The 104,508-nt window shown below is 30.6% G+C and overlaps 2 protein-coding genes across 2 annotated transcripts; both read right to left on the reverse strand.

Annotated features, from left to right (window-relative positions):
* Nucleotides 1-402: 402 nt before the first annotated feature.
* Nucleotides 403-98,266, reverse strand: PH4alphaEFB (prolyl 4-hydroxylase subunit alpha-1). Its single transcript, XM_065515204.1, has 10 exons — nt 97,941-98,266; nt 50,865-51,111; nt 21,194-21,345; nt 20,968-21,124; nt 20,637-20,824; nt 6,259-6,428; nt 5,045-5,530; nt 1,293-1,358; nt 1,057-1,222; nt 403-961 (listed from the first exon to the last, which is right to left on the reverse strand). The coding sequence occupies exons 2-10, from the start codon at nt 51,065-51,067 to the stop codon at nt 876-878; spliced, it is 1,674 nt and encodes a 557-aa protein (XP_065371276.1). The 5' UTR covers nt 51,068-51,111; nt 97,941-98,266; the 3' UTR covers nt 403-875.
* spdo (sanpodo) lies at nt 25,995-30,430 on the reverse strand. The gene is made up of 2 exons (XM_065515205.1): nt 28,859-30,430; nt 25,995-26,366 (listed from the first exon to the last, which is right to left on the reverse strand). Exons 1-2 carry the CDS (start codon nt 30,425-30,427, stop codon nt 26,031-26,033), a joined length of 1,905 nt encoding a protein of 634 aa, XP_065371277.1. The 5' UTR covers nt 30,428-30,430; the 3' UTR covers nt 25,995-26,030.
* Nucleotides 98,267-104,508: the final 6,242 nt, after the last annotated feature.

The following is a 104,508-nucleotide window of genomic DNA, read 5'->3' on the forward strand; positions in this document are numbered from 1 at the left end:
AAAAAATTATTTTAAAGTATAATTTGGTGAAGGGTATATAAGATTCGGCACAGCCGAATATAGCTCTCTTACTTGTTTTTTTCCTGCAATTACCATTGACAATACAATGCAATTTCGAAAATAATTAAAACACCATTGCATTTTTTAACAAATTTTTATATTTTTTATAAATTTATTGGTTTCATCTTAAATACATATTTATGGGACAAACTACTACACACAATACAATATGTAAATGTTTTCTTAACATATTCAAACAATAGAAAGAAAAATTGTTGGCAAATTTAATTGTTTTCTAAGTGAATAAAACAACTTTAAAGAATTTCAATTAAGTTTCGTTTTTGGTGAAATTGCAAAAAAAAAAATAGAAGTAGCAGTAAAATGTAATAAAATTCCACAAGAATTTAGTTTTATTAAAGCAATTTGTATATAAATGTTGTTAAAACAACAGTTGCACATGAGAAAAATGTATCAAAAATAAGAAAATGGAAATAAATTTTATTAAGATTAAAACGAGATTCATATTTGTTTTTGTTGTTTGGAATTAAAATTAAAACAAGAGAAGAGAATCAAGTACATAAATACATTACAAATGTTATTTAAATCTGTATATTCTCTAAAAGTCTAAGATTTCAAAATATTTAGAATAAAATCTAATAGTTAAATGAATGAAAAGATAAATATATATATACATAAGTATGTACATATGTATTTATATAAATTCGTAGTATATAATGTAAACAAATAATCGAAAAGCTTTTGAATGAGTTAAAGGGAAGAGTGGATGGCAGAGAGAGAAAAAGTGTAGGTATGTATAATGAATAAATTGATTTTAGAAAATATTTAAAATTAAACAATAAGAGTAATTAATTGCACTATATGGCAAATTCGCCATGATCAGGTTCCAAATCACAAGGACGTCTGAATTCTTGACGGCGTTCATGAATCCATTTATTGGAAACTGTTAAAGAAAAAGAAAATACAAAAAGAATTAAAATATATGATATAAAATGAATTAAAATTAATTAATTGAAATTTCCATTATTTTTAGCTTACCCCATTTTGAACCAGTAAGTACCGGACAGGCTGCATGTCTTGTTCTGTAATCACCTTCTCCCGATCTATGTAAATTGTACCAGAAAGCAGCTGCTCCCTTTTTGGGCCAAACAGCCGTATTGATGGCTGTGAAAACAGTAGCACCACCTTGTTCAACATCACTCATCTTTAAAGAAGAAAACATAAATATTATAAAAATATAAAATAAATTAAAAGCCCTAGAGTTCAAAACTTACATAAAACAAAACAGTGGCTATACGATTGCCTGAATTAAGTCCTTGGAAAGCACGTATTTCTTCACGCTGTAATACAGAAAACAATTTTATATTATTAAACTAAAAGCCATACATTTAAACAAATCTTAATTTATATAAAGTACGAATAGCAATAATGTTGAAACATTTTTTTAACACCAGTCTCCAAGGGAATCATTTGCAAATGTTTGCATAAAATAAAGTGGTCAGTACATATTTTCTAATTTCACTAATTAGAAAAATAAACAACATTTTAATATTTATTAAAAGTACTTATGTATGTTGTTAGAAACTGCAAAATGTTTCACAATTTTTATAATGCGATGTGGGTTGGCAAATCTCATTGCACATTTGTTTTGTAAAGGTGTCCTGTACTTTCTTTTGATGGTTATAATAAACTAAAGAGATATGTAGGTATTAAAACAGTTATTAAAGTTCGTATTTGCACCGTATCGAAATTCTCTAACAAGCCACTTCTTGATCTGCTATATTGTGACGACTCGAGCGAGATTTTGTGCATTACTATGTCAACTAAAGTTATTTGTTATGTTATGTCATTGCAAGACAACCATGTCATAAAGAATACTAGCTATAGTTCCTATCATAGAGTTGAAACTCGATCAAATTTTATCAAAAATCATAAGGAGTGATATATTTGGCTGTGCCGAATCGTATATATCTTCTACAAAGTATAAATATTGAAGAAATTTGTTGTAAAATAGGTAAAAACAAGTAAGAAAGTATGGTCGGTCAAGCCCGACCATATAATACCCTACACCAAGTAAATGAGTAAAAATATTTTTCTTTTAAAATATCAATAATTTATATTCGTGAGTGATTTTCGGAAGTGGGCCTTATATGGGAGCTATGACCAATTATGGACCGATCACCATAAAAGGTCGTGTGATTTATGTTTATATGAAAGTTATTTATGTTGAATTTTGTGTATATACCAATATTTTTAAGTGATTTAAGCACTTTAAAGTGATTTTCGGAAGCGGGTCTATATGGGAGCTATGACTAATTATGGACCGATCGTAACAAAATTTGGTGACATGAAGTTTGTATAAATAAAACTTATTTGGAGCGAAATTTGTGTAGATACATATATAAATTTAACATTTATGACCGATAAAGTCCAATTTCGAGAGGACATTTGTATGGGAGCTAGGTGAAATAATGGACCGATTTCAGCCACTTTCAATAGGCTTCATCCTTGGGCCGAAAAAATGATATGTACCAAATTTTATCGAAATATCTTAAAAATTGCGACCTGTACTCTGCGCACAAGGTTTACATGGACAGCCAGCCAGCCAGACGGACGGACATCGTTTACTCGACTCAGAAAGTGATTCTAAGTCGATCGGTATACTTTAAGGTGGGTGTTAGACCAATATTTTTGGGCGTTACACACATCTGCACAAACGCATAATACCCTCACCACTATGGTGGTGTAGGGTATAAATATAAAGGTAGTCGTGTTTTTTATACCCTACACCACCATAGTGGGGAGGGTATTATGCGTTTGTGCAGATGTTTGTAACGCCCAAAAATATTAGTCTAACACCCACCTTAAAGTATACCGATCGACTTAGAATCACTTTCTGAGTCGATTAAGCGATGTCCGTCCGTCCGTCCGTCCGTCCGTCCGTCCGTCCGTCCGTCTGGTTGGCTGGCTGGCTGGCTGGCTGGCTGGCTGGCTGTCCATGTAAACCTTGTGCGCAGAGTACAGGTCGCAATTTTGAAGATATTTCGATCAAATTTGGTACATATTATTTTTTCGGCCCAAGGATGAAGCCTATTGAAACTGTCTGAAATCGGTCCACTATTTCACCTAGCCCCCATACGAATGTCCTCCCGAAATTGGACTTTATCGGTCATAAATGTTTAATTTATATATGTATCTCCACAAATTCCGCTCCAAATAAGTTTTATATACACAAAATTCATGTCACCAAATTTTGTTACGATCGGTCCATAATTAGTCATAGCTCCCATATAGACCCGCTTCCGAAAATCACTTTAACGTGCATAAATCGCTTAAAAATGTTGGTAAACACACAAAATTCAACATAGTTAACTTTAATATAGACGTAAATCACATGACCTAATTTCATGGTGATCGGTCCATAATTGGTCATAGCCCCCATATAACCCCACTTCCGAAAATCACTCAAAAATATAAATTATTGAAATTTTAAAAGAAAAATTTTTTTTCTCTTTTACTTAGTGTAGGGTGTTATATGGTCGGGCTTGACCGACCATACTTTCTTACTTGTTTTTTTTCTTATATTTCAGCCATTTGTGGGCAAAAAATATTTCATCTTTGGATGCGTGTATCTTTTTTTTTGTTGTTTTTTATACCCTTCATATATACCCTTCATTCCGTTTGTAATTTCTACATTTTTCATTTCCGACCCTATAAAGTATATATATTCTGGATCCTTATAGATGGCGGAGTCGATTAAGCCATGTCCGTCTGTCTGTCTGTCCGTCCGTCTGTCTGTTGAAATAAATTTTCTGAAGACCCCAGATATCTTCGGGATCCAAATATTCAATAATTCTGTCAGACATGCTTTCGAGAATTTTGCTATCTAAAATGAGCAAAATCGGTCCACAAATGAGGAAAAAACCAAGACAACCTCGATTTTTGACCTATATCTGGATTACTAAGACATTAATATAGACAATATGGATATCTAATGATAGATATTTCAAAGACATTTGCAACGACGTATATAAGACCATAGTAAGTTGGACCTATTACTAAGACTATTACTAAGACATTAATATAGACAATATGGATATCTAATGATAGATATTTCAAAGACATTTGCAACGACGTATATAAGACCATAGTAAGTTGGACCTACAATGGGTCAAAATCGGACAAAAAATTATAACCCGAATTATTTTTAAAAAAAAAAAATTGAAAAAACAAAAAAAAATTTTTTTTAAATTTAAAAAAAAAAAATTTAAAATTTAAACCCGAATTAACGAATAAACGAAAAAATTTTTTATAACAAACGAAAAAATTTTTTTTCCAAAAAATTAAAAAAAACAACTGGAAAAAAAAATTAAATTTTGTTTACCTAAAAATATTTAAAATTTTGAAGTATAATTTGGTGAAGGGTATATAAGATTCGGCACAGCCGAATATAGCACTCTTACTTGTTTTTCTTCAGAATTTTATAGAAAATGTACGTGATACCGTCATATTTAAACAACGAAAAAAAGATCGAGCAAAATTAAAAAAATATCTCTTGAACTGAAAGAAATTTTTGGCAAAAAATATTATTCCAATGTATGGTAACGTATAAATAAGCTGTTGGTCAAAAACTAATGACATCTTTTTTTGAGGGCCTACTGATTTTCAGAAATTGGAGGCCCATAAAAAAAGAATTGATAATTTTTAGGCTTTAGTTAAATCTTTTATGTTCCTCACAAAAATATAAATTCGTAATTTCTGATTTTTTTTAAGGCATATTTTAGGCGCACAATTTCCAATAATAAATGCATTATAATCCGCCACCTACTTATAAACTTAGTTCACTGATCATGCCTGATAATGGAGCCAGAGACAGAGGGTCTGCCTGACTGCTGCTAGTATTTAATAATTTTTTCTTCGCACATTTAACTCGATGTCCGAACGCCTTATTTGTTTCTAAACATTTTAACCAACTTAAAAGATGTTCGCCCTATATAAACTTAAAATAACAATTCTTTCTACTCACCCTTGCAAAATCAAAGTGCGGCTCATAATGGCCACCAATGCCATAGTTGACAACTTGCAGCTCTTCGGCCGTTATCATATCGAGACCAGTCATATCTTCGGTTCTCTGCACAATATTCCTAATAATGGGATGTTCTTCGGTCTTCAGCCAAGCCGACTTACTAATCCGATAATTAGCCGTTTCCAATTCACCAGTTACAGCATTCTGAACAGTAGCTCTGCGGAATCTTGGTCTGGCCATTCTCTTAATTATGTCAATTTCTGTGTCAAAAATAACATCATGATAGACCACAATATAGGGATCTTTGGAGGCTTCTTCCAATTTTAGAGGACCGATTTTCAGGAACGCTACATTATTATTGACATAGCGGCATTTAAGAACTCTTATTTGAGCGGGTGTGGGTTTTAGTTTACCCTGGCACAGCAATTCATAGGCCTTGCGTTCGGTTTGATCGAACATGGTGTAGGGTTCGGCTTTGGAAATGGGCTGTAAATGAGGAGAAACATGATTTTTATTCAAATGAATTAAATCATACACAGAAAAAACTATTTCTTAAACCGTTTCAATTCAAATATTTGTCACATATTGAACTGGTTTCAATTATTTCATAATTAAATCAAGTATTCATTTGCTCAGAAACAAAATTTCTTGATATTTTCTATTGAATTCATGATACAACAACAATTATACAATTCTTGTAACGTCAAACAAAAGAAAATATAAAAAAATATGAAAAAAAAAAATCAAAATCAAAGTTTGACGTTATAAGGCTAAATATTGAAAACTCTCCCTAGTGATTCTACCTTCTACAATTATTGTATCATGTATTGAATTTTGAGTTCTGAATTTGATTATTTTGACAATTGAATATACAATTTTCGTTATTGGTTGAATTTCAAATACAAAAATTATTGAATAGATAATTTTCGTAATTGAAACACATTTTTGTTATTTTTTGTGTTTCAATTACGAAAATTATCTATTCAATAATTTTTGTATTTGAAATTCAACCAATAACGAAAATTGTATATTCAATTGTCAAAATAATCAAATTCAAAACTCAAAATTCAATAGAAAATATCAAGAAATTTTGTTTTTGAGCAAATGAATACTTGATTTAATTATGAAATAATTGAAACCAGTTCAATATGGGATAAATGTTTGAATTGAAATATAATTTTTTCTGTGTATAGAACTGTGTTTTTTATACATACCAAATCAGATTTAGGTGTTTCATCTGTGCCATCGTCACCTTTCACCTTTTTTCTCACCGACAATTCTTTCAATTCTTTTTCATAGTAAACTTTATTACCTGAGGCACGTTCATGATCTGGTATCAGTTGCAACAATTCATTTGTCATAGAAAGGGCACTCTCAACATTGCCTTTATTTGCACAGACACAGCCCGAGCAGAGTAAGTGAGTGAGGACGAAGTGGGGTAAACAAGAATAAAGAACAAATGGACAACAGCATGAAGTATGGGTTAAAATAAATAAACGTTTTTTTATATTGTAACAATAAATATATGTAGAGCAAGTCTGGTTATAAATGCAAGCGTTGATGCACAATAGAGTGGCTCTTATTTTGCACTTTTGCAATTTTCAATGCTCCCAGGCTACAAAATTGTTCTCCGTAATCAAATCGCTTCCCACTCTAACCCATAATAATTACAATAGTGTTTATTAGAATCGAAAACTTTTTTTGAAAATTTCATTTTAATTTTTTTAAGTAAAATTTGAGGTTAGAGAAATTCTATTTTAATATTTAAACATATACGGATAATGAAATGAACAAGAACTATTTTTTAATGGATTATTTTCAACATTTAATTTTGGATTTTTGAAAATATTGCTACTTAAAATTATCTCTAAATAATAAATCTAATTATGCTTTAATTTTCAGCATTTGATTTTTAGATAACGGAGAACAAAATTATACCTTGGCAGCATCAAAAATCGCAAAAGTTCAAAATAAGGGTCAGCCTAATCCACAATGCACGTAATTTTATGAAGGGGTGGTGGAGGGTCATATTGGGAAAAGTGGTGTAAAGAATCTGATGGTACGTAGAGATGTGGTAAATATTGCCCAGCTTAGTGCCGGTGGAAAATGTAAATGTATGATGTAATTAATTTTATTCTCTGTTGTAAACATAATGAAAGTGATAAATTGCAAAAAGTAAGAAGACACCTTCTACTATCAACTAGATTCTGTAATACTGCACGTAGTCTCTCTACATTGTATTCGATGTACTTGTTGTTGTTATTATTGCGGTTGTTTTATTTTTGTTGTTGTTGCTGCCATTTTGCATGCAATTAGTATATTGCAAATATGAAATAGTATTTTGTGTTGCACACACTGCCTTGCCAGTTTGTGTTGATAAATTTCGGACTCTGATGATCAAATATGACATTGACATTAATGAATTTTGTATTATTATTTTTTTTTAAACAAATTGTAAAATTTTCTTTACATTTTGTATGTAAAGTTTAAACATATGAAAAGTGACGTTTTAAGAACATTCCACAGCATATTCATCTGTATAGAAATACTTCAGAACGATTAATAAAAAAATAAGTTATAATAAGCTCTAAATATTTTCACATAGTAAAATCTTAGTTAGGGAGTATTTAATTGCATTAATTACTGTAATCCGCTTCTTTAGAGCTATTCTATAAGCTAGATATGGGGAGGAACATATGGTCAATTCACAAGGTCTCTTATCAGTCATATTGTCATAATGTCCTAATATATCACGACTCGGCGGCTCGGCTTAACCGACTCTTAGGCATTCGGCGCAGGTCTCAGCTGGTTGGTTACGATAACACAATAAACTAGCATACCGAGTAGTATTATTTTAGGACATTTTTTCCTTGAAAAGTAATAAAAACCATTGTGAAATATTAGGACAATATGACATGATAAGAGACCTTGTGAATTGACCAATAATAACTTATCAGATTGTGAAAATCCGAACAGCGACAGAAAATTTCAACTGTTCCTACATCAAAATATTTTATTATATTTAGCTTATTCCATATATCGCACTGGTTCCTCTAAAGAGAGTCAACTCAAAGTTTAAAAATTTTCAGTAGAAGCAAAAAACTGTTTTTTTAATACATTACAATGAAATTTGAAGACGAATACAACTGTATTTATTGGCGAAAGAATAGAGAAATTTATAGCAGATTTATACACTGGGTAGATATAACCACTGCCCAGTGGTATGAGAAAAAAAAGAGGGAAATAAATCTGTAACTTCTAAACCCTTAGTCCGATTTGAATGAAATTTCACATGCGCAAAGAGGAAGTGTTGTCGAGTTTAATTTTTGAATTTGGACTTCATGAGGCCAACAGGAACTGGGTCAGGTGTCCCCAAAGTAGGACACCTCGGGTATATTCAATTGTAAAAATTATCCTATTTCTTCGTTTGTGTTCCGATTTAAAAAAAATTACACATATACCCGAGATGTCCTACTTTGGGGACCCCTGGCCCAGCTCCTGGTGGGCTCATGAGGAATATGGGTTTAGAAGTCACAGATTTATTTCCCTATATTTTTCTTCTCATACCACTGTGCACTGTACATCGATTTCTTGCAAAAAGTGAAAATTGAAAAAATTTTGAGTTGACGCTCTTTAGAGGAACCGGTGCGATACACAAACATGGGTATTTTTATGTTCCGAATGAATTCAAAAACGGCTAGACCATTTTCAGGGTATCTTCAGAATAGCCCAGCAGGTAACACTGTAAAGTCAGATCTGTGGGCAGATCTTCAGAAAAGCCTAGCGAGTAACACTGTAAAGTCAGAGGGTGGCAAAATCAAATTTTATAATTGTATAATTGTTGATCGACCTTTTCTTCAATTTAATTTATTTAGTTTACATATACAGGCTTTCAAGGTCAGCGATTGTTGGAAAAAAAATTGATTTTGTCCAAAAATTTAGTTTCTCAGGGCTACCAACGCAGATCGGATTCAGCTAATGAAAATGATGAAACGTCTAGAAAGTACTTTTTCCTACTTTAAACGTTTTTATGATATTTTGCATAATTTTAGCAAATTTTTCTAAAATGTCTTAAATAACAAATTTCCAAAATATTTTCAGTGTTTTGAGAAATTCATACAAAATATGAAAAAATAGTCAAACAAATATTTTTAGATTTCTCTAAGGATTGGCGCCACAGACATGCATATTTTGTAAAGAATTAAATAGATAACCCCCATCTTTTTTGATGGTGGGTATAATGAAATCATCGCCGGAATTTGTAAGTATTGCCTTGCCTTTTATTTGAAAAACTAACACAAAAAATCATAATTTGTTTTCCATATAAAACTATCACTTGGCACGAGCCTGGAAATTTATAAGAATTTTGGTTCCATTTGGCAATTTGTAGGGGATATTTTTATTTCTGTTTGAGGACAGTTAATAAATGTATATTGAAACCCTGTTATATATAGCTGTCTGTTACCTTCAACTTTGCGAAGCCTCCACACAATTTAAGAACATTAATGATACATCGAGTATGGTCCCGATTGTGATGCTATTGAAAATTGGTCCATAAATTGTTGAGGTTGATTGGTTTGTATACTTGGTATACAAACGCTGCAAATATCAACTCAATGAATGGAACACAAAATGCCGAGATTTAAGCTAACATTTCATTATACAAAATATTACAAAGGACAAATTATTTAAAAATTAAGGCCTATTTTTATGTCATATTTTCTTCAATCGAATAACCGAAATCAAAAAAGTTAATCAGTTTATTATGGATGGTAACCGAACTAGAGTTGTGTTGTCAGTTTCAAAAATGCTATTACAAATGACAACTAGCAGCCCAATTTGTGGTTTCCCTCTGACAACGTAACTGAAGTTCATTTGCCATCCATAATCAACCCATAAGACTATTTTGTATGCGATTTGATTGCTCCAATTTAGAACAATCTATATAACGTATTAAATTAATAGCTTTAAAACTAAGAAGTCGCACGATATTGACCAGTAGAGCATTATGTTTGATAATGAAGTGTTCGATTATGCCATGGCAAAAAATATAAGTAAAAAGATAAATTTCCAGCGTGGAAAGAATTTATATTTCCCCATTGGCCTGAATTTAGATAGGGCCTTATAAAAAAATAAAAAAAAAATATTTTCACAAAACAAAGAAATACCGAATATAGCTCTCTAATTTGTTTCATTTAATTTTTAATTAAATCAAAAAACGTTTGCAAAATGTTACATTAAATATATAAACTTTTGGTTTCATGCTAATTATAATCTCATTTGCAAAAACTCTTTGATGTGAAGAAAAAGGCAAAATACATAATTTTTTTTAATGGTCATTAAACTCAATGGTCAAGCTAAAGACAAAAATGTTGCTCTTGATGTCCACAAAAAAAAAGGAAACAAATTTCATTAAAACTGTAGAAAAAAGAAATGAATGCCTCCCACAAAGCAATAAGAAAACAGAATTTAAGTATGTTAATACAAATATTTAAATTAAAAGTAAGTTTATAAAGAGAAGTTAAATATACAAAAATAGTTACAAATAATTTAGTTAGAAAGAGCGAATACTAAAATAAAATTGTATCAACTTCTACTCCATTCAATACCACACGAATTTCTGTAAAGGAAAATTTTGAACGACGAAGAGTCCTGTATTTGGTCCCTCGGGAATATGGGATCGGATATTACAGAGGAAATTGGCAGCTATTCACATTCTACGACAGGTTAAGGAACTAACCTAAGCAAATATGTAGTCACTATAGGATATTATCACAGTGGCCATAGCATTAGTATCGTGAATCAATTTGTGTGCATTTTGTATAAAAACATTTATCTGGTTCACCCGATTTGACACATCTTATATTTTCTATTACTTGGAAATATGTGTACAAATTTCTCTGATTCAACCTATTTTTTTAATTTTTAGAGTCATAAGTTCTCTATTACACAGGGCTACAAATTCAAGAAATGTTAGAGGCTTTCAAAACCACTACACAATTTTGATGTATTGTGGTACAAGTTTTTTTAAATTTTTTTTTTGTGATTTTTTTTAGACGTTTATCCACATAATTTATGATAACTCAAAAAGTGTTAGTCCGATATTATTAAAATAAACGCAGAAAAGTTGAGATTTACATAACCTTTAATCCGTTTATATATTGCGTTTTAATCGGCTCAGTAGTTTTGGAGCTATAATACAAAATTTAAGCAAAAAATATATTTTTTTATGTGAAAATAGAAAATTTTTGTGTTTAAAAAAATTCATAAAAAATCGAAAACGACAGAAATTGTTCAGGTTTATTACTTTATTGCAAAACCACATATAATAGCAACAAAATGAGAAATCGATCATAAAAATCAATTGATTCTTTACAAATTTACTCACAATTAAGTGAATTCGCTTATTTTCACAAAATTTTACTTTTTTGTGTGATATACATAAAATTGAGTAGTTAATGTTCTTCTTTCGATTGATTGAATTTTGAAAACATTTTCCCCATGCTATGTACAAAATTTCCCATATATATTGCGTTTCCATCGGCTTATTAATTTCGGAGTTCTAATAACAAATTGAAACAAAAAATATTTTTTTTTTGACGTGAAAATATAAATTTTTTATTTTAAAAAAATCATGAAAAATCGATAACGGCAATAATTGTTCGATTGATTCTTTTCGAATTTTTTCACAATTAAGTGAATTCGCTCATTTTCACAAAATTGTATGTTGCCGTTTTCGATTTTTCATGAGTTTTTTAAAACACAAAATTTTGCTATTTTCACATAAAAAATATATTTTTTAATTCAATTTGTTATTATAACTACGAAACTACTGAGTCGATTAAAACGAAATATATAAACGGCTTAAAGGTTATGTAAATTTGAACTTTTCTAAGTTCGGTCTAACCCTTTTTGACTTATCGTAAATAATGTGGAGAAACATTAAAAAAAAAATTGACAATTTTAGAAACAAATTTTTTTTAAAAAATCGTTCCATATAAATCAGAAATTCCTTCATGAACATCGATTTTCTTAATCTACCCTAAAAACCAAGAATTTTGGTGTAAACAATTAAATATTGATCAACGGGAAGTGGTCTGTCTCTCAAATCGTTTTTCTAGGCAAAATGAAGTTTTACCAAAAAATTTAAAAATCTTGTTTTAGTAATTTACCTCTAACTCAAGCTTTTTAACGACTTTGAACCTAATTATGTACATACATGCATTAGAAACCAAATTAAATTTCCTAAATGTTTCTTAAAACAACATTGCCATTTTGTTCGATGGTTTTTTATTCATTGCTTTACAAGTTCAGATTTTCAAATACGAACTTATTTTTTTTTTAATTTTTGCTTACCTTTTCTTATATAAAATTTTAACGAGGCAAAATTTTTATATTCTGTAAATGCAGTATGTTAGGAAATTTTAAAATAAAGATTTTGGTATAAATAACAGTAGTATTCTGTTAGGAAAAACGGTAGTTTTAGTTGAAATGATGAAATGACTAAAGTTGTTTATTTGTAAATTTCATAAATAAGTACATTAATATACAGCCCAATTATGAATAAAACTTCGAAGGGAGTTTTTTCGCTTTTCCCATTTTTCCTTTTCAAATTCAATGGGTAAAAACTCCAGGAGAACAAACTCCGGGGGAATTTTTTATTCATAATTGGGCTGAAAAAGTAAGAAGAGATTGATGTTGGTTTTTTATTTTTTCAAATTTGCTAAAATTGTAATTTTGTTGGAGTTTGAATGCGTTTTATGAAAATACTCGATAACTTGAATCAAATCATTTTGACTTACACTAGTTCTATAAATAGTACGATATTTTTAATCGGATCAAGAAGATAAATATTGGTTTCGTTATACCTCCATCTGCTATATCAGCTACATATATCTGCCATAATAGTATTAAAAACGGACATCCATTTAGAAATTTGCTTAAATCCCTTTACTATTTGATATAAATAAAAATTTAATTCTATCACTCAAAGAAATATGGCAAAAAAAAATATTATTTATTGCCCAACTATGTAGTTTATTCTGTCAATGTATTCTGATAAAAATCTATTTTTTATATTTTTCCTTAAAAAAAACAATCTACCAGAACAAACAAAATTTCCAAGTGGCTGGTTTTGTATAGAAAATGTAAAACAAGAGATATAACAACTATGATAGGATTGTATATATCGCACACCCAGTTCAAAAGTGACACAACTAAAAATTTTACTTTTTCAGAAATCGCAAAAAAATTGAAAGTTAACAACAACAAAATACACTGATATTTATTTATTTATAGATAAACAAGTGTATTGTCCGTAACCAGCAGTTAAGCAAGTAGTCAATATATCCCTTAAAGACAGTAATTTTCACAAATGTCTGACTCTAATTTATATATTTTGGTCATTCGACAATTGTGTGCATTTTGTAGTGCAGAGAGAAGACAATTGGTTACTTTATACATCCCAAGTAAGACAATTGACACTTAAGTGTCTCTAAGTAATCTGGTAATAAGTAATTCTCATACAGTTTATTTTTATTTTTGCTTAAGTATACTGATATCACATGTAACATAGCATGAAGTCAATAGTCACTTTAGTGTCTCTTAGTAACCTATGGTGAAGTCACTTCAATTTTTTTTTGTACTGCACTTTATTTTACCCACCAGAAGCGTTAACTACTTTCGATCAGCTATGATATATCACATTGTAATCAAAAGGGTCAATTAAACACCTGCTTAAGACATACGCGTATTAAAATAACTAGTCAAGTAGCTAATCAAGTAACCAGTTACAAAGCTAGTAAGGTAACTGATGCTATGTAACCAGTATGTGAAGCAAATGCGTTGCCTACTTTGGACCAGCTATTAGACAGTCCCATTGTAATCAAAACGAGACAATTGAACCCCTGCTTAGGACATGCCCGTGTTAAAATGACTACACGCAGAGAAAAAATATAGTTGGGCATGGTTACTGTAACCATTTCAATATTGTTACAAGATTTTTAACTAAATTATAGTCACAGTAACTATATGATTGTGGTAACCATAATATTGTTAATTTACGATTCACATGATTGTATCAACCATATATATGGTTACAGTAAACAAATATATGTTTGTGACAACCATTCATATGATGAAGGACTTATCGTATTATGTTGCTCTCGGCTTAAGGCTTATCATAATCTGAGAACAACATATTATGATAAAATTATTCATCATAAATAAGGTTGCCACAAACATATATTTGTTTACTGTAACCATATATATGGTTGATACAATCATGTGAATCATAAATTAACCATATTATGGTTACCACAATCATGTTAATATTTACTATGACTATAATATTGTTAAAAATCTTGTTACACTATTTAAATGGTTACAGTAACCATGCCCAATTATATTTTTTCTCTGCGTGTAGTCACGTGGCTATTGAAGTAACTTGCTCCCACCCTAATTGATGGGTAAAATCACTAGATCGGTATTGTCTCCTAGAACTGCTGGGTAGTTAAAGCATATAAACCCGAAAAATGAATTTTGAGTTGTGTCACTTTTGAACTGGCTGTGCGATATGTATGTGTCCAGGATACTTAAACATACAAATAGACCAAAAAAGAAAATGTGCAAAGAGTTTTCAGTAAATAAATTTTGTTATAAAATGTATGTATGTGAATCTGTGAATGTGGATCTATGTTTTTATATGAAAGGAACATTTTTTATTACAGTCTATGTAGGTGTGCAAAATACATTTATTTTCCGCTAGTTCTGTACAGGATAATGGACACTTTCTAGGGATTGAGTGTAAAGCTAAATTTACTAATTTGGACCGGTGTAATAATAGTCCCAACGATATCCAAGTGGAGATCGGGTAATTGACCATTCACTTTAAACAGTCATGAGCCTTTTGGGCTGGCTAGACAAGTCACTAGGCCTCAGAACTTCAGGGTTACTTACTATTAAATTCATATAAATGTCCTTATATGTTTGTATATGTGTGGGATACTAATACACCTACATGTAGTTATACATATGTACATAAACAAATATGCTCTTTAGCAATGACCTATTTTTAGAGCTTGATATCAAATACACACACAACATACATAGTTACATAGAATATTGTTTATTTTTGTTGCAACTAAAGTATCTCAACACCCAAGGAGAGATGTTAAACAAGAGATAAAATTAAATATATAAAATAGTAAATCAAAATAGTGAGATACAAAACGAACTAAATGAGATGTACCTAGATTAATTTTATGACTTAAAAATGCGGGATTTATAATAGATGGCGTATCTTTTGAACGCGGTTTTTGTATTATTTAAATGAGAATTGAAAAGGAGGCAATAATATTTAGTATATATTTTCCTAAAATTTTCTCATACTTAAAAAAGTATGGTCGGGCTTGAACCTTGATCCTACACTAAGTAAATGAGCAATAACATTTTTCTTTTAAAATTTCAATAACACAGTGCAACAAAATCGAAAAATTTTTAGAGGCTTTTTAAACCAATACACAATTTTGATGTATTGTGGTTTCAGTAGTACAAATATGGTCCAAATTTTAAATTCTATGCGAATTTTTGTAGATGTTTCTCCACATAATTTATGATAACTCAAAAAGTGTTAGTCCGATATTACTGAAATAAACTTAGAAAAGTTCAAATTTACATAGCCTTTAATCCGTTTATATATTGCGTTTTAATCGGCTCAGTAGTTTCGGAGTTATAATAACAAATTTAAGCAAAAAATATATTTTTTATGTGAAAATAGCAAATTTTTGTGTTTTAAAAAAATCATGAAAAATCGAAAACGGTAGAAATTATTCAGGTTTATTACTTTATCTCAAACCCACATATAATAGCAACAAAATGAGATATCGATCATAAAAATCGATTGATTATTTTCGAATTTATTCACAATTAAGTGAATTCACTCATTTTTAACATGCTCCAAATTTTATCGAAATATCTTAAAAATTGCGACCTGTTGTTTGGTTTACATGGACAGCCAGACAAACGGACGGACACCGGTTAATCGACTCTGATTCGATCGGTTACTTTAAGGTGGATGCTAATATTTTTGGGCTTTACAAACATCATATACCCTCCCCACTATAGTAGTTTAGATTATAAAAATGAAATTGTCCATGTATGAAATTGCATCACGTCTAGAGCAATTTGCCTGATTTTTTTATTCGATTCGAAATTTTCAGGAAAACACAAATTCCTGGTAAAACTCGAAAATTTTTCATTTTTAATATATAATCCTTTCACATTTTTTATTTTACTTTAATTTAGAAACGGCGGAGTGATGAAATCAAAAAAATCCTTAAAGGACTTTCTACAGTTTTAACATAATTAGTTAATATTTAGTCTGCAATTACCAGTTGTAGAGCATTTAAACGATACCATACGTCTGGGTGCACATTTGGGTGGCCCTTATTTTTCACTTTTTCGATTATCCAAAGGACTGAAATTGTTTGTTCTTGGTAATCTTAAAATCAAATACTTCAAATTTTAGCACAATCTGATAATGTTTAGAAATTGCTACTTTAATAAATTTACATTTTAAAATAAATACAAAGCTTCTTAAAGTGTTAAAATATAAAACAGTAGTTATTTATACAAGAAGTTTAATTGTCAGAATGGGTATGTAAAGCAGGATAGATCTTCAAATTGTAAAAATTTAATCGAAACAGTTAAATTTGAAAATAATTTCAACCTCAATTACGATTAGAGGTAACGATAATTGCTGTTATTTTGATAGCTTAGCGGTAATGGTAATTGAGCATAAAGAGTAGTTTAGGGGTAACGGTAGCTTTTTTTTCAATATTTAATCTTTAAAGCAAAATTTTATATGTAATTTGGGAGCATCAAGTATCCATATCAAGTGCGTCACCCTAGTGCACCTAAATTCCCAGGCATAAATAAATGTTTGTTATTTTTTGTGTTTTGTAAACTTCTTGTAATGCTGTTGCTCAATTTCTATGTTTTTTTTTGTGGTTGCAGTTATTTTGTATTTTAACTAAAAAATATGGCGTCATACATTTTTAAAGTTTATTTTAGAGCTACTTTTATGTTATTTTTTTTATTTTATTGTATAAGAAGGCATTGAAAGGAGTTGTGCAAAATTTAATGTTTCGGATAAAGAAGCTGCTTAAAATGGATGTTGGTTGAAAGACGTATGTTTTGATGGTGTTTGCGTGGTAGAAGTAAAATGGCAGTGTAGCCACAGTGTGACACACAAATGCAAAAAATGGTAATCAATATATATAACTTAAGCTTTCAGAATGTTAAATCTTTTTAATAACTGGTACGATTAAATTGTATATGAAAATTATTGAAGAGAACCTATGATTTAAGACCAATGAAGGTAATGTGAATTATAGGATATCAATTGAATACATAAAGAGTTAGATTTAGATGAATTTCAAATGACATAAAATAAAAATAATGTGATTAAGTAAACAGAGTTTAAACTATGCTTTGTACTTATTTTATGAAAACATTTTTAAAATGTAGCCTTCAAATTGTTGCTTTTTATACCATTTTTTTTTTTGGTTTGGCCTGATTTTCGAAAGTTGTGCTTGTATGGGAGCTTTGATCAATTGAATTGTTTATTTGAAAATCCAGACAAGCAACAAATTATTCATTTTGAGAAAAACAAAGAAAACTTCCTAGCCTCCTAAATTTTTGTTTGCATTAAACGATGCATTTACCATTACAAAATAGTAATCGCCCAAAAACTCAATTTTGGATTATTATTTATTATGAACTGATCTTCAAATTTCAACCTGATAACGATATTTATAATACACTGCCGACCGTCTGTCTGTTAAAAACACGATAGAGTGCAACTGAAATGAGCTAGCTAGGATATATCAGACAAATTATTTATTGTCACATATTGATGGTGGGTATACAAGATTCGGTACAGCCGAATATAACACCACTATTTGCTTTATTAATATAATTTCTTCTTTTTAGAGCAAATTTCAAATTTAAATTCAAAAATTGTACTTGAATTCAAATGTAACGATTTTAACGGCTGATTTAAAAGTAGCATAATGCTTTCAAATAGCAGTGCTGTAATAGCAAACTGTAACCTATCTGTGGGCATTATAAACATTGAATAAAAGCTTTCAGTTGACCATTGATCGTAAGTATGGCAACGCTGTTTGCTGCGACCGTATATTCGAATACGAATATTCAGTTAAAGAACATTGCAGAAAGTACACCACAGATGGCGTATGTATTAGAAAACTCTAGACAGTTAAAGAGCAATCTAGAGTGTAGATGGCAGTGTTATAAATAGTGGCAGAGGTTGCAGTCGTTAGTGAGTTTATCAGAGACGCTATTCAAATAAACATCAACTGAGTGCCTTAAAGTGTGCTGTATTTGTCAAGTGAATTCGTGTACATTATAAAGTTTGTCTGTATTTCTGCGAATTTATAAACGTGTATAAGAAACATTGAGTGACTATTTAATTCTGTTGTTGTACATTTTAAATAAATAAAAAGTTGTTACAATTTTCAAACTACTAAACGGCTTTTATTTGCAATCAAAAGTATCCGGTTTATTTAAAGGAAATAAACCAACGTTTTGAAAAGGTTAAAATTTAACAATACTTTAAAATTCATGAACTTTTTTTTCAAAATTTTTAAGTTCGAAATTGAAAAATTACACAAATAAAACTAAAATTGTCCTTTTAAGAATCCTCATGATTTGGAGATTATTTTATCATCTTTCAGAAATTTGCGAACATAAGTTCGAATTTTCGAACATAATTTCGAATTTTTTCGAACATATTATTGCATCAGGTCTAGAAATTATTTTAACAGCTTTTACAATTTTTCGAACATACCTTGAAATTTTCGAACAGGTCTAAGCATGAATGCCAAATTTAAGCCTATTCGGGCTTCGAGAGCCGGGTCAAAATTCAGTTAAAAATTTTGGCCTATAAACAAACATCGCAAATTGAATTAAAGCTTTAAGCCTTTTTACTTCAAATGAATAATAAAGCTTTTAAAGCTTACGTTCTATATTTTTCTACGATCTTCAAAATGTCTGTACTAAAGTTGGAGAGAATAGCATTTCCATAGTTACACGTTGACAACTTTTTCATTTCATTTGTTAATAATATCTCATTTTGGAAACAAATTTTTAGTTACTAGGTCTCTATATTAAACCATAATATAAGTGTGTCTGGGATTATCATATATTTATTAAAAATAAGTTCTTTAAAATAAGATTTGTTTAAAAAACAAGTAAGAGAGATGTATTCGGCTGTGCCGAATCTTATATTCCCTTAACCAAATTATTCTTCAAAATGCAAAACACACAATTTAAAATTTTATTTTTTTTTTCAAAAATTTGGTTTTTTTTCATTTTTTGGAAAAAAAAATTTTCGAATTGTTATTTTAAATTTAAAATTTTTTTTTTGTTTTTTAATTTTTTTTTTGGTAAAAAAAATACCCTTCTCATGAAGGTGAAGGCGTTCTTTTTATACCCTTCACCATGAGTGGCAAGGGTATATATAAGTTTGTCATTCCGTTTGTAATTTCTACATTTTTCATTTGCGACCCCACAAAGTATATATATTCTGAATCGTTATAGATAGCTCTCTTACTAGTTGTTTTATGTCTTAATAATCTGTCTTACAAAGAATTATATTATTAAATGCTTGCAAATCAAATGATTTCTGGGCAATTTCGATGTATTCTTCGAAATTTTCAATTATAGTGCATGTGAAATACAGGTTTATTGATTTAATCTAACAAATGGTTTTCTTCTATTCCACTGTATTTTAAGGGATAATAAACATGACATCGTTGTTGCAAGTCTCGTTGGGAAATATATAGCTAAAGTATTAATATCAATCTTCACATGTATATACAATCCTTTTAACAGCTTTCACCGACAGCAATGACTGACGGCAAACATCAACAGCATTATCAACAACAACATAAGACTTTTATCACTACGTTAACAGAGTGGTGCAAGAATTTACTCTTTAAATATATTTTAGAGACATATTTCAAGATGTTTCTCAAAGCAAAATGGGAATGCCAGAAAATGACGTTTTCATATTAACCAAGATATATTAATATCGTTATAACATTGATATGATAATGCCAAATTTGTGGCAAGATTAAAAACATTAAAGTTGTTCTACTTTTAGGGTCACCGTAGAGTCGTGCTTTGGTTTTTCCTGTGTTGTGGTGGTACAAGATTCCCATAATCACAGTATTTTTAACCCGAGGTTGTTTTTGCAGTTAAATATTTCCTGATAGAGTCGTAATTTTGTAGTTACAGTATTGCAGTCATGTCGCCACAGTTTAGGCTCATTTATCTAAATTTATATTTGCTTATTTATCACTTTAATCATGCTGAAATCTAATAAAGATTGAATCTATTTAAAATATGCAAATCTTGTGGTTTAAAAGTAGTTGTGGTAAACTCTTTACAATTTCTACATGTTTGTATATGAAGTTATGAAATTATTGCTCATGTGATTAAATTGTAATTAAAACTAATATAATTTATAGTTTATTAAATTAATAAACTAAATAATAACTTAACTTACCTTGTTTGTATGTTGAAAATGCTAAGTATTCTAAAATGTCAGCTTTTGTAAATGCCAGTGTACGATTTCTGGGATCATCCAACATTCTAGTCATGGCTTCGTTCATCCATAAAACGGTATGATAATAATCATGATTGACATATGACTGACGTCCCAATTCAAAACAATCATCTGATGACATTTCAGTACTAAAAACAACAAGCAAAGATGAAATGAGTTTGCGAAATTATATTAATTATGGGGGTATTTTATAAATCCCTGCACATGACACACACAATGTTAATATATAAATTTTTGGGAGACTTTTCAAGTCACAACTAAATTCCCTTACCTATATTGTATGCCATTTAGTTCTCCTTTGGCTAAACTTGAAGTTTCTAAATTGTAAGTATCTTGCAGGCGCATTAAAGCCACCGCCGCCCCATTCAAATCCTCATCGGAGGGGAATTTCAATATGTTGCGGAAGTTTGTTATATTGGTTAGGAAGTCTAAAACAGAAAATGATTTAATTTTTTTTTTAAAATTCATTTGAATTAATAATTTGTATTAAAATTTACCTCCTCCCACATCATGGGCCATCAGATTTTCCACTTGTTTCCAATCTGTGGTTAAACGTTTTGTAAGTAAATAGGCATTTATAGGATTTGAAACATAATTTGTAATATCGACAGCTGCTTCAGCATGTTCTCTTTGGTATTCAAGCATTTTACTGGAAATATAAGAAAGAAAATAAAACATAAATAAATAAGTAATGTTAAGACAGAGATTCTCTAATAAAAATAACTTAAATATATTAAATTTACTTCTATCAAGTTATTTGTAGAGCAAATATACATAGAGCGGAAACTAGAAAAAACTCAAACAAAAAAATTACTCAAAAAAGTTACTTATACGAGTGTTGTTTTTGTTTTCACATAGTTTTTTTAATAATATTTTTTCACAACTTAGGTTTTTGACAACTGAGTTAGGTCTTTGACAGCAGAGTTTCCGTTCTACGTATAGTTCTCTATGTTCATTACGAAATTTTCAAACCCATGTGTTTGAAATTTCGTAATTATCAACACATAAAGGCTCTAAGATTATTATACCATTCACAATAGTGGCAAGGTTATATATTTATAGGTTATATATAAGTTTGTCATTCCGTTTGTAATTTCTACATTTTTCATTTGAGACCCCACAAAGTATATATACTCTTAATCGTTATAGATAGCGGAGTCGATATAGCCATGTCCGTCTGTGTGTTGAAATCAACTTTCCGAAGCTCCCATATAACTTACATACACGATTCATACATCAATATCTCCGAAATTCCGGCTCGGTTTCTATTTAAAATCGAGAAAATCGGTCCACAAATGGCTGAGATATAAGGAAAAAACCAGGACAACCTCGATTTTTGACCCATATCTGGATTACTAAATCATTAATAGACAATATGGGTATCTAATGATAGATATTTCAAAGACCTATGCAACGACGTACATAAGACCATAGTAAGTTGGACCTACAATGGGTAAAAATCGGAAAAAATATTTTTTAACTCGATTTTTTTTTTCACCAAAAATTTTTTTTTCAATAAATATTAAAAAAAAATTAAAAATTAAATTTTTTTTTAAATTAAAAACAAATTATTTATTAAAATTTAAAAAAAAAAATTAGAAATTAAAAAAATATTTAGAAAAAACAACTGGAAAAAAATTTAAATTTTGTTTACCTAAAAATATTTAAAATTTTTATTTGAATTATAATTTGGTGAAGGGTATATAAGAATATAGCTCTCTTACTTGTTAAACATTTTAGTTGTTGCTTTCATTTACATGATGTTGAATAAAGAATAATGATGTAACACAGATTCAGGGGATAAACGATTTAAAATTATTCAGTTTAATTAAATACAAATGGTAGTAGTTATTTTCACAACTTTTTAGTTCAGTTAGTTTGGCCACGAACCATATACAAAAATACTAATCGCAAGTATGAATTATTGGTTCGTGAATAAACTACTAGACTGGATTGAGTATTTGTTCATGTACTGTCAGCCAATGATGCCAGGTTTTCTAAAACAAAACGCACAGTGTATTTCAGGCAGGAATATATGTATTTTTATTGGGTATCAGGCGGCATTTCTTATCACACAACTCATATACTACCACGTCTCTATTAGTCAGCTAACAAAACGCACAGTGTATTTCAGGCAGGAATATATGTATTTTTATTGGGTATCAGGCGGCATTTCTTATCACACAACTCATATACTACCACGTCTCTATTAGTCAGTTAATGTAAGAAAGTGCTGTGCAGCCTGGATCGTCTATCTGACACTACTTTAGTTTGGGTGCCTGAGAATATGGACTACTTTGGTAATGAACAGATCAGAATGCGATCAGCTTTAAATATCTCTAATGCGATGTCAGTAGAAGATTTGGACAGATATAGGATGTCGATAAAAATTATTGGAACATTTTCAGGCATAAATAGTTATTTGCAATATTCGCCTGACACCCAACTCTGTTAGTCAGTAAATGTAAAAAGGATGGGTTGTCTATCTGACACTACTTTAGTTTGGGTACCTGTGCATAGAAACTATCTTGATAATGAACTGTCTAACGATTTAGTCAGAATGCGATCAGCTTCCAGCGCTGCATCAGGATACATTAAATACACATTAGCGGTATTCACAATATCTCTAAAATGTTAATAAAATTAAATGCTAATAACAAAGAAGTTATGGAAGAAAATATATTTGGTTTTTTCTGTCCGCTTTGGGATGGATTCTCTATATAATAGCTTTCAATAAATTACACCATAATAATTGATGAAAAATGAAATATGCAACTTATAAACCATTACCGAAAGACCACATCAAGGCTGCTGTCAGTATTAACGCGTCACTTAATTACTTATTAACCAGCTCACTTGTGTCCATAAATTGGTCCCTTTGTGATACCCTAAGGATCATGCTCAGGTCCTTCACATGTCAAAATTGGGTTCAGTGCCGAACCAACCTGACGCACGAATGAACGAATCTATCTTCCTGACATCCACACCAAAGTGACCCGGCACCCAGAATAACTCCAGGTTAGAATGTCTCGCCATCTCGTTAAGAGATACCCGGCATTCATGTAACAATCTGGATGTCGAGTTGATACCAGGCTTACTGTCAGTATAGATTCGGATATTCACATCAAATAACCTATAGTACTTCATCCAGTGTAACGCCCTTTTTATCGCTGAAATTTCAGCTTGAATTACACTACAGACTTAGAGCTATCTGTATAGATGACAAACGTGTCCCTAGAAGAAGGTAACTCACCCACAAACGATACAGATAAGCGTCTCTCGATAAAGGGTAAGGGAATGCAGTAGTCAATGTTGACAGGGAAATAAGGAACACTTCCCAAAATAGACGCATGGTCGGTACCAGGCCTCCATGCTCCTACTGCGCTTAGCCTGACCGCCGAATTGATTGCCAATTGTTTGGTCATGAGATCAGCCGGTAGCTAGTGTATCATAACGAACAGAGCGTTGGGTACGCGTAATCATTAGTCCAGAGATTCGCAGGATTATTTCGATCATCCCACAGTAGGTACATTTATTAAGACCCTTCCAACATACTAGTGCTCCATACATTAGTATGGGCTTTACCACCAGTCAAAAAGCCATTTCGCATTCCTAAATCTAATTCACCAGGTCTTCCCAATGGCCCTTCTACAGGCATAAACAGCGATAGTCGCTTTGGACGCTGTCGCATGGACATTCGGGCTCCATGGACATCATCAGCATATGCAACAGTTTTTCACTTCATGGAATCTAATTTCATGAGCAGTATATTAATGGCAAGATTCCACAAGAGTGCCGATCTGGACGAAGGTGGAGATCGATCAGACTTTCCATGGCCTTTCCAAGGACGATATACTAATAGGCCTAAAGTCCTTGGGTCTAGTATGAGAAGCCTTCCCTCCCTTAGGTATGAAGGCTACATTACATCTGGTCCAAGACTCCGGAATATATGACCAAGCTAAGCTGGCCGAATATATACGAGTCAATCAGGGTATGATTAAATCCTCTTTCCGTTGCAGATCAGCCGGAATGATGCCATCAGGACCCGGAGATTTTTATGGGTCAAAGCTACGCAGGGCCCATTTTAGTCTGTCCTCGTTTATGAGAATTGTGACTTCAATATTCCCAGCAGAAAATTCCCCAATGAGTGCTAGGACATCATACAAATCTACAAATTCCCCTTCAGCGACCACTATCGAAGTTGTTCTGTCTAGAACAAAGAAAAGGAGAAAACGCTTATTCAGCTTCTCTGCGAATGTCCGGCCCTAACTGTCCAGACTTAATGACCTGAGATATCTCACGTTTCACTTTTTCATACTTACAAATTTGTATAAATTTTCTTAATGTGACTGAGTCAGAACCAATGACTTGTGTTTATTATTACAACTTACCGTTATAGTTAAAGGTAACTTTAAGCAATAGAAAAAGGTACCCTTAAAGATAACTTTAACTATAACGGCAAGTTGTAATAATGGCCCTTAATATTTTATTCAACACAAGTCATTGGATCTGACTCTCATTATTACTAACCCTAAACTGTCAGTAGTCAAACTGTTTTTTTCTCGGTTTTAAAATGTTTGCAGGAAAGTTTATTTGTCATGACTGCTTTACATCAAACACTATAATATCATGGAATGATTGGCAGTGATGACACACATTTTTGCAATTACCGCATTATTTTAGTTTTACTGTAAAATGTTTTATTAAAAATTTAAAAAATTCTTGATGACATGAAATCATGAGATTAAGTTAATTTATTTTTCAGATACTTTAAGTTCTTTAAAACAAGCGGAAATGTTCTCTCTTAATTTTTTATATATTTTTAGAATAACAAAATATCAGAAAGAAACACACTTTTCATTATTTTAAAATATACAACATTTTTATTTATTAATATTATACAACATACTTAAAAAACTCTAAATCATAGTACCTAAATTTAAAAATACAATTAAACTAAGTAATACATCTTACTTACAATATAATAAATTATTATTCAGTTATTTTTTTTATTAAATACAACCATTTTCTGCACCATAATATTTATACAAACGTACAACAATAACTTATAATAAATTAACTTAAATTACATACTAACTACTTAGCGAATTAATTATTTGTATATACAGTCTTTCGAGTCGAAAATTCGGAGAGTTACTTAAATGTATTATTATATGATTTATTATTATAAGATTTTTTGGTATTTTAGCCGTCATGACATGTTATTAAATTATTAAGTTAATTTAAAAAAAAAAAACAATTAAACAAAATAAACGAAATAAATTTAAAAAAAATTAAATCTAAATAATTACTAGTTATTACGATACAACTAAATTACACTACATCAACACGATTATCTGGTGGTGGACGATAGCACCACAAAGTGCCAATTACACCCAGGCCAATGAAAAACATGGTGAATGTTGATAGACCCAAGATAATGCCAGTGGTGACATCATGTAAAGGTAAACCGGGATAGGGATCTAGCACTAGGATTACTAGGAGACCACAGCATTTTAACAAACAAAACATGGTTACCAAAATGTAACCAGAGGTATAGCTTCTATTGGGTAACCATTCACAGTGGCGCGATCGAAAACCTAAGAAACCCAAACCGACACCACTGATGGCAGCCACTAAACTGAATTGTAGATAAAATGATTTGCCCATCTAAAAGAGAGAGAGTAAGAGAGATTAGTTTGTACGTATATTTAAGAGATAATTTGACCAGTAAGGTTCTGTTTATATATAGAAAACGACAGGCGATAAACGACGGGAAATTTTAGTTTCAAGTTTGTTTGGGAATAGAAAAAAAATTGAAAAAAAAACTATATTTAAGAACATTTTCAATTCCATAGCAATATTAATTTTCCAGAATAAAGAACTTCGAAAAAAACAAAAAATAAGGCATTTGCATCATCACCAATGAATTTCTGAAAGTGTTCTGTCAAAATTAATGTTCTACTCATTCGATTTGTTGTCATTGTGGACAAATAACTTCCAAAACGGCAACTTCCAATTCGAAAGTAGCGAAAAATTGCATCTTCTTCATGAATTTATTTCTCATTTATTATCATCAATGAATTTATCTTAGAATTGTCTTAGAATGAATGTTCTGCTTTTCAAAACTTCAAAAAGAACGCGAATCATCATCACCATTTGAGGCTGAATGTTCTGCTCATTTTATTTTAAGTAAGTATTTTATTAACAATTACTTCTCATTGTTTGAAAAAAGGAATTCAAAAGATGTGAAAAGAAGTAGTGAAAAATTCGGAGCATTCAATTTAACAAATGAAAGCTCTTATACTTTTTGCATTTCTAATCATTGAACTGGAAGTTGTGCAATTATTCGAGACATATTACAAAAATATATCCAAAAATCAAATTTATCTTGGTTTTTTATCATCTCTGATATTTATGGACCGATCTTCACCATGAATTTATTCATTGTATTCTTCATTATCACCCATGGTAGGCGTTCATATTGTTCAGGTTACGATGATTTTCGTCAAACAACCCGAATGTGAACAAAAGAGCGTAATAGAGCGTAAAAATACACACAATTCATTCAGTTTCTTGATGCTGTTGTGGATATTTTATTTTTTACCCAAAAGAGCACACAAATTAAATGCCTCTTTTTGCCTACCAATGATTATCACCAATTATCACAGTATCGTCTTCGAATTAATGCTCTGCTCTTAAAAATTGCAAAAACAAGTAGAATTTCGAACGCGAATAACCTCAATCATTTGATGCTGAATGTTCTTCTCATTTTATTTCAAGTATTTTATTAAAAATTACTTCTCGTTGTTTGAAAAAAGAAATTCAAAAGATTTGAAAAGAAAAAGTGAAAAATCTGGAGCTTTCAATTTAATAAAAGAATGCTCTTATTCGTTTTACATTCCTACTCATTAAATTGGAAGTTGTGCTTTTAATGCACTGATTTTAAAATAATCCCTTTGGAATGGCATACGAAATCCGAGACATATTCAAAAATATATCCAAAAATCAGGGTAGTCTTGGTTTTTATCACATCTCTGCTATTTATAAACCGATTTTGACTATTTTTAAAACCAATATTCTAGAACGTATATGTGAGACCTTTGAAAAGTTGATTCCAAACAATATACAGACATTCTTAAATCACATTCGTAAATTAACTTCCTTATATATAAAGATCCATACTTTATAATATTCTCAAACGAATATCTGAGATATCGTTCGATATCTAATCGATATTTAAGGTTGATATCAACCAATATTCAGACAGACGGACATTGTTAAATCAAGTTTTCTATCTATAAAGATTCGTATTTTATATTCGCAAATAAATTACAAATTGAATAATGATCTGTGTGCGAAGAAGCGTGTAGAAATATATCATCTCTCAAATTAAAACCATTTTTATACCCTTCACCTTCGTGAGAAGGGTATATATAAGGTTGTCATTCCGTTTGTAATTTCCACAATATAATTTTTCGACCCTATAAAGTAGCATATATGTATATTCTGGATCCTTACAGATAGCGGAGTCGATTAAGCCATGTTCGTCTGCCTGTTTAAATCAAATTTCTGAAGACCTTTGGGAACCAAATCTTCAATAATTCTGTCAGACATGCTTTCGAGGAGTTTCCTATTTAAAATCAGCAAAATCGGTCCACAAATGGCTGAGATATGAGGAAGAAACCAGGACAACCTCGATTTTTGACCTATATCTGGATTACTAGGTCTTTAATATAGACAATATGCATATCTAATGATTGATATTTCAAAGACCTTTGCAACGACGTATATTAGACCATAGTAAGTTGGACCTACAATGGGTCAAAATCAGAAAAAAAATTTTTTAGCCCAAATTTTTTTTTTACCAAAAAAAATTTTATAAACAACAAATTTTAAAATTTAAAATACAAATTTGAAAATTTTTTTTTTTGAAAAAATTAAAAAAAACTTCTTTGGCAAAAAAAAACCTAAAAATATTTAAAATTTTTGTTTTGAAGTATAATTTGTTGAAGGGTATATAAGACTCGGCACAGCCGAATATTGCTCTCTTACTTGTTTAAATTAAAATATTCCTAAATCTCTTTCTTCGCTTGCTTTCCTAAATTTCTCGCCTGTCGCATTATAAAACTAAATCCTTTAATTTATCCCACAATACTTACATGAGCAATCATATACACGATCAGTGCCGAATTCATAGAACTTCCCAGCACCAACATTAGCGATACTATGGCCAAAGTTATGGTAGCACTGGCTATTTTCTGGGGATATGAATTATTGTTGTGTGACTTTTGCTGTATACTACTGCAGTCCTCATCTTCCTCCTCCAACTGAGGATGCATACGAGCGCCCGCTAATCTTGGCTGTATAACAGCCATAGAACGATCGTTTTGCAAGGGCATTACCGTTTGTACAGTCTCATAGTGCAGTCTTTGCGGGGATAGTTGTGAATTTTTACGCGGCATTATGGGTGGTGGTGGAGGAGGGGCAGATTGTGTAGCATTTTGTAATTGATGATTGTAGTGCATTCTCAAATCCCTTTGAGAGGCATACATCTGACGGGGTGTGGTATGTTGAGAACGGCTCTGTGGCTTAACGGGGGTTTTACGTGGTGGTGTGGAGAGTAGCTCGTGTAACATTTTTGTGGCTTGGGGATTTTTTAGCGGGGTATTGGGATAAGAGGATAAATTAGCCATGGATACACCTTTTTGTGGTGTAGAGGTGCGCATGGGAGTACGGGAGTGTTCATAGCCGCGTGGCAGGAAATTCTCACTGCGATTCAAATCGGTATTGCTAAGACAGGTTTCTTCTTCCTCATGGTGTTGTATATAATCCTCCTCATCCTCGGCCGGTATCATGGCATAACGATGGGCTTTGCCATTGTGCAGTTGTATTATTTCATGATTATCATCCACCAATTCTTCATCCTCAGCCGTGGGCACCATTTGATATCTTTGATTGGAGTTTTTGTCTACCACCAGAAAAGTTTTGCTGCCAAAATCACTGGAAAAGGCATGTTTAATTTTGGGCTGCTGCAAATTCTGCGCTGAGGATTGGCGATTTTGCAAAGATGTCTTGCGTTTGGGTGGTAGTCGGGGCTGATCCAAAATGGGAGGTAGGCTGGCATAAGGCGCTGCCGAGGGATCTTCATGAAAAGAATGCGGTTCTTCTGGTTCCAATTGTACTTGCGAAGAATAACGATCTAAATCATCTTGTGATTTGGCATAACGTCTGGTAGCCACTAAGGGTGTGGGAGAGTTACGATTATTTATAGTGGGCATAGGTGGTCCCGGTACTATAGCATAGCGATTGTTTTGATTGGAGGGCAACTCTTCTACGGGCACTAAAGCATAACGTCCCGAACCCGATCTATTTTCAAAGGTTTCATTTAAATGATTTGCACTTTGAGGCCTAATAGAACGCGCTGGTTGTTGCTGTATATACTGTGAGTGCTGCTTTTCCTGCAGTTGCTGCTGTTGTTGCAGACGGTGTTGGTGTACAGCTGGTGTAGTTTCGACCATCGACTTTTTAATGGCCACCGAACGCGTGGACATGCTTCGTTGCATGCGCAATGGACCTTCGCGCGGATCATAACGCGTTGTATTCGAATTAAAATTCATTTGTAAACTACGATTATAAATTGACTCTACATTTTCTTTGTTGGCAGAGGGCACGGGATAAAATTCACTGTTCTGGCAAAAAGCCGGATTTGTATAATTATGTTTAGACATTTTTTTTGTTTTTTTTAATTTTTTTCTCTCTTTTGTTTTAATTTAGTGTCTGCACCATATAGATAGCACTTTAATTAAACATGAATTTTGTTTTTCTTTTATTCTTTCTTTAAAATTATAAAATAGTTTTCGTTCTTTAGTTAACGAAATGAAACGTGTTCACTCTCCGAATTATTGTACAAGACTGATATTCAAACTGCAGTTGCTGAAGGTAATTCACTTCGAAACTCAGCCATCAAAATTCAACTCAAACAAAACACAGAAATAAACAAAAACAAAAAATACGTTAAATATCCAACCATGTATATCGTCATCAGCCTTAGAGCTCAGCTCAAATAAATTTTCTTCCCCCTTAGAGTTTATTTTTCGGTATGTCAAGATACCAGTACAACATGCAACTTTCAATACAATCCATAAACACACACACACATTATAAATACACGTGTAATAAGGTTGGCGCGTTCCGCTTAAGGAAACATCTGCTCCTTATGGATAGACTCGGTACAAACCAAATAAATACAAACAAAAAAACACCAAAATATTCTACATACTCGTACTACTGCAACTCATTTCGTTTCATTTCATTTAAAACACTGTTAAGTCGTTGACTCGTGTTATACTCGTATTGTCAAGAAATGAGGGTTGAAAATCTAAAAAAATTATTATTATTTTATATCTTTTGTAGAAAAACGCAAACGCAGCCGGCTTTTATTAACTTTTTTTGAGAAAACATATTCATATACGAATAAATAAATAAATATCTACTAGAATGTATATAAAAACCTTTATATAGTTGTGCAAACAAACGTTAAATAAAATTTCTCCTTTTAGCTCATAGCATTAGGAATTTTCTGAAACGACCGTTACTTTGTTGTTTAGTTTTTATTCAAACAAACCACCAACCACCCCTTTATATGAAAATATAAATGGTAAATATTTCATTTAACTGACCCCCCACATTTTCTTATTGATTCATGACACCTTGTTAGTAATTATTTATTTTTACTTTAAGAATCCCTAAAATGCATTTTTCAAATATTTATTTTGAAAACTTTTATTACCTCCCATTACATATTATTATTATTTTTTGGTTGAAAATAGTGTCCTTTTATTATTTTTCTATTAATTTCTTTCCCTGGAATATCTTGTTTCAATTTTTGAATTGATTTACTTTTTTTAGTTTTTGTTCAAATTAAATCTCTTTTGTCATGTGGGTGTGTTTTGGAAATTTACATTGTAATTTGATTACAGGATAATGTAGTTTGGTGATAAATCTTTCAAAAAGGTGTGTTTTTGGAAATAAATCAAATAGTTTCCTATTAAGTTCCCATAATACAAACTGAATATGTAAATAAGCTTGGATTGTAAAACAATACACTTTCTTATGAAACTAATAATACAAAATTTCCATATGATCGTGATATATTAAAGTTCAATTCAAAAAAATCCTAATTACATTCTTAGGATATTTAGAGGCTTGGGAAAAAACTAACTCAGAAAATGAGGAACATCCAAAAAATTAAAACAGAAATTGAATTTACTACTCGGAAGTACTGGAAATAAATTCCAAAGAAACTTGATTACGACATCTTATAATTATTTATTATATACATATATAACTGATGATGTTTTGCTAAAGGGTCTTCCAATAGGGACTTCCTAACTTTGAGTTGATAGCGGTCATACTGATGTGAACTGGCCATCGAGATCGTGCTATTTGACCATGTACACATGTATATGGCTGGGCTAAAGAAGTGGCCACTTAAAATCCGTACGCACTGTAGTAATCATAACAAAGCTCTCAGTTATCAAAATGGAAAAAGATTTACATATGTTTTTAACAACAAATCTACCGCTTTTCTACAATGAATTGCAAGTCATTATGTTTAGTTTTAAAAAGTCTAGACACAATGGAAAAAGAAGCTAGTGATAAAATTGTGCACAAATATCTTGAAAATCCGACTTTGTCGTGTTAAAAGAAACCCAAAATCTGATTTTTGGCAGATATCAAGTCAGAAATTTTACATCTCGGCAGCTCAAGGTTGTGTGGTATTTAAATATGAATACGTAAAATTGAACAAAAATATTAATTTGGCAGGCAATCCACAGCTGCTGTTAGAAGAGTCAAGATTTTCAGAAATGTTTTTAAAGAATTTTCAGAATTATATGTAAAAATATAGTTTGGAAAAGCGATTGTTGTCATTTATAAGACATCATACATCTGATACAAAGTTTTAGTCAAGTTGTCATTACTCAATGACAAATTGTCATTACTCAAATACAACTATGAGGTGGTATAATGAGAATAATATTGATGTTATAGCAAAACACATCAATTAAACAAATTGCCCAAATCTTCGTCCAATCGAGATATATTGGAAAATTGTTAAACGTAAATTGAAAAAGAGTGCAGGTACAGTAAATAACCAGATTTTGATTAGAACAAAGTGGAATAAATATGCTGGAATAACGGTAGAAGTGGGAAGTAAAGTTGTGCAGCTATTAATGAAAAGAAAGGCCAGAAAATGTATTCGAAATAAAGACACATAAACCTGCAGTTATATTTTTTTCAAAGCTTAATAATTTACCTTTAATTTCATGTATACAATGTTAACATACTTTGTTTCATTTAAAAGTTATGCTCGTTTTAATCCGTCCGGATTTTAAGTGGCCACTTCTTTATAGCCCAGCCATCGATCAAATTCAGCCTGATTTATGCGACAGTGTCGTGACAAATTGGAAATTTGCAATGCACGCTACCCGGCGATGTTATGTTCTGTACATAATGGCATCGATTATTTAAATGAATGTACTAGATGATAGATATCTTTCACACACTTTGTTTTATTTAAATTTAAAGATATAAAGAACTTAATGAAAGACCCTATATATATTTAAATCAATGCTAGGAATGGCGAGTTTTATTTTAATCAAATAACCATTTATAATTTGTATTATTCGAGTGAACGATTAATTTGTTTAGGCATATCTTTGTAATTAGTTGTTCAATTTGTATAAATTTAGTCTTATATTAATCGTAGGTATTTAAATTTTCTGAGTATATTACCAAAAAAACCTTTTCCCATGGAAAAAGTATAAAAAATTCAAACAATATCCTTTAAGCAAGGATATATTAAAATACATATTCCAAATTTCTGTACATTATTATTTTAATAACAGACCTTAATGTAACGATAAATATTGTTACGAAGTTGCACTAACTATTTGAAATTATCGGTCTGTAACGACTGCTTGCAACATTCATCATGTTCATAAATATCATCATCCATCAGTAGAATCTTCTACTTATCAACAATGTTTGATAGCATGCAGTTATTAGCATTATAAGTATGGCAACAGTAAATGTTTAAGCTGCTAACATTAACATAGCATTCGAGTATTCTAGTTTTGTCCGTTAAGAACAATCGAGGCTACTCGAATGAAGATGACACTGTGTATAAATAGTGACTGCTGTTGCAGTGGTTAGTGAATTTATTACAGGCGATGTTAGAGTTAACATCAACTGCAATATTTTACATTATAAAATGTGTAATTTAAGTGTGTGTGTATTAAAATATTGACTATTTAAATTGTTGTATAAATTTCAATAAATTAATAGTTGTTACAAATTTTAATCCACTAAACTGCTATTATTTGCAATCAAAAGTATTCGGTTTAGTTAAAAGAAATAAACCACCGTTTTTAAAAGGTAAAAACGTAACAATATAATAAATATATATATAAAATGTACCACAAAAATATCGTATTATTATGAATGTCTATATAGATGTTTACTTATATTTTCTATCAAAATGGAAATATTCTTCGATATCGGTGTGGTCCGATATACCAGTCGATAGTGTGCTGAACTATTAATCTGAGGGTTGCGGGTTCGATTCCCGCCAGAGACTCTGGGTGCGAAGCAAAACGCTTTGCAGTTTGTGTTTGTTTATAAAAAAAAAAAATATTTAAAAATAACACAAGCGAATTTCTAACTTAAAATTAAAAGCAATTTTTCGGTGTCTTTCTAGTTATTGAGACAGTATTATTCATATTCAAGTTAGACATACATATATGGACAAACCCATATTCTTTTAAAATCTATGAAATCGAACTTTATTGTTCGGGACTGAATTTTACAAATACGCACTGGACTGGTTTATTGCGTGATTTAAGTTTTTTTTCTCTATTAAATAATATTAACAGCGAAGAACTTGGTAATTATAAAATGCAAACATTTAAGGGTCACTTGAAAATTTCACAAAATTAACAACTTCTGTTCCATTAATTTTTATTAGCAAAAAGTTTTAATATAGATATAAAACACTGTTGAAGAGTTGTGGCAACTTGCTCAATGAGAGAGTTAAAATATTATTTCAATAAATGTTTGTAAGCGGAAAACGAGATACTTTTATCCCAACACATTTTACTGATGCAGATTCAAGATCCTTCGTGAAAGTTTTTAAAGCTGAATGCAGTAGTAAGCTTGTAACAAACTTTATCCTAAAATCGGGGGACCCAAACTCGAAATTTGCTGAGCTAAAAAACAAATACAAATTTCGTGGTATATCATATGGGCCTTATATGGGGGATATGACCAATTATGGACCGATCACCATGAAATTAGGTCGTGTGATTTATGTCTATATTAAAGTTAACTATGTTGAATTTTGTGTGTTTACCAACATTTTTAAGCGATTTATGCACGTTAAAGTGATTTTCGGAAGCGGGTCTATATGGGAGCTATGACTAATTATGGACCGATCGTAACAAAATTTGGTGACATGAATTTTGTGTATATAAAACTTATTTGGAGCGGAATTTGTGGAGATACATATATAAATTAAACATTTATGACCGATAAAGTCCAATTTCGGGAGGACATTTGTATGGGGGCTAGGTGAAATAATGGACCGATTTCAGCCAGTTTCAATAGGCTTGGTCCTTGAGCCGAAAAAATAATATGTTTCAAATTTCATCGAAATATCTTCAAAATGCACAAACGCATAATACCCTCCCCACTATGGTGGTGTAGGGTATAAATATGAACATTGAACCTCCATAAAAAACAAAGTAGAGTGAATTTCGAACTTCTGGATAATTTTAAATTGTGTATGACCATGGAAACATGTAGTCCAAATATGATCAATTTCAGAGGAATATAGGTTCAAAATTGTATTGTAATAAAAAAAAATACACTCAAAGTAAAGAAAATGAGCAAATTCACTTAATTGTGAATAAATTCTAAAATAATCCATTGATTTTTACGATCGATATCTCATTTAGTACCCACTACATGTGGCTTTGCGATAAAGTAATAAAGCTGAACAATTTATGCCGTTCTCAATTTTTCATGGGTTTTTTAAAACACAAAAATTAGCTATTTTCACATAAAAAATATATTTTTTGCTTCAATTTGTTATTATAACTCCGAAACTAATTAACCGATTGAAACGCAATGTACATATGAAAATTTGTACTTGGCATGTTAAAAATGTTTTTAAAATTTAATCATTCAAAACAAGAAAATTAACTACTCAATTTTATGTATATCAAACAAAAGACGAAAATTTTGTGAAAATGAGCGAATTCACTTAATTGAGAATAAATTCGAAAATAATCAATCGATTTTTATGGTCGATATATCATGTTGTTGCTATTATACATGGCTTTGTGATAAAGTAATAAATCTGAACAATTTCTGTCGTTTTCGATTTTTCATGATTTTTTTAAAACTAAAAAATTTGCTATTTTCATGTAAAAAATATATTTTTTGCTTTGATTTTTTATTAAAACTCCGAAACTCCTGAACCGATTGAAATGTAATATATAAACCGAATGCAGGTTATGTAAATCTCAAATTTTCTAATTTTATTTAAATAACATCGGACTAAGCATTTTTGAGTTATCAATAATTATGTGGAGAAATTTGAATTAAAATTTTTTTTAAAAAAAATTTAAAAATAGAATTGAAAAATTTGACCATTTTTGTACTTAAGTAACCTTTTAAACCATATATATTTCATCAGTATTGGTGGACAATAACATACTTAAAAGTGTACCACAAAAAACGTGTGGCCTATTTATATATAAGATTGTTACGAAATTGTACTTGAATTCAAATATAACGATTTTAACGGCTGATTTTAAAGTTGCATAATGCTTTCAAATAGCAGTGCCTCTCAAACTGTAACATATTCTTGGGCATTATTAACATTGAATAAAGGCTTTCAGTTAACCATTGATCGTAAGTATGGCAACGCTGTTTGCTGCGAGCGTATATTCAAATTCGAATATTCAGTCAAATAAAATTGCAGAAAGTGCACAACAGATGGCGTATGTATTAGAAAGCTCTAGAATATACGAGCTTTGACAGTTAAAGAGCAATCTAGAGTGCAGATGGCAGTGTTATAAATAGTTGCAGTCGTTAGTGAGTTTATCAGAGACGCTTTTCGAATAAACATCAACTGAGTGCCTTAAAGTGTGCTGTATTTTTCAAGTGAATTCGTGTATATTATAAGGTGTGTCTGTATTTCTGCGAATTTATAAACGTGTATAAAAACATTGAGTGACTATTTAATTCTGTTGTTGTACATTTTAAATAAATAAAGAGTTGTTACAATTTTCAAACTACTAAACGGCTTTTATTTGCAATCAAAAGTATCCGGTTTATTTAAAGGAAATAAACCAATGTTTTGAAAAGGTTAAAACGTAACAATATATATTAATGGGGTTTAGTTTGGACAACCTTTGAAATTATTATTTGTAAGTTTCGGTGTTTTTCACCAAACCAAACATACATTTTATGTACTAAACATCCAATAAAACTAGATATTTTCAAGTTCATGTTTGAACATACTAAAGTACTGAGTAGAAATTAGTTGCAACTGCTTAAAACATAACTATTTTAATTCAGTTTTTCTGTGGAATTAATTTGCCTTACTTGATTAAGACTTCTATCCAAAAGTCTTATCATTTAATAAACATATGTAAGCTCCAGGTTCTGTCATTTGGTTTTAGAAATAAATAATCTTACTTTTAATATTTGTGCAATTTTGTTTGCTTAAGGACAATTTCAATTTCCAAAAATTACTGCTAAAGAATGAAAGAATTATGAAAATATTTTAATTGGTTTTAGTGGCTCAAACAACACACACAATCTGCTTACATACATGGACAAACAAAATATGTGTGTTTTGTTTTGAAAGGTGTTCAAGGATACGAAATACCATTATTTTTCTTCAGTATTGTGGACAAACAATAAGAACAAGTTCTTATCTGTTTGCATAATAATAATTTTATGTTTATACTTATATACAGAACTACATAAATATGTTACATTACATAGGTACCTTGAAAAATACATACAATAAAAGCTGGTACATAAATATATAAAGAAAATAATGAATTTAATTTCCCCTGCCAGAAAAAATTAAAGGAAACAGGATATATGTATGAACAGTATATACACAACTATACTCGCACACATGATTGAACAACTTGATATCAGAACAACAACAAAACTTAATAACAACTACCACACACTGTTGCAATCACAATGAAAAACGGATGTGGTAGGAACCAAAATACGAGTATCAAACAAAAATAATCAAAAATAATAACAGCAACAACAAAAAATATAAGTTTAAATTAAAATCTTTTAAATTATGATCATAAGAGTAAAATGTAAAATAATGAAAAATCGAAATGATATTAAAGGATCATTTGTATTTCTAGTTGTTGTTGTTGTAGAGCATATTCATATGATAAGGAGAGTGAGTGAGCGACAGTGTGTGTTACTTGGATTGTGGTGGCTGCTGTTGTTATTGTTTTCGTTGTTTCAATAAAGACAGGATCCAAACAGCTGTCAGCTGTTTCAAAACTATTGTCTTTTTGTCTGTTACTTTACATTCATATTCAGTGTGTTTTTTTTTTGTTGTCCTTTGCTTCTCCATCAAAATCATCTTTTTCTTCTACTTTCTGTATGTTGAGTATGTGTAACAGCCTTCATTTGTTTCCTCTTTTTTTTTCTTCTGAGTTGCATGTTTTATTTAGCATGAGTATTAAGTTTAATATGAAGATGATGGTGTTTTTGTTGTGGCTCGTGCCATATACAACTATAAAAATGTGTATTTAACATCATTAAACTGGCATCAAAAAGACCTAAAGACTAGCAGCTGTTTAAAGTAATTAAATCTTTAAAATTTTACATTTGCTGAATTCTCTAAAGTTTCGGAACAAAAATAAACAAGTTATCCGCACAAATTTTTCCATTAATTTATATCTTCCTGTTACTAACAAGAAATAAATTGGAAATCTTAAAAATATTCAAGTTATCTCTTTTCGGTTTAGTGGTCACTTTTCTAACCACCTTTTCTAGAGTCTTGAAAAAATTTTAAATGACTTCTATTGACATATTGCTAAACAATTACATTTTCATAAGTCATTTTTTTGTAAACCTTTGCCCTCAGTTTGCTCTGGGTAGATTAATATATTAATTTGAAAATATTGTAAACCGCAGTTTTGCTAAGGGGTTTTCCCGAATTCAATAAAAATAAGTCACAGTGTTTAAAGAAGTGGCCACTTAAAATCCGGACGGATTAAAACGAGCATAACTTTTAAATGAAACAAAGTATGTTAACATTGTATACATGAAATTAAAGGTAAATTATTAAGCTTTGAAAAAAATATAACTGCAGGTTTATGTGTATTTATTTCGAATACATTTTCTGGCCTTTCTTTTTATGCCTCCTATTAATAGCTGCACAACTTCACTTCCCACTTCTACCGGCATATTTATTCCACTTTGTTCTCATCAAAATCTGGTTATTTACTGTACCTGCACTCTTTTTCAATTTACGTTTAACAATTCTCCAATATATCTCGATTGGACGAAGATTTGGGCAATTTATTTAATTGATGTGTTTTGCTATAACATCAATATTATTCTCATTATACCACTTCATAGTTGTATTTGAGTAATGACATCTTGTCATTGAGTAATGACAACTTGACTAAAACTTTGTATCAGATGTGTGATGTCTTATAAATGGCAACAATCGCTTTTCCAAACTATCTTTTTATATATAATTCTGAAAATTCTTTAAAAAACATTTCTGAAAATCTTGACTCTTCTAACAGAAGCTGCGGATTGCCTGCCAAATTAATATTTTTGTTCAATGTTAGGTATTTCTGACCTGATATCTGCCAAAAATCAGATTTTGAGTTTCTTTTAACACGATAAAGTCAGATTTTCTAGATATTTGTGCACAATTTTATCATTTTATCACTAGCTTCTTTTTCCATTTTTAAAACTAAACATAATGAATTGCAATTCATTGTAGAAAAGCGGTAGATTTGTTGTTAAAAATATATGTAAATCTTTTTCCATTTTGATAACTGGGAGCTTGGTTATGATTACTACAGTGCGTACGGATTTTAAGTGGCCACTTCTTTATTGTTCATCAAATTCAGTGTTACTTTGTTATTTAGTGTTTGTTTAATTGGCTTGTGCTAACAAAGTTTGTGCTAATTGCTGGATTCGAATATGTCTGCAGTCTTGAACCCGAAGAAGAAGAGAATTATTAGGAGCAAGTCTATCGGATGATGGTGCTCGGTGACATACCCTCGGGGCTCCAGTTAAAATATAATGTTAAGATATGATCAAATTTGACTAATGGTGGTGGTGGAACTAAAATGGTGAAAAAATGGACGATTGGACAAGCCGGTTGATTACACAGAAGGTGGGGGTATACCAAAATAAGCTATTTCGTTTGTTTTGTTCAAAAAATGATGTCAAGATTATAAGTTTTCAAACAAATTTATACTTTTAATGCCAACCGCCATGGTGATTAATAAACTGACCACCTTAATCCATAAAAACCTTTAGCTGTATTTTTATTTTTTCTTATTTTACATTAAAGTAAAAATGCAATTGTTTTTATTATAAACTAGTTGACCGCCCGGCTCCGCCCGGCAGCATTTACTAATATTAGCTCTTCAAGTTTCTCCAACCCACATACACCTGCCTGTTCTTATTTATTTGCAAATAAAATATCTAAATTTGTACTGCATACTTTAGGAGCTTTTTTATAACAGTTGACTGGACTCAAAAAAAAAATCCGGGTTTTACCCGTGATATTACCTCTCATGCTCTTGGTGACATAGGAAAAGTTTTACAAAAGTTTTAATTCCTTCTAAGCTGGTTTTAATGCAATAAACTCTGCTGTATGGTCCGGAATCTTTTCTACGGAACTCGTGATAAGGTTCTTATCTTACACTGTGATCCAGATTAAGCTATTGTATTTCAATCTGATATATTGGTGATCTGTCTAAATAAAGTCAGTGTAAGGAAGAGTCTAATTAAACATTATATTTGAGATTAAACTATTGTGGATCCCTGCACATAGAAAGAGGGACAACTTGAACAGTAGAGTCACGAGATTGAAAATAACACTTTTTATATATGGGGGATTTCATGTCAAGAGAACCAACTTTTGAAATCGTTGTCTTTCAATCGGGATGAAAGATCTTTCTTTCAGAACTGGTATTGTTTATTATTATGCTGGATGCAACATATAACGATTTACTTTAACATACGATTAATTAGGTGCTCCTAATTTTTAAATCTCTTTTCTTCCAAGAGAGAGGCCCTTGCAAATGATTTCGACTTGTACACAGAGAAAACAGATTCGTGATAGCAACCGAATTTGTTACCAATCGATTGATTCGGTTGCACACATAGAATTTTTCGGTTCTATCAACAGAAAGTCAGTTGACAAAGAAGAATTTCGTTTAAAGCAACCAAACTTTTGTTACCCCTTCATTCTGTAGCACCACCGCTTGGGACTATTAAATGTGTTATCTAGAGTCAGATAATTAAGGAACTTCAAATTGGGACTTCCTAACTTTGACAGTTGATATCGATCATATTGTTGAAGCGACATCTATCAAATTGGCTGTCATTTGTTCAGTTTGTTTTGCCAAACCACACATGGACGGATATCGTTCAACAACTCTTGCAAATGATAAAATGGTTTTATCAAAGCGCTAATTGTCATCAAAAATAATCTTCAGCGATGATACCAATTTCGGGATGAATGGGTACGTCAACAAACAACATTGGGACGATACCAATCCACATGTAATTCAAGAAGAAGTTACTGTTTAGTGTGGACGACGTTGGCCTGGCCATCACCGTCAACGTCGAGCACTATAGATCGATAATATGGATACCATCGATATGTAGTTTCAACAGGACAGAAATATGTGTCACACAAGCAATTTGAGGGCATGATGTGATCTGGTCACCGAGATCCTGCGATTTGACCCCATCAGACTTTTTCTTGGGGGATTTTTCTTGAATAGTCCTCAGAGAGAACATAACCTAAGCCAAGATATCCTAAGTCAAATTGAACCTCACTTGATGTGATCTGGTCACCGAGATCCTGCGATTTGATCCCATCAGACTTTTTCTTGGGTTATTTTTCTTGAATAGTCCTCAGAGAGAACATAACCTAAGCCAAGATAACCTAAGTCAAATTGAACCTGATTTATGCGCCAGAGTCGTGGAAAGTTGGGCATTTTTGATGCGCGCCACAAAGCGGTGGACATCAAACGATTAAAAAATATGAATGATTCTCACACACACTTTGTTTTATTTAAATTTAAAAATAGGAAGCGCTTAACGAATTACCCTTTATATGGTTTGAAATGGAAAATTGTCCAGTACACAATGATATATTCTTTAATAAAAACCAGAAGATTTCGAAGCTAATGTCAGTGATATTGAGTCAGTGGAGGACTGTTACCTCAGACTTGTAATTTTTTCAATAGTTACTGTCGCTGCTGCTGGATGCATGGTTTTGAATTCTGCAGGAATATATTGAACGATCTACAGAAGATCGAGGATCTTCTACGCATTTCACTAGTATCTGATATCGATATTGGTTACATTGTGGTGTGATATTATCAAAACAGGCTCATAGCAACTCAATAATGAAGTAACAGATATTTTGATATTTTTTAAACCTCCCTTTTAAAGAACCTACTCTTTGCAGAAACTGCAAATGAGCACTCTTACACAGAAACACACCTACATGAAAATTTATTCCAGTTAATAGTCTTAATTGTTGTGTCAGTTTTTATTACAATTATTTGCCATGTTGTTCTTGTAGTTCTTATAGTTGTTGCTGCTACTTTTGTTTTTTTTTTATATTTAAGTAACTTCCCTTAAGCGGACAATAGCACTCCCGGTTTGGCATATGTTCTTCAGCCAGTGGTTACGTTTCAGAATATGAACAACATACAATCAGACAACAAACAACTCATACAACTCGGGCATTAAGAAACAATAAATAAAAAAAAAATATACAATGACAGCAAATAAAAAGACTCAAGTAGAAGAAATGAAGAGTAGAAGTATGAACGACAAATTTACAGTCTTTCTTTAGTATTGGCAAATTTATGTTGACATGTGCATTAAATAAAATAATTTCATTTTTGTGTTTATTTTGCAAAAAAAATACTTATTGAAAATTGAATTTATTTCACATTTTTTGGGAGTTTATTTTATATGTAAAACCATATACAAACTTTTGTGGTAAAAACTGTATGTGGTCTTTTGGCTGTGTGGTCGGCCGGCCATGTAATTTTTGGCTACTCTGTGATTGATATGTTGGAATTAGTCATGATAATTTCAGTTTGTAAATACATAGTTTGCAAAAATGTTGCAAATTATTACATGGAAATTAATTTGCCTTTATTAAGAGAATATCGAATATATTGGTTAGTTTTAAATAACATGAACCTATTGTATATAATCTATGAAATAGTTTGAATGTCATTAGAGAAGGGTTTATTAATTGGAATCTTATAATTATTGAATCCTTTTTCTTACAAACACCCTGCATTATCGAAATAAATTTTGTAAAAGTGTGTGTTTTTGTTTATGCTGGTAAATTATATTCCTTAGATGTCACCCTAACAGCTGCTTTGGATGAAAAAGAAAGGCATATGTATTCGTTTAAAAGTACACAACCGATATCCGATCATAAGTAGCACGTGTTGCATATGGTTATTAAACTAACAATAGTATTATTTTTTCTTCTAATTACTATTACCTGACACAGGTATTTGTTGGAAGAAAAATAATATTATCTAATAATAAATACTTTGTAGCATTTTTGCTATTTGCAAACGAATATAGAAAATTATATATAATTATGTGTTGCTAAGGGGGTTTGTGTATCTTATGTATATATAACGACATTTGTATATTTATCCATCTAGGTATCGCAGAATCAAACATTGGAAATTTCATCTGCCTACATATGAAATTAATGATTACATTTCAGACATGTCTAATACGTTAAGTGTTATCTGATGCTAGAATGCCACGAGGCACTCTTCAGTCCCTAAAAATTGTTTTGCGGATAAATTGGCCATGTTGGGAGCAATACTCTTAGGTGAAGATGTTTATCAATTTGATGGCCCAAATGTGACGAACCTCAACACTGATAAACATTCCATGTGATCGACTACGAAATCTAGGTGTAGTGATCGGTATGCATAATAGAATATTGAATATTCCATATAATGACTTCCTTAGAAGTTGTCTATGAAGGAGAGGATGAGAATGCCTGCTAAATCGATCGGCGACGGTCGTCAAGAGACAGGCCAGTTATGGGGAATTATTCTCATCCGAATGAAAACGAAAAAGAACGTCATCGGGTTTTTCAGGATTTTCCAAATTCGATAAGAAGAATTCAACATGGCAGATATTTAATAGAATATGAATATAATATGACGACGTTTTAGAGGGCTCTTAATACAAGGTGGCGCAAAAGTAATCCTCCTATCAGAAAATGCTATAAATTTTGCGATTGGCCCCTAATGTCAGTTCTGTTTTGATATTTGTGTAGTAAACACATGCGAAATACACGTTAATAAACAATGTTACGCTACACTGCTCCAGAACGCGGAATATTGCTGACTATTTATTTGACCAATAATCGGTCGGTGACTTCATCAAAAATAATCATGAGTGATGAGGCCCATTTCCATCTTAGCGGGTACGTAAATAAGAAAAATTAACGCTTCTGGGTCACTGAAAATCCGCGTGTAATCCACGAAGAGCCATTACACCCGCTCAAAGTCACTGTATGGTGTGCTGTTTTCGCTGGAGGAGTCATCGGACCTTTTTTCTTCGAAGAAGTGATGGAAAATGGCATAAAAAGGGCTCAAATGGCAATCAACTGTGGTGGCGGCCATTTACATGACATCATATTCTCGACTTGATGTAAAAAAATTAAAAGACCAAATAAAAATAATCCACAAGAAGAATCAAAGTTTTTAATTTTTTTTTTTTAATTACAGCTAAAAAACATCGGAAGTTTACTTTTGCGCCACCTTGTATAAATCTAATATAAATTTAAAAATAATTAAGATTTGCGTATCCTAAATTTTTATTTTTTAAATGATTTACTTATCAATGATTACATCAAAAGAATGTGTAGTCGGTGAATACGAAATCAGATTTGAAGAATTCAATAAAACTAATATAATCCGTAAGAGAGAGTTTTAGGTTAATATGGAGAAAGAAATATTTAGTGCCCTTTAAATGCACTAATAACGAATCAGTAATACAATTATAAAAAGTTAAATGATGGATACGTTTTTAATTTATACTTCGATTTTACTTTTAATAACCGATGTAGTGTTTGTAAAAAATCGACTTTTTAAAAAACCGGTTTGTCGTTTAACCGAAAATTGGTCTTTTTTAGAAAACCGGTTTTTCGGTTAACCGACATCGAAAAACCGGTTAAACCGGTTAACCGTCATATAAGTGTAGAAAACATAAAATGTCCTAAAAAGCATACACAGCTTTAAAATTTGTAGTTTTTAGTAGTCAGGAATGGTTAATATTAAATATGTAACTATAAATATACAAAAATGCCAAGTCCATTTTATTTTGTAAAAATTTCAAAATTATTATCTCAGTCAAATGAAATTGAATATAACTATGTTACTAAACATATAATATTTGTTATAATTATTGGTTTCTTCGTTAAATTTCAACCATTTTTTAATTAAATATTTGATAATTTTGGAAATTTATTATCAACTCTTCTTTATGACATGGAACAGAAAATGTTACAAGTCCACTTCTTCTTAGCTGTGATTATTTGTCATTATAAATATATCGAATATTTAAGTAATATAACTCCATCATCAGATTTCAAAAATACTTCAAATCATGGATTTTGGAATGTTTTATGTCTCTCCTAATGAAGTCAAATTTATTAAAAGGTATGTACATCAAATTCAATTTAACGTTTGGTAAAATCATCCTTAAGTTTATAATGAATCATTATTAAGATTTAGCTTAACTTCTAGAATTATGAGAAATTTAATTTTTAATAATTTCATTATGTGCAATTTATTCTGAAAAAGTTTTTAAGTAAACTTATCGTCCTCTACTATTTAGAATCATTGTAATTCTTTAATATTAATCTAAAGAGGTTTGTATTGTAAATCAGCAGTTAAGGTTTCAAATCAAACCAATAATGTGTGTACAATGAATATAAAAAATGTACAAAACCATGAGATTTATTAATTGTAGACCTAAATTTTGAAAACCGGTTAACCGAGTTATAAAAACCGGATAAACCGGTTAACCGAAAATCAATATTTTAAATTAACCGGTTTGCAATAAACACTAAACCGATGATATGATACAGTGATGCACAGTGGTACAGAATCAAAATATTTTTGGAAAAACAATTTTTAAACACTTGCCGATTATTTGTTTCCCATCCGATTTTTATATTTTTGGACAGCGCTCGGCTAGGCCTTTATCTCTTATAAGTTCCGAGTTATAAGCATTTAAAAATTTAAATTTTAATATTTTGCTTTTTTAAAAATATAGGGCGTAGTTCTGTATCGAATTGACTGGAATTTTTTTTTTAGTTTGACAACTAAGTTACCAATAATACACAAGAGATTTCAAAGCAATATCAGTTATGAATCCAAAAATTAAAAAATATTAGATTTTTGCTGTTTTTTGGGCGAAAAGGTGACTTAACTCTTTTTCAATTACCAAAAAACTTTATTTAAGAACATATCGCACTTGATCAACAAGAGGGTATTAACTCAAAATTTTAAAATTTTCAGTAGAGGTTAAAAACTGTTTGTTGTTACATTTTAAGAGAATTTGAAAATCTGAATACATAATAGTATATAAATTCCATTTAAAAATATAATTACATTGTTTTTCTTTTAAATTTTTCCAATTATTGCAAAAAAAATCTGTTTTTTGAGTTAATACCTTTTTTCTGAAAAAATGTGAACAATTTTATTATAAAAAGAGTCACATTTCGAATTAAAATCATAAAGTAAAACAAATTTTATCAACAAAACAGTATCAACTCAAAATACAACCAAATATAAATATAACAATTTGATTATTTTTAACTGGAATAAAGGCTCAACTCAAAATAATACCTTTTTTATGAAAATATACGATGCATTTCTATTTCAACTTTTGTATTAACTCAAAATAATACCTTTTTGTTGTATAAAAGTAGTCACTACATTATCACGAAAATGGTCTCAAATGTTGTTTTCGAGATGAAAGAGTAATCGGAATACGTTGAAATGTTTACAGTAGATAGATATTGATGTTGTTAGTTGATTTCTTGAAAAAAGTGAAATTTTCAAAATTTTGAGTTAATACCCTCTTGTTGATCAAGTGCGATATAACAATTTTATGTTTTTCTGTAAGATGTCTTTACAGTGAACATTTTGGTATAAAAAATATGGCCTATTTTTTGAATATGTCGCCCCTACGCCCTTCGGAATTTGACCTATTTTTTATAAAAATTTCAACTTTGGGCCACAAGTTCTAAAATTCCAAAGCTGGGATCAGAAAATGGAAAGCAGCTTTGGAAACATTGATGTGTTCCCTATTTATTCCCAAAGTATTTTCCCAGCCCCGAAGGAAATGTGAACCCTATGGGTAAAATTGTAAAAAATATTATTTTTGGGATTTTCGCTCCAATTTTAAGGAATTGCGGGATTCTCTTTGACTTTTTAACAAGGTTTTCTAGCAAATTTAAATAACGTTAAAAATAAAGATTTTATTACATATTTATTGAGTTTCTAAAACTAAAATTTGTATCAAAATTTTAATAGGATTGCAAATATTACACGGAGAAAACAGATTCGTGATAGCAACCGAATTTGCTGCCAATCGAATGATTCTACCTTAGTGACCGAATTTTACAGTAGTGGCTACAAAATTTTAGAAGTTGTAACAAAAGTTTGGTTGCTTCAACCGAAAATCTTCTTTTTCAACTGACTTTCTGTTCATAGAACCGAAAAATTCTATGTGTGCAACCGAATCATTCGATTGGCAACAAATTCGGTTGCTATTACGAATCTGTTTTCTCTGTGTAGGAACAATTTGATACACATTTATTCCGATCTAATTTTTTGTATAGATAAAGTTAATTTTTGACCTTACAAAAAAATTTCAAGTCTATATCTCAATTAGATTAGAAAATATGACCCCTTAAAACTACGCCCTTCAAAAAAAAAAAATTCTAGTCCATTCGTTCCAAAACTACAATCAAAAAAATGCCACGTGTTTAAACATTTTATATGTCAAAGGTACCGTACTTTGAGCCCCCATAGCACCGCCCCTGGAGCATTTGTAGGGTCCATTTTAATAACTTAAACTCGAATACTCCTTGGCTACGACCGATTAGAAATAAATCTATAGATTTATTTCCACAAAATTTTGATTCTGCCCTACTTTGTGATGGTTTATAGCACAATTGTGCAATTTTTGGCACTTTTACATTTTAAGTTTATATGTATATTTCTGTAAAAATTAAGAACTAAGCTTGAAAACGCAAAATGTTCATTGGCCACATAACCTTCCCTCCACAAAGAAGCATCTGTCAATCTTTGCTGGCATTGATAAAATCATTAGTGCTTTCTGAGGTGGAAGGGGTCACGATACCACAAAATCAATTAGGGAACTAGAGTATAGCTAATCAATTAGTGCTTTCTATAAATATTACAAATTATGGCATATCCTCACCTCTAACATCCAGTCAAGTTAAAGCAAATTGCATAGCCATCAAATTAACCGCCACTCAATTGTGTCGAATAAATAACTAGAATCGCAGTTAATCTCAGAATTATCTCAAAGGTCCTACAGAGCACTTAATTCCTCATAGCGTCCTATAGCTAGTATAGATTTAATGCGTAATAATTCTCTAGATATTTCGCTAACTAAATGTCACAATTGAATTACTAAACCAATTACGTTTTATATGCTCATATTTGAATTTCTCACCTGCCACGACAATTGGATCCGAAATCATCCGATTCACACTCGTCCAATTTATTACTTTTTCAGCAGTATTATTCTGGGAAAATTATTGAAATCAAAAATTCGTATTTTTATAATTTAAAGTATTTATGGAATATCGGTAACGGTATTTATTACCGGTATTTTATTAGTAACGGTAATTGCAGTTATTTCGGTAACGGTAGCTTGATATAAACGAAATAGATATTTCGTTATACATATAAAGCAACCTGCTGACATTTGACAAAAAGTATTACAAATTTACTCCATATTAGTGGATGCATAATAAGTATAGTATAAAGATTCCTGCTTTTACTTTTAAAATTAAAACTAGTATATAAATTTAACAATAATTTTATTAAAACATTAACCCCCACCAAAAGTGTGCTTTGATTTCTGTTAAAAATATTGTTTAAACTCTAATTAACATAAAAAACTAATTGTTATAATAAATCAACAACTAATTTGAAAATAAATCAAAATTAAAAATGAGTATAATTATTATATTTATTTAGAGGTGACATTAATAATACGTATCTTGAGTTGACATAAATAAAATTTCTAATGTTATGTTAATTTTCTAAATTTTGTGTTAAGATAACTACTAAAATCGATACATCATCATAGTAGGGGTATTTGCATCATTTTAAATTTATATTTTAAGCAATTGCCATAAATGACACATAACAAATGATTTCATTAGTAAATTTTAATTAGTTTTGAAAATATTTATGAATTTCACAGTACAACACATGATTTTGGGACTCAATTCTGACAATTGCACGTGAAAGTAGCCCCAAAAATAAGAACTTCTGCATCATTAGTTTTGTAAAGTTGGCTGCCGTATTAATTTAATGGCCATACAATTTTTTTTCCTCAAGGTGGATTTTTATCACTTTTTCTATATTTTAGCACGGTTATATCTCGTATACCGTACGGAATATCTCTTTTGTGGCTGAAGCAAAGTTGTAGATATTGAATAGTAGAAAAAATTCCCATTTTTTAAATTTTTTAACCAATTTTTCACCTTTTTTTTGCTCAATAACTGGATTACAAATCCAGTTATGGACCGATCACCATGAAATTAGGTCGTGTGATTTGTGTCTATATAAAAGTTATTTATCATGAATTTTGTATGTATACCATAATTTTTTACAGATTTATGCACTTTAAAGTGATTTTCGGAAGCGTGTCTTATATGTGAGCTATGACTAATTATGGACCGATCATAAACAAATTCGGTACATATAATTTGTTCGGCCCAAGGACGAAAACTGTTGAAATTGGCTGAAATCGGTTCATTATTTCACCTAGCCCCCATACAAATGTCCTCCCGAAATTGGACTTTATCGGTCATAAATGTTCAATTTATATATGTATATACACAAATTTCCAAGTAAGTTTTATATATACAAAATGCATGTCAAAAAATTTTATTATGATCGGTCCATAATTATTCATAGCTCCCATATAAGACCAGCTTCCGAAAATCACTTTAAAGTGAATAAATCTGTTAAAAATGATGGTATACATACAAAATTCATGATAAGTAACTTTTATATAGACACAAATCACACGACCTAATTTCATGGTGATCAGTCCATAATTGGATTTGTAATCAAGCTATTGAGCAAAAAAGATGAAAAATTGGTAAAAAATTTAAAAAAAATTTTAATTTTTGCGATTTTTAAGGCACTGGATGCATCTTTTTCGGGTATATATGTTCCGTACTTTTTTTCTACTATTCGATATCTACAACTTTGCTTCAGCCACAAAAGAGATATTCCGTACGGTATACGAGATATAACCGTGCTAAAATATAGAAAAAGTGATAAAAATCCACCTTGAGGAAAAAAAAATTGTATGGCCATTAAATTAATACGGCAGCCAACTTTACAAAACTAATGATGCAGAAGTTCTTATTTTTGGGGCTACTTTCACGTGCAATTGTCAGAATTGAGTCCCAAAGCAATGAACTGAAAAATGTTGTACTGTGTTTGGTTTGAAAACCAGTTAAATTAGAAGTTTGAAATGAAAATAAAATTATAGTTTACTCACGTTTTTAAATAATCCAACTTTTGTTGTTCTACTTTAATAAAACCCTCTAAATTACTAATTAATACAGATTCAGTCTCTAATAGCTCTTCCATTTCCGCCAAAGCGGTATAGACTTCTGTGTTGATGGATTTGATGGTGCATAATAGGAAAAATAATGCGAGTAGTGGCAGGGTAACGGTTTTCTTTCGTCGCAGTTCCAGCATTTTTGTTACAATTTGTATTTTATTTAGATGGCAGATAGTTTAATCTGAAATTAGTGAGAAAAAAAGAAATAAATATTAAAATTTTGTAAGTTATGAACTAAAAAGTAATTTTGTTTTAATAGTCAATTATATTTTCATTTCCTTAAGTGTTTTTTTTTTTAATTGGATCATATCGTAAATTAATTAATTATTTCTACAACAAAAAACCATAAATTCCCATAAATGCACATTAACAGCTCATCGGCTGATGAAAAACAATAGAAATCAATTAGAATTAAAAACAAATCCTTAAAATAAAATAAATTAATTGCCAAGACTACCAATAATATTGTGCAAACATTACAATATATTATTTGTTTTTTTTTTTCAATTTAAACTGGTTGTAATCGAAAACCCTCAAGTATATAAAAATAACTTGCCTCCAGGTATTAGATAATTTAATGCGATTTGAAACTTTGTAATCCGGTCTAAACTTTTATTACCGACACGATTAACATTTAATTAAATGAAAATATTGTTATACATTTTTAATCATTAGAATTTTATTGAACTGGTATTTTAAACTTGTTTCTTTTTGATTGATTCTTTGAAATGGATGCAAATTCTCAATCAGATACAAATTTTAATGTTTTCAAGTAACTTAAAGATGCTGAAAGATGAACAACCATTAAAATGTTTTCGCAACAAAAATAAAACAAATATACCTTAAGCTATTAACTCAAACTAGAAGTTTTTATGTTATTCTTTGAAGTTAATAGACCACTAAAGTGTTGAATGAAATAATAACATGCTTACCTAGTGCTTGCTAGTCAAATATTGAGAAATTTATATCGCATATTTGCTTTCATTTCAAATATACGAAATTAAAAAAGTAAGAGAGCTCTATATTCGGCTGTGACGAATCTTATATACCCTTCACCAAATTATAATTTAAAATAAAATTTTTAAATATTTTTAGTTAAACAAAATTTAAATTTTTTTTTTTAAAAAAATTTAAAAACAATTTTAAATTTTTTTTTTTTTTTTTTAATTCATTTTAAAAAAGTCTTTTAAAATTTTAAACAATTTTTTTTGGTGAAAAAAAATTCGGGTTAAAATATATTTTTCCCATTGTAGGCCCAACTTACTATATACATTGTTGCAATGGCTTTATATACATCGTTACAATGGACTTTGAAATATCTATTATTAGATATCCATATTGTCTATATTAATGACTTAGTAATCCAGATATAGATCAAAAATAGGCCAAAAAGGTCGAGGTTATCCCGGTTTTTTCCCTTATATCTCAGCCACTTATGGACCGATTTTGTCGATTTTAAATAACAACCGAGCAATAAGAATTCCCGATATATTGATGTTTGAATCATGTATGTAAGTTATTTGGGGGATACGGAAAGTTGATTTCAACATACAGACGGACGGACGGACATGGCTATATCGACTTCGCTATCTATAACGATCCAGAATATATATACTTTGTGGAGTCGCAAATGAAATATGTAGAAATTACAAACGGAATGACAAACTTACATATACCCACAAACTTAGTATATTGCCGCTCATGGTGAAGGGTATAAAAATAACTACTACAATAAATAACTAAGTATTAAATAATAAATTTAATATCAATATAATTTCACATAAAAAAGTGCACGCAAAATACACCATATTCATCTTAATTCCAAAATTAAACCTATTTTTCACTTTATTGATTCCATTCTGCACTGATAAACATTCCGCGTTTTATCAGTGTAGAATGGTTTCAGTAGTTCGGCGACAGTCATACTCAAACCATATGGACCTTGTCATTGCATAGATGATCTCTGATGACCATCTAGTTTTCCGACAATCGTAGAGTCCACCATGGACCCATTGTTTGCATTATGTCACGGCTTCCGTTTTGACCAATGAATTCTGCAATTTGATATTTTCCTATTTATAATAGGCCTTGGTCCTATATCAATGCAATTATGAAATCTATATAATTGAGATCATAGAAAGATCAATCCCTAGAGACGTTTCATTTGCTTACCATATTAAAATACATAGAGCTAACTAACGTAACATCGAGAACCTCGCTTCTGTTCGCCACAATGAAGATCGGTTCCGAATCAGGTTACTGCATAAACTAAAGTCTAGCAAAAGCTCATCCCTTTCATTTATGTTCAAGCTTCTCCAGATGGTGTAATGTACATTTGTATATGTCCGAGGCATCAGATGTGTTCTAGACTGGGCATCAATAAATATTTGCCAGACATAATATAGTTTAAGAAATTCCCACATAAGATTGGTTCCGTTTCTTATGACTAATAAGGACGATACTCAGCCTTATGGTAGGCATTCCACCGACAGTTAGTCTGGTAGCCCCTTCTGTTCTGTAAACCGAATTCGAGTAAAGTTTTTATTTTTAAACGAATTCTCATATTTTGATGTTCTGTAAATCGAATCCATAGGATTTACTCAATATTTCAATGTCCAAAATCGTGCGATTTTTAGAACATCAATTTCTCAAATATTCGTTTTTGAAAACACTCGTTTTACAGAACATTAGGGATAATCGGAAATATTTAGTAAATACCACAAGTAGACTAAAAGACTATTCAACTAACCTAAGTAATCCAAGTAATCCAAGATGTTACTGCCTGTTCTGTATGCAGTGCACACTGTGTAGGATAGTAGATTGAAACTATCACATAATTACTTGGAGTTATCACGATGAAAGAGATGGGGAGACGGTGAAGCACTACTCTGTCCTAGATGACCATATGTTGGCAATTCTGACGATTTCTTCCTGCATGCGGAGAAAAAACATGGTTTGGCATGGTTACGATAACAATACTGTGTTCTTTATAACAATATATTGTTGTCCTATACAACAACTGTTATTTTAATTTGATTTCAGCAATATTTTAGTTACAGTAAACATTTGTATATACATCACAATTATAAATTTGAGTATGGTTCCGTCAGTGGTTTAGATACATTCATAGGTGCAAAGGGATGATTTTTTTGAAGACTGATATTATTCAGATATGATGAATTGTTTTTCTCCTGATCCCATTCCACAGAGGTAAAATTAAGCCCCCTCTAAACAATCCATCCAAGAAGACCTACCCTCCCCCTGGAAAAGAGGTTAACCCTTTAATGCATATTGTTGCCAATTGTCTACATACCAGTTCCACTTAATTTTAGACGAATATAAGCTTCATACTAATTCAGATTATAATTCCGAAAAATCAAATGGAATACCAAATGTTTCAGCTAAAGAAATTCTAAATCAAACTAAAGCTATAGGAAATATAATAAATAAAAATCAACTAAATATTTGATACTTTATAGAAAAATAAAAGTAAAAATCATGCATTTAAGGGTTAACATCATAGTAAAGGTCATACAGTCCACCACACCCTGGGAAAAAAGGTAGGAATCAAAGAATTAGCAAGGCAACGACAGATGGCAGCTCATTATCCTAGACCAGCAGATCAATCATCTACTAAACAGGAACAACAACCGTTTAACGAAACTGATACCAAATAACAATAGACAGGTTCTAATAGCAACATCGTACATGGAGACACACGATACTCGAAAAACAACTGCAAACAAACCGTATAAGAATGAGATGCTTTGTGGAAGCCAAATACCCTCTTAAATACCCAAATAAATTGGATCACAAGGATATATAGAGGAATAAGGTCAGTAGTGGGTATACGAATATTCACATCAGACTTTTTACATTAGACTTTTTCGTACAAAATATAGTCAGGATATTGAGTAATTGTAAAACACAGGGTGACTAGTGTACCAATTGGTAATGTTTGATCGCATATACTTGTGTTTGCTATTGTCGCAAAGATAATTTAATGTTTAATGCTCTGAGAATAATTTGGTTAGTCCGAAAAATTAGCATAAAATGGGATTTTTGGATAAAATTTAAATATGAATTTTATATAATAGGATGTTTTTTATTTAACATATCTCAAAGAAATTCTCTACGTATGTCGACTTTGTAGTTCTACAGACCACAAAAAATTAGCAAGCGTTTAAAAATTCTACATGTTTGAGGTTCCCTACTTTGAGACCTAACATGGGCGCTCTTGACGGGTCTTTGGGGACCATCTTCAAAAAATAAACTCGAATACTCGTTAGCTACTCCTACGGGCAATTTCATTCCAATCGGATCAGTCAATTAGAAATGGCAGATTTATTTGATTCTACCCACTGTGCAGCGTATACTCACAGAAGATCTGCTTAGAAATTCCAACTGGCACAAGATGAATAGCGACTATGGGAAGAAAATTCGTTGAATGGATTGTTGAATCTCAAGAAGGGTTCAGAGAACACACAAATCTATTTGTCACTGTTTGGGGCGGATTTTGCACTGGACGCATCATTCGAAAAGGAGGCTGGCTGGTCAAACAGTTACTGTCACTGATGCTCGATATCGCGAGTACTAATTAGATGATATGGATATGTACGACAAGAGGTTTCAACCAGATTGTACCACATGCCATGTAGCCTGTGAAACTATTCAATTACTGCATGAGACATTTGATGATCGTGTAGTCTCTCGTTTCGATCATCAGAATTTTGCTCTCGATCGTGTGTAAAGTCTATGGCAACAAGACCTCAACCACATGCATTGAAGGTGAAAATTCAACATTTATAAAAAAGGATTATTCAAAATTAAATCTGTAGCATCTTCAAAAAATCATTCAGCAATTCTGTTTGTCCTTTAGTGTACTTCTATTTCGAATTAGAATCATTGAGGCTAAAAAACATGTGCCCAAATTTTGTGACCAAAATTTTATGACCGAAACATAGCAGAATTAACACTTGTGTTTTTATAGAATTACTTATGAATCTTTTGAGTTTTGAAATTCTAAAGATAGAAAGATAGAATTACACTAAAAAGACATAAACATTTACTAACACTGATGTTAAAGCAATAAACAACACTCCTCTTTTTTATATTTTGGCAAATTTAAATAAATAAATTGATAAACATTTTATTTGTTTCGTAAACCGATTAAATTTATTTAGTTCAAAAACCTCTATCAATTAAATATGATTTAAAACCTAACGGCAGTTATTATTTATGTTATGCAAATTATAAGTTTAATCCCCCTTTTTACACAAAAACTAACCACGTAAAAAACAATAGTGTATTACGGTGTTTTTTTTTTCTATAAAATTGTTGCCATGTTTTCATGTGTAAATTTCCTAGATTCATACTACAATCTCTTTGTCAGAGGGGCTGTTTAAAATAAAAGACTAAATTTAAATTTTGCTTTATTTTATTAAACAAATATATTTAGTGTGGCCTACAAAAAAAAAATAAAAACAGAATTTTAAAGTTTACATTGTTGCACAATTCATATGTTTTGTTTTTTATGTAAATTTTCGGTTTCAAAAAAAAAAAAAAATTGCAAAATAATGACTGTGAAATTAATGCGTAGGTTTGTGAAAAATTTGTTTTGTTTTTTATATTGCAACAATAAAAGTTTTCATTTATTTTTGCTGTGCTTTTTGCATAAATTAATAATACAACTGTTTTTTTTTTTGTAACTGTCATCATTTTGCTTTTCAACAATGGATTTAAATCGTTTTGTTGTAAATGCGTAAACAGTTCAGTGAACTTGAAATTTGTTTTTTATTCAAAATAAACAAAAATAAAAATGTGGGACAAATAATTTTGCTGATATTGAAAAAGGAAAAAAAATTACATGACGACAGCCTGTCTACTATGAGGAAATTGCAATTACTTAAATAAAAGATTTATCGAATTTATTACATGGTTTTTGTCAACCTTAATATACTATTGTTAACAGCTTCTTTAAAACGGAGTGTCGCTAAATCAATACGGGAATATGTGCAAGATCGGAAAGTTTATGACATAAAGAAATATACATATCTTATATACCCTTCACCAAATTATACTTCGAAATAAAAATTTTAAATATTTTTAGTTAAACAAAATACATTTTTTTCCGAAGTTTTTTTAATTTTTTGGAAAATTTTTTTTTTTCAAATTGTTTTTTTTTAAATTTCAAAATTTTTTTTCAAAAGTTGTTTTTTTAATTTTTTGGAAAAAAAATGTTTTCAAATTCTGTTTTTTAAAATTTCAAAATTTTTTTTTTCATTTAAAATTTGATTTTTTTTTTTTGTTTTTTCAAATTTTTGTTTAATATTTTGCGAAAAAAAAAACTTTTGGTGAAAAAAAAAATTCGGGTTAAAAAATATTTTTTCCGACTTTGATCCATTGTAGGTCCAACTTACTATGGTCTTATATACATCTTTGAAATATCTATCATTAGATATCCATATTGTCTATATTAATGACTTAGTAATCCAGATATACATAGGTCAAAAATTGGTCAAAAATCGAGGTTGTCCTGGTTATCTTATATCTCAGCCATTTGTGGACCGATTTTCTCGATTTTAAATAGCAACCGAGCCGGAAGAATTCCGGAGATATTGATATATGAATCGTGTATGTAAGTTATTTGGGAGCTTCGGAAAGTTGATTTCAACACACAGATGATTAAGCCATGACTTCGCTATCTATAAGGATTCAGAATATATATACTTTATAGGATCGGAAAATTATATCGCGGAAATTACAAACGGAATGACAAACTTAAGAATCCTATGCGTTGACTATTTTGGAACAGCTATCAGACGGTCTCATTGTAATCAAAATGAGTCAATTGTCTTCCCTGCTTAGGTCCTGCACCTGTTAAAATAACTAGTTACGTAGTTAGTTATGTAGCTAGTATTCACCCTAATTGATAGGTAAAATCACTAGTTCCGCACAGTCTTCTAGAATTGCTGGGATACGAATGTTTTTCTCGTTTTCATATAGGTTTTTGGTACTAATACATTCTCACCAATTATTGTGTTTATACCCTTCACTTCGTGAGAAGGGTATATATAAGTTTGTCATTTCGTTTGTAATTTCCACAATATAATTTTCCGACCCTATATAGTCAGGATCCTTATAGATAGCGGAGTCGATTAAGCCATGTCCGTCTGTCTGTCCCTCTGTTTGTTGAAATCAATTTTCTGAAGGCCCCAGATATCTTCGGGATCCAAATCTTCAATAGTTCATTCGAAATGCTTTCGAGAAGTTTGCTATTTAAAATCAGCAAAATCCTTCGATAAATAACGGAGATATGAGGACAAAAACAGGACAACCTCGATTTTTTACCTATTTTTGACCTATATCTGGATTACTAAGTCATTAATATAGACAATATGGATATCTAATGACAGATATTTCAAAGACCTTTGCAACGACTTATATATGACCATAGTAAGTTTGACCTACAATGGGTCAAAATCGGATAAAATATTTTTTAACCCAAATTTTTTTTTTTCACTTAAAAAAAATTTTTTAAAATTTAAAAAAAAAATTTTAAAATTTAAAAAAAAATTTTAAAATTTAAAAAAAAAATTTAAAATTTAAAAAAAAATTAAAATAACAATTCGGAAAAAATTAAAGAAAACTACTTTGGAAAAAAAAAATTTTTGTTTACATAAAAATATTTAAAATTTGTATTTTAAAGTATAATTGGGTATATAAAATTCGGCACAGCCGAATATAGCTCTCTCTATATGTTGATAACTGAGTTAGGTCTTTGACAGCTGAGTTTCCGCTCTATGTGTATTTCTCTATGGTTTATGATTTGTTTAACATATAACTATTGTGATAATAATGTATATGTACAATTCGCAATAGTACACTATTGTGAATAGTTATTTTAACATAGTTTTATAAAGTTGTGATATTATAGTACAAAATCAGGAGAATCAACTACAAAACGTTACAAAGTGATATAAACGAAATCTGTATTATTTTCTACAAAACCTGTCACTTGTCAGTTTCTATTAAAATCAGACTAAACTTAAATTAATTTAATTTATAATTCTATAGAAATACTAGGAAGATTAACATCTCATTTAAAACATACAACCTTTTTGACAAAAGTTTCCTTTAATTCTATTTATTCGTTTCAATTTATGGCTCCATAAATATTTTACTAGTTTTAGTCAACTTCAGTGGTATTTAAATTGAATGCTCTAAGTTACGAGCTGTTATATCACACTAAAAGAAAAATTAAAAAAAAAACCAAAACTAAAACAGAATTTAACAACATATTTCAATAAACCCGTCAGAAAATAAAACCAAATAACCTGTCTATGCTTTTTCTATTGTTTGCAAAAGATTATTAACATTTGTTGTTAAATTAGATCTAACCATGTTCTTTAAAAATCATTAAAAACAAATTTTGTTGGTAAATCACTTAGATTTAGAAGTTTTATAAAAAATCATAGCACCGACAAATAAAACCCATAGAAACCGGTACATTGACCTTTCTAAGCAAATAACATTTTAAAATTCTTAATAGAACCATTTAGGTTCTATTTAGTATTTGAAAAAAGGTGTTAAAATGAACTCTTTATTCAAATTCAAATAATTTTGAAACTATAACAATACAATTAAAATATAAAATTTATGATGACAAGCAAATTTGTTGTCAATCTAATATACACATGTTTCAGTTCTGCATCTATAACAAATTCCAGTTATTTTGTTAAAATTTTATTATAGTACACTATTGTGAATTTTTATTTCCTGTTAATCTTATTTATAGCCTGCAATATGTTTATGTGAATAGCCTTAATATTGAACAAAATTGCTTTTTAAAATGCAAATATCTTTTTATTCATATCATCATTAAAAATTCTATTAAGACATTTCAATTGCCATATTTTTAAAAAAAAATTAGGCAATTCTGTCTAGAATCTAGACTCCAGATTAACTAAATCAAAATTTATCAAATAAAAAAAAAACCTGTTGACAATTAAAGACAAGCCATGAAATATTTTTTTTATATAAAAAATATAATTAATTTAATGAAATTTATATTAAATCTGCATTCAATTTTTATTAAATAAATTAATTTGTTATATAATAAAAATTCCATTAATTTATTTGTCAACATCCACAAATTTATTTCCAATTAAAAATATATCTAGAACATAAGCCCCTCCAGTATTTTCTCTATCACATCCATTCTGTAAACCAATGTGGCACCGGTACCCACAAAAGTTCGCCGAGTGATTGGTAAAAAATAAGGCCATTAACTACAAAGAGAACAAGTATGCATTGTACCTATCTAGTCCACATGACCGACCTATTATCATACGACGATAAGGCAATGGGTTAAACTTATCTATTCTATATTACAAGAATACTTGCATCACTTAACCTCTTTGCTAGGAGCATGCTATGTCCTGCATAAGCTTTCTGATATACTTATTCGATTCTTTAGATTTTATTTAACTTAAATGATTACAATTATAATACTTTTAATAACTATTTAAAAACTTTTTTAAATTTTAATATCATTTCTAAGAATTAAATAGAAATATTTTATTTTCAGCAGAATCGCAATTTTATTTGAATAAAAAAAAATACAAATACCACCCGCTGATGTAGGTGCCCCGCAGTTTTTAATTATATATTATCAGTATATTCAAAAGAAATAAACATCAACTAAATAGAGAAATAATTATTTACAGGGTATGGCAAGTGAGGTTAAGTGATTTACAAATTTATTCCCTAAATAAGTTAAAAACAAGTAAGAGAGCTATATTCGCTGTGCCGAATCTTATATACCGTTTACCAAATTATACTTCAAAATAAAAATTTTAAATATTTTTTGGTAAACAAAATTTATTATTTTTTCAAAAATTATTTTTTTCATTTTTTGTAAAAAAAATTTTTTCGAATTGTTATTTTTGTTTTTGAAATTTTTTTTTTTAATTTTCAGCGTAAAAAAACTTTTGGTGAAAAAAAAATTTGGGTTAAAAAATATTTTTTTCCGATTTTGATCCATCATGGTACATAAGAAATGAAAACATCCACAGGGACTTGGAAGTGCCACTAGTGAAGGATGAGTTTAAGAAAGTCCACGATAAATATATACTGAAACTGCAATCCCAACCAAATCCGCTTTCTCGGCTTCTCGCACAGAGCCAAACCAGATCGAGGCTTTTTAGAGTAGATCTACCACCACGCTAAGATGAGGTCCATACAACAAGCAATGCTCTCTTTAGTTATTAGATTTAAACACTTATTGTTAGGCCTAATGATATAGGCATATTCAATAAATAAAAAATTAAAAAAAAAATTTTGATCCATTGTAGGTCCAACATACTATGGTCTTATATAAGTCGTTGCAAAGGTCTTTGAAATATCTATCATTAGATATCCATATTGTCTATATTAATCCAGATATATGTCAAAAATTGAGGTTGTCCTGATTTTTCTTTATATCTCAGCCATTTGTGGACCGATTTTCTCGATTTTAAATAGCAATCGAGCCGGTTATATGTATGTATGAATCATGTACGTAAGTTATTTGTGGGCTTCGGAATTTAAACAGACAGATGGACAGACAGACAGACAGACGGATATGGCTTAATCGACTCCGCTATCTATAAGGATCCAGAATATATACACTTTATAGGGTTGGAAAATTATATTGTGGAAATTACAAACGGAATGACAAACTTATATATACCCTTCTCATGAAGGATGAGCCGAATCTTCTAAACGTATGAGCCGAATCTTCTAAAATCTTCATCGAAGTATACTTTAAAATATAGATTAAAAACAATTTATTTTCAAATGAAATGTTGAGAAAAAAAATTTGTTGGTAAAAAATAAATTTGAATTTAAAATATTTTTCCCGTTTGAAAAAAATTAAAAAAATATGCACTTATATTTTTGTGCAGAAACATAAAATAATTAACTATGAATGGCTCAATGCCCAAAAACTACATAACAGAGATCCCAGCAGTTAGAATTCTGCTGGGAACATAATTGGTCTTCTGGAAAAACGATGGATATTTTAATTATAATATCTTGGGATTAATATTTGTTAAACGTCATAATCTTTAAAGCCTCCAACATGCGACTTGCCTTTTAAAATCATTAAAATGTTGATTTTAGTGATGTAAAATAGCATTCGACCTTAATTTTCATTTGGTAATAAGTGACTTGAAGTGCGGTAACTGCGAATGTGATATTACAAAATCTTTCGGTAACGAAATCTCTTACAAATCGAAATTACAATGAAAATAAATATGAATGCTTTTGATACAATTAATGAATTTTTGATACTTAAAAAAACTCTGAACTTTTTTTATTAATTCTTGATATAGGAGACTTACTGCCAGTTTCTCGATGTCGAAAACAGATAGTCGACAACATTTGAAGCTATTTCTATAACAAATTCGAAAAAAATCTTTTTGTTGAGCCAAAATATTGCCCATTGATGACAAAAAATAATATTTTTATTAAAAATTGGTATAATATGCATATAAATATGTATTTTGAAGTAAAATATAACAAAATATGCAAAAATATGCTCTAACAAATCAATGCCATTTTACAGCAAAATGTGTGATTCGGATAGAGAATTAGTCTACATGGTATTTGGACGTTCGACTAAATAAATGCATTTGCATATAAATCCGCCCCTAGTAATGACTTAGTAAACCAGACATCGGTACAAAATTGGGATATTCTTAGTTTATGGTTATATCTCAGCTAATTGTGGGTCGATTTTCCCAATTTTAAATAGCAACCGAATCTTTATCGTATATTTTGATGTATCAATTATGTTTTTGTAAGTTATTTGGGGTCTTTGGAAAGCTTTGATTTCAATTGAAAGACAGACCTCGGTTTAAAAGAGCGAGCTCGGCCCACCAACCGAATCGATACCAAAGCCAAATATGGCGAACTGATAGGATATTTTAGGGCTAACGGTAGTTTAAACAATTTATACAGATTTAAATATGCAACACTTCAATTGCCACACCCTTTATTTCACTTCACTTGCCACAAATATGTATGTATGTATATATTTAGCATATATGTAAAATAAAATAGACATGTATTGATTACCATTTAGCAAAAATCGTGAATATCAGCATCACTCTCATCTTTAAATCATTTATGCAGTTGAAGTAAAACTTAGCAGAAAAAAAAACCACAACAATGCAATAAAAATATAAATTTTATGCAATTGTTAGGTTTTTCAGTCAGTTCTTTTTGAACACAAGTTTCATTATCTTCATGTAGTGTGTTTTAATAGTTTTATAAATTACACATACATCATTTCAATTACACTACTGAGTGATGTTGCCATTAACAATTCAACTTCTGTTAAAATTATTAAAGTGATTGTAAAATAATAGTTTTGCTAATGTGTGTTAGTGGGTTTAGACGATTATTCGATTATTTAATCAGAAAGAAGAAAATACAAAATGAAAGAGGTTAACAACAATTATAATAAATCGCAAAATGATTATTGCTCGTCACCTCATTACCTTCTACATTACATGGTAAGTAGTCTATAATAAACAATAATAACTGATTATGTTGCAAAATGTTAGAATCTCAATTTTCCTGTGAACATACCTTGATGAGAAAAGTAGTATTAGTCCACCTAAACTACATTGAAAATTACAAATATTGAAGTGAAATATCATAAGAATTTTTCTAATGAACTAGTTCCTTACATTGACCACAGAATTTAATATTCACAATTAAGAAATTCCATTATTTAGTAAAACTTGTGCATTTGAAATATATTCAATTGTTTTTTAACAACTTTTTATGAGGGAAGGTTCTATTAAAGCCATAGCAATTTACAAAACTTTGTGATTTGCTGAACTCTAAATGAATGATTTATATTTAATTTTTAATTCCCCATGAATTAAACTAATTTAAATTTGCCCAAAATATGAATGAATTCATCATGAATTTAAATTATTGAAGCAAGATTTCTTTTTTAACGATCAACTTTTGGAAGATTTAAAAAAAAGTTGCCCAACTGAAGTTTTAAATCAATTGAAATAGCTAAGAATCGAGATTAGGACCAATTAATTTATGAGCCGGAGTTCTGAACTGAAAAGAAAATAATAAAATGAATTTATTCAACATTTAATTCAATTCATAATTTGAGCAAACGGTATGCATTCAAGAATTTATTAAAATTTTAATCTAAGAATTTTTAATTCATGATGAATTCATTCAAATTTTAATTGCATTCATACGAGCGGGACAATAAGTCAGTGACCTTTTGAATTTCCCGCCAATTTCAACAGGCATCTGTCAGTTGACTCCTGTCAAAATTTTAACAAGCTGCGTCATTTAAGTAGTTCATGTCTGAACGACCAGCCGTTTAGAAATAAATCTGACATTTCTAAACGGCTGTTCCTCATTAATATTATATTCAACAGCAATTCATTGGTTCTGACTTAAAAAAATTTATACAAATTTCCAAAAATATAAAAATCTTTGAAATCGGATGAGAAACAAAAAAAATTTAACGTGTTTAAAAATTTTACATGTCGAGCCCCCATAGCTCCACCCCTGGATCATTTGTAGGGCCCATTTTAATAACTTAAAATCGAATACTAATTTTATCCCGATCGGATCAGCCGTTTAGAAATACCAGATTTATTTCCAAAAAATGTTGTTTCTGCACCACTGTACAGCCATTGATAGCAGACGTGACTTTAGATGAAAATTAAAAAATTCGAATTTCATGTTGTCATTAAGCATTCTTTTTAGCGGGAAAACCATCACTCAAATCAAAGTTAAGCTTCTTATATACTATGGGAACTCTGCACCATCAATTTCAATAGTAAACAAGTGGTTTACTGAATTTCGTTGCGGCCGTACAAGCACAGAATATCCCGAACGCTCTGAACGCCCAGTTGAGGTCTCTGCACCCGAAACAATTCACGATATGGTGTAAGCCGATCGGAGATTTAAAGTGCGAGGAATTGTGGAAGCCATAGGTGGTTTCAATTTTGAATGATCACTTGGGTATGAGAACAATTTCCGCAAGATGGCTGCCGCATTTACTCACAATCGATTGCGTTTGTGCAATCGTGTGACAACAGTAGTGCTTGAAGTTATTTAAAAGCAATAATTGACGAGTTTCGTAACCGGAAACGAAACGTGGATCCACCACAACACACCCTAGAGCAAATAGCAGTCATAACAGCGGTTTTCTCGGGGTGAATCGGTCATAAAATCATTTTGTTTGAAAGGGATACAAAAATTGGAGAAACGTTGAACTCAAAGGATACTATGTTGATAAAAAAAAAATATTATCCAAAACCCTGTATTTCATTCAAAAAGCCACAAACTTATTGAACCGCCCTTAAATTTGGGCAAAATTAATGCATTAAAAAAATTACAATTCATTGCTTGACTGATTTGTGATTATTTCAGATTCAGTAGATATAGTATTTGGTAATTGAATAGGCGATCATAAAAAATGCCTTTTTGAAGGCAAAATTACGATATAAAAAATATTTAAATTTTCATTTATTAAATCGCATAATTATTAACACTATTTTTCAAAAAAAAAAAAAACCATAATTATTGCAATGACAACTTGAGCAAATCAATGACTGACTGACTGATATAAATGTTCAGTTTAAAAACTAAACGTAGAAAATCGTATTTTGTTGCAATAATTTATTAAAATATTGCTGTGTAAGCTCAGTGAAATTCTTAAAAAAAAATATGTAATCATTGTAAACTATTACTTGCAACACAGTGACATAAAAACTTGCACATAAGTATTTTTACTTATTTATACACGTAATACGAAATACATAAATATTACATAATCATAATGTGAAACAGCTTATGACTTCTTATAACATTATTGAAACTAAAATCATTTAAATGTCATTTTGTAAACTCGTGAAAAAACACATGCAATGAATGTCAATGAAATTCATAAATTAATAAATACTTATTTGGCTTGTTTTAATTTAAAACCAAGGTTGTTCACCAAAATAAACTATAAGAACTTTATTTTAGTAAACACAAAAAGAAATTATACAAATTAAAATTTTAATTTTCCTCCACCTAAATATAATGGGAATTGCAGAAATAGTACTGGTAAAAAAACTGTGTAAATTAATGTAATTTGTGTTTAATTTTATCTAGATGTCGATATTTGCACGATATTTATTTGCAATATGATTTTCGGAATTTGTCCATATATAGGAGTGGACCTATGGACCTATGTTCACAAAATCCAGTAGTATTAGTTTTGCATACATCTGTGTAAACTTGAAGTAGGTTAATGTGATTTTTGGAAGTGGTCCTTATATGGAAGCAATGACCAATTATGGCTCGATCTTCCTTAAATTCGATACTTCAATTTTCAATTCCCGAAATCTACATGAGTGTAAATATAAACATTAGGGTAAAAATAAAATTGCAGTCAAAATTCAAACAGCCATGCAGCAAATTTCTTGTATTAGTAAATACATATGTGCGGTTTTTATACCCACCATCAAAAGATGGGGGAATATTGATTTAAACATTCCGTTTGCAACACATCTAAATATTAATGTGGGGTCACACGGTTGTATTCCATGTGTATTGGGACATATGAAAGGAGCTAGCTGGCTAAAAATTTCCACAAATACTATCTGTTGATATTGTTTGTTTCATTGTGCAATCCTGATAAAATTAGCTCTAAAACTCTGAAATTATACTGTAAAGTATGGCTAAAATCGAGCAACATTTGTCCCTAGTCGCCATACAAGGACCCGCTCAGAAATTGACTTGAAAATTCATAATCTTCTATATATATAACAAGTAAGAGAGCTATATTCGGCTGTGCCGAATCTTATATAGACTTTACCAAATTATACTTCAAAATAAAAATTTTAAATATTTTTAGGAAAACAAAATTTATTTTTTTTTAAAAGTTGTTTTTTCATTTTTTGGAAAAAAAATTTTCGAGTTGTTTTTTTTAAATTTAAAAAAAAAAATTTAATATTTAGCGAAAAAATTTGTGGAAATTTCAAACGGAATGACAAACTTATATATACCCTTCTCACGAAGGTGTGTGTATGTTCCCAATGAACTCAAAAACGGCTGGACCGATTTTGATAAAGTTTTCAGAGAATCTTCAGAATAGCCTAGCTGGTAACACTGTAAAGTCAGATTTTTGATTTTCGGTCTGTGGGCAGAGGGGCGTGGCTAAATTAAATTTTTACATTATACTGCAAGTGCCATCTATACATATAAAAAACGGCTGGACCGATTTTGATTAAATTTTCAGGAAATCCTCAGAATTGCGCAGCGGGTTACCGCTAATGCCATATATTTCATAAAAATGGATGTGTGTATGTATGTTTCCTATGGACCCAAAAATTTGCTGGACCGATTTTGATTAAATTTTCGCGAAATCTTCACGGAAAAGCCTTTTGGGTAACAGAGATTTCTGATTTTCGGTCTGTGATAAACAATTTTGTTTACTCTTGCATATTAAGTACATGAATATGAAATGTCAATATGAAATCTATTAAAAAAAATAATATTTTAAATAACTATCCGCATTCCACTTTTAATAAAAACAAGTAAGAGAGCTATATTCGGCTGTGCCGAATCTTATATATCCTTCACCAAATTATACTTTAAAATAAATATTTTTAAATATTTTTAGGTAAACAAAATTTTATTTTTTTAATTGTTTTTCAAAAATTGTTTTTTAATTTTTTAAAAAAAAAAGTTTTTTCCAAATTTTTTTAAATTTTTATTTTTTTGGAAAAAATTTATGACAAAAAAAATTTTTTGATGAAAAAAAAATTCGGGTTCAGAAATATTTTTCCCGATTTTGACCCATTGTAGGTCCAACTTACTATAGCCTTATCTACATCGTTGCAATGGACTTTGAAATATCTATCATTAGATATCCATATTGTCTATATTAATGACTTAGTAATCCATACATAGATCAAAAATAGGTCAAAAATCGATGTTGTCCCGGTTTTTTGCTCATATCTCCGTTATTTATGGACCGATTTTGATGATTTTAAATAGCAAACTTCTCGAAAGCATTTCGAATGAACTACTGAAGATTTGGATCCCGAAGATATCTGGGGTCTTCAGAAAATTGATTTCAACAGACAGGCGTACAGACAGACGGACATGGCTTAATCGACTCCGCTATCTATAAGGATCCAGAATATATATACAAACGGAATGACAAACTTATATATACCCTTCTCACGAAGGTGAAGGGTATAATTAACAGTTTTATTCAAATAAAATTTGTTTTCGAAAGGTCTTCTATGTCTAGAGCCACAGAAACGGAAAGAGAACGAGAATCACGGCTTCAGCAAATGCGTCGCAGTGCATCTTCATCGAGAGGTGCAGAGACACCTCAACAGCATATGGAAAGATTAGAAGCCAATCGCTCGCGAATGGCTCGATCAAAAGAAAGAATCGATTTAAAGTTGCCGGCATTTTATTACAATAAACAATTGACGCACTGAACAAACATTGCTTACATCAGAGCGTTTTGAAGTTCCCTAAGGAATCCCCGAGAATATGCTGTTCGAACGGTAAAGATATTCTGCCACCAATTATTGATGTGTTTCTAAAGGTAGGGTCACACATGACAAATATTTGACAAAAAATACGTAACCACTAAATAAAATACACTTGAATTCTTTTATTTATTTCAAAAACTTATTTTACTTAGGATTATTCAAAACAACAAAATATAGTTTTATTTTATTTGATGCTGTTTGATCTTACAAAACACTTGTAAGAGTAAAAACGTCATACAAATTTGTACTAAAAAAGTGGTTATGCTTTTTTGAGCAAATATTTGCCATGTGTGACCGTACCTTAAGTTACATTTCCGGTGCCAATCCTATTTCCAAGCACTTCCTTCAAAATATCCAAAAGTTCATCTCATGCTTTTATTTTATTCCTTCAAATTTATTTCACTTCAAATGAAGCTACAGAAGCCGAACGCTATCGACGAACATGCGTGTGCATTTGCTGCAAGAACCTTCTGCCGAAACATTCTCAAAACAATTGTTGGATATCGGAAATGAAATAATTCCAATTGATAAATGAGATTTCGTTCCCGAACTTCTGCAAATGCAAATGAATATTCAAGCCGTTGTCGACAAGGTATTCCCAAGTCTTACCACCAACTACAAAAATTCGGATTGGCTGTGGGAACATGTAATTTTGGCACCAAAAAATTATGATGTTAACAAGTTCAATGACCAAATACTATTGAAAGTGCCTGGCGAAACAATAAAATACAAATCGATTGACACAGTAATGTACGAAGAACTGGCCATCAATTATCCTACTGAATTTTTGAATTGATTGGAACCAGCCGGAATTCCAGCACATGTATTAACATTGAATGTTGGATCAACGACTTTGTCCGACTCTGTATATTAAAATCGAGATCGAGATGCAATATAAAACAGATGTTTTCTAAGAGCCAGCAACGCAGACCGGGTTGAGATACTTGTTTTATAATAATGAATAAGTTTTATATGAACCTAAATCTGTATGTGAGGATCGGTCCATAATTGATCCTATAACCACTAATCAGAAAAATATTTTATTGTCACACAAAGATTGAGGGTATACAAGATTCGACACAGCCAAATATAACACTCTTAGTTTTTGCTATTATTGTTTTACTGTTGTTTTTTTCTATTTTCCCTGCCATAATTAGTATTTTGCAAATTAATGATTTAGTAATAATTTTGTTTATTAGATAATAAATAAATAACTGAATTATTATTTCGTAAGGGAATAAATAAGGAAGTGTAAGACGATATGGGTAATTAAGTTCACATAATTACTAAGTAATTTTAAATCGGTATTTATACATACAACAACTTGAATGTATTTAATTACAATCTACAAACACAGACACTTGACTGCAGATACATCGTAAGTTGTAAGTTTAATTTGTCTGCATTTGAACTACGAAATGGTGGGATTTATTTGCAGAAAACATAGTATGATGTTCTTTGATGTGATTGTTATATTTAACCTTTATTTAAGAAACTTAATATACAATAAGTACTTCGTTTGTTAAAGCTTTAACAAAGTTAAAACGTTAAATTCGTTGAAAAAGAAAAATCCATATATTAGGGGTATTCGAAATTTTTAATTTCATCAGAATCTTTAAAGAGATTAGATATCTGGTGGAAATACTTTTAAACTCTGACATATTAATTCCATTATATAAAATGAACTCTTGTTTAAATTGCTAATATCTATGAACATCCCTTGTATTGATATCTGAGGTTATTTTAATGGAATAAAAATGTTTATTTCTTAGCTACAGTGAAGATACTGTTTTTCTTTATTTCAGCTGAAACTACACTTCTCTGTAAATGACAATGAAGTTTCAAATTGTTTAGAGGAAAATTTAAGACGAAAATGATGACGATGCTGGTGATGCTCAAACCAGCAGTTAACCATCATCAGCAAATAGTTTTTAACATGAACAGTTGTTGTTTGTTAGTCTTTTTTTGGGGGGTTTTTGATTTTGCCAGTTGTTTGATGGCTTGCAATTTAAAACATTTTTCAAATGCTTCCTTCAAATCAACTATGAAGAGTTAAACTTTAAAAGATTTTTTCTAAAAAAAATCATGTAAATGAAAAAAAAAGTTGCTTAAATTTATGCTTTTTAAAGAAAATTTATTACTGTATGAATAAACTCATGTTACTGACCTCGTAATAATTTAAAGTTAGTGAAATAGTATATTTCAGTTTAACTAAATACTATTTTTAATAAACGTGTCTGCTTTAAAGGTACCACTGACCCAGTTAAGCTACGTTTTATAAATACTTCCTATATAAGTATTTCGTGTTTAATAATGACTTTTGGGGCATTTTTTTTTCTAAAATACTTTATTTTGCAATTATATACATATCATTTGTTGTGTAAAAATAAAAACTAAAAAATAAGCAAAATTAAATATCAAGAAAATAAGCAGTCGTATTAAACAATTGACAATTTTGAACTCTGAGAGAAATCCGACAATGTTTGGGGTTAATCGTTCTTGTATTTTAGAATTAAGTTTTTAATCTTTTTATAAATGAAATTTTTATTAAATAATTGTAAAATGTAAAGAACTTATGATTTATTTCAGTAAGTATGGGATGGATTCAGATTGAAAAAGGATTGTTTACAAATCAAAAATGGCGAATGGTGTCATGTCGACAATAGTACGGTGATCCTACCTTGTTCATTGTTGTAAATTGATATACTATAGACCCCAAATGTGGTCACTTCATGCTTGGATTTGGTTAGTATTTCGCTGAGTGTAATGGGTTTTTTCTTTTTATTATATTTTCATTATGTTTGCTTTTGTTCAAATATTTACCCAATAAGCATTTTTACTGGAATTCAAATTGAAAGCAAGTGCAATTCAAGCCTTTAATTATAGTCAAGCAATTGAATTACAGTTGAATTACACTTTATTTCAATAGCATTCTCCAGTAAAAAGGAAACATAAATTCAAGCCAATTGTTTTTTAAGCTTAAAGTGCTTGAATTTTTGGGGTTTTATTGCTTATTGGGTATTTATTTATTATTTGTTTAAGTGCTGTTTAACTAAACAAATGTAGAACAAAGAAATGAATTATGAATTTTAATAACGATATCATGTACTGAGATTATATAAACTGAAAGCATTATAATAAGGCTCATTATTTGATTATTATAACAAGCAATGTAAAACAGTTGTCGGCACAATCATTAACCCTCCGTTATTCGCAACTGATCTGGTTGATACAGTCAAACATTTTGTTATTTTAAATTTTTTTAAACACCTTAAATTTTAAGCTGTTTTTTCATAAAAATATATGTTTACTTCAATTTTATTTTTATTATTCTTTTAAATACTTTGAATTTAATATTGTTTTTATGTTTTCGAAATAAAAAGTGAAGAGATTATTTTCAAACGCGCCATTTTTTATCGATATCAATTTGATACAATGCGACTAGTCTCGATTGAAAATGATTGCGACTAACGGAGGGTTAATAAATGTATTGTAAGGCTGCACAAAACTAATTGTTCTTTTCGTTTACATTTGTGTTGTCTACATTTGAATAGTCGATCGCGATTCCATATACAAATATGCAAATCATAACCAATCGGACGAGAATAAAAATGTCTTTAAATTTTTCAAAATTTTAGAGGTACCATTCTTTGGCGCCTTAAGCCTCCGCTCCAAGTGGTATTTAAGGTTCAAATTTAAAACTTAAACTCAGCTACACCTCCTATATAGCAATGTGGAAATTTTACTAAAAATTAAGGGAGGGCCCCTCTGACATGTAAAATTATTAAATGCTTGCGAAATTGTGTTTTATTTGTTTTATTTAAAATACAAAATATAATTCAAATCCCTTGATTAGGCCTATAAAAAATATAGTGGGTTGTCCTATTTAACTCTTGTAGTTATTGAGTTATCATTAGATAACACAGGTCAACAACAAAAAAAAGGCTTCACTAACCACCATATAGATTTGATGCATTAGCCATGATGCATCAAATCTATATATAAGTACAAAAATGGTAAAATTTTTGAATTCTATGGATAGATTTTTTAAAAATTTTTCTACACATAATTTATGATAACTTAAAAAGGGTTAGTCCGATATTATTGAAGTAAACTTAGAAAAATTCAAATTTACATAACCTTTAATTCGTTTATATATTGCGTTTTAATCGCCTCAGTAGTTTCAGAGATATAATAACAAATTGAAGCAAAAAATATACTTTTTACGTGAAAATAGCTAATTTTTTGGTTTTAAAAACTAATGAAAAATCGAAAACGGCAGAAATTGTTCAGGATTATTAATTTGTCGCAAGCCCAAGTATAATAGCAACAAAATGAAATATCGACTATAAAAATGTATTGCTTCTTTTCGAATTTATTCACAATTAAGTGAATTCGATCATTTTCACAAAATGTTACATATTTGTTTGATATACATAAAATTGAATAGTTAATGTTCTTCTTTCGATTGATTGAATTTTGAAAATATTTTCTCCATGCTATCTAAAAATTTTGACATATATATTGCGTTTCAATCGGCTGAGTAGCTTCGGAGTTATAATAACAAATTGAAGCAAACAAATATATTTTTTAAGTGAAAATATCTAATTTTTTTGTTTTAAAAAAATTATGATAAATCGAAAACATTAGAAATGGTTCACATTTATTGCTTTATCGCAAACCCACATGTAATAGGAACAAAATGAGATATTGATCATAAATATCGATGGATTATTTTCGAATTTATTCCGAATTAAGTGAATTCGCTCATTTTCACAAAATTATATGTACTAAGTGCTTACAAGCATGTACTTTGAGTGTAAATTTTACATGTGTTTTGTTATTGTAGCGAAAATTGTAATTTCACAGTAAGTAATAAGAGATAAATCAATAACAGTTATCAATACAATCTAGTGACGTTCCGGCCTACTTGTTTTCAGTTCCCCCACAGTGCAAGTTTATTAGCCACACAATTACCTTTAACGTCCTCAAGTCCAAATGATCAGCAAGCTGTCCATAAATGATTTAGATATTATCAAAAACAACGACTTCCTAGATTTTTGGAAATATTTTTGTTTATATCTCGGATACTATGTTCTATACGTATACAATACGTGAATCTAATGAATGCCATTTCAAAGGCCTTTTCAATTATAATTTTTGAGCAAGCTAATTTGTTTTCACAGCATGATTTTATAATATAATGATGGGGAGTTGAGACCCCTAGAGAAGTTGTATGTCCACAGAACAAATTCTATTTATTTTTAAACCCTCACCAATTTGTAACTTATCGAAATATTGGTCGTAGAACCAAACCGAATATATATTCTGGATCCTTATAAAATTCAAACGCGATGTAGCTATGTCCGTCCGTCTGACAATCTTTCTGGCACGATAGCGCCTATACGGAAAGACTTTGGGTGATGAAATTTGCCTCAAATATTCTCTGCTGTGAAATATTTGGTATTAAAAATGAGCAAAAGCGGTCAAGTAGAACTAAAGTTTCGGTTAAAACACTACTCTATTAGGAAACTTATTGACGGTGTTAACTAGTTAACCTCTTGATATACACAATCGTAGGCTACGACTTCCGAACAACGACTTTGGCGGAAGTTGTAACAACGACGGAGAGACATCAAAACACTTTCAATAGTGATTTGGGAATGCTCCAATCCTTTATTAACTGGGCAGGTTGTATAGACATAGGCATATTCGACCTAGACTTAATGCTCAATTCAGGCACTTCACTACTTACACAATAGCATTTTAACTTCCAATTATGAAGGCAAATACTTTCAACAAACGCTTATAAATAAGACGTTTAATTGATATCACTTAACCTAGTTACAAGTAATGACTTTGACTAGTTCGATTTCACAGAAGCCGTTATCAATAAAAACAGAATATGCTAATGCAAATGACTAACAAACAAGTAGGGTAGAAGGGGGACCACTTTTTTTAGGCGATCTCAAATCAAAACCAAAATACATATTCTTAAATTTCTTCTTGTTTCGGATACCTGAATATGTTATGCTTTAGTTTTATTCATTTTAATCTTGCCTATCTCATCTTAATATACATATTTTAGAATTAGTATTATGAAAATTTAATAAAATAAATTGAATTTCTAAGGAAATCAATTTAATGAACTTGAGCCTAAATAATATAATCAGGAATAAACGTTCGGCAAAATAACCACTAACATATTTTTTTAACATTTATAGACTAACCAAAAACGGCGAAACCACCCATTACTGTTTTATACCTTAATTCACAAAACAAAGTATAATAAGCTAGATATTTATTGTTTATTTCACATAAATGATCTAAAAAACTATTGTCACTTATTGTTCACTATTATTGACATTCTATCACCAAAAAATATCTTTTTTGTATCACAAAAACTAAAGAAGTTAGCACAAAAAAGTCACACCCTGAAATATTTTCACAGCTTTTTGAAAAACAATTAATCGCGTCTGCCTCACATCATATGTAAAATTAAACTTTCCAACTTTCAGGGATGGTAAATAATTGATAAACGAAAACATAATATGATAATGTAACAAAATCGGTTACTCGGGTTTTAAGTTATTCGGTGTTGGCAGATGTGCCCCTATGGCGCATGATCCCCCTTCTACCCTAAGAGAGCTATATTCGACTGTGCCGAAAAAAATATATTTTTTAAAATATTTTTATTTAAACAAAATTAAATTTTTTTTTAAATTGTTTTTTTAATTTTTTTAAAAAGTTTTTTCAACATTTTATTTTCAATTTTTTTTTAATTTTTAAAAAAAAAGTTTTTGGTAAAAGAATTTTTGACAAAAAAAATTCGTGTTAAAAAATATGTTTCCCAATTTTGACCCATTGTAGGTCCAACATACTATAGCCTAAACAATATGGATATCGTTGTAGATATCCATATTGTCAATATTAATGACTTAGTAATCCAGTTATAGATCAAAAATAGGCCAAAAATCGAGGTTGTCCCGGTTTTTTCTCAGCCATTTGTAGACCGATTTTGTTGATTTTAAATAGCAGCCGAGCTGGAAGAATTCCCGATATGTTGATGTATGTAAGTTATTTGGTTGCTACGGAAAGTTGATTTCAATATACAGACGGACATGGCTATATCGACTTCGCTATCTATAACGATCCAGAATATGTATACTTTGTGAGGTCGCAAATGAAAAATATAGAAATTACAAACGTAATGACAAACTTATATATTCCTTGCCACTCATGGCGAAGGGTATAATAAGCAGTTATGTAAAATATAATAAATAAGTCATTATACGAGAACTTTTATGTAATGCAGCCGGTATGTAGCAGTTATTGAGAAGTAAGCTATTGAGTAATTGTAAGTCATTAACAAGTTTTTGTTGGGGAATTCATCATAAATTCAAAAGTATGTAGGTCACCATAGAGACTGCAACACTCTGACATTAAGTTATTTACCTATGATCTCAACAAAACACATTCAACAATAATAAATAATTAAAGGTTATCAAAGTGTTGTTTAAATGTCACCAGTGATATGTGTCAAATTTCAAATAACTCAACGGGGCAAAACAAATAAATAAATAAACAAACAAACAAAAGAAAACTGTCACATTAATTTAGTATTGTTATCGTTAAAACAATGAGACTTGGTAAATTAAATAGTTAATAAATTTCAAATTTCAATACAATTAAATAACTAATAATAAAAAAACCAGTAACACTTTATGTTTAAAATTTAAACTATATTAAAATTAAACATAAACAATTTGTTAACCTGCTAATATAATTAGTTACGCTACCGAATAAAATACAAATTAATAATATAATTAGTGTCCATAAATATAAAATAATCTACATATGACAGACAAAAAAACCTGTAAATCGTAATAAATTTTCATTTAACTACTAAAAACCAGCAATTCTTTAAAAATACCAAGACAAACTGTGTAATAAAGTTTATTTGAATTGTAGTTTTTACCATCTTCATAACTTTAAATGTCATTTTATGCATTTTTTTTTTTGACTTGTTTCTTTTAATGGCAAAGAGCAATTTTCCTAAAATATGCCAGCAGCAATTTTGAACATTAAATTTAAATATTTTCTTGCTACTGACTGACTAACTGCTGTATGATTATTTATATTTAATTATTCTCTTATAATTTATTTAATTATATTTTACAAATTGTGATAATTGAATAGGGTTTTTTTTGTTCTGCTTGTTAGCATATTCATGTGAAATTTGTGATTTTATGGTTTAATTTAATTTTGTGAAATATTTATGAATGTTATTAAGTATAGTTTTATAATTAAGTTTTTAATGTTTCAAGTGTTAAACCTGTTATCTTTTATATATAAATTTTTTGTAATTAGTGAATGAACTTTATATTGAAATAAATTTATATAGACCTGTATTGAAATAAATTTATGCAAATAAAGTTTGATTTTACTAAATATATAATAAATCTCACATTTATTATATTTCGAAAAAGATTTTATTAACAAAGTTAATATTTAACAAGTAAGGCCGGGTAACTTATTAAATTTTAAACATAGTTTAGACTTAATCAAAATTAAATTTATTTAATTTGTATGAAAAAAAATTATTTAAGCATTTATTAAGCCTTAAATATGTTTAAAATTTTAATAACTTTCCCGTCCTAAGAGTGATATATTCCGAAACACCAAAAGCTTTATGGTTGATATAGTTATTCTGTGGGAGATACGGCCAATTAGGTACGGAGATTTTTGTGTAAATGCAGATTATTGTCGCATCTAAAACTGATTATGATATTTCAATTTGCGTATTTAAGTAATTTTCGTATGAGAACTTTACATGGGGGATACTGACAAATATGGACCGATCCACGAATAATATAGTCTTGTAATTTCTTTTTACATGAATTTTTTTTTTTTTTTGCTGAATTTTGTATGGATACAGCTATTCTAAAGGCAGTTATGTATCATAGAATCATAGTCCGGGAAGAAATTTGTAAATCATTTACCTATTCTTATCATTTTCAACAGATATTGTTCTTTTTATCATAAGAACAATGTGTACAAGATTCCATGATATTATCTGCAATGTATTTAAAGAAAATAGTAAAATATTTTTGAAAAATATAATTCGAATTCTCCAAATGGGTTCTTCTTTCCATCGTTTATTGGAAATGAGAAATTGCCTTCGTATCATTAACAGTTCACACTCATGAAAATATAAATCCATGTGACAACTGTTTTCAATGCGATACATTATGGTTTCGGCCTTTGCAAGTCCACACACAATTATCTTTAATGTCCCCATGTCCGGGTACCCTGATAAGAATCACCAATGAATGTCTCACTGTATTCTCAAGAGACATCCGCCACGTCTCCAATTAATATTCACATTCTTTAGGGATCTCAGGCGCGGATCAAGGGGATTAAAATTACATTTTACTCCCCAAAACTGAAAATTTTAAATATAAACAAGTATGAAAGTATGGTCGGTCAAGCCCGACCATATAATACCCTACACTAAGTAAAAGAGCAAAAACACTTTTCTTTTAAAATTTCAATAATTTATATTTTTGAGTGATTTTCGGAAGTGGGTCTTATATGGGAGCTATGACCAATTATGGACCGATCACCATGAAATTAGGTCGTGTGATTTATGTCTATATAAAAGTTTACTATGTTGAATTTTGTGAGTATACCAACAATTTTAAGCGAATTATGCACGTTAAAATGATTTTCGGAAGCGGGTCTATATGGGAGCTATGACTAATTATGGACCGATCGTAACAAAATTTGGTGACATGGATTTTGTATATATAAAACTTATTTGGAGATCAATTTGTGGAGATACATTTATAAATTAAACATTTATGACCGATAAAGTCCAATTTCGGAAGGACATTTGTATGGGGGCTAGGTGAAATAATGGACCGATTTCAGCCAGTTTCCAAGGACCAAGCCCTTGGATCGAAAAAATAATATGTACCGAATTTGATCGAAATATCTTCAAAATTACGACCTGTACTCTGCGCACAAGGTTTACATGTTCATTTAAAAGACCTCATATCCAAATAGTTGAATTATATTCCCGACTGGGGATCTAATGGCCGCCTTACTATCAATAAAATTTACATGTTCATTTAATAGACCTCATATCCAAATAGTTGAATTATATTCCCGACTGGGGATCTAATGGCCGCCTTACTATCAATAAAATTGAGAATAGCCCTTGATATTGAACATGTTTCACGGCTGTCATTATCAGACCTGTCACAAATTTTGTTCGGAATGGTTTCAATTCGGCAGTTAAATGCAGAATTAATTCCATTTTCGATCGGAATGGAATTCTGTGACATGGGGGTATAGGTATAACTTCAGCTTGATGTCATTTAGTCTACAGTGATCTGGTAGACTAAGAGATGATCGATTTATAGTCACCCAGATTGAACCTATCATTTATTTGACAACGCACATTGGCCCGTGGAACAAAAAAATTGCATGTGCCCCTATAAAATATTGAATAAATCTATTTTACAGTAAATTGTCCAACGATTTCAAATATGCTACTCTTATTACAATCAGATTTTTGTTTCAGAAGATATAGCCCTTCAAAGTTGACTGATTTAGAGTTTTCAAAAAAACAGACCATTTTTAGGTAATTTGGTCCGCTTTCAAATACAATATATCGCAAACTATGTAACGGATCGTCATTGTTTTTGATTATGTTGATAGATATGTTTATTAGGAAAAACATTAAAAAAAATGTTACCGTTTGCTTTATATTTGTTCAGGTAAATCGATATTTACCAACTATCCATTTTTTCAATATTACTTAACTTTGATGGAAAATAAATAATAAACTCTCCATTTCTATATTTGCCATATTTTCAAAATAAGTTCTTTGATTATTCCTTTCCCTAATGCAAAAATTTCCAGCTTCCCGTTCTTGCCATATTTTTTGCTAGAGGTAAAATTGGTTTAATAATTTCAATGACAGTTTCTAGAAGTGGTGATTTTGACATGGAAGACAAAGATCGCCCATTCCAGCCAAAAAAGTTTGAAGACCAAGAAATAAAGTTGGCATTACTCTATGAAGATTGTTGTAAAACTCAAAAAGAGCTTGCAAAATTATTGTGATGCTTGAATGCTATAAAAGAAAATAATTTTTGCTCCGAATCATTACTTGTGATGAAAAATGTATGCATTATAATAACCCGAATCATAAGAGATCGTATGTGAAGCCCTGCCAAACAGGCGAATCGATACCAAAGCCAAATATCCATGGCGCTAAGGTAGTGCTCTGTATTTGATGGGTGCAAAAGTTTCATGATGAAATCTGACCATCACAGGAAACATGTAACGAACGCAACAGATTCGTTTGAAGCCATTCAGATATTGAAGTTGCAATACCTGTTAAAAAGTATTTAGAATGAAGTGGTTGGGAAGTTTTGCATCACCCGCTTTATAGCCCAGACCGTGCCCCGTCCGACTACTATTTGTTTCGATCACTGCTGAATGCTCTCTCTGGGATACGCTTTACTTTGGAACAGAGTATCCGAAATTTAAAATCAATTTAAAATTAACTTGATTTTATAGATTAAGAAACAACGTATTTGAAAATCAATCTCACCTTGATAATAAAACATATCTAAGCTGATTATAAGATAATGTTGTTGATATTTTTTCAACAACTTTATCTATCAGCTGTGCAACATGTTTAAGTAGTAGCTTGTTTCCTACCTTCATTAGATCTCAAATGCCAATAAAAAAAAAAAACTTAAAACTATACAATTAAAATATCATCAATAAAACGTTAACATTAAGTAGTTAACTATTTAAAAGGTTTGTTCGTGTCTCTATTTTCGTTTCCTTAATGACATACTAACACTTTTTTCTGTAGATATCTGTATATACAAATAAAGCAATGGCAAAGAAATAGTAAAATCTATAAAATACCGGCATTAAATTGCAAATACAATAAAAACTTATTTATAAATTAAATATATATAAAAAATAATTCATTTAAAGGTGATTTTATTCAACTATGGGCTGCAGTGAACATTTTTTACCTTGAAATGTAATACGACAAATACAACGGGTTTTTATTTATTTTCTTTTTTTTCACTGCAAAAAAACACGATATTGAAAAGAAAAAAAATGATCGATTAGCGCATCTTTATAATTTTTTATTTGTATAAAATATAGCAGCAGTCATTAAATAAAAGTTTAAAAAAAATACTTGAAACTTGGTGAAGAGAGAAAGTGATTTCGTTGCAAATGACATGTGCTTATTGGGCAGTAGTCAATTGAATTGAGAAATTTTAAAGGACACTGAATTTAGAAACTTGAATATCGGCTCACAGTGATTTAGAAACGTTTTATTTTCGAAATAATTCGGTAGCTCGTGAACGATTAGAGATATCATAATGATATTCAGTGCTGAGTTATTTTTGAGTTGATTTGTATTTACATGGGCTTAGTTGGAGTGCGGACCAGTGGTCGGTCCCAAAGCACCTCGGTTGCATAAAATTTAAAAAAATATCACCAAAAATTCAGTTCTTATCCTTTTCCCATCTTTCTGGCAACATATGGTTTCCGAGTCAAAAGAACTGTTCATCTTTTGAGGCCAATTTCTGAATTCAAATATGTTCAAAGGTGAAGCATATCCCAGAGAGAGCGTTCTGCATCGATCGAAACATATAGTATTCGGACGGGGCAAGATCTGGACTACAAGTCTGGCAAGGTAAATCTTCCCAACCATTTCATTCCAAATAGTTTTTCACAGCTTTTTCAACATGTTTACTAGCGTTATCATGATAGAAAATTACGGTTTCATTTGCGGCCGCATTTTCTGGGCATTTTTCGACCAATGCTCGCTTCAAACGTATCAGTTTCATTCGTTACTGGTTCCATATGATGGTATAGCCAGCAATTCATAATAGATAGGACTCTTTTGCTCCCACCAAATACAGAGAATTACCTTAGCGTCATGGATATTTGGCTTTAGAGTCGATTTGGGTTATTGACCGGGCTTCACATACGATCTCTTACTCTTCGGGTTATCGTAATTAATCCATTTTTCAGTTAACAACAAACTTCATGAAGTAATGATTCCTATTCTTGGTCTTAAAATTTTTTTGCTGCCCTAGGCGATCTTTGTCTTCCGTGTTAAAATCACCACTTCCGAACCGCTGAAATCATCTCTCGCAAGAAAACTGTCAGATTTATCCACAAATTTATAAAAACACAAAGCCCAGGATATAAAAAAAAATATTATTTTAGGAAGTCCCTATATGTTGCGCCCTCTTCAATGAACAAAATAAATAATTTGGAACATAATTTCACCGTCAATGCATTGATTAAAAGACCTACCGATCTTCAAAAGTTACAAATTTTATTTCGATATCTGAATTAAAGGCCTGCACAAGACAACATTTTGTAGAAAAATGTCTTACTTCAAAATTTGATGCTTTGTTTTGTTGTGTCGACGCGCACATCATGTTGTTCAATGTCATCGCGCCGCAAAAACCATGTTGTACCATGTCTTCGCGCCGCGAAAACCGTGTTGTGCCATGTCATGTCTATAACTATTGATGATGCTGTTGTTATGTGTGGTAGCTTGAATTGAATTGATGTTAACAAGTGTCGCATTGTTAGGCAGAATAAAATTGCATAGCAGAATGAAATTGTACATAACTGCTGAACTGTGAAAATCTGAGAACTATTATTATTTAGCATTATATATTTTTTTTAAATATTTAGAACAAATAATATAAGGATTTTTAAAAAATATAAATAATAAAGTGTAACACAGGAAAAAGAAATTCATAATTGGAATGAATTTTTTAATAAATATTATTAATCGAACATGAATTTTTCCCAAACTTTTTTCATTCAGAATAAGAACATGTTCATAAATATTATTAATTTGTACATGAAGGAAATTTTTAATTTTTTTACACAAATTTGTTGCTATTTATAATAAATTGCATTATGTAGTTCAAATATTTTTGTATAATATCCCAATATTGGCCAATATTTCTAAATGTATAGAAAAGTCTGAAACGTATACATATTTTCTCATTGTATAGCTGAAAATCATAAAAAAATTAAATATTTTCCAAGAAAAATTTCAAACATTTTTGAATAACATAAAAATATACTAGAAAATTTAAAAAATTTTGTTCAAGCCTTCTAGATTTTATTTGAAAACAAAAAATAGGGAAAAAAATTCTGTGAAGTTACGCAATAAATGCCCTACACTTTTTCTTCAAATCGTTGGGCAGTTGCTTTTGTTCCATTGGATCATTTTCGTAGATTTATATTTTTGTAGCAATTATGCCGCGAACGATTCAGAGACACTTCATTAAATTTAAACACGTTTTTACAACGAGTATAATAAACACGTTTGTCTTTAATATCATTAAATATATTATAAACTTCACCGTTAAGGATTTATACATTAATTTAATTTTCTTTAATTAAACACCGTCTAGCTTTGTTCATGAAGTTTTATATTATTTAGCAATGTAATTATTAAATGTCCCGTTAATAATATTCGAGCGGTTGTACCTAAGTCAGGTAGTATTTAAAATATGTATGTGAAACACATTACATTTTTAATTCCATGAAAATTATTGGCATTTTATGGCTTATATTCCACGTATTCCTTTTTAAGTAATAATATAACAGGTAATATTACTAAATATTGTAAAATTTTCCAAAACAACATTGAAAAACCCATTGGTGTACTTTCGTATTTTTATTTTGACCTACTATATAATATAAATATAAATTTCAGTTGTATTTTTATAGTCAACTAGCTTGACTCGGTGCTCTTCGCTAGCCCTGTCGTAGTAAAAAAAAATATATAGCCTATTGACGCTTCCCAGTAAGGATCTATCTACGTTCCAAATTTCAATAAAATCGGTTCAGCCGTTTAGGCGTGATGCTCAAACAAATATAGATTAATATAGATTTTTTCTTATTGCACACAATAAATACTACAAGTGAATTGAAATCATCTCATACAAAAAAGGCCTCATACATGATTTAAATGACTTGAAATTATTTTCCATGTCATCCATGCATCTGTTAATTTTTTTAATGTTGTGTGTGTTATGATGTTGTTAAAATGATGCTGCGTTTGTTTTTTGTTTTGATATACATTGCCTTTGCGTGTTGCTGTTAAGTAGGTAAAAGAACATAACATGACATGACAAAAGCATCATGTGGCAATTGTCTTCATGTTAAACAATGCTGCATGTGCAGGTCTTTAATCTGAATCGTTTCGAATTTTACACTACAAAACTATCTTAATAAAACTATGAAATCTAATTTCACCCCAAACCAAGACATTTGAGACACATGAGACACAAGAAGCAAATACTTGTTTGGGGGGGGGGCAAACAAAAGTAGCTACAATTACCGGTTATTACTTACATCTGTATGTACTTGTAACCATATAAACATTATACAATTGACATTAAAGATGCATCGTGCATTTTTTTCCTACAACTTCTGAGATGAGGTATTTGCCATTAAAAACTAAAAGTTTAAGACCACAAACCGTTACGCTTGATATGTAAGCATTTATCGATGTTAAACTGAACAAAAAACAAAAAACGAGTTAAAGAAGTAACACAATCCAATGAAAATGTTATGACCATGTCTAAGGCGGTACTTGTACATTTTAAATCACTAGACAGCCAAACTGACAAGGCAACACTTTCATTTTATTTATTGTGTGACCACGTTGTTTTCTGGGAATAAAAAACAACCAGTTTTCATTGATAATTTCTTTTTGTGAAATGTTTTCAATCTTGTTTTAATTAATCTTTATCATTTGTTATATTTATTGCAAGCAGATTAATAAATCTTTAATTAAGTGGTTTTTAAATCAATTTTATTGCCAGTATTAAATATTTTGCTTAAATGAATATAAACTGCACAGTTTATATAAATTTTGGGGATTCGGTTGTTAAATAAAATAATTAAACTCCAGTTCATTTTAAGAAAATATTAAATTATTTTCAAAATTAAATTTTTATATGAAGGGTGGTTGACTTTGAACTTGTTCTAAAATTTATAATGAAACTCTAGAACGAATATAATTACCACGACTTTACATTATTTAACATCATTGGAACTAATGATTCAATTACTTCTAGAACTAGTTCTATGGAACGATAATATGATTCTAAAGAAAAAGTTCTTTTTTGTTTTTAAAGTTTTGGCACTAATTGCTCATTTCTTAGACCTTAAACAGCTTCTTGAAAGCAGTTAATTAATTATGATATCGTTAATTAATTATATTAAATGTTATTTGCTATTGAAATTGATTCGCGAGGTTCTTTACATTTACCACAAAGAAATAATAGAAAAAATTTGAATTGCTTCCAGGAACTAGTTCCACTCCCGATAATTTGAATCAAGAAAGAAAAGCCTAAAAAGTTATATTTGCTCTACAATGTTGAATATAAAACACAATTATCGAGCACTAACTCCGCGAAATTTGCGTGGAACTAGTTCTAAAAGTGAGAATTTCAAACGAAAATCACTGGTGTGTCACCTACAACTGCCTAGCAAAAACTTCGTAATGATTTATCATTACTGATTAATATTATTGTCAACGTATATTACACAGAGAACACTGATTCGTAATAGCAACCGAATTTGTTGCCAATCGAATGATCCTGCCTTAGTGACCGAATTTTACAGTTGTGGCTACAAAATTTTAGAATTGGTAATTAAAGTTTGGTTGCTTCAATCGACATTCTTCTGCATCCACTGATTTAATGTTCCTAGAGCAAAAAATTCTATGTGTACTACCGAATCATTCGATTGGCAACAAATTCGGTTGCAATTACGAATCTGTTTTCTCTGTGTACATACCATATACATTACTTAAAAGTAGTTCAGTAATGTCAGGTCTATAATCTCGTATATAAGTACTCATTTATTTGACATCTGCATGAGTGCTTACAGTGATCTCAGAAAAAGTTATTTACATTTAATTTTTTAGCTCAAAGCTTTATTCGGTATGACTTTATTAATATTATTTTTAAATTTGTTACTTTCAAATGAAACCTTAAACGCGTATAATTAATTAACATATAACTTTTTCTAATTTATTTATCGCTAAAAAGTTCTGATTGACTGAATACAAACTGGTTGATGTGTTAAAACATGTTTCATTGATATTTATTTCATTGACACTTAATTAATTTCAGTCATATTTTGTTTATAAATTTCAAAAAATACTTTATTGTTAAGAAACCGCGAATTTTTTTGAATAGAATGCAATGATGTATTTATAGATGCTTCAGTGATTTGGGTATTTTGTGTTAGAGAAACTGTAAATGTTATCAACCAAAGGTCACGAATTGTTTTTTATTATTGTACTGAGCACGAGACTTATTAATTTAAACAAGGAATCATAGGGAGATGTAAATTCAGATAGAACCGTAATTGGTTATCGGGAACATGGACCGAATATAGTTCTAACACTTATCTAAGGGGAAAGAAATAGACACAGAATTTGCTTTGTGACTGGTTCTTTGGGGGTTTGAAACCTCTTTTGGGTGATATAAAAGCGACTTTTAAAATGGCATAAAATGATCAAAAACGAACTTGTTTTGATTTGGATATTAAATGCAACCGGGATCACTAAATTAGATTTAATCCATTAGATTTTCACATGATGCTGAGAAAAGCAAATGGAATCCTTTTCAGAAAAATGCAACATAAAACAAATCATTCTTCTACAGGACAATACTAGCTCCACAAGTCAACTCAATCGAGGTAGACTTATTTCGAAGATTAAAAATGAGGCTGGGTTAATTCGTTTCAAGTGGAAATTTTTTTTCGAAAATTAATTGATAACGACTTATTTAGATGCTTGAAAATTAGGTTAATTGATGGAAAATTGTTTAAAATGTATTTTGAAAATATGTTCAAAATATTCTTAGTAGAGATATCAAATATGTTACATATGAAATACTTTCCAGCGAGATGGTTGCCGCAGTTTTCAATAATTGACTAAAATATGCTGCATATAATTGATTTAAAGAATCCTTTGTTTTAATAAAATTCCATAGAAATTTGGTATCGATTTGTAAAATTATATTACGTCGAACGATGTAAAATTCCAAAATTTATAAAATTGCATTACATCGATATCGAATGGTCAGTGTTCAGAGTTGCTGCAATTTGAAGAAAGCCGAACGAAATTCCAAAAAGACTTTATTTTGAACCCAAAATTAAATGGTAAGTGATTTGCGCTTAGCTATTTTTTTATTTTAATCTTTATTGCCAATGCCCTTAAAAATTTACCAACACGATCAATATATCGGTCACAAATGGCTCAAATATAAGAAAAAAAACCACAGCTATCTATTTTTGCATATATATCGATTTACATAGATAATAATTATGAATATGAAATGAAAACATTTCAAATACCATTCGAACCGCGTATATAATGGTCTAGAAATTCGGACCGACGCGTCCGAATGGGTAAATTTCGAGACAAATATCTTTCATCCCGAATTTGTTCAATAAGTCATGCACGTAGCCAATATGCACATCAAATTAAAGATATTTCCAGTGATATATATCATGTCTTAGAAATCCAGATCCACAATGGGCCAAATTTTCAGAAATTTTGTAAATTTACTAACAAAATTTTAAGACGGTTGTGGAAACTTTAAGAACGCTTTTTCCAAAGCTCATTTAAAGCATAATTGCATTGTCTACTCTACAGTAACAAACCCACACAGACTCCACATCATCTGCATATAGTCACTCTGGTGATTTTGGATTTAATTGGAATGTATTTTTCATTATATTATACTCGTATTACAATCAGTTTCTTTTGCCAATTAGCCATGTTGGAGGACTATTTTTGGCCTGAAAGCCAATTGGATGGACTTTTTGTTTAATTTAAATAGAAAAGGTTTGTTCTTATTGGAAAACCCCTTTAAAGTATGTAAGAAATTGTAATTTCCATTAGACCCATTCATTGAGAAACTCTACAAACTAAATTCACACATATACGGCAACACTCATTTACCTAAACAGAATTAAGGGATGATTTTTCTTTTTCAAATTCCTATAAGGAACTCAAAAGAAAAACAAAGAAACTTCACAACAAAACAAAAACCAGAAAAAACATACTTATCCAGTTGCACTTGATTTGAGTTTAAGTAGAAAGAATAATAAAAACAAAAATAAGAAAAATAAATGAAAACGAATGTAATGTAACAAATATGTATTAGATTGAATTTTATGAAAATAAAAACATCCTAAATGAGTGTTTTTAAAGAACTTAACTGATACTAAAACATGCCCACAACACACAGAGACACTTTGATATACGCCCAGCGGCGAAATTTTTGAGGCCTTCAGCTATAAGGCCTTCTATAAGACCTTCCTAGACCTTTTTTTGGATCCAGTACTCATGCTCGCTTGCCTTCTCAGGAAGGCCTTATGGAAGGCCTACCTGCTCCCTTCTTTTTGTTTCTACAAACGTAGTACAAGCAGAAAATACCGTTAAAAACTCACATTCCAAAGACAAAACTACAAATACAAAAAAATGCAAAAAGTGAAGAGAAAAAAAGAAGTAAACTTAAAATAGTTTTGCTTTAATTCTTGGACAAAGCGGTTGTGAGAATTTTTTACTTGGTCATTATTGGATTTTATTATTAAAAAATTAAAATAAATAAGATATCGCTTACGCCGGGTAAGTTATTAAATTTTAAACATAGTTTAGGCATAATCAAAGATACAATTTATTTAACAAAATTTATTTACAAAAGGCCTGAAAACAAGCCTGTGAAGAAGGCCTGCTACCAGGCCTGTTTAAGAAGGCCTTCTATCAGGCCTGTTAAAGAAGGCCTTGGCTGGCTAGGACATCGTGTGTAAAAAATGTATGAGTATGGAATGGGTCAATAAGTCCTTGTGTCTGCTAAATAAGGCCTTCCAGAAGGCCTGCTTACTACTTCTTTTCGCCGCTGGGCGAATAAGTACCACATACACTCAGCCGAAGACAAGTACTTTTTTTTAAAGTATAGAGCAGTACTTTTATGATTGTGAGTTTCCAACACATAAATTATGGTCTACGTGACTGACTTGTTCATTAATAGAAAATGAAATTGAGCTTAATGACTTAGAACTGTGTATGTGAGTGTGAAGATCTAGCAGGGATGGAAGTTTTAAGAACCGAAAAATAAGCTAAAAAAGTACGATATGTACTTTTTGTAAAAATGCATAAATACTTTCAAATATGTTGTGTTTTCTTTCTCTCTGCATTTTACAAAATAGTTTTCACCTCACTAATGTTTTGAAAATATCGAGGCACTACATTCAAAACACTCTAATTTAGGAAACACAAGTTTTCAAGAGAATAAAAAATATTGTTGTTAATATCGCTTATTTCTTTTAAATTTTTTTAAAGTTTTTTAACAAAATTAATTTTTGATATGATTGGGATAACCATAATATGTTGAAGTTAAAATTCACATGATTGCTACAATATATGTTTATAGCAATCATATGTTGTTCTTAGGTAATGATATCCATAGACCGAAAACAACATAATATGGTAAATTGTTCATCAAAAAAATGGTTATCACAAACATATACTTGTTTATTGCAATAATATATATGATTGCTATAATTATATGAATCGTAACATTACCATTTCTAGTTACCAGGGTCATAAAAATAATTACAATAACCATAATACCGTTCAAAAACTTGTAAAAATATTGAAATGATTACTGTAAACAAGTACACAACTATATTTTTTCTCTGCGTATTGTAAAGTAAAGGTTTCAAGTTTAATTCAGTTTATCTGGATTTTGACTGGTTCAGATTATACATATTAAGTATGGAATTCTGGTATCATGACGCTCTTCAAATCTTGTAAATTAATCAATTTATTTGGAGGTATTGACAATGAACCAGAATATATTTCGGTTGAATATGACTTGTATGTGGTTTTATACGTATAGGAAGGTCAAAAATATTTTATACAGGCCAATTTCGCTTCTTCAGAAAAAAATTAAACGATTATTTTTCTAAAGTTTTTAATCAATTTCTGTACCGAAAACTTAATTTTTGGTTTAATATAAAACACGCTGTCAAATTAAATATTATTGGGTTTAATAACTTAAACGGAATCTGAAGAACCTTAAACGAAATCGATCGTAATAAAAACTACGAAATTGAAACCATTCCGAACGTAATGTCTGACAGGCCTGATGAATCACAGGTTTTTGGATAAAAAAATCATTATATTTTTCAACATAGTCTCCTTTGAGCTCTATGCAGTTTTCCCAATGTTTCTACAATTTTGTTATTCCTTCCAAAAAATAATATTCGTCGAGGTTATCAAAATAGGTATTTTTTGTGAGATAATTTCATCGTTGGAGTCAAATCTATTTCCGCCGATATATTTCTTCAGGTTTGGAAACAAGAAATAGTCACTCAGGGCTAAATCCGGAGAATAGGGCTGCATTTCGTAGATTAATTAATGGATTTTTGCCATGGAAACTGCACATGTGTACACATTTTGTGCACCCGATTGAGAGCCAATGCAGCAGACATCTTGCGGAAAGCTTTCTCATACCCAAGTGATCAAAATTTAAACCACTGAGTCATATGAGATGTCTATGGCTTCCGATATCTCTCGTACTTTCAATCTTCGATCGGCCAACGTGCTATTGCAATATTTTCAATTGTTCCGGGTGTAGAGACCACAACTGGGCCAGTACGTTCGGCATCTTCCTGCTTGTACGGCCACAATGAAATTCAGTAAACCACGGTTTAACCATTTAATTTGATGGTGCAAACTTAATTTTTATTTGAGTGATGGTTTTTCCACAAAAAATAATGTTTAATAAGCGAAATCCACATTTTTCCAATTTCTCCTCAAGTCGTCTGCTATCAATGGCTGTCAAACACAAACTAAAAGACGCAGATGCCTGATTCAAAATGTCTAGGACTTATTGAACCACCCTTTGTACCTTAAGATCGTTTATAACATAATGTTTATACAGTATTTATTCCAACGCATGATCAGAATATCTAAATTAGTAAGGAAACATATTTTCCAAAGTGGTAATTATATAAAATAATTGCATTAAAAATTAGTTATTCCGAAATTTAATTTTTTTTACAAAATTTAAAATAAAAACATTATATTTTTGTTTTAAATTTATACCACAGTTGTTTTGTTGAATATTTCGCCATCAATTTTCATGAAAATCTAAAATAAAGGTTATTGAACATACATAGTTTTCCTTAAATCATTGTCCAATAACACAAAATTGTGCACATATATGGAATTTATTTAACAATCTGTTCCTTATATGAAACATAAACCTAACAGCAAAACAAAAAAAATGTAAAATAATACGTGATGAAGTTATTGTTAAACTTCCTACTTTCTAACTACTGATATTTTAGACAATATTTTTAATATTTAAAATTCGTATGTATCTACAAAATAGCCTAACAAATTTCAATTTCAAAAAAATGCCTTAAAACTGTCAATGGGTTTACTAAAATAATTTCGTTGCAAAAAAAGTACTAAAACTAGAACATGGCTCTAAATTTCCCATCCCTGATACATACACTTGCATGCAGAATCACTTTCAAATGAAAGAGTTCATTCAAAAAGATAACAGAATTGTATTTAAAAAAAAAACAATAAAAGAATAGTTTTTATTTCATTTTTAAATATGTACAGACCATAGAAAAAGATCAAATAAATCTGAGATTATCACTAGCTAAAAGGGAAATGAATGAACAAACATAAACTAAAAGTTAAAATCTCAAAAATTTTTGAGTGAGTATGTGTGTATGTATTTAAATGAAAAGTCAGCTCAACAACAGCTTATGGGTGTGTTTAAATAGTGCAAGTGAACTATTATGAATGACAATCTATTTAAATTGAAACAAATGGAGAAATTATTAACGATAGAAAACGACTGAATTGTGTGTTATATTACAACTAATACAATTCTTTTTAAGTGTCAACACAAATTCAACATGACTAGTTGAAGTCTCAAATAAAAGGATTTTTAATTATTAAAACCACAACCCTTAATATATATTAGTTGGAAAGCTTACATCCCTGCAGAGTTATGTCTAGTACTATTCCTTTCATTACTATTGACATCCCGGTGATCTTAAAATGCTAACATTTTGTCAAATTTATGATAAAGAGAGGATAACACGATCATGGTTTAATGAAGCACATTTTCTCTCTTCCAGGAGATTATAGTCCTATAATTCCGGCTACTATTATCCTTTGTTGATTTAATTCCACCTTTATTAAGATAACTTCGATTTCTAAAGCAGTCAGTATCATGCCTCCGGATGTTTGGGCTAATAAAACGACCTTTGTCAACTTACTTCTCAGAGATCGCCATCAAACTTATGAGGTATATTGAGGTACTTCATTTTAATAATGCTTTTGATTCAGTATCTCTTCCGCAGGTGTTGATCGACTATATTCGTTATAAGTGTGAATCAGATCAATTGGTTTTATCCGCTAGAAAAGCAAAAATAAGGTTGAATCTAATTGCGGAAGGTCTGATCCGTAAACTCCCGTCCGAGATTGGTTGCAAGATTAGCAATTACATGATTAATATGACTAACAGCGATCTTCCTTTAAGAAAACATAAATCCTCTTTTACAGGAGATTATCTTTCAATAATTCCTGGTATTATTCTCCTTTTCTGCTTTAATTACATCTGGGTTTCAAAGTGTATTCATTTCTAAAGCAGTCTGTTTCATGCATACGCATGGGTGCCAATTACACAACCTTGGACAACCTAATTCTCAGAGTTCACCATCAAATATATGAGTCTTGCCAAATTTTGAGTGTCTCTTAATACAATGTTTGGAACACTGGAATCTTACAGTTTTCCGCAAATGTAGATCTACTGTATACATTATAAATTTGATAAATGCCTGAGTTATAAATGTGGATCAGATCAATTATTTATACCCCATTAAGAAGCAAAATGTATAGACTCTCTGTCTCCAGTACAGCTTGAATCTAACTGTGGAAAGACTGATTTGTAAACTACCGTCCCAGATTGAGAATCATAAGACCTCTTTTCCAGCAGATTATCTTCATATAACTCTTGGTCTTATGCTGATTTAATTCGAAATGGATTATTTTCTAACGCAGTCTGTTTCATGCATACAGATGGATGTGCCAATATCACGAACTTGGTCAATCTACTTCTCAGAGATCACCAACAAACATATAAGGCTTGTCATATTGGTTGCAAGTTTAGCAATCACATTATAAATATGACTAACATGACTGCTTTTTCACGGTCTTAAATTGCGAGATATTATTAGTGAATTCTTTGTGGACATATGACTTCCAGTACCCAATAAAGGTCAATCAAAGTAAAATCTCTCTGTGGTTTTTCAAAATATGATGTACTGACCCTGGGGAACATCATGAGTGGAATATAATCAGTCTACCAGAAGCGTTTTTTAAGCTTTGCTCTAGGGATTATCTCTTTTTATTGGCAGGTTCCGCTGTTGAGAACGAACCGAGAACAGACTTTATTCGCTTCGGAGGTCGCCATAGTAGAAACGTGTTTGGATTTTTGTTGGACTATTGTTCGATAGGTTTGTGCCAATTGTTACATACTAGTCGCATAACTTACATATGAAAAGAGATCATATCAGTTGATTGTTTAAAAGTAAATTTGAACCAAATTGAATAGGAAATCAGAGACCTAAGAAACAAGTATCGTTGGAAATAAATCCGAAAGTAAAACAAATTTTGAAGGCAGGATTGTTTCTCTACTGATTGAAGCTTAAATTACGTTAATCAGTGGAATAGTTTAGTGTTTTTTTTTTCCAAAAAGAATCTCAGTTCCTTTTTGTTTATACATACAAATGTAATTAAATGTCATTCCAGAACTCTGAAATTTGATGTCACCTAAACCCTTTTATTAATTGACATTTAAAATACATAAATCAACTATTTTATTGCTTAACAAATAAAACAATTGATTATATACAAGAAAATAAAATCAAAACAAAGGAAGACTTGTTGAAAACACACACCTTTCATAAAAATAAATTCTTTTACAATTCAGGTTTCCTTTTGTAGTATTACAAGACAGAAAAAGAACATTTAAAATTAAGAGGACTTTCATAGCAACATCTTTAGTTCTAAATTATTGTTTAAGATTAAGTGTGTGTTGCATTTGTGTGTGTCCACATTGTCAACTGGTTACTGACCTTAAAATCTTTTTAATGACAAAACAACAATCTGCTATTGTCTACATTTGTATTTATACATATGATGACTGCATGTGGTTGTAGGGTACACAATGGTAATATGCAGCAGTGATCATTTGAATAGGTCCAGACAATGCTTTGTTATAGAATCTAAACAAAACAGGTAGAAATAATACATTTTTAATATGTATATTTAAATTATTTTCTTTTTATAAATTTAGGAGCAATATCTGAACAACAAGTGTATACATTTTCCTAATAGTGGGAAATAATGTGTTCATCATGTATAGGTCAGTTTGGAAATATGTTTATAATGTGACACTTGTCGAAACATAGAATTACCAAAATGACAATCGATTGAATTTGTTGGATGACTTGAAATAAAACGGTTCCAATAGAAGCGAATTTAAGGAAACCCAACCTGCTTGGACTGATCTACTCATTTCCGGAAGAAGCTGAATATTGTTGAATCTGAACCAAAATAAACGTTATCTGGAGCAGAAAGTCAGTTTTACCACATGGTTGTTACTCTTGAATCGAGTCACTTGCTTCCATCTAGTAGAGGATCCTCCAATAGGGACCGAACTTTGCCAGTTAGGTTAGGTTATGAAGGCAGGCAATATCAGCTTGGGTCCATAAATTAGTCCCTTTGTGATACCCAAAGGATCATGCTCAGGTCCTCAAGAGGTCATTCACATGTCAGAATTGGGTTCAGTGCCGTACCAACCTGACGCACGATTAAAATAATCTATCTTCCTGACATCCACAGTAGATACATCCGCTAGGCCATGCAAAAAAGGACTGCTTATTGTCGTAGTCCGAACACTCGATAGAGCAGGACAAAGATAGAGGAGATGTTCAACCGTTTCCTCGTCGTCTTTATCATGGCAACTTCTACAAAAGTTGTTGTATGGAGTGTTCAGTCTCCTAGCATGCGTACCAATAAAGCTGTGCTTAGTAAGCACTGACATCAGAGCTCGCAGTCTAGCCCGTGATTGCCCCGTGAGGGATGTTGACCTATGATGGTAAAGAATGGGCCAAGTGAGCCTCGATATCGAGCAATTTGTTAGATTAGACCAGCTGAGCAGAGTAACCTCAAATAATTTACGCTGTATGAGTGATTTACAGCAGGATAGCGGTAAACCGTCCAGAAGATCGTTCTCATCACATTGTAGACGTGAGCCTCTTATGGCCAGTTCATCCGCAATAGCATTGCCAGGTACACCAGAGTGACCCGGCACCCAGAATAACTCCAGGTTAGAATATCTCGCCATCTCGCTAAGAGATAGCCGGCATTCATGTACCAATCTGGATGTCGAGTAGACACCAAATAAGAATTTGAGAGATGATAGCAAATTGTTGAAGCTTTATCTGAATAGAATTGTTTTATCAAAATGGTTGTTCTTCGGGCTTCATCCATTTTACTCGATGAGGCCCATTTCTGGATAAATGGGTACTTCAACAAACAAAATGGTCGACGAATACCAACTTCTTTTGGTCTAAATTGAATGATATCGACACCAACGACATGCCACACAGCTCATGCGATTTGAGGGCATGTTAATCTCAGGTGATGTGAACTGGACACTGATATCATACGATTTGACCTCGTTCGACATTTACTTGTAGGGTTTACTTAAGTCGCAGGTCTATGCGAATAAGCCACTTACCACATCAGCCCCCAAAACTAACATAATCCATCGATAAAATTCAGCCTGATTAATGCGCCAGATTCATGGAAAATTCGACATTTCGGAAGAAAATTTGACATTTCGAAGAAAAAATTTCGATGATATCCCACACACAATTTGTTTATTTAAATTTAAAAATAGGAAGCGCCTAATGAAAGACGTTTTAGTTTCATGAAGAGACTCATGGTAGTAGGTCTCAGTCAAAACAGTTTGTCATACGATTGATACACCAGATGCCGCAAAAAGTAACTGCTTATCTTCACGACTTTACGTTTTGCAAATTCGATTAGTACATATTTAATTTACTTTTATTCTGTAAAAACTCCTGTACAGCCATACCTAAATAATAGCGTTGAGTAATGTTTGTCATGACCATATAACTTGAATGGAAAATCCAATTTCGATTGTTTTCTTTATTTATTCTTTACTTTGTAAATCCAAACTAAAATTGTAAACCTAATATTATTGGCAAAGCATTGACACTCTCGTTTAGGGAAGCCATTTTATTTAGGTAAGGCTGTAACGAAATCAAACAGACCAGCAAAGGCATTTGTTGCATAATTCTGCCAATTTTGGATTTATATTTATATCTTTGGTCGTATGGAAAAATTAGATAACTCCATTTTTTCGTTAAGTCTTATCGTCTAAAGGCACCTTTTACCGGTTGCGAAGGAGTTCATTAACAAAATTTTAGCTAAAAGCACTGCATGGATCCTACAGTAAGGAAGTAAGGTATGGTATACCATACCAGCACACTAAAATCAAACTAAAAATTAAACTAAAAAGTCGACTTTTCGAACTTTCGACTTTTTTAAATTTTTGAATAGTCGACTTTTCGAATTTAACTATTCGTGAAATGTCTTTACATCAAAAAGTGGATTATTCGAACTATTGATTTATAGTACCCTAATGTCAAGTTGTTGTTGTTGTAACAGTAGTGGTTGCTGAGTTGACAGCCCTTGGCCGAGTGAACTCGGGTCATTCCGTTGCGTAGAACCAAAAAATTACCAAGAAGTGCAATAACATATTTTCGAGAATGAATCGAAGACAACAAAGATTTAATCAACCCACAATGATTTGGAGATATTTCATTTTAGAAATAACTCGTACAATGGTTTTTAGATATCAGAATCACCACTGCTACTAAACTTTTCTAAGATATGATAATATTCTAAATCAATATGCAACATTACATAGGTTCTTAAGATAATTTCAAAGATCTTGAAGAATTTTAATACAATTCTTTTAAAGCACTTTTAAAAAACCATAGGAAGAAAACTCTAGAAACAATATTCTAATTCCCATTAGTGTACTTGTGTGTTATGATGCTGCTGGATGTAGTTTGTTTTAGAATCATGTAGAAAAATTATTGATAATAATGTCGCTGCGTCCACTACTGATTAAAACAGCAACAACAATGGCAATCATTGACCTAAGAAAATTTCAACAAAAAAAAAATGACGTGTACACTAAATTAAAAACTAAAAATATTTATATGAAAACAACATACACATGGAAAATAATGGACTACATATGGGATGGGGGCATTAGAAAACAAAAAATATAAAAAAAATAATAATAAATTAAACACATTTCGAGAATTTTCGTAGTTTGTTTGAAATTTGACCCGGTTTTTTAAAACTAAAAGAAGAACAAGAAAGAGTCTGTATAAAAAAAACTAAACAAATCAATGCCGGCTTTTAATGGAAAAAAAGATAAGAATTTAAATCAAAATTTATACGGCTTCATTTTCTTGTTATCACACTTAGGCATTCAATAAGAAATGGTCGTTTAAAAACGATTAGAAATTCTAATAGATTTTTTTTCATAAGAAATTCTCTTCCTATTGTATCGATGTGTCGTTTTTGGATTCTTATAAAGAATTTTAAAACTTTATTTAATAGTTGTACTTACTAAATATTAATTATAATTTATTTAGAAGAATTTTTAATAGGAACCCAAGAGTTATTTTTAATTATTAAAGAAAAACTAAACAAATCTCCAGTAATTTTTATTTTCAATGAGAATATTCTTTGTACAAATTGATGTGTGTTTGCATGGATGGATGAGTATGCGTGTGTTTTTGTTATTTTCTTTTTCATTCGATTTTCTTTACACTAAAAACAACAACAACAAGAACGAGGCAAAATGCGCATAAGAGAAAGAACATAAACAAAAAATGTAATAAAAACAAAATAAATAAATGTATGAATGAATATGATGCAAAAACAATAAAAATAAATGTTTTGCTTAGAGACAACCAGCAAAAAGTCAGGCAGGCAAGACAATAATAACAATGTTTTGAGACAAATTAAATTGTTTGCTGCTCTTTGGATACGCACGTTTGTCGTCTTTAATTTATTTCTTTTAACAAATACTTTTTTAAAATGTCTTCATACATTAAAAAAAACATACATGCACTTTATTTAAATTATTGGAAATGCACTCACTTTACAGTAATAATTTTGTTGGCACCCAGTTCTTGTTAAATTGTATTGAGGTGAATTTTTTTCTTTTTGTTTTATTCCATCCAATTTATTAAATAAACATATAAATAACACTTAAGGATTTTTATTCATAAATCCTTTTTTCTTTCAGATATTTTTTTTGTTTCTTTTATCCACTAATTTCTATTTATTTTGTATTATTTTTGTTGTTTTTCGTATTTTTCTCACTTCACTACCTCCAAAATTCTGCGTCCGCGCTTTAAGAATAACAGTTGTATACTGATGTTATTTCATTATTTGCTTTATGTAGATAAATACACACACTCAACGAAAAAAACTACATAAATAAATCCCCCATCATTCACAGTTATTCACTCACTTACACTCACTCTTTTGAATGCTTTGCAAGACTTTGTTGTTTTGTTTCTTTATTAATGTGTATCTGTATCTATCTTGTTGTATTTTTCCATACTTTCGATACTTTGATTTGTATTTATTGCTGAGCATAGCGGTTTATTAGTGAAACTCTCAGTCTCATTTAAATGTTTAGTAAATTTTAATACTATTGTGAATGGTTGTCGTTTGTGCTAGGGTGTGTCTATGATTTTATAGCAAATACACAAACCACTTTGGTTATCTATGAAATCATTCATAATTCTTTATACACAAATTTTGACTCAATCAAAGATTTTACACACTCAAATACCAAGTTTGTCTAGCCACTCTTTTATTTTAATATTTATTCATATTATTTAGAATACTTAAATGATCATTTTTATAACCTATGTGAATAACTGTTTGGATATTGTCAAAAAAATTTCGAAATATTGAAGATAATTTTATAAAATGTCACCTAGCTCCCGTAATAAAGTTATTCATTTATGGTACTTATACTTTAATCCTGCCGTACTGATAACATTTACACACGCGGATTCCTGACAAGGGTACCCCGGTACCCGAGTATGTTTATTTGTACATTATTATTTAAATTTATTTATTTCAATGGAAGTACTTGATGCTTGTACAGTGCACTCGCGATAATATGAACCAATTAAAATCAGGCCAGTTCACTTTTGCAAGATTGTTCATATTTGCGAATGGCATCTAATTCCTATCAACAGCTAGGGAAATCCAAAAATTATTAAGCAGTTGAATTAGAATTAAGCCACTTTAGATTTAGATTTCAACTCTGTGTAGATCGTTGGTGACCAAACACTACCCCGGGGTAGTTATGTTATTCTCACTAATACATACGCAATACGAATGCTCTGAGTAAAAACAAAAAGTAAACTAAAAACAAAAACAATTTCATACAATTTTTTCAGTGCAAAGCACACGCATTTCCATTTGTGTACTCTTTTATTTCTTCACTACTACATACACTGAATCAATTAAGTCTCCGTACAGACATACTCATAATATAAACTAGCAATTTATGGTCACTTTTCAATACATATTTAAAACTTTTTTTAATTCATTTTATAAAAAATCGTATAAACTAGAAATCAACATAAAAAAAATACAAACGTTTTCCTTAAAAACATAAAAATTTACATAAATTCAATAATTGTACGAAAAGTATCACCAAAAAAGTCTCCGTTTAACCGTTTTAAGGCTAGGAATCCCAATATTAAACTTAATTGCATTTAATATGTGGTAGGTCCTCCTTTCTAAGCAATTGCTTAATTTTAATGGCTGTGCATGGAATGGACCAGCTTTGTTGTTGTCAGGGAATCCAAAAATAAGCAAATTTTAATGGATAGAAAGAAAATTATTATTAACTTGCAAAATGAAGGAAAAAATCTAACCGAAATCAAGGATATTGTAAAAAGACCACGCTCTTCCATTCAGTACGTTATTCAACAGTTCAAAAAAACCGGAACAATGGCAAATAAACAAAGAACTGACCATCCAAGAAAAATAGATCACCACTTAGAGAGAAGAATTGTACGATTTGTAGAAGGTAATCCAAAAATTAACGCATGTTTAATTGCGGGAAACTTGAAAACTAGTGATGAATTAACGGTAAACCCCCAAACTGTAAGAAACGCTCTTAAACTAAATGGATACAATGGTCGAGTAAGCCGTAAGAAGCCCCTTGTTCGAAAAGTGAACATGAAAAAGAGATTGGATTACGCTATCGAGCATATTGATAAAGATTTTTTTATTTTGGGATCGAGTTATTTTTAGCGATGAAAGTAAATTGAATGTTTTTGGTTCTGATCGAAGAGAAATGTTATGGAGAAAGCCAAATACTGAAATGAATCCGAAGCATTTGACGCTAACCGTAAAGCATGGAGGAGGTAACGTTATTGTTTGGGGTTACATGGCTTCATCTGGGGTGGGATAACTTATTTTTGTTGAAAACACTATGGTATAATATGCATACCTTAATATATTAAAAGAAAACTTAAAACAAAGTTCTGGAAAATTAGGCTTGGGACGTTTGTATTGCTTCCAACAAGACAACGATCCTAATCACACCTCTAGATTAGTAAAGGAATGTCTTATTTATAATGTTCTTAAGCACTTAAATCGCACAGCTCAGTCACCTGATCTCAACCCGATTGAGCATATATGGGATCACTTGGAAAGAAAGGTTCGGCAGCACAATATAACAAGAAAAGATCAGCTAAAAGCCGTTATAATGGAAGAGTGGTATAAAATAGATTCCCTGACAACAACAAAGCTGGTCCATTCCATGCACAGCCATTAAAATGCTGCAATTGCTCAGAAAGGAGGACCTACCACATATTAAATTCAATTAAAATTAATATTGGGATTCCTTGCCTTAAAACGGTTAACTGTACGGAGACTTTTTTGGTGATACTTTTCGTACAATTATTGAATTTATGTAAATTTTTATGTTTTTAATGAAAATGTTTGTAGTTTTTTTATGTTGATTTCTAGTTTATAAGATTTTTTATAAAATGAATTAAAAAAAGGTTCAAATATGTATTGAAAAGTGACCATAAATATCTAGTTTATATTATGAGTATGTCTGTACTTAATTGATTCAGTGTATGTATTTTAAGCACTCTCTCGTTGGCCAGCACTGGTGTAGATAGATAAAATACGTTAAAAATACAAAAATAATTAGTTCACTATTATAGAGTTCATATTTTAGAGTACCCTATAGAAGTAAAAAGTGTTCATATTTTGGGGTGTTGATATTATCGCGAGATCACTTTTACTGTTCATGGGTATAAATGGTGGCAACAATGATGCTCCTTCAATTCTTTGGGGATATTAGAGTCATCCTTTATACAAAGAATCTCTCTTATCTCTGATATCTGAAATATGTTAACGCAAAATCTTTCCACTTAGAGGCAGAACTAGATTCACTCAATATATTCTCTCAAAGCCAGCTAAATACGGAATTAAAATATTTTGGTTGTGTAACATCGTTCTAGATCTGGTCGATTTCTACAAAAAATCTGGAATAAATGTTTATTCATACAGAACATTGGCCCTTTGGCCAATCATCTACAGGTTAGATGAATAAGTCGATACACTTCGACAAAACAAAGCCTACATATATTCCAAAAGAGCTATGGCCAAACCCAACGGACGATATAGGTAAACCCCGATATTGTATCAACAAAAACGGAACTCTTTGGTTTTTTTTCTTTCTGTCAACAATGTATTATGCTCGAGGGGAGCCAGTTATTATTGGAAAAGAGGATATTAACGACTTATACAACAAAACAAAAAGGCAGAGTTGAAGTTATGGACCATCGGGCTAAATTGCCAACAAAGGATCGCTGCTACCTTTGCGTGACTACTGATCCAAAATCTGATCGAAAAACACATAAAATATGCAATGGCAGTAAACGACCAATGTTTCTATTTTTTCCTTTATGGAAACAGTTTTATATAAAATATCTTTTAATTCTAAATGACCAATAAACATAAAAATACTATAATTTTTACTTTTTTCACACAAAATGTAAAAAAAAATTAAGGTTACCCGGGTACCTTATCAGGAGGGAAAGGACTATTTGACTTTGGGTGGCTCGAGAGTCCATCCAAACGAATCAAGAGTAGTTTAGATGGGTAAAAACTCTTGAAAATGATTATCTGAAGGAACTTTCGGAACCTCAAATTTGTATTTTATTTTTTTTAAGAAAAATTTGACTTCAAAGTACCCGTGTCAGTACGGTTAGGGTTAACCTTTTTAACCTTATATGAATTTATTTAAAAATAAGTGGGTAGATACATATATAGTGTCCTAAAATTTACATAAGATTTGAATTAAATAGAAAATACAGTTTGTTTAAATTATTATTTTTTATTGAATCATAATGTACAAAGAATAGGGTTATGTATGGAATATGCACATCGGAAAATGGTATTTAATTTTAAATTTTCAATGAAGTAACAGTGACATGTTGTGTATGAAGTCACACAACGTTACACGTTGTGTATGCATTTCATTTTCGACAATCACATGTCACAAACCCAAATGAGGAAATTTGTATTATCAAAGCCATTCCAGGATCATTGACGATTTAGGTTAACTTAATTCGAAACTGTGGCAGCCAAAAGTTTTTATTTTTTCAAAAAGCTTAAAAATATATGGCTGTATGACTTAAAAATACGGGATTTACAATAGAGGGTTTTGTTTTTAATAAATTATATGTCATTTTGAAGCTACATACATACATAGACAACAACTAGATAGGTAACTGAGAGCCAAAAACCTAAGTCTGTAGTCAAAAACCTAATTCAGGAGAATGTATTGCATGTATTGTGTTATTGTATCACTCGTATGTGTGAAAAGAGAGTAATTTTTCCATATATATTACTCTCTCCTTCCGTTCTATGTGTTTATTCTATGCATACATATCTGTTTAAACAGAGTGTAAACAACAAAGTTTTTTTGCTTCGAAAATGTCGAATTTTGTACAAACGAATCGTCATATACGGGAAATTTTGCTTTACTTCTTTAGTTTGAAAAAAAGTGCCGCTGAAGCATACCGATTGCTCACTAAAGCTTATGGTGAATATATTCCATCGGTTTCAACGTGCGATAGATGGTTTGTGAAGTTCAGAAGTGGTAATTTTGACACGGAAGACAAAGATCACCCAAGTTTGAAGATCAAGAATTGAAGACATTACTCCATGAAGATTGTTGCAAAACTCAACAAGAGCTTGCACAATAATTCGGAGTAATTTCAAAACGGTTGCAAGCAGCAGGATTCATTCAAAAGCAAGTAAATTGTACAATACGAATTGAAGCTGAGAAACCTTGAAATATGATTTTGCTTGTCCGAAATTATGTTTGAACACTATAAAAGAAAATCATTTTTGCACCAAATCATTACTTATGATGAAAAATGTATCCATTACAACAACCAGAAGATTAGTAGATCCAAAATATCTATGACGATAAGGTAATTATCTGTATTGGGTCGGAGCAAAAGGGTCCTATCTATTATGAGCTGCTGAATTCTGACCAGTACAGGAAACCTGTACCGCAAATAATTCGTTTGAAGCGAGCACTGACCGAAAACGCACAGAATAAGCGGCCAGGCATGGAACTTTAATATTCCATCATGACAACTCTAGGTCACATGTTGCAATACCTGTGAAAAACTATTTAGAATGAAATATTGGGAAGTTTTGCCTTCGCTTTATAGTGCAGACCATACCCGTACGACTACTATTTGTTTCGATCGATGCAGAAAACGCTTTACTTTGGGACAGCGTATCCGATATTGACTTGATTCGTTCTAGGTCGCAAAATATGAGCAGTTCTTTTCGCTCGGAACTCTTATGTTGCCAGAAATATAATAAAAGGTCTTAGCAAACAATGGCCAATATGTTGAATAAATTTAAATGTACAATTTGGCTCCAAGTGAGGCTCGAAAAAGTTAGTCAATGATTCCACCAGCCTATAAAGCACACCAAACAGTGAGTTTTTATACCCTTCAGCTTCGTGAGAAGGGTATATATAAGTTTGTCATTCCGTTTGTAATTTCTACATTTTTCATTTCCGACCCTATAAAGTATATATATTCTGGATCCTTATAGATAGCGGAGTCGATTAAGCCATGTCCGTCTGTCTGTCTGTCTGTCTGTCTGTCTGTCTGTCTGTCTGTCTGTCTGTCTGTCTGTCTGTCTGTCTGTCTGTCTGTCTGTCTGTCTGTCTGTCTGTCTGTCTGTCTGTCCGTCTGTCTGTTGAAATCAATTTTCTGAAGGCCCCAGATATCTCCGGGATCCAAATCTTCAACAATTCTGTCAGACATACTTTCGAGAATTTTGCTATTTAAAATCAGCAAAATCCGTCCATAAATAACGGAGATATGAGCAAAAATCCGAGACAACCTCTGAAAATTTCATCAAAAAACACAATGTATTGCATGCTTTGACAAAAAAACAACAAAACGTATGGTTGGATGTGCAAGCTTTGCGTATTTTGTTTTTTTTTGTGTTTTGTTTCTTTTGGCGTTGTTGTTGTTTTTTATACAACTAAACGTTTGTTTGGTTGTGTGTTGGTTTTTTTGACAAAAAAACAACAAAACGTATGTTTGGATGTGCAAGCTTTGCGTATTTTGTTTTTTTTTGT

Source organism: Calliphora vicina, chromosome 1 (genome assembly GCF_958450345.1).
Source record: "Calliphora vicina chromosome 1, idCalVici1.1, whole genome shotgun sequence".
NCBI lineage: Eukaryota > Metazoa > Arthropoda > Insecta > Diptera > Calliphoridae > Calliphora > Calliphora vicina.

Excerpts from the sequence above, each read along its gene's own strand:
- PH4alphaEFB (XM_065515204.1), bottom strand. The coding sequence starts at position 51,067 with ATGCTGGAACTGCGACGAAAGAAAACCGTTACCCTGCCACTACTCGCA. Across the intron at positions 21,125-21,193 it reads GGCCCATGATGTGGGAGGAG|ACTTCCTAACCAATATAACA; the intron begins GTAAATTTTAAT and ends TTTCTGTTTTAG. Across the intron at positions 5,531-6,258 it reads AAACACCTAAATCTGATTTG|CCCATTTCCAAAGCCGAACC; the intron begins GTATGTATAAAA and ends CCTCATTTACAG.
- spdo (XM_065515205.1), bottom strand. The coding sequence starts at position 30,427 with ATGTCTAAACATAATTATACAAATCCGGCTTTTTGCCAGAACAGTGAA. Across the intron at positions 26,367-28,858 it reads TCGTGTATATGATTGCTCAT|ATGGGCAAATCATTTTATCT; the intron begins GTAAGTATTGTG and ends TCTCTCTTTTAG.